Raw genomic sequence first — 137,763 nt, forward strand, 5'->3', positions numbered from 1 at the left:
GTCACATGCCTCCATGGTTCTCTGTGGTAATGCAGCACATTACCCGAGCCTCAGGCCATAAGGTTGGCGTTCGTAACACATAGCTGTAAATACTATACACTTTCAGTTAGACGAGAACGGAAAACTACACTTTGTAGTTTACTATTCCGAGAAACACTCGCTAGCTAAGTAGAACTACGACATTTACAAGAAGGAACTTATAGTTATAGTCAAAACTTTGAAATACTAGAAGATATACTTCTAAAATACAAAGTTTCCGATTATTATACGAACCGACTATACGAATCTCAGAACTTTTATAACTACTAAAGTCCTAGATAATCGACGAATAATACGATAAATAGAAGAACTCTCTCAGTTTGATTTGAAGATCAAATATGTCAAAAAGATTGACAACCCCAAAGTTGACGTACTGAGCAAGTAACTTAAGTACGAAAGAGACAAAGTCTACAAGAAAGTAGCGATCTTTCGAGAAAATGAAGATAGGAACCTCGTTCTTAATACGAAAGAGATCGCTACTTTTAACAGAACTAAAAGACTATAAGACGATGAGATCATCTAAGCCCAAGAGAAAAGTTTGGAACGTGTAGACTATACTAATAAGAAACTACGAGTTTTAGACATATTCGCAAAGGAATTCATCTTCAAGTACTATGTAGTACTAGTTCATAGATATCAAGGAATTAGCAGGACCTTTTAGCGAATCAGATAATACTATTATATTAACAAAATTAACACTTTAGTCAAATAAGTAGTAGGAGAGTATAATATTTACATTTATAACAAAAGTATACGATATATACTATACAGAAAGATAAGAATTACCCTTATTCTAGAACAACTATAGAAATCGATCTAATAGGACTTTATTGTTAAACTCTTATTTTCCAAAGATCTAATAATAGAAGTGATTTACGACTTAATCTTGGTTATTATTGAATAACTTACAAAGTATATGATCGTTATTCTATATCTAGAATCTAGTATAGCCGAAGAACTTATATTCGCTTTCTTGCGAGAAGTCGTAGCAAGATATAGGATACTAGAAGAAATTATATCCGATCGGGATAAATTCTTCATATTTAAGTTTTAGACTACTTTAACTACTTACTTAGAAGTTAAGAGAAAACTATCGACTACTTTCTATATATAAACAAATAGTAGAACAGAAAGAATAAATCAGACAATCGAAATATACTTACATTGTTATATTAACTATAAACAAGACAATTGAGTATCGTTACTCTTACTTGCTGTATTTATATACAATAGTACAATCACGGACACAACGAAAATATTGTTATTCTTTGCTAATTATAGTTATAATATCAGTGTCTATTACGAAACTTAGATATCAGACATCGATAACTAGTTAGTATAAGTCTAGATAAACGAAATCAAAGACTTATATAAAGAACTAAGTAGCGAGTTTCAGTTTATTGTAGAAAAAAGCGCTTTATACTACAATTCGAAGTATAGTCAAGAGCTAACGTTACAGGAAGAGGACAGAGTTTATTTACTCAGAAAAAATATCAAAACTAAACAACTAAGCGATAAACTAGACTATAAGAAATTAGGACTATTCAAAATTAAGAAGTTTAAAAGACGTCTGAATTATAAGTTTACTCTACTAAAGACAATGAATATCTTTCTAGTTTTCTATATTTCTCTTTTTGAACTAGTACTATTAAGTATACTACTAGTACTAATAACCGAAATAGAACTAGTCAACTTAAATACTAAGTACGAAGTCGAATAGATATTAGACTATAGACGAGTTAAAAGTATAATCAAATATTTAATTAAATAGTTAGATTATTTATATTCGGAAAATATATAAGAACTTAAGATTTATCTTAATTACTACTAGATATTTGAGAAATTCTACTACTAAAATCAAAAGTTACTTAGATCGGGTTATTAGGACCCAGTAAAAGACTAAAGTCGAAAGAAAGGTCGTTACTAAAACTACTAGTTGTAGTAGCTAGCTACTTCGATTCTACTTTACAACAAGCTTCTGTTTCCTTTTCCTCCTTTTCTCTTTCTTCTACTTTATCTAGCTCGTCTAAATTACGGAGCTTTTAGGCGACTATATCAGAAATCCGACGTTTAAGAAACTCTTGCTACTTCTTCAGACGTTCGGCACGAGCAAAGCTTTCTATCGCTACTACTAGAACTACTTCACGTTCAAAGTGAAACTTCTCCTAAGTATACTGAAAAGATTCGAAACTGTTGATTATAATACTTTTGATATCGTATTTCGAATTTCGACGAATATATTTACTATACTTCTTCGACTTTTCATTCAAGACTACGTAAGTCCGACTATATTTTTCACAACTTGAGTAGAGTATTATTTCGTCACTTTTAGAATTTATAAAATTAGTAAATAGTTTATAGTTCTTAAATTTATTGTAATTTGAAGTTATATTGAAAAAAGAAGAAAGTTATATTTAATGTCCGACATTTTCGATATAACTTTTAAGCTAAAAGACTACGCTAAACTATATAGGGGATAGTATTACGAACGCCAACTTTATAGCCTGAAGTTCGGGTAATGTGTTATATTATTACAGAGAATTATGAAAGTATATGACGAGGTCATATAACAGCAGAAAATCATATGACGAGATTACGTGAAGAGGATCTGGGAAGATCTAGATCTATTTAGACTTTAGATCTAAATAGATCTAGATCTAGCTAGATCTAGGAGCAAGAAAGTTCTATATAAATAATATAATTTCTTTACTAGATAAGAGTTTCGTACTCAACTTGATTCTTGAATATCAATTATAACATTTTACTTTGATTATATTTGATTCTCTCTATGATTTACTTACTTTGATATTATTTATAGATTATTAAAAAAGATCACTACATTATTTCGTTATATAAACGAAACAGAACACTTCTAATACAACTCCCTGCTGGAGGAACTATTAGAACTGTTACAACTAATTACGTAAATCTCAGAACTTTTATAACTACTAAAGTTCTAAATAATCGACGAATAATACGATAGATAGAAGAACTCTCTTAGTTTAATTTGAAGATTAAATATATCAAAGGAATTAATAACCCCAAAGCTGATATATTAAACAAATAGTTTAGATATAAAAGAAACAAAGTCTACAAAAAAGTAGTAATCTTTCAGGAAAATAAAAATAGGAACTTCGTTCCTAATACGAAGGAGATCGCTACTTTCAATAGAACTAAAAGACTATAAAATAATGAAATTATCTAAACTCAAAAGAAAAGTTTAGAACACGTAAACTATACTAATAAGAAACTGTAAGTTCTAGATATATTCGCAAAGGAATTCGTCCTCAAGTACTATATAGTACTAGCTTATAGACATCAAAGAATCAGTAAAACCTTTTAGTAAATCAGATAATATTATTATATTAACAAAATTAACACTTTAGTCAAATAAATAGTAAAGGAATACAATATATATATTCGCAACAAAAGTATACAATATATATTATATAGAAAAATAAGAACTACTTTTATTCTAGAATAATTATAGAAGTCGATTTAATAGGACTTTATTGTTAAACTCTCGCTTTCTAGAAATCTAATAATAAGAGTAATATATAATTTAATCTTAGTTATTATCGAATAATTTACAAAGTATATAATCGTTATTCTATATCTAGAATCTAGTATAACCGAGGAATTTATATTCGCTTTTTTACGAGAAGTTGTAATAAGATATAAAATACTAGAAGAAATTATATCCGATTAAAATAAACTTTTTATATCTAAGTTTTAGACTACTTTAACTACTTATTTAAAAGTTAAAAGAAAACTATCGACTACTTTCTATATATAAATAAATAGTAGAATAGAAAGAATAAATTAGATAATCGAAGTATATTTACACTATTATATCAACTATAAGTAAGATAACTGAGTATCGTTACTTTTACTTACTATATTTATATATAATAATACAATTACAAATATAACGAAAATATTGCTATTCTTTACTAATTACAGTTATAATATCAGTGTTTATTATAAAACTCAGATATTAGACATCGATAACTAATTAATATAAGTCTAAATAAACGAAATCAAAGATCTATATAAAGAACTAAATAACGAACTTCGGTTTATTATAGAAAAAAGTACTTTATACTATAATTCGAAATATAGTCAAGAGCTAATATTATAAAAGAAAGACAAAGTTTATTTATTCAGGAAAAATATTAAAACTAAATAATTAAACGATAAACTAGATTACAAGAAATTAGGACTATTTAAAATTAAGAAGTTCAAAAAACGTTTGAATTATAAATTTACTCTACTAAAGTCAATGAATATTTTTCCGGTTTTCTATATTTCTCTTTTTGAACTAGTACTACTAAGTATACTACTAATATTAGTAATTGAAATAGAACTAGTTAACTTAAACGCTAAATACGAAGTCGAACAAATATTAGACTATAGATAAGTTAGAAATATAGTTAAATATTTGATCAAATAGTTGGACTATTTATATTCGGAAAATATATAAGAACTTAGGACTTATCTCAACTACTACTAGATACTTGAGAAATTCTACTACTAAAATCAAAAGTTATTTAAATCGGGTTATCGGGACTTAGTAAAGGACCAAAGTCGAAAGAAAAGTCGCTGTTTAGGCTGTCGGTCGTAGTAGCTAGCTATTTCGACTCCGTTTTACGACAAACTTCTATTTCCTTTTCCTCCTTTTCTTTCTCTTCTACTTCTTCTAGCTCGTCGAATAAGCGAAAACTTAGTTCAATCATCTTTCGACACTGCTCGACTAATAAACGTTTCTGTTTACGAAAGTAGAGGATCTTAGCTATAGCTGCTTCTTGTTTCGCTATCGCCGCTTCCTCTTCCTCATCGAGCTTCTTAGCTAGATAGTCGACAGAAGTTTAGTCTGAGAGTGAAGGTATCTGCGCCCTCACGTCGCAACTACTCCGCCTTTAGCGAGCGTATTCAGAACATCTGTTGGATATCTCAGGGTCTGCAACGATACAAAGACGACGGGACTGTATATAAGTCGAACAAGGAGCTATTTTTTCAGCGAAAGGAGAATCTTCTATAGTTTCTGCTAAAGTAATTTGCTCTAATCTTTTCTTTGAGTATAGAAAGTTATATAAGAGTAGCATAATAAAGAAGGAAGAAGGCTATACCTGACGTTCGATATTTTCGATATGACTTTTAAGCTAAAGGACTACGCTAAACTATATAGGGGATAGTGTTACGAACGCTAACTTTATAGCCTGAGACTCGGGTAATGTGTAGTATTACTACAGAGAACTATAAAGGTATATGACGAGGTCACGTAACAGTAAGAATCACGAGACTAGTGTCACGTGATAGATAGTATAGATAGTATAGATAACGAGGATAGCTCTGACCTATCTACTTTATCTAAGAGCAGGAAGGTTCTATATAAGTAATATAATTTCCTTACTAAATAAGAGTTTCGTATTCAACTTGATTCTTGAATATCAATTATAACAGCTTACTTTGATTGACACTTGACTCTTTCCGTGATTCACTCACCCTGATATTACTTACAGATCATTAAAAGAGATCACTGTATTACTTCGCTACGTAAACGAAACAGAACACTTCTGTTAGGATTCCCCGTGGGAAGAATAACAGAACTGTTACACCAAGGGCTCTCAAAATACATTTCCCACTCCTATCAGGCATTCGCCCCCCCTGATCCCCGCTGCACCGCTGACTCTTCATCGTCCTGATCACCATCACATCACCCTGCATGCCCTGCGCATCATCCTGAGGAAGAACACCAAGCTCCGTCCTGCAGAGAAAGGACCCCCCGTTTTCCACTCGCCATCTTGCATGCAAAGAAGTCTTTGTGACCGAGATGGAGAGATAGCCGGTACCCATCCCACATCTGCTTGTACCTCATGCACGCTCCCCCGCCGTTCTGGACGGTGGTCTTGTTCAGACAGGGGCCTATTTCTACATTCCCCTCCCTCACCGTTCCTCACATTTTCTTCTTCCCTATTTCACACCGCCTATCTCGCTGCTCTCTGGTTTTACGAGTTCCTACGAGCACTTGCTTTTGCCAAGCGAGATTTTCTTGTTGGCCCAGCGCCCCAGCTACGCGGCCAGTGGTCAACCTTTGCGCCGGGCGAGCGAGATACCTCAACGTATTGATCATTGCAGTAACCCTAATCCTGCTTGACTCCTCTGGCTCTCTCCCATTAATTTCCTTGAGAAGGGTCTTAAATCTGGCTATCTCCCCTCACCAGAATCTCCCCGCCTCGTTCAATCTGGCAAGCCTTCGCAAGACTCAAAAAATGACAAACGATACTGCCATTGTCCGCCTGCTCTATTCCATTCTGAGCCAGAAATGTCTCAAGGACGTAAGTATCTACTTCCTCCAGTTTTTCCTTGCTCGTCTTCTTTCGTCTGTCCTTCCTCTCCGCTTTGGGTGTTCCCAATTCGTCTTCGTTTAGTTCGTCTCCTCCAAATACTCTCCTAAAGTTGCTTTAAAACTCCACCTATGCCCTCCAGTTCTGCCCGATATTCTACCCGTCAATCGTATTTCCCATCACATCTAACTAACTACCCGCCACCCACAGATTGACTGGAACAAAGTGGCCCAGCACCCGATCCTGAACCAAGAAGTCACCAATGGTCACGCCGCGCGAATGCGGTATTCCCGCTTCAAAAAGCAAATGGACGGAACCACTGGCGTGGTCCGCCGTCCTCGCAACACCAATTCCCCGCGAAAGAGCAAGGTCGAAAAGAACAAGGCCATTAGCAAGGAGAAAGGCCGGAAACTTTTCAAGAATGAAGATGACGACGGCGAGGATGATATGCGGAGGGTGAAAGTGGAGCACCCAGATATGGGTCCTAGCGGCGCTGAAGGGGAAGAAGAAGTTGGAATGGGACAGGTCAGAATTAAGACTGAGCTGCGAGACCGAGAGCGCGAACGCGAATCAAGTTATATGCCGAGCACGCCCTTCATGTCTCATTCGCAAATCTCGACTCCAGGTTCAAGCCATAGCTACACTAGGCCGGGCTTTGGCGAAATTCCCAGCATGCATGATAATATGACGCATAGCTTTGAGGTGCCTCCCTCGTCAATGGAGAGCATCTATCAGCCCATGATGAGCGGCCCTTATGGCATGACGCCTATGGAGATGAGCGAACACTTCGGTAATAGTTGGACAGCAAGCCCATCAACTCCGATTACTCCGAATACCATGCCATTCCAGGGTCAGGTGATCGGTGAGGGTCAGGATGAGGTGTTGGTCAAGACTGAACCAAGATGGGAGGAGGCATATCGACATTTGTGAATTGGTTTTCGGAGGTGTTTACAACAGGGAATGGCGGTCGGGTCTTCTGGAGAGTTAGGCGTCTGCGGAGATAAATTGCTACATAACGCATCTGGAGTTGGAATTTGGTTTTGGTAACCTGCACGAGTTATTCTTTTTGATCCAATACCAATTATCAGTACACGCCATTACTCTGCGATATGCATATGTTTTGTATCAGTTATATCACCCTATCAATGTACTCAATATCGAATTATCTGACTAGATATATATAAATACCTCTCCCCTCTTAATTATTCTTGGGGCCCTCAAACTGTTCAATCTATCCACAAATATACAGCCCCAACCGATCCTTTAAACCTCAACATCCTACGAAATTTGCTCAGGCCAAAGCGGCAGAGCAGTGACAAACGCCGGTTTTATACTTAGGGAGTTCAATAGCTAAGAGCCTCAAGCCCCGGAGTTGGCCACAATCGACGGAATGCTTAAAAGTTAATCTCTCTATTTTGAGCTCTCAACTTTTTCCGAGACAAGATGCTTTTGGATTTTGGATCTTTATTTTCACTTCCTAATAAGTGCCCGATCATTTTTACAATTTATCTCAACTCCCAGAAGCGTAAGCAAAGAGAAGGTAGGAAATATGTTGTATAGATGTACTTATTTCGGTACCTAAAGACAACGATATACTTTCGCCAGAACAGAGGTTTAAACATTTTACAGTTACTATCTTCTTCTCAGATGTTGGGGAAGGGAAGAAGGCTACAAAGCAGGATAGAATTTGGAATAATGGACGAACGTGGAGATCCTAGCCTCGAAAGTACCTGTGGATAGACAAATTCATATTTTTGAACTTGCATTCATACGGGCATAAAAGTTGTACTGATATATTCTACATTCAAAGTGGTGTAAGAGCGCCACATCGCAACCCATGGTGTTGTCAAAATCAGAAGAGCCCTGACCAACCCCGAAAGTTCCATTGCCACGTTCATTCTTTAGGGCATACAATTTGAATCTGCAACTGCTGCAACTGCTGCATCCATAAGTATGTTGTCATCCGTTGCTTGCGTGCTAACAGGGCATATCGTCCATGATACCATTAAATTATAGCAAGAGATGTATCCAAATAGGTACAAACAACACTTTCATTCCCCACGGGTAAAGAGCATTTTAACAGCTATTTAAAATAGAATTGAACGTTTTACCAGATCACAAAGCAACAGCCAGACCAGACCAGAATACTTCCCAAACCCGTCCCCCAAGTAACCACAATGTTTGCTATAATGCAAGTCATGTGGCGTTAATAGAACTGTTAGTGGCCGTTGCTTGTGGCAAGTAAGTAGGCGGAGAGATTATGCCCGATTGAGCAGTGGCTTTGTGTCCTGGCGTGTTATGCAACTCTTTGACAGCCCTCCCAGTGTCTCAATCTGTCACGCCCTCTGAAACATTTTAAGGGCTCGTATTGCTATCTTTCTTCGGTTTGTTAAAAGGCATTACAGCTGTCGAGTTATACATTGCTGCCAATATGTCCTGCCGCATTCGGAGGCCAGAGTGCACTTTGCAACATAGCGGGTATATGTACTACTTAGCAAGTAATTGTGAGTGAAGTGAATGCATTCGCCGAACCGGCGGTATGAGGATGAAGAGGGTAACACTAAGCACACGGGCATGCAAAGGTAGTTTTGTATCGCACAGCTTGCAGCTTCAAATGTGGGCAAGGTGTAAGAGAAATATAAGGGAGGTACAAGGATAGTTGATATAAGTCAGTTCTAAAGGCAAGGATCTGGGGACCTGCATCTGATCATTCGTAAGTATTATGTATACTTGAAAGCTTTCACAGGTATATCTTCCGCCCGTACTTGGAGCTTCAATCTCAAGGTCTTCGGGAATTCGGTAAATGTTGAAACATAGCTAGTTGGGTTTGTAGGTGTTTATTAGATAGTGGCTTCCTGTTAAGTAGAGTAGCATAGCCACTCAACCAAGAATTGTTAAATATGTAAAGATCGGCATCTCCAAAGTAAAGGACTAGCGGGTTAGTGTTAACCTTGGCAATGCTAGACTCTACACGAAAACAATTGGGTCTTACTAGGGGAGCTAATCATGGCTGGCATAGTGTGTTCGGTGCGCTTGACACAGATCGGTTGTTCGTATGTCGTTGCTTGCCCTCTTTGATTTTCTGAATCTCAAAACGATTATGGCTTCCCGCTGCCGAATTCATCTTATCAGGTTGATTATGCTAAATCTCAAATTTAGATACTGTAAAGTTGTAGGTGTTAGAGATGGCATACTCAGTAGGTTTTTTTGCCTGTGGCACCACTCATATTGAGAAACTGGTTAGGTAGAGTTTATAATACGTGCCGCCACTTGACAGATGCACGATGCAGATAATGCTTACAATGCTATTGTCGTTATGACGTTGTTATTGATGATAAGCCGAGAGGTCTCGAGAGTGAGGAAGCGAGCGACTTCGCCCCCCTTTCTGAACCTTGCACCTCCATCCGTAACACGTGACAAACGATACCATATATGTTTAGTACGTGATTATCGACAGGAACCTGGGATAGAATCCCCTGTGGTGAATTACACACTCTGCAAATAGCATACAGCCCACGGGAGTCTACAGGGACAGAAAAAGAGTAAAGCGTCCATTATATGTCACAGAGAAGTCATTTGTGTAACGACTTCTTTATCTTGCATTTGAGTGCGACGGTGACTGTTTGAAGCACTCGTCCTCGATGGACAGGCGGAATAAATTCCCCGCTAGCTTAGAAGCATAAAAGGACAAAAGCATTTCTAACCTTCTCCCAAGAAAGTATTCCTTGGCAGTATCAAAAACCGGACAATATTTCCCATCATACGATCGACCTCGGCACTTGCTGTCCGGTTGATGAGCAGTGGTAAATTGAAACGATGTTGAACACTTATAAGAGCACCCCAGCTTCTATCTCAATAGCCCTGAATGGGTTTCCCTTAATCTCCAAAGACTCCTAATTCCAAAATGATCATGCTATCCATGATGAAAACCTGGGCCACGGTTCTTAGCATGCAAGTGTCCCTTGTATTCGCCGGGATACGTAATCCACTTCTGTCACAACCTTCTGTTGTAGCCATAAGCAGTGCTCCAACACCAGTATGTCAGTACTAGCATCGACGACACGGCCACTTACCTTTGTAGCTCCAACCGAACCTTTGACTCGACAATCATCATCGATATACTCGTCACTAACGGTTCATCTTCTGCGGCCACATTCCAATTGTCCCAGGTCCTGGGCCATACTGCTCTTGAGATCGCAAACAGTGCTCGGAGCTCTAGTCCAGGCATGGATGCGACCCCTAAATTCATAAGCTTTAATGACCCACAGACAATCGCGCGGTATATGGCAATATGTATTTATTTTGATATTGGTCCCGATTTGGCGCTCAGGGCACAGAATCCCAAATCGCTGGAGACGGGCTTGTTTAATCGCACGGAAACATTGTATTTAGTAGTAGTAGACTTTCTAAGGACTGGCCGTCCAGCAGTTAGGTTGTCTGTACAGTACATCGAATGATCACAATGGGCTATACCTGACACATCGCAGGGTTGTTTTGGTGGAGGAGTTTCTTTTAATCCTTTCGATATCGTTTCAATATAATTCTAGTCACGTGACAATGCATTTTTGCTGCGCTTTGGATTGGAAATAAGGGAAAACAAGGCTTGGGATGAGCATTTCATTGCTGATATAGCTCGTTCCTCTGCAAATCTGCCGATGGTCAGAGTTATTTAAACCCTAGTAGCAGTTGGAACGTATAAGCATTCAATACGATATTCAGTTTTAGATGTAGCAGCCGGCGGTAAGTTGCGCAGTCAACGAGCAAAAAAGCTCTCCTTTGCATCCATTCCAGCGCCCAGAAGTTGTGCTCTAGAGCACATGATAGAGGAAGACTCGACAGTAGCAACAGAAGCACCGAAGTGCAACTGCGCCCAAGTTCACCCACAATAAAACGTGCCCAATACAATTTAAATGAAGAAGAAAAGGAAAGGGAATTCTCGCGGTCGAAATTTGCCTTTTGTAGCAGCCCGCTAAGCCCGGCCAATCACTGCGCAAGATTACTAAACTCACTTGTTAGCGCAACCCGCAGCCGAACATCCTCGACAGCTTCACGGTCAAGATCACGATATCAACACCCAATTGCCTGTCCCCGCCACCTGTACAGAGTCGTTCCTTTCTTTTGTGTCTAGAGGACAAGAGGATACGATGCTGAGGCAAACTCTGGCCCGCTCTGCTCTGCGGACAGGCAGGCAGAGCTACAATGCCTCGAGAACCTTTGCAACATCGGGCAGAAAACATGCGGAGGTCCAGCTTACCATCGGTAAGGCGCATTGAGCCCCGAGGGTTCGAAGATCATGAGATAACTAACTAACTGGGTTGTAGATGGCAAGCAAGTTTCAATTGAAGGTATGTCCGGACACTGGAAGGGTTGTTAGGAACGTATTGACCAAGGCCACAGCTGGCTCTGCTTTGATTCAAGCGTGCGAGAAGGCTGGAGTGACGATACCCAGGTAAGATATTGGATTTCATGGGCCAAGAAACCTCTGCTAACTGTTTACAGATACTGCTACCATGAGTGAGTCTAACCCCACCCGGCAGCGTACACTCGACTAATCCATACGAAGGAAACTTATGATTGCGGGAAATTGCCGAATGTGTTTAGTGGAGGTCGAGAGAGCACCAAAGCCTGTGGCATCATGTGCATGGCCAGTACAACCCGGAATGGTCGTCAAGACCAACTCGCCACTTACACACAAGGCTCGTGAAGGGGTTATGGAATTCCTCCTCTCTAACCATCCCCTCGATTGCCCTATCTGCGACCAAGCAGGAGAGTGCGATTTACAAGATCAGTCAATGAGATATGGAGCTGATAGAGGTCGATTCCACGAAGTTAGCGGCAAGAGAGCTGTCGAAGACAAGAACATTGGACCTCTCATCAAGACGTCGATGAACCGATGTATTCACTGCACGCGATGCATTCGTTTTGCCAACGATATTGCCGGAGCTCCGGAGTTGGGGTCAACAGGACGAGGGAATGACATGCAAATTGGCACGTATCTTGAGAAGAACCTTGACTCGGAGATGTCTGCCAACGTCATCGACTTATGCCCGGTCGGAGCACTTACATCAAAACCATACGCATTCAAGGCACGGCCGTGGGAGCTGAAACATACTGAGTCTATTGATGTTCTCGACGGGCTGGGATCGAATATTCGAGTTGATTCCAGAGGGTTGGAAGTTATGCGGGTCCTTCCCAGACTCAATGACGATGTCAATGAGGAATGGATCAATGACAAATCCCGCTTCGCAATCGACGGCTTGAAAACGCAACGACTTACCATCCCACTTATCCGAAACAAAGACAAATTCCTGCCGGCCACATGGGAGCAGGCCCTAACTGAGATTGCTGTTGCCTACAAAGATTTCGCTCCAAAGGGAAATGAGTTTAAGGCTATTGCTGGACAGCTCACCGAAGTAGAATCCCTGGTTGCCATGAAGGATCTTGCTAATAAACTTGGTTCGGACAACTTGGCCCTTGATCAACCTGGAGGCAGTGAGCCGGTTGCCCACGGAGTTGATGTTCGCTCTAATTACCTCTTCAACTCGAGGATTTGGGGCATAGAGGAGGCTGATGCTATTCTCATCGTGGGAAGCAATACTCGTTGGGAAGCTGCTGGTCTAAACGCCCGTATTCGCAAGCAATGGCTTCGATCAGACCTTGAGATTGGTGTTGTGGGCGAGACTTGGAAATCTATCTTCGAGTTCGAGCACCTTGGTACCGATGCTGCTGCTCTGAAGAAAGCGCTTGCTGGTCCGTTCGGCAAGAAGCTACAAGCTGCAAAACGACCAATGATCATCGTTGGGTCCGGTGTTACAGAACATCCAGACGCAAAGGCCATGTATGAAATGGTTGGTGCATTTGTTGAGAAGAATGCTGCCAATTTCATGACGGAGGAATGGAACGGTTATAACGTCCTTCAACGTTCTGCGTCAAGAGCAGGTGCTTACGAAGTTGGCTTCACACCTCCATCCACTACCGTTGGCCAGACGAAGCCCAAATTCATCTGGCTCCTAGGTGCTGATGAGTTTGATGCCGCAGAAATTCCTAAAGACGCGTTTGTAGTCTACCAGGGACACCATGGTGACCGTGGTGCTCAAATAGCCGATGTCGTTCTTCCTGGTGCAGCTTATACCGAGAAGTCAGGAACTTATGTCAACACCGAAGGCAGGGTTCAGATGACCCGCGCTGCCGTAAACCTGCCTGGCGCCTCAAGAACAGATTGGAAGATTATCCGAGCGATCAGCGAATTTCTCGGTGCACCACTACCGTATGATGACGTTGCAGCTCTCCGGGATCGAATGGTCGAGATTAGTCCGGCTTTGGCAAGCTACGACGTCGTGGAACCAGTCACACTTGAGAGGTTGAGCAAGGTACAGTTAGTAGACCAAAACAAGGGAAGCAAAGTGAGCGGCGAGCCGCTGAAGAAGGTTATCGAGAATTTCTATTTCACAGATGTGATTTCGAGAAGGTAAGCGGAAGCCCTTCCTCCTACGCCATGATTTTGCTAACTCAGTACTAGCTCGGTAACAATGGCTAGATGTTCGGCGGCAAAGGAGACGGGTAACCCAGACATCAACTTTATGGATCCAGCCATAGCTCCTGCCTATACAAACGATTCCCCATACGGCCAGGCGGCTTTAGGCGGGTCGTGATAATGTATTTTAAGTATTCCTGCATTTCTGCATCGGGTGTTGGCTGTAAATATTGGTAGTTGCAAAAGAGGAAATTTGAAATACAAACCAAAATCGAGCAAATATGTCACTTATGCAGAATCTTGCATGAAATGTATTGATTTTTGGAACAAATTTTAAATATTCTACAAGGTCAAAAGACCGTTGGATCGAGGTCCAACCCACCGCAACGCCAGCCATGCACTTCGTGCTCCACCCAAGGTCTTGTTTGCTTTAAAAGGGACTTCTGCTTTCCACAGCACGTTATTCATCCCATCTCATCTCACACACCGTTGATTTCCTAAACGCCCTTCTTATTGCCTCAAGTCATTTCATCCTGTTTCCCAAGAAACTCACACGGGCAAGGCAAACTTCTTCCCCTTCATAACCTTGGTATAGTAAATCCAGAAGAAATCCGAATACAACACGGTCTGTACAAGCCCTGCCGCAACAGCAATCCCATCCCAATGGCCCTCGGCGAAATATCTCCAGAGCCAATTCGGGATATATAAGGCGCGGTACAGTCCCAGCGCAGCCAGGTAATGTGTGGTGATGGTTTCTGCCTCGCCAGTTCGCTGTAGCAAGAAGAGCTGCGGGAGGATGGCAACGGATTCGAGCCAGATACTGAAAGCCCAGAGAATCTCGTACGGTGTGTATTTGTAGGGGTAGATTAGGGCCAGGACCATCGAGCCAGCGAGGAGGTACTGCACACGGAAGGTATCGATGTTGGGGTCGTGGGTGGGTTTGTAGGCTGTTGTCATGAGGTAGATGGTGTAACCTGAGGAGGCGATGAAGAGGAGCTTCATAATTGTGTTGTAGGCATAATCGGTGTTGGTGAGGGTCCAGAAGAGGTCTAGGTAGCGTGTCACATAGACTATAAGGTATAAGGCTTGAGATTTAAAGGAGATGCCGGAACATGACTAGAGAGGGGAATGGTGTTAGCTTGTTTGCATGGAAGGTAGCAAGCATCATTTGTGTGAGTTGGGTGTAGGACAAGCGGGGAAGTATACATTTGTCTGTGTCATTTTGTGCAATAATATCAAGATCGATATTAAATGGGAGAGATCTCCTACAGCGCACAAACACATTAGCTTAGCTTTTCAATGCTTTGTCTCTTAAGGAGAGACTTTGGGAAGCTTTACCTGCTAGCCGGAAAAGATTCATGTTTGCGACGGGTGGCAGCACGCCTAGGTGATTCCGGGGAGGTTGCAACTAGAGAAATAACAGGTCGCCGCTAAATTGAAGCAGCTTTCGGGTCGTCGATGAGTTTCAATGGCAATTTGTTAACTGGTCGCAATGGACAGGAGACATGTGTTGAGGACACGCAACGGGCTGCGGAACGACGCGATCATGAAAACAGCGCTTGCTGGGATTCTGCATTGCGGGACGAGGCGAACAGCCGCGATAGCCGCCGAGTTATACATGCCGGTGGCGAAGCTGGATTACGAAGCAACACTGCCTGGAAACTTCCATAGATTCACCACCATCCGTTTTGCCCTGTACACGTAGAAACCTTACTCTTCAGATAAATACAAAGACAAAGACAGTCGTTTTATCACCTCCAACTCTCGTTATCATTTCCCCGTGCATACAACACCAAACAGGAACAAAACATATGGCGACCTCTGACCATTACCAAGGCGCAGCCATGTCTACTGACAACCAAGATCTAGTCACAATATCCCTTACCCACCATGGCAAGCCTCATACCTTCTCCCACCCTAGAGATGCAACGATATCCGACCTGTCCGATTCCATCTCCTCTACGCTCTCCGTCCCGGCCTCCAACCAAAAACTATTAGTCTCCCAGCTCGGTCTGTTAAAACCGCCCTTCAAGGACCCGACACTCGCTCTATCCAACATCTCCGGAAAGAAGATAACCCTCATGGGCAGCACGGCCGACGAAGCAACCGCCATTGCGACAGCAGCAGAGCATGCCTCCCGGCGCGCAACCCGGCGAGGCCTCCCCAATCAGAGGGTCTCGGCCTACAAAACGCGTGACTGGAAGAAGGAGCAGGAGGAAAGCCAATACACATTCACAACCTTGCGACCACTCCCCTATCTACCAAATCCCCAGCGTTCCTTAGCATTTCTACAACGGCTGAAGGATGACGCGGGAATCAAAACCGCAATGCGGAAACATAAATTTACCGTCCCTCTGCTGACGGAGATGAACCCAATCGAACACACACAATCGAATCACGAAGGCACCTCACGGACGCTAGGATTAAACAGGAACCAGGGAGAGGTGATCGAGTTGCGACTTAGGACTGATGCGTATGATGGATACAGGGATTATAAGACAATCCGGAATACTCTCTGCCATGAGTTGGCGCATAATGTGCATGGGCCTCATGACCGCAATTTTTGGGATTTGTGTAAATTGATTGAGAAGGAGGTGGAGGCTGCGGATTGGAAAAGTGGTGGTAGGGCTGTCGGGCAGGAGGAGTTCTATGAGGGGGGTAAGGATGAGGACGAGGTTGATGACCATGGCGGATGGTCAGGGGGCGAGTTTGTGCTTGGTGCTAGTCGTGAGGGAGGGGCGGAGAGTACAGGGACGAAAGTGACGCAGGGGTTTAGTAGGAGGGAGATTCTAGCCAAGGCAGCGGAGGAGAGGATAAAGAGATTGAGGGAGCAGCAAGGGGGCGAGAATACAGGAAGTGGTTCGAGTTAAGATGACTTTTGGTTATGGTAAATATGGCGAGGTGTTCCGGTACTTTTACAGACCAAATGATCTAGGACGAGGAGTTAAATCGACCAACAATAACGGCAATGTTTCCAACAGATCCTTCGCAGAAAACGCATATACCATATGCAGGGCCTAGGCAAGCCAGCAGGTATATATGAATACCGAGTCATAGCTATTCATGGGAAGGACCAAGGAGGTATAAAGGTTGGCGCGGGGATTCTCGGATACAGCAAGCCAGCTAAGCTGACACTAATAGCACCCTCTATATAATATCAAGTGATACCTCGATTCTCATCCTTATGACTCGTCTCTCGCTCGCTTTGAACTCTGCAATTTTGGCCGTTGCTTAGCTTTTCTGCCTATGGTAAAAGTGCCACCAGATTCCTAAAAACCAACACATGTTTACAGATCTCGGTAGGTAAGGAACAAGTTGGGCGTATGCGTCCCCTCCAAATAAGCTCAGAGAGTATACCGCCTCAGATTCCCTTCCCAGCAGAGGCGGTTACTGCAAGACCTACATACGAAAGAAAGGGAGTTTTATCTTCTATCAATGTCTCGGGTTCGCTGAACCATTCATTCTTAGCTTAATATTTCTCGGGTTGTCCCCCAATTCATCAAGTAACAGGAAATCCGATGCCTCAGAAACATGTGTTTCATTTGGGACATAGCTCTACTTAAAGTATTTACGTCAACTTCAAAACCAATATATTATCTTTCAACAGGCTATCTATTGACTGCAGGCTGCGCATGCTGCACAGCACCAGACCACACTGCCGGTCCCGGGATAATATAGGTAGCATTTCCAAACTGCCATATATCAATCAGAATCCCCGGGTCCGTCTCCTTATACAACGTCTCCGCGCTCTGCCCCACCGGATTATCGCTCCCCGTCCCGGCCACATTCAGATTAATACACTGCGGATACGCCTGGGCACCCCCTAGATCCTCTGCCACATGCAGCGCAATGATTTCATGTCTCAGCACATAATTCCCGCTCTTCAGCGTCGGTGGGATCCACACCGTCCAGGAACTATTGTGATCTCTCAGCTCATCCGCAGCGTAGTACGCTGGAAACGGAGTCCTTTCAATAATTCCGGCGTCTTCGATTTTGAAGAATTTCAACGCGGTCTTGTCCGGGAGGGAGGAGCAAGAGCCGTTACAATTTGCGAGGTAACTCATGACGGGGCCGTGGTGTCCACCTACCCAGGGAGCGCTCCATTGCAGTGTTAGGCTTTCGCCGGATTTTACGGAAATGGAGTTTTGGCCTGGTGTCGCGCCTGCATGGCAGATGATGTCTGGAGTGGTGAAGTTGGAGGAGGGAACAAAGCCGTGCTCGAGGTTTAAGGGGGTGGACCAGCTGGCTATGTTGGGAACTGGGGATAAGGGCTCGTAGCCTGTGTAGCTAGAACAGTTTGTGTTAGTTCCTAACTACCCAATAATATATATCGCTTCGAAGCCATACTATGTACCGCCAGCTACAATGCCTGTTACTACCCCATGGCCGGCAGCTAGACTGATCGAACCAAGAGCAACAGCGAGCCTGAGGGTGGCTATTTGATAATTCATCTTTATATAGGACGGTGTACCGTTGTGATGGGCCAAGGGAGTCGTATAACAAAATTAACGTCCTTAGATCCGAATATATATTTCGGTCATAGTAGATGGTCCAGCATATCGAGAAATTTAAAGCTGTAGGAGGGAGGGATGTGAAAGACAACGTTCCTGTGTAACTTATAGCACCAAAGTTGGGGTATGAAAATCAAGATAATAAGCCTGAATTCTAGATATTCTTGCAAATTGGGCATGTAATTCGTACGTTACACGTTGTCTAAAATATTGTGATTAGTCTACTTGGTAGGTCATAGACAAGTAGATCGGTTAAGTTGTGCCTGATATCAAAATGGTACTAAACCACTTACCCGCACATTAATTAGCTGGGTAGATTCTGATTTACAAACTAATTACAAATTAGATCTTCATATATCTATACAATATCTGTATTTGGTGCGATCTGATGATCTTTGGTGGAATGCCGAGACCCATTAGGCAAGGGGTATTGTAGATCAATCCTGATTAGCCTATTAATTCCCCCGGATTCCGAGTATTTGAGGGCATTCTTTTCATTTACTTCAAACGACAACCGTTTAGCCAAGCCTTTTGTTTTACTATATAATGATGCTTGGAATTCAAGTACCGGCATGTCGGAGGGTGGACGAGGTGGTGAAGCAATCCTTGCCAGAGATCACCCAGGTGTTTAACCATCACGACATCCATTTTCTAGAACCGAGCTTTCAAGCAGTTTATTATTGTCCATCATAAACATCTATAATACAATGAACTGATCCTTAACTCAGACATATCTAAGATTTTGATGGCTAGTGTCCCTTTCTACCCGCTGTAAAATGACCCTTCGACGACGTCGACTTGGAGCACATCAAGAGAGTATCGTGAATCCGCACCAGGTCAACAGAGCCAAGACGAGGGCATTACCGTAGTGCTAATTCCATAATAGCGAGTTCATTAGCTTCATAACATTCATGTCAAGTATCCATCGATACAAATCCCAAATCGAACGCCCTGAGAGGAATATCCGTAATGGCGCCAAAACGCGCATTCATGCAGTCAACCCCTTTTTTTTAAACGCCCAAACTCAATATCCGAATGTACAGCTGCAGCACCCAGAAGCTGGCATTCGTATATACCAAAGCGATGCAAGTACCTATCAAGGCAGGTATTACTGTTGGTTCACAACGTTCCGAATACTCCACCTCCAGAGGTCGTCACCCCCTCGGTCTTTATTAGTTCCAACCCACTTCTCGCACTTTCTACGCCACCTCTCCTCCTCCTCCCTCTGGCGCCTTATGAACTCTGGACCGACGTCGAATTCCTCGCCGACAAGCCAGTCATCTTTCAATCCACTGGCGCCTTCGCTCTTCCGACCACCTACTTCGTCCAACTCTTTAGCTGGGGAATCTTGCAAGTCAGGAACATCCTTGAAGACATCTTCATCATCATCTAGGGCATCGAATCCGTCCATAGTGTCTACATCGCTCTTATCCTGCCCCTGGCCAGGCATCTTGAGCCAGCACATACGTATGGGATCGAATACCATGCCACCAACGACTTGGACATTTTGAGCTGAATTGACATTCTGAATAAGAGCTGGCCGAGGGGTGGTGTTTTCTTTCTCGCGATAGATGTTTGGTGGCTCCTTAAAGGCATGCGATGGTACCGAGGCCGTTGATGGCGACGAGGCAGGGGCATCGAAGGGGCTAAGTTCGTTCTCGTTCCCTTCCCAGCGGAAAGTGTGCGGGTTGTAATACATGCCTTTAAGCGCTATATACTTGTTAGTCAAAAAGCCGAAGCATAATTTAATTTACACTTACATTTTGGGTTATTCTGATTCCCCAGTGGCTTGATCAGGTGGGGTTTCTGTGGCAGTCCTTTGGGCTTTTTCGACCTTATGGAATGGGCGTTTGGCGTGCTCAGGCCTGTCGATGCGGATACTTTGGCTTTCCATTGGTTGGTGAGAGTAGAGAGAGGACCACCTTGAGCAGATGGAGCACGTTGTGCCAAGGCATGCTCTCTCGCCATTCGACTTGCAGCAGTATCACGTGCAAATCGAGGGCCTTCGTCTCTTGTCCTGGCAGGAGAGTAGGGTGTTAGGGGCGTCGGGGTATTTGTTCGCAATGGCACCACTTCCTGGTGGACCTTGTTCCTCAGGGAGGATAGCTTGGGAGGGCCGCGACCGATAGGTTCCTTGACGAACTTTTGCTCAGAGTCCCGAGAAGTCGGCAGGTCATCAAATCCGTCAAGCTCGCAACCGTCACCGAAATGCCTTCTGCGCACCGGCTTGGTTACTTGCCGTTTCGCAGCTGCATCGCGGGCCAGTGTCTCGGCACCGCGAGCGTTCCGTCGCGGGCTTGGGGACCTCATTGTCGACCTCGACATAGCTCGTGATGTTGGACGAAGCTCGAAGCTATTAGTTGACGATTCCGAGTCGTGGCGACGGAAATGACGAGAGGTCTTAATAGCCACATGGTGGGACTGAGAATTAGAACCACCTGCTGGCAGGAACGGCAGGGGGTTCTTGCGGGCATGAGACAGGCTTGATTCAGCTCCGGAGCGGTCTCGTTCGACTGGTGTCTTGGGTCGAGACGGTTGAGTTGATCTACTGCTGCTATCCGTACGAGACGGAGGACGTTCATAGCGAGATCCTATTGGTTTAGCTGGTGATTGGGGATATGGGCGCATCGTTGGCATGGATCGCTTAAGTTTTAGCAACTGAGCATGGGTCGTCGTCGGTTCATTGCGAAGACCTGGATTAGACTGCTTGGAGCCTAGGTCCCGTCGGCGAGGGGTTGATGGTGGTAGGGAGTGTATAGAGGATGGTGTTGTAGGTGTTGGAATACTAGTAACGGAGGAATGCGCTGAATGGCCTCCAAGTCTGGATTGAGATCTGCGGTTACGGTTCGTGATAGGTCCTCCACTCTCAGAGACGGGTTCCAGATTCGAAGCTGCCCGCTCATGGCCAAGCGGCCTCGGAAGGCGCGAACCAGCGGTAGTGGAAGGTTTATTAGTGAAAGTTAAGGAGACTGCCGTTTTTGGGCGAGTTGGGCTTGTTTGCCGAGTCGTCTTCATCTTAACATTGCGATTGAGGGTAAGTTTTCTTGAATCGAACACATCTCCATCGCCAATTTCAAGGCCGGACAGGAAATCTTCTTTGACCTCAGCACGCTTGATTGCCTGCTTTTGGGGAGACTGATGATCAGGTGAGCGATCCTGCTGCCTTCTCTTGAGAATGTCGTCAAAAGCAATGGGGCCGGTCGGAAGCACAAGGCCGTCGAGGCCTTCGTCTTCGCTCTCAACAGTTAATGAGCTTGCAACACTCGGACTCAAGGCGGACGCTGAAGAGCTTCGATTAGACCGTGCATCCCGTTTCGTTCCCCCAAATCTCGTTCCTAGGCTGCCTTCTCCCCATTCATCAAACTCATCCTGCATGCTGGCCGGTGTTTTGGGGATATCTTTACGAGCAGATAACCTCAACGGCTCGCCATTTGAAGGGAGCTGGAAATCCCGCTCGAAATCGTCGTCAGCATCTGCGCTCTTCTCGTCCTTCTGTGGCGTGGGCGGGGTAATAAGGGGCAACAGCTTCGGGACTTGACGGCTTTTGGCAACTTTGATTGTGTCCCCGCCATCTCCAAAGAAATCGTCATCGTCTTGATCTCGGAAGCGTTCCAGGAGGTTAGAGGAGGCGGGTTTGGGCCGTAACTCTGCCCGTGGGCTGATGTCAAATTTTGGCGGTGGCCGAAGGGCCTTTACGGGACTGCTTTGGACAGAGCCGGGACCACTGACTTGTCGTAACGCATCTGGGAAGTTTGATCCATCTGGTCGCTTGATCTGGAGGCCGCCATCTCGAGGTAGTTCAAGATCGCCGTCATCCCAGTCATCCTGTATGATCCTCTTGATCTTTCTCCCACCCAGCCTCTTGATGGTCCCTCCCAATAGTGCTGAGGACGGAACATTCTGCGGGATGGGTATTCCAGCTCGCTTTGCGGTTGCAATCGCGTCAATTGTTGAGCTCTCGTCGTCCCCCGGTAGATGCACCTGCTTCTCTTCGTCGCCTTGATTTGAGTCGAAGTCGGAGCGGATAGACAGGCGCGACGAGAGCGACTCCCTGTGATTTGATGTCGTAGTAGTTGCCAGCGACGCCAGCGACGCGCTCCGGAAGGTGAAATCGTCCCCGCCAATATCCAGGTCGTCGTCGTCCCAGCTCTCAATTGGTTCCTCCACAGCCGCCTTGCGCGGCTTTAACGTCAGCTGATCCATTATAAAGGCGTATTGGTATTGGTGAACAATAGAACGAGCGCCGTTCAAAGATTGTGTCGTGTTGAGCGAGCTCCAATGCCAGGTGTAGCACAGATCGATCTGCCGGTCAACGTCGCAGGTTCATCGTGCAAAGTCGCAGCAACGGTCAATAGCAGTGTAGCAATGCGATTTATTGTAGCGCAAGTAAATGTGTAGTAGTGCGGCGGTGCGGTGGTGCTATTGTGTGTGGTATGTGTTGTAGAGCGTGGAGTGTAGTATATTGTGGTGCGGAGTGGAGTGGTGGAGTATGCTGGTGTCGCAGGATGTCAAGATTCTTTCGTAGTTGTTATCGGAGTGGCTGGTAGCGGATCTTTCGCTACTCCAGGGCACTGACCGCCGCTGCTGGTGCTGGTGCTGGTGGCGGAGTGCCAGCACGTGACACAACGCGTCTGCCTCATCCCTCTTCTCGCGTTCCTTTCGCGTTCTCTCCCCTCTACATATCCAACTCCAGCTCCATTCCACCCCCAGAATCCCAGATAGTTGACGATAACGGCCTGAAATCCTGGAGATGTGCTACCCTTGTGCGGATCCACGGCATGGTTTGCAGGCCGGAGATCAAATCTAATCTTGAATCTGACGGCCTATCTGCCTCCGTCCTTCAATCTCGTGTTGTTTCATCCAACATTTGTTCTGGAATTATTCCTGTCAGCGAATAATACTTACCTCGCCCTCCCTTACCTATAGGTGGGTAACCATGGATCCGGATTGCGAAGCGTTGCTCCGGCTCCCCCGCCTCGACCACGCCGCTGATGAGGCCAGCTTTGTCCTGGTCCATGTCTCCTCCGCCGGGCGCCGCCAGCTTGATCTGAAGCTGATTGGGACAGAGCAGGAGACCGTCTTCTCAGTCGCATGTAAGGCAGCCCTAGATCGCCCCCGGTGGCCATATCCTGGGCCCTCAATTTCATGCGTTAATCCACTGGGCTAATCATCGCGCGTCATGTTAGTAAAACATACTCAAATCTCATCGCTGGTAGTAAAAAATTCCCCGTGCAATCAGGAAGAATGGGAGGCAATATTACTCTTCGTTCTACGTGGTTCATTGCCGGAAACTACCAACGAGGGGCCCGATGTTTGCAAAGGCGTTGAGGCCGTTGCCAAAGTGGAAAAGAATGCCACGTCGCTGACAATCACTATCCAGAAGCGCATCCAAGGAATTACCGTACGTTCTTTATTATATCAGGCCCCCTCTTATGATATCTCCCAAGTTAATCATCAATCAGCAACGGCTCGGCACTCTCTCCCTCCCTGCGACCGAGGACGAGGAGGTTTTTCTCTACGAGTGGTGCGGTTCCGCTATTGTAGCAAAAGACAGCGCAAGTGAAGAGCTACAAATAGCGCGCTCAAATCTCCGGGAGAAAGACGCGCAAGTAAAGAAGCTCGAGGAAAGCTTCAACGAACTAGTCAATCTCAAAAATAGCCATGAAAAGGCACTACTTGAGAAGTTCTCCCTGTTACTCAACGAGAAGAAACTTAAAATAAGGGATCAACAGCGTCTACTTTCAAGTTCGAATATAGATCTAGCCAAACATGAAACGGGGCCACGCATCAAAAATACTAGCGCACGAGCCGGGCCGTCAAGAGCTGGCAAACGCAAAATGGGCGAAGATACTCAGGCTCTAAAAGATGATGAGTCAGATGATGAACAAATGGATATTGACAATGAGGCTGCACAATCCCCTGCCAATGACTCCGAACAAGAAGAGGCGCATACACCAGATCCAGAATCTACTGCATCTGAAGCCGAGTCGGAGAGTGATGGTCCGCTGGTTTTACAGCGCCCAAGGAGAACTGCTGATACTTCCAAAGGCATTGCGAAGGGATCAACGGCGCATACCAAGGAGGCAGGCTCAAGTCATGCATCTCAAGATGTTTCGCCGCCGCCTCCAAAAAGAGACTTGCCGTTTCAGCAAAAGAAGGCAACTAAACCTGAACCTGTTGACGGGTCAGAAACCGAATCGGATGATGAGTTATGATACATTGTCTCATAGTAATGAAATGATATTTTTCTAAATCAGCCTTGAATGTGCGCTTCACTCGAATTTGCTCTGTTAACGTCATGACTTTCCTTATAACCCGTATTCTAAACATCCTTCCCTGCTCAGGCATATGTGATTCACAGTATAATATGATTTGATGTCCTGCGATTAAGATGTCTCTCTACATACTGCAGCGCATTCTATACTGACCTCGAGTGGGCGTCAAGAGTCCTTGGGGAACCAGCTAGCCACGGGGAATCGAGATCATTCAAATCATTTCTATGCCCCAGACACATTGTCATTTCCTTGAAAGTGCTAAGGGTGATGGCATCCAGCCATAAGTTTAGTTGCACTACCAGCAAATACTGTCAGACATGCTTTTTACGACCTCAACCTCAAGAGAGGTCCCATTTTAGCCGGTTGTAAAGTACGAAGAACGATTTACAAGATGCTCCTGTATGAAGTATAACATTCGTTGCGCGAAGCTGAGAACTGTGCAGCCAAGGAACTTCATTATCACTTACCAAGATAACAATAGCCCCTAAGAATACCGCAATGATCTAGCACAATGAGGCTCTACCCCAAAGGCACTCCTGAACGGAAGCACGAAGCCTCAGCGGGAACGCCCTCAATAAGCCTCAGAGATAGAGTTCCCTCGACTCGTCAACCCTTCAGCGTCAGGTATGAGTGCAAATCTTGACGCGAAAGCTATAAGCGGATTGGCGGAGACCAGGTGGGTATCAGGTCGCTAGGCGAATTCGGTAGGAAACAACCCCCAAAAAGAGTCAAAAATAAATACGACCTCAAAAAATAGTTAACTCCTAATTGAACCTTAAAATGGCAAAAGAGTTCAGCCCGGTGTCGAGTGCCTACATCTCTTGTCGCTTTTTCGTTTTTGTCGTTTTGTTGTTTTGTCGTTTTGTCGTTTTGTTGTTTTGTCGTTTTGTTGTTTTGTCGCTTTTGTTATTATTTTGTTGTCCTTTTTTGTTGATCCAATACACCCGTACAATTTGACCCGAACCACTTCCCAGTGGTCGCCCTTGTACGGCGATAATGGAAATTTCTGCTATTTGGTCTTATATACCTAGGTAGATATGGTTGGTCATCCAGGCCAATTAACAGCCATACTCCACCCCTATATTGCGAGTACCGTACCACTTACGGTTCATTAGCTCCAACCAAAAAAGATATATATTTAGGTAGTCTACGGCTCTCCTCTTGATCTCGAACAAATGCCCTGATCGGTTGTTAAGCTATCCATTCTACTCTACGCCAGACACCGTTAGAGTAACGAGGCGACCTTAAATTTGGAGGCATTCACTTAGCACCACCAGCTCCCCCGTCCCAAGGTAATTGAATGGCGTCAGTGTACCACTCCCAGCACTATGGCAAGCTCAACAAAGGTATCCCTACACTATGTGCCGTAAAAGGTGCTCCTATTATAAAATCGCATCTGTTGTTGAAGTATGCTGCCAGAGAAACTACTAACTCGACAATTTCCTAGTAGTATACATTCACAGTACGGCCCACGTTGGTCCTTTCAATATGAAAACAGCTTAGAATGTAATTCCAATTTACGCCCTCTCTCCAGCTCAGCTCGTTGGCCACCGGATAAATGGTACTCGAATATCGCCTTCCAAGTTTACATTGCTCTCTATAATCACTAATTCCAAGCTCGGAGTCAACAAGTGTTACCCGCAAACCTTATATTTCTTGTTTACCTAGGAAGATGCAACATATGGGAGATGGGGTAACCACACATGAATAACAAACCACCACATTAGCTTTAGAGTATGACCATAGGACTTAATACCTAGATTTCAGTACTCAGAACTTTAGAACTCTTCAACTACCAATCGGGCATCGTAGCTTCAAGTTGGAGAGCACGCGCTCGCAAAGACAAATAAGCCATTAAGAGACCTCCAGTAGACCAGTAGTGCTATCATTGATCAAAAGAATAAAGTAGCTATTCAATGCTATCCATAGCATAATCTTTCCCTCGCTCCGAAAACACCTGAACACCAACATAGCAGATACTTGAGATTGCTCGTTTCTCACCATAGTTCCATTCTCGTAGACGAAACCAACCAAACCTTAATTACTTGCTCCCCCTTCCTACCACATCCCCGTTTATATGTCCTCCCTGGAGGATCCCCTCAAGGTAGTGCAAATTTAATCCCAGACGCTTTCCTCTCATTCCTGCTAACCGAACCCCCGTCACCAGCATTTTTCAATATGCCTCTTGGAGGCACGGTAGCACCCGTAGGTCCAGTTAGAGGTGGCGCAGGTCTCCCCGTTCTCCTCTCCAGGGACTGCCGGTAGTGGTTAAGGATTCCTTGTGCGTGCCTATCGTAGCCCTCTAGCTCTTGCGTGCCTCTATCGACCAGCTCTCTCATGTTTCGGCTCAATTCATCTCGGACTGCTTTTGCAGTCCTCGGTTTGGGCGCGTTGTCCATACCGCCCATCTCTACATTCCCATCGCCTGCGGGAGGATGGATTGCTGGGTGTTGTTTGTTTGGATTAAAGGTGTCAGGCTTAGCCTCGTAGTCCTCACTCTTAGCATCCCTTTTCGCTAGGACCTTGAGCCGCCGGAACATATTGTCTATCTCCTTGTTCTGGCGCTCGTTCACTTCTTTGTCCTCCCCGTGCAGCGGTGATATTTCATCACCTTTGCACCGCTCCAATACTTCCAGTTCTTCCCTTGCTTTCGAAGCTAAATTATCTGCACGTTGCTGTATCAAGAACAGCATATTTTTTCTGACGACATCTTGCTGCGCTTGCAGGTTCTCGATAATCTTCTGGAGCTGCTGGGGTTGATCGAGAATTGGCGCTTGGCCTGGTGGTCCTTGAAAGGGGACAAAGATTGCTGGGGATAGAGAGAACGGTGGCTATTGCTTGATTAGTTTCCATTTTTCTCAAAAGATCGGTTATTTCCCGTCGCTCTGTTGGATATTTGCGAGAGGGTTGGAAAGAAAAGTTGAAAATGCAGCCTTGCACGGTACGTGGATATCACGTGTGAGAGGAAGTAGAATTCAAATATTTGGCAACGATAGCGATAGAGTTAAGAAGGCTGAAGGCAAGCTTACCTCGATGTCTTGCTTCCATTCTTGTGGCTGATCTTGCCTTTGCGCTTGCGGTTCCCTTGATGCCATTTGATTGATGTTTGCTGTGGCAAAAGCTCCTGAAAGGTCGATTGAGACTTCGTATAGTAAAGGTATTTGAAACAAAGGTCTAGAATTCTCTTCCTGCTAGGTTGTTTCAGATGATTATCTAAAGGCTCCCCATGGATTCTGTATACCTTGGTTGCGGCTGTGGTTGTGGATGCGGTTGGAGCTGCGATGTCGATGTGAATGTTGAGTCTGGACTGCAGGAGGTGGCGGGCAACCAACAAGCGAGAAATAGTGCCCAACCCCTTTCCAATGTTACAATGTTATTTTGCGGATCGTGCCGAACCCATATAGACAAACCTTCAAGATAATGACACCGACTTACTATAATAGTTATATGATGACTTGAATTATTCGAATCTGCAACCGTGGTGAGGGGTGTAAGCATCTAGTGGAGGATCTGACACTCATCCTATGAAGTACTCGATTGCTAAATAATGCAAAGAATAGGTAATCAACTCAACCAACCCTTAATATCTTCAAATAAGCTCCAGGCTTCTAGAGATTAATATCGATTTGGGGCTTAGAAGAGGCTTGTATCTCTCAAATCCTAATATAAACCTTACGCTCATAAGCTTACTCGCCTAAACTAAAAAGGCTACACCTCACCTTTTGTATCGTTGTATAAATAGCCGAATAAGGAATTCTGGGTAACAAGTAGTGACAGGGTGTTAGGAGCAATGGTCTAGTGGTACAACAACCATCGAATACTACCTCTAACAGCAAAGCTGGCTTAGCCCCCCTGGATGCACTGCCAGAGATAACCAAGGTCAAAGCCTCTGTTTCCCGACCTGAGTTTCTCGGTACCTAACCTTAACAGGTTGGGGTATTTCTTTTGCACTTTCCCCTTAATGTAAGGTTATTTTTATTCTATTTTTATTCTATTTATTATACTACATAGTTACAATAGTTACAATTCTTTTAGCTTGGAGAGGGTGTGACTTCGCGACCTTTAAAAGTCGCGTATGCGGCTATAATCAGAATACGTGGTATATCAAGGCTGAAAGAAGTAGGGTGGATTGGGTAAAATGCGACGTCACATTAATGTTGATTGAACTAAAATTGGCAAGCCTAATAAGGCAAATGCCCTATGTCTCTTTCTCCGCCGCACGAAGAACACCGACAGCAATCTTGAACAAGACAACCGCAAGCGTGACAATCTCCAGTCTCCGGCCCCTCAGCTCTCCATAGGTCGTCTGATTGAACAATGCACACTCATACCGAGGTACATTACTAGGATTGCCGTGCAAGGAGCGAGATCGGGCCTCGTTCCTGCGGTGATAGCGGCACCGTATATCGTACTTGGTATTCCGTTCCGAAACGCCGATCGTATCGTGGTCGAGATGGTTGATATCAGTCGGCGGCTCAACAAGAATCTCCCGAAGAGATACTTGTTCCGGGACAGCAAATGTCAACTGACTGGCATGTCGTGACTCAGATGTGAGTTCACCAAGTGCTGGGTTTTTGGTGGTGGTGTCCTTGAGTTATAGTGTAATGGTTCTTGCCGAACGGTCATCGAGGGGGAAGTATCTTTCTTGCATACTCCCTTCCGATCTTCAAAGCCTCTCGGACCAAATCTTCAACCCTCCTATCCTTCCGTTTCCTCATCCATAACAGAACTATCCCGAGGACAACAACATCCACAAAGAAGTGTCTCACAACTAGCCATAGAAGCCACGCAAACCATCTTCCCAGTGACCTTTGCCTTCTACCTTGGTATTCTCTCCCCGTGGTAATCTGCTCCCTCAGCGCAGCGATCTCAGCAGTCATCTTGACCAACGCCTGTTCAACAGTCTTCCTCCACTTCTTGGGCGTTTGGTCATTGTCCTCACCGTCGTTAAAGTCGTCGTTATCACCGTGTTCACCATTGTACCCTATCCTCCTTTCCGAATGTCTCTCCGCCTCATCATCTTCGCTCATTGGGCTAAGTACTCGCATCGCACCGTCGGTCCCTGACCGAGGCTGTTGGAACGATCGCGGCTGTGCGGAATATGCAGGTGGCTCGCGTCTGGGCGAGGAGTCAGGTGAAGATGCGCTGTTATTTTTTATTTGATCCCAGACAAATTCGAGTTCCGCCACCAATTCCCTTGCGTCACTAAAAGTCCTTCGTGTCAGCCTTATGCCTCATATATTCACCAGGCAAGGCAAAAGAGGAAAACTCACGCAGTAGTGCTGGCATATCGATGCATAGTTTCAATCAATGCCTCGATATATCTTCTTTTCGCCTCTGTCCGGCTTAAGCCTCGCTGCGAGTCCCATGCATCGTATTTATCTCTTTCCCGCTTTAACTCCTCTCCTCTAGGTCCCTCCTCGCTACTACCTACGCTCAAAGGCCTCTCCATCACCCCATCCACATCACCTTCCATCGCTTGTTTGTAGAGGCCATAGAGGCGTAATCGGTCAGAAGGCGGTGGACGCGAGGCTCCGGTTTTTGGTATCTTTTTGACAGTGTTAAGAGCATGTACGAATACGCGATCTATAGATTCCTCGATATGGTTAGCTGAGGTATTCACACAAAGCATTAACCATCCTTCTTGACGTTTGTGAGACTAGGGAGACTCACCAACCGAGTCCGCCATACTATGGTTTCTTCCGCCAATTCAGCTTGTGATGAAGCCAGACGGTGCGTGGCGCCAGAAAATTAAATCGACACCAAGAGAGTAACAAAAGCCCGATTATAAGAATATCATTTGTGCACGAGTAAATACACGATTTGAACTGCGGATGTTCGATGAGGTTGGGATTTGCGGCGGAAGAGATATCCCACTGCATCGACACTCGTGAGCCAGCGCGTGTTGTCCGATGCCTCGGTTTGGGGGAAGCGAAACAGGGGTGTGGGGCCGATGGCGTAGTGACAACGGTGCAAATTCGGAGTTAGTTGGGGATGTTGAAGCTTGAGCCGGATTAGATACCGAAAAACGAAATTGATTCATGCAAAGAATGCTCTATTTCTGTTTGGCTATATTATTATCTCAAGACTAGCTCAATTCCCAAAGGCCCATCTAGTGTTCTTACGCTCCATTCGAGCTGGTTAGGTTTAGCGGTTGTCTGGAGATTACACAGCAGCATTGCGGAGTACCCCACAACCGGCTCTATATTACCTTCCTGGGTAATACTAGGGTAGATAATCCTTCGTGAAGCTCGGCGGTCCACGTGAAAATGATGTTGGATTTCAAAGCGGTCAAAATCTTTGCAATTACGAGAACTGCTGCAACATATCTGTACAGGTACCTGGCTTTAAACTACGTAGAAATGCTTCCGGCTGCTTGTGCCACTTCTAATGCTTGTCTCTCCAACTCCACTTGTGCATCGAATAGCTTCTTCTTCTCCACATACGGTGCTAGCAGCTTCTTGTTTTTCATAGCCATCTCTGCAGCTTTCATGCCAGCCTCTTTCTTCGACCGAGCACTTCCGCGCCCAAGAGACAAGCCCTTCGCACCCCATCCTTCTAGAAAAATGCCAACAGTATAAATCGGAACATCTGTGTGCCGGTCCTTGGACGGGGGTGCAACCTCTCGATATTCTAATCTGATCCCTTTGCCCCCCAGTGCCTGCTGTAGCTGATCCTTGGAATTGTAAGAAGTCGATAGCACCAAAGCCTGCCTTGCACTCCCTACCAAATTCCACATGGGGTTTAGATGCATCTTTTCTCTCCTCTCTTCGGCAGCAATTTCCTTTTTCAGAGTCACACCCCAAAGATTCTTCAGCCAGTCCGCAGCTCTGCTAAAGCCATTCACAGGATCTGAAAGGATAACCGCAGCGACGTAAGCTTCAAATACATCGCCCATGATCTTTACCATAACATCTTTTCCCATCGAGTCAGGATTTATGTTAAGAGTTAAACGCTTATCGAAGCCGTAATGCCGAGAATATTTTTCAAGTTGGGCGTTTTTAATTAGGCGTTCGCGGAGTTCTGTTAATTTGCCTGGATTGAGATTTTGAAATGATTGAGAGATTAAAAGCGTGGTAAGCATTTCAATATATGCGTCACCAACCCATTCGAGATGTTCATAGTTCATAAACATAAACTTGGCCGTCGAAGCACTCGGATGGCAGAAGGTGGCTTCCTCGAGGGTGCTGTCCAAGATTGCGGGCAGCGGAGGGAAAGAGTTGCGTATTTCCGAAGCTTTCCAAGGTGTGATATGAGCTGACAAGGTCGATGCTATTCCGCGATCATGTGAGCGGGGACCTGATGGAGGATCAATGTTGGATATGCTCTGTATGGTGGTTTGAAGGTCCCGACATTTGTTCCGGACTTCATCTCCAATTAGGTTCAGAGTATCATCTGCATCATTCTCATCTAAAACCTCATCCAGAGCTCTCAGGAGGCTGGAAATCTTTTCAGAACGAGATGGTACAGCCTTAGCTGAAGAATGAGAAGCTGGTGGTATTGATTTGGAGCTTGCCACATCCACCATGTTAACTCGCTCATCCCCACGCTCATGGCTGACCTGGTAGCAAATGAGTACGTGATTGGATACATTGCATTGCAGGGAGACACTTACATTGCGTTTTTTTTGTTTCAGTTGTTGCAAGTCTTCCCTGCTACGTCTATCGTGAGAGCGCTTCCGCTTGTGAGTCTTCAAGGCGGGGTCCATATCTCTCTACGCTTTCCCGGGCGTGAGCAGCCCTCAGAAGCTTCTCGAGCTCGAGACTTGGACAACCGGAGCAAGTAGGAGGCTATCAGGTGAAAGAAGTAGTAGATAATAGCCAAATATTTACCTTCTCCAGGAACTATTCATAAATATTTTAAATCCACAGATTTGAAGTTGAAGAATATTTATTCTCATGGTGAAATAGAACAGCGATAAGGATCTTGTTCCATCGCGGTAAATAGACGATCGACGTGGAGCTCAAGGATGTTTCGCGACAAATTTCTTCGACCCCTGCGCGCGGCTCGGATCAATAGTGGCCCCGAAAAGCCGCTAAATTTTACATTCAACGTCGATGTACGGAGAGTCCTACGTATGAAGCTCTGAATGAAAGACTGGCAGCATCAAAAATGGCTGTGCCACGCTCAAGGATATTGGACCTGATGAAGGTACAGCTTCACATCGTTTAACCCAACCACTGCATGCAGTATGCTGATCATTTTAGGCCCAATGCCGGATCTTCTCGCATACCTTCAATCCCGAGGGACTTCGACTCGGGAACAAAGTTCTACGTCAACGATTAAAGGGCCCTGCCTTGGCCTCATATTATCCGCGGAAGATGGCAACGTTCAAGGACCTGCAGAAAGTTTACGGGCCTGAGTTTGAGACATACGATGAAGCGGAAGAGGACCGATTGGAAAAGATCAAGATGTACATCAAATATAGAGATGCGGCTTATGGTGCATTTGCTAACTTCTATTTAGTCTTAAGGCAAGAGGGAAGGGTGCGCCAAAAAAGAAGAGGACAGCGGCGGGTATGTATTGTGGTCCAGGGTTCAAGTCGAGTCATTTACTAACAACATTTGGCAGACTCGAAGAAGTTCAAGCACAAGAAGAACTAGTTATGACTGCATCGGTGGGAGGCATTACGATGGAGCGATTGCTATTTGTATCGAATATGCGATTTGTAAAATATTCGGCGTTCTGGGAAGGTCATGGATGCGAGTCCCAGTTAACATGTGTGTCGAATATGATAGTGTTGGGTCCAAGCACCTTAACAGTAGAATGCAGCGGATTCAAACGTCATTTTACGAGTTTATGTCTATGCTCTCCGCGCTGACTGTAATTCCAGGGCGCCATGATCATCATTAGGATAGCCGTCGCACTCGGGCATCGTCCTGCAGGTGGCGGAACTACAGCAATTACGCTAAACCCCAACTTCCCATTGGACTCAGTACGTAAGCTAGCTTTGATATAGGTTGCCGTTGGTCTATCCAGCAAGCTAGTAATCGTATTATTTCGTTTCATAAAGAACTTCTACGTGTTACGCCCGGATGTGGCATATCTTGACTTATAGGTGTGGGTTGCAGCCGCTAGGGAATGTGGGAAAGTCGCCCCCGAAAAAAGAGCCACACCAGCTCAATTGGAGATCTCTTTCAACCTTATAGTTGGCTTGAATAACTTTGCTTTTGCTATTGCTAGTTTCTAAACATTGTATTAGGCAGTTATGGTTGCAGCTAAGTGCGGCGCCTCGGATCTATTCAGTGGTGAAAATTTGAAGAAAGCGATAGTTTCGCCCTGTCGTCCCCCTGAATAGAGTAAAATACAACACGTTCGTCCAGAGGCTTCCATAATTGAAGGCCTCGCTTCCATTGTCTGTCCACACCCACACAAACCGTCTCTTGAATTCACTTCGCTGGTGGAATCGGTTAAACCATCTGCTTCCGAATGGTCAGCCGTCTCCTGCGCACCTTCTACGCGACCTTCTTTCCTAACCCTCCCCCCTTTCCCACATCAACCTTAATTGCATCAAAACAGCCTCTCAAATTTCAACACAACGCAGCGGCGCCCTGTGGAGGATCGTACAGTACTTTCAGGTGCTCCTTCTCCATTTAATCACCCGAGCTACGACTCTTATTTGTTTTGTTGATCTCTTCTTCCCTTTCTCATTCTCTCTCACCATCTACCTCGACCTCGACCACCTACTCATCTTGACATCTAACATCATCTCTTGGATTCAAGCACAGTATAGCTGACAAGAATCTGCTCGAAGCCTACGTACCAGGCACATCAAGATGTCTGCGTCGACTTCCGCGGGCTCTCCCACCTTTTGCCGTGGAGCAGCAACCGGCGGAGCCTCCACCCAGGAGAACTCTGGGGCCTCCGATGAGAAGCTGATGGATCGTCCTGTAAGTTTCTATCCTCACTTTGTCATATGGATATGCCCATCGTACCAAACAGCTGGGGCCACACGTACGCAAACCTCGCGTCCATCACTTTTTACGCTTGTTTCCACATATTGCCCCGGGCTACACTCCGCCTTTCCATCATTTTCTACCGCACTACCATCTGGGTATCGATGCCACGTAGTTGGTGCTTACTGATACTTCTGTTACAGGATCCCTCGATGTTCCTCAAGAAGTCTGCTACTGTGTTGTCCACAAGCAAGTTTGTAAACCAGGCTGCACCAAAGGCTAGTTACCATCTCTTGAAGTACTGGGATCCTTGGGGGCGACTTCTGACATGATAGCAGGCGGAGATGAATCGTGATTCTATCTCATCGATCGAATTGAACCCAATGGACAAACTCCTCGCGAAGCTATCTGAACAATCGGCCGTCATCAACAAGCAGCACGAGGCTCTCAAGGCTTCCGATGATGGCTCCGCCTTCTCACGCACTCTCGAGTTCGTATCAACTACCGGCCGCGCGGTGTCTACCACACCAATGCCAGAGACAATCAATGCAAGCACTGCTCCGGACAGCAGTCCAGTTAGCGTTGCTCGCGAGGTGCGTCCTGTTGCAAATACTGACGAAGTACTTCGCTTGAAGCTTGAACTCGAAGCCGCCAAAGGCAAGATTGCTCGCATGGATCAGGAGCTCGCCCTGAACAAAATCACAAAGCACACCATTGACCAAGCCATCGGCGGAGCATCCGAAGCTGACTTCACCCTAAACTCTGATATCCCCAATCAGCATTTGAACCACCTCCAACAGTCCATCAACACGAGCAATCGTCTTCAGGTTCCTAGAGATAACTCGTGGGCCGCCCAAGATGATACTCGTTCTGATACTAGCGATGCACTCTCTGCTGGTGGTTTCAACCGTGCTCGTGCTATCTGGGCCAACGGTTCCAAGCCAGGCTTCACTGGTGCCCAAAGCCCGGTTCCTGCCTTTCAAGCATCCGAACCACTTCAGTCCGATCACTGGATGAGTCGTGGTTTTCGTCAGCCCTTCGAGCCAACGATGGCATATCCTGCTCCGCCAATGAATGTATTTCGTGGTGATCGCCTGCACCCCGACTCCGAGCTTTTGATGACCGCTCCAGCAATTCGACGTAATCAAGTTGGTGGCCGCTTTGGACGTGGAGCGTTTCCTTACGCCAGTAGCAACAGCTCTTACGATGGCTACCCTCCTGCTTCTGCCCATTATGGCTCTGTTGGAGGTATGGCAGGTGGAGTTGCTCCTATGGCAGGCCCTATCGGTATGGGCGCAGGAATGAATATGGGAGGTAATATGTATGCTGGATATCAGCCTCAACCAATTGGCACTCCACTTTCCCCTCACGCCCCAGAGTTTACTTCAGGTACTGCTGCATGGAAGAACGATGCAAGTGATCCAACAGCTTTTGATTTGAACTATGCTAACGAGTATTCAGGCTGTTGCTACGGAGGGCCAGACCTATCTTCCAACCACCGAACCTCTTAACTATCGTCGTCTTCTTGACCGTACTGTCAATTGCAACTGGAAATACATCGTGGACAAGATTGTGTGCAACAACGACCAACAAGCTTCGATTTTCCTTCAGCAGAAGCTTAAAGTCGGAACTACTGAGCAAAAGTATGACATCGTGGAGGCAATTGTCGCCCAAGCCTACCCGCTTATGGTCAACCGCTTTGGAAACTTCCTGGTCCAGCGATGCTTCGAGCATGGAACTCCGGAACAAGTCATCAAGATTGCTGAGGCTATTCGTGGTAACACCTTGAGCCTCTCCATGGATGCCTTCGGCTGCCATGTTGTTCAGAAGGCTTTTGACTCGGTTCCTGAGGATTACAAGGCTATTATGGTCCACGAGCTGCTTCGTCGCATTCCGGAGACTGTGATTCACCGTTACGCATGCCATGTCTGGCAGAAGCTCTTTGAGCTCCGCTGGACTGAATCCCCTCCACAGATCATGAAATACGTCAATGAAGCTCTGCGTGGAATGTGGCATGAGGTTGCTCTTGGTGAGACCGGCAGTTTGGTTGTTCAGAATATCTTTGAGAATTGCCTCGAAGAAGATAAGGTACACATTAGTGGATTTCCCTCTGAAGCGACCCGTTTTAACTTTATAACAGCGTCCATGTATCGAAGAAGTTCTTGCCAGCATCGACATTGTTGCTCACGGCCAATTCGGAAATTGGTGCATTCAGCATATCTGTGAGCATGGTGCCCCAGCTGATCGCAGTCGAGCAATTGATCATGTCATTCGCTATGCGTCAGAGTACAGTATGGACCAGTTCGCATCGAAGGTTGTCGAAAAATGTCTCAAGATCGGTGGCGTTGACTTCCTCAGCCGTTATCTCGACCGTGTCTGCGAAGGCCGGCTCGACCGCCCACGCATTCCCTTGATTGATATTGCTAGCGACCAGTACGGAAACTACCTTATCCAGTACATCCTGACCCACTCCAACCTCCAGCATCGCGAGATTGTGGCTCAGCATATCCGCAAGCATATGGTCTCTCTTCGTGGCTCCAAGTTTGGCTCTCGAGTTGGTATGCTTTGCACCAATCCCGCCATTCAGACTCGTCCTGGCCCAGGAGCTGGTCCCACCATCGGCGCTGCCACTTCCCGCATGCCTCAGCAAGTCGCGCGTTATGGCGGTGCTTACCGCTAAACGCATACTTCGGCACCTGGATTCTTCCACCTCAATGGCTTGGCTCATGCCCGATCTTACCCTTGAAAAACAATATCGAGGATCGAACCTTAAGAATACAACATATTCGAACCGGCTCTGTCTCTTTGTCTGCTTTTGGTCTTTCATATCTATGGATGCCTTCAGTTGGGTCTGTTTACATCCTGCGAAAGTCGACTTAGGCCTTGTGTGTCCCCTGTGTTGGCCATAAACGTTTCCTTGAAAGGCCAAACTGTGATATCTCTTTGTTTTATCAACATTTTCTCGCGCAACCTATTTTACCGATACTGGTCATCCTATGCTGAGGAGTACTTCTCTTTAGTCATTTGGACACATGGTTAGGAGTGCTACAACAGGCCTTTCTGATACAGTCTTAGCTACCTTCATTGGCGGCTCTCCTGCTCACACCGGCTTGCTCCATGCCAATTTTGCGTGGATGTATAATTCCTCGGGTGCTTTTTTTCTGAACTCAACTGCGGATGTTCAGAGGAGGGTATCTGCCTTTATTATGCGATGGGCAAGCGTTCATGTGGCAGGAGAAAGGAGGTTTCTATGCTGTCTTATTCCCGTTCTACCCCAATTGTATTACAGAATGCCAAACACATGAGCTTTGTTACCAACCTTAGTCAGTCCTTACCAAATACAAATGGCTTCTAAAAGTTCGTGGGCACTTGTAACTGTATGTGATGAAATAATGTGAGGAAGCTAGAAAGTGGCCAACACGGTCATGAGATGATGACGCATCCTCAAAGAAAGTCGCGACTCCAAGTATAGCATTGGCTTGAGTAATGATGAGTCTTATTGCACCCATAATATACTGCAACACAAGGTTAACTATTGCTAAAGCTATGCTCTGCCCTTGCCATCATGAAATTTATGCATCGATAGTCTCCAATACCAGCGCCACGGGTAAAATTATTAAACGCTGTGCAATGAAATGTTGTCCATCCCTTCGTATTACCCCAACTCCACCCATGCCCCGAAATTTCACCCCCAACCGGATATCTCTGCTGTGTTCCATTTCATCATTTCATCATCCATTCATTCACTGACCACCCTCGGGCAACTCCTGCTCAATTGGGTTATCGCGTCTGGCATCACCAAACGTTCCCTCTCCAATGCCACCCGCAATGACTCCATCTGGTACATCCTTCTCCCACGGCTTTCTTCTGCGCGGGGCTTGGGGGTCGGTGATTTGCGACGTTAACAATGTGGGCGGGATGTCCTTGATGCCTGGGATGGGAGCACCGGTTGTAATAAGCTCGACGATTTGGGCGAAAGTAGGAGGGTAGGGGGCAGTCTTCTCGGAGCCTGACGTGTCTGTAGACATTGTGGCGGGTGGGAGGTCGGATTCGTGGTGTGGGTGTGGTTGGGGTTGCATGGTGCCGGCTAGTTGAGGGACTTCAGCTTTGGACGAAGATGCTACGTCCGGGTGGGGTTCTTGGGGAACGGTTGAGGGGGCCGTGGATGGGTTGCCGGATTTGTTGGCTAGATAAGACTTGTAGGCGTCAAAGTCAATTGGAATTGACTTTTTGCGAGAGAGGTAGAAGCACTGAGCCCGGATAGTGAGATCCTCGACTTGTGAGGGGGAAGGGGAAGGTCCGAGGATTGCTGACAGACCACCCTAGAAGACATTAAGTCAGTTCTGTCAAATAGTGATAATATGTTTTCAGGGAGCGCGTAAGAGCTTGAGGGGTTCATTACGACTACACTTGTTTCGTATCTTGAGGAAGGGGATGGAGTTTGAGTTTGTTTGGTGCTGTTCCAGGGCACATGGCTATCTCAATGCCGAGGCTGATATCAGATCAAGTTGCACTTTCACTTACCTGGAACTCTTTGTCTTTGCTCCAAGGATAATGCTCGAGCTGTCTGAAGATCTCGGTATCATCCGGGATTGAGGATGGTTCCGTAGCCATGGTACGGTTGGCGTTGCGTAGGAGTCAAACGCGACGTTATTGATGGAGAGATAGAGATAGAAATATAATAGAGGGGAGAGAGCAACTCGGTGCAGGTCCAATGTGCAAGTAAGGCTGAGCTTGGGCGGTGCGACAGAGGGCGGTGGGCGAGCTCGGCTCTGGTGCAAAGGGCAGTAAAAATGGCAAAGGCAGCATTTCTTAATCTCCTTATACGGACTAGTATTTACCTCTGTCTACTACTTAGCTCTGTCGCCGCCCTTACTCACCGCTAGCTGCACCGCCAGCTGCTTGTGGTTAGGCGAGCCAGGGTCAAACTCAACCTCTCCCAGCCTTTTTCCATCGATCTGCGAAAGCGAAATAATCACTTCACACAAACTCCCTTCCTCCATAAACATCCTCCCTCACCACCACCTTCACCTTCACATTCACCTCCCACTCCACCGCGTCACCACAGCCCCATTACGCGCGCAAATAGCGAAGCTTTCCTTTCAAATTCCTCTTCTTCAATCTCTTGAATTCGCTGTGATCTGCTCGCTGCGCCACATGCACCATGTCCGAATTCTTAGGGTGAGCTCTGAGGTTATGCGACTGCTTTCCAGAGCGGGATGCTAACACGTTGACGCGTCCAGAGCAAGAATATCGCTGGTATCAAGGAGTGATATTAGGTATGTATTGCGCTCGCTGAAAGCTCACCGCCGCCAAGCTGACACGAAGCTAGATACGTCGGTACCCTCCACGAGATTGACTCGGAGAAGTCCACCGTCGCGCTTGAGAATGTCACCTCCTTCGGCACAGAAGGCCGAAAGGGCAATCCTGATGAAGAGATTCCGGCCTCTGATAGCGTCTACGAGTACATTGTCTTCCGCGGTAGCGACGTCAAGGACTTGAGGATCGAGCAGCCCCCAGCCCCCACAGAGACCAAACCCCCGCAAGTCCCCAATGACCCTGCCATACTTGGTGTAAGTGCCGGTTTTTATTTTACTTGTTCCTTTTGTCAACCGTTGCCCTAGACAGGCACAAGGCTTTTTATGTGATGAAAAATTCCGGATGTTAACTCAGTATTACCTCCGAGAGCGCAAAACCGTGTGGAGATTTCCGTTGCCTTCCTTCTGATTACAAGCTATATCCTCTTCAATCTATTCATCTCAGATTTCTTGCGAAGCAGCTTACTGACCCTTCTGCCTACAGAGCGGATCTCGTCCTACCCCACAAGCCCAAGGTCCTGCCCGTCAGACCCAACAAGGCCCGCCTCAGGGTCCTCCTCAAGGCGCTCCTCAAGGCCCTCCCCAGCAGCAAGGTCCACCACCTCCAGGTGTTCCCCCCTTCCCTCAACACCAATATCCACCACCATTCTATCCTCCTCCACCTGCTGGCTGGGGGCGTGCTGGCCCTCCTGGTCCTGGTGGCTTCCCTGGTATGCCCCCTTATGGTGCGCCGCCCGGCTGGTATCCTCCCCCTGGACAGGGATTTCCTCAGCCTCCCGCTTTCCCTTATGGCTACCCACAAGGACCACCTGGACAGCAATTCCAGCAAGGCCAGCCCCCTAAGCCAGCTCCAATTGGTCCAGGCGCCAACAAACATCCCGCCCAAGGCCATGCGGCTCAAGCTGGTGATAAGCAAGTTGAGCCAAAGGCCTCGGTTAAACCAGCTGAAATGGCTGGCACCGCGGTCCAAAAACCTTCCACCCCTCTCGTTGCTGCGAAACCACTCCAAGGTGAGGTCCAGGCTGCTGTTTCGCAAGCAGCGACTGCGCAAAACGTGGCTACTGCGGCTGCCACAAAGTCAGCCCCAAGCGGACCCAAGAACAATAATCGCATCCAACCAGCCGTACCTCTCCAAAGCCCAGCTGCAGTCAAGCAGCCACTTGCGAATACTGGTAGTGCCTCTGCCGCAGCCGCCAACACGAGCTTGAAAGATGCAACTGAGGCTGCTACGGCAGCTGTTGCAGCAGCAATGGCAAAGCTTCCTCCGGCCGGACAGACGAATGGAAGCGCTGTTGATAACTTGACGAGAAAGGTTAATGAAATGAGAGTTGACCATGCTGTCCGCGCACCACGCAACCCCACCGGTGCTGGAGGCTTTAATACGGGCAGAGCACCTCGCGGTGCACGAGGCGGGGCACGGAACGCTGGGCAGAAAGTTGAAGTCCCGACTACGGATTTCGACTTTGAATCTTCCAATGCCAAATTCAACAAGCAGGATCTTGTGAAGGAAGCCATTGCCGGCTCGGAATTGACGGAGACTGAGGCCGTTGCTTCCCCTGAGGCAGAGGTCCCAACTGGCGGTTATAATAAATCTTCGTCATTCTTCGATAATATCTCATCTGAGAGCAAGGACCGTGCTGAGGCGGGTAATGCTAGACCAGGTGGGCGGGAATGGCGCGGTGAAGAGCAGAAGAAGAATGTTGAAACATTTGGCCAGGGAAGTGTCGATAATGGTTATCGGGGCGGTTTCCGGGGACGAGGCCGCGGACGTGGTTACCGAGGCCGTGGCTATAATGCAGGACAGCCCGGTCGTGGACGTGGAGGATACCGAGGTGGTCGCGGGGACGCACAAACCACCGTGCAATAATTATGACCTCGACTTCCCAGGAAGCCAAACGATGAGATCGAAATTTTCTTGCGCTGTACCAAAAGCTACTTGAGACGAATTTACTATTTCGGAACCGGGCCAAATCCGCATCATCTTGAGTTTTCCAGACTATGTTTAAGGATGGCTAGGGATTTCAAGGCTTCATTGTGTGTTACTGTTTATTTTTTTGTACTATCTGGGGTCGATCGTACAATAACGAGGAGTAAATCACGGATATGAAAACACGTTTGCAGTATGGGTTGGATGGCGCTTGCGAATCCAGTGGAGTCTGATATTGAATCACAATGAACCGGAGGTCATGGGTCTGCATTACTAGGAGAAGCGGCACCTTACGCTCTCTTGTCCCCTTTGCGTCGTGGGTGGAAGTGTAATTACTTGCTGGTTCCTGAAGGATGGGCTTGAAATGGAAATGAAATTAGGACTGCTGAGTTACCCTAGCTTGTACAGTGGAGTACTGGAGTGGATGGAATGATCCAATGGTGCGCTGTGTTTGTTACTCATAGGGAACCTTCCAGGAAGAAATGACAGGCGGCTATAGAAACGAACGAGAAGAAGTTTAGGCTACTTGGTAAATGGGCAGACTAGATACTGCAGTGCTCATTACCAGCATGGAAAATAAAAGCCTTCAAACCATTTTGCATTTGGCCTAACTCGAGGTCTATCTGAAGCTGCAATACGAGTGTGATCATTACTCCTATTCTTTCATATCCTTTGCCTAGTTCTGGATCCTACCCATTCATAAATTCCCAAGCTCTGATCAAGAACTACACGAACATTGCATAGCCCTACTTTCCCTCGGCACATCCCCACAGAACCTCTCCTCCTCCGCCTCATCCCACCCCCACCTCTCCTCAAAAGGCCTGAGCGCCATATCCATAACCCTATCCAAAATCTCCCTCTCGCCATCCTTCTCCACCCTCTTAATCAACTCATCCAAAACCCAACTTCGCGGGATGAATTTCGGATTAACACTCTTCATAGCCTCCTGCCTCGCGGTATCATTACCATCAGGTCCCCAGTCTTCATACACACGAGTACGCCAGCGGTCGAGCCATTCAGCGACGCGTTTACGCGCTGCCTCGTCCGTGTTCTGGAGACCAGTCACGCCTTCGCGGTGGAAGAAGACCCCAGCCTTTTCGAGGCGCTGCTCGGATGTTTCGAGATCGAGGACACTCAAGTGAGAAAGTCTGCGGAAGAAATGGTTGAAGTCTAGCTCTAAAGCTTCCATCGTGTCGAGCATCTCGCTGAATAGCGACTCGAAGTCTGATTCTTGGAATACTTTCAGACCCAGGCGGGAGATCATAAGTCGTTTGTACTCTTCAAGGAAGACGGCTTTGAATTCTTCTCCTACCCGCGTGATAAGTTCTTCGGCGCGGGAGACTAATTCATCGGCTGCTTCTTGTCGGACTCCCTTCTCCACGAATTCTTCAACGTCGACTCCGGGTCCTGCGCCTATTAATTCGCCTAGGGATTCGCCCAGCCGTACGAGATTCCACCATATGATTGTAGGCTGCTTCTGATAGCAATAACGTAGCATGGCATCGTCGTGGTTGGGTGTGTATTGTGGGTCGAAGTTATCGAGGAAGGCAAAGGGGCCGAAATCGATAGAGAGGCCGTAGATGGATGTGTTGTCTGTGTTTAGCACGCCGTTGGTGAAGGCATATGCCTGCCAAGCAGCGACTGTTTTTGCGTTGCGCCGGACGATTTCGCGGTAGAGACGAGTAAAGCGGTTTTCTTCAAAACCAGGTGGTCCTTGGATTGTATCTTTGTCTACGCCTGTGGGGAGTGGGCTTGGGGTTCTCCCATCATCGGCTGGGTTGCGCGCTGGGAGGGATTCCCAGCCGTCAAAGACATCCTCTGCTATATATGTGCATAGTTTCCGAATCAGATCCCGATCCCCGCGCGCGCGGAGGATGTCGAATGTGCCTATTCGAAGCCAGGACTCTGCGAATCGCGCAACTATAGCCCCGGGCTCGATCGTTTCTCTCCGGACCTTCTCGTGCGGTAGTAAAGTCAACGATAGTGCTCTCGTGGTAGGTATCCTCAGCGCATTAAGAGCCTCTGAAACGACGAATTCCCTTATACTCGATCTCAATACCGCCTTTCCATCTGCGAACCTCGAATAAGGCGTTAGACCAGCGCCTTTCAACTGTAGCTCGTATCTCTTCCGGGTGCTCGGGTTCGTCGTCTCGAAGAGTGATATGGCTCGCCCATCTCCTAATTGTCCCGCCCACGACCCAAACTGCCATCCCCCATAACATTGCGCCCAGGGATACCCACCTTCTCCCTTTTCAGCATCCCATCCTAACAGTCTATTGCCTGCAACAGTCTGCCTGAACTCCTCCGTCTTCTCCTCTCCCTCTTTTATACCCAGATCCCTCATCGACGTAGGGCTAACGCCTAGTAACTCAAGATCTTTCGCCCCCTCAGGCCTAACCCAGGTGAATAACGCGCCTTTGACTTGCCATGGCCGTATTTCATCTCGAGGCGTCTTATGTGAATCTGCGGGCGTCGGGAATTTAGGATCTGCCGGGAGCCTGGATGTAAAGGTCCATGATTTTGGGAGGTCGGCAAGCGTGCTTCCCGGATGGGACGAAGTATCACTTGGTGCTGATGCTGATGATGATGGCTGCTGGGCGTTGCTAGATGTAGCGACGTGGGAAACCATTTGAGCAACTCGGACGCGGGGTATCTGCGGTCTGAAAAGGAGTCTCGAAATCATGAAAATAAGAATGGAAAGTAGGAATACGCTTATGCCTTGTTGATTTTGGTTGAGTCGGGATACGCAAAACATACATTAATTTATTAGAGAAAGGATGTAACTGTGCTTGTAATTGTAACGCCACTACAGATTATTTTCTTGGATGTTGTGTCGTCGGAGTTTAGGATCGACTGGGGCCGAGGTGCTAAATCAAGTAATTCGCGAATGACAGATGTGGGGGACTTGTTTTGGGTACAGCGTGGGCAACGATCAGGCTCGATGAAAATTGACGTAAACGTAGATTAATAACGCTTAGTTCATGAATATAATATGTTTTGCTTAATTAAGGCTTAGAATTGCTATTGTTATTTTGACTATTTTTGACTATGTGTCTGCTGCTTCTGGAGAAATCATTGGCCCCACCTGCCCTATTTGGGGAAGAACAACAGCATATAATAAGAGATATAGACGATTTAGATGTTAATACAGGCAATTTCTTGCAAAGTCTTCGTAAGAAACACATTCGTCAGTCCTAGATGTGTGGTGATGACCAGTATTTTTGCTGAGTCACTACTTCGTACCTAGTGAAATTAGGTAGAAAACGCTATAACAAGACCGGAAGACGTTATCCCGGCACTACTTATAAACAAAGATGGGATGAGTAATTATGGGGTGGGGTAGCATTAACATATAAACACCAAAACCACCCCGACTTTATTAGATAAAGCTCTTTCCATGCGTCTACGACCACTATTTACATCGACTCAAGTGCAATTACCTCACTTACGGCAGTCTCGTCACTGGCATCATCCGATTACCACAACACAGAAATCTCGTAATTACCGGTTTAACAGAGGGCTTGCCACAAGAAATATGTCTCCAATCGCCGAACTCGGGAGTCTGAAGCTCAATAATGGAAATGAAATACCATTCGTAAGCTGAAGCTTCCTTCCACCGATCTATGTGATTGATAGTCCGACACTGACTTTCAAACAGCTTGGTTATGGCTTGGGAACAGCTCATTATAAGGCTGATTCCAACGCACCAGTAGACCAAAAACTGGTAAACACTGTTATCATGGCCATCAACCTTGGTTACCACCACCTTGACGGCGCAGAAGGTGCATAAATCTAAATCCTGCTGCCTTTTTCTCATCCTCATTCCTTTTAACTAATCCCATCTTATCACAGTCTACGGTAATGAAGTAGAGCTCGGCCTCGCAATCAAAGAATCGGGTCTCCCCCGGTCCAAGTTCTACGTCACCACCAAGATCTCCGGTGTAACACCAAAGAACACCGCCGAAGCATTCGAGCTCTCTCTCAAAAAATTGCAGCTCGATTACGTAGATCAATACCTCATCCACGCACCTTTTTTCGCCAAAACTCCTGAGGAACTACAAGCCAAATGGGCAGACTTGGAAGCTATTCACGCATCCGGAAAGGCGAAGTCTATAGGAGTATCTAATATGCTACAAGAGGATTTAGAAGCGATCCTTAAGACGGCAAAAATCAACCCTGCCATTAACCAGATTGAATACCATCCATATCTGCAACATGGAGATCTTGTCAGCTTTTGCAAGAAAAATGGGATTGCGCTTTCTGCATTTGGCCCATTGACAGCTGCGGTAAAAGCGAAGCCTGGTCCGCTGGACGGAACGTATGAGAAACTCGCCAAGAAATATGGTGTTAGTCCCGGAGAGATTGCGTTGAGATGGGTAATTGATCAAGGGATTGTGGCATTGACTACGAGCTCAAGTGCCGAGCGACTGAAGCAGTATCAGAAGGTTGCTGGGTTTAAGTTGACTGCTGAAGAAATCAAAGAAATTGCGGAGCTCGGGAAGGAGAAGCACTTCAGGGGGTTTTGGCAGGATAAGTTCAAGGCTGATGATAGGCGGTAATTAAGGAGGAATCGTATTCAGACACAGTCGTTTTACATCAAGTAATAACGTCCCCAAGTCGGGAACCCCTCTTACTATTCTGCGCTGGCTTAAGTCAGATATGAGCTTCCCTATTAGATCACATTCATCAATTATACGCTCATTCGCTCATCAATCAGACATACCTCTCAACGACACTCAGTATATCGCGCTCCATTTATGGAATAAACCTCACGCCGCAAACTAGTGTTTCCTTAATCTCAGAAGCCCCAAACCGCCATAAATCTGGAGCACTTCATGGTCTCCCCTTATTGTTCTGTTACTGCAGGCTTATAAAAGGTACACTATAACTTACGAAGGCGTGCAATACTTGAGACATAGACGAATGTAAGATGAGTCATAAAAGTTGGATTCTCTCTCTGTATTCCAAACATTTTGTGGGATTGTTTGGGAACGAATTTCTCCATTGAGAGCAGTTTGTGGCAGAATTCGATATATTGGTCACTTTTAACCGCCCTCGGCGATCTGTTTATGTTGAACTTTTAAGCAACATGCTGTAATCTTCAACAACCCTATTGTCCACAAAAAATAGTACAATTTCCTTTGTCGTTGTTAGGTTCTTAGACAACGGCATTATCCGAGTCTCTCGGCCCTTCTTTGTTTGCTATTCTCTCTTTGTCGTGGGACCATGATCAGCTTTATAAGTTCACCGATCTCCATAGCTCAATATAACCCTTACCTTGGCCCAAAGATAATTTTCCACATACAACGCCGGTCAGTTGACGAATATAATGAAAGCTATGGCCTATTTTGACAGACCCGCCGCCAAGATCATACCAGCGGACCGGAAGCACAAGGTGGAAAACGACTAAGCTACATTAACCTTACCCTAGGCTCCTAGAGGGCTCCAATTATACATACCTGCTCTTGTTAAATAAAATGTCTTATTACCAGAAGGAGACAAACCTCTTGTCAATTATGGGATTGCTGCCGGTTGTGAGATTACTGTCAGTTGTATAATTATTTTCAATTACGGGGTGATATGCGAGGACTCTTCCTCTAAGCTAAAGATCAGTCCGGCATTTATCCATGCGTCCGTTACAACAAGCAATGTTTTGAACCTAGCACAGTTCAGGGGTATCTATCTTCCGGTACGAACATCCCAAAGCGCGTACGCCTTGAATAAATTCGATAAACGACCCTACCCATGATAGCTGCGAAGGTTGCGATGGCAATTCTTTGCCGCCGATAAATCAAAAATCCGCTCTTCGAGCATTGTCGAGGTCGGTGTTAAGCTCTTGTCCTCCACGAGTTTGATAAGCCGCCGGCTAATTTGCCATGCCTTCGATTGAGGCATAGTAAACCTTCATATACCTTACAAAGGACGCCCCCGAGAGTTTTTAGGCCTCCTAGAATAATAATATTTAGTGACGGTTAACAGAAATCCATGAAGACGGAAAATTTGGGGTACGAGGTTGGGCACCAGAAGAATCAACTCTTAATCCGATACTTTGTGCATTTCGCCGTTGATAGGCCACCAGTAGGGCTGTGCCTCGTTAGATTCAGCGTCAAGCTATCGCGCCATCTTTTCTGTAAGGAGATCAATACATGGAACAATGCGCTTTTGTGTCAAGTAAAAGTCGTTGGGTGAAGCTAACTGTAGACTCGAGGAATTTTGACTTCTCAAAGGTCGCTATACGGGCCTGCGCCTTTGTCGGTCACTTGGAATGGATGCGCCAGCATAGCAAAAATCTAGTATTATAAGGATGTAGAACAAATAATGAAGGGAGTGGTGAGCCTGAAGGGTTCTGGCAAGATCAATAACGTCAGGGGGATGCTTGCTTTCAAGGTTGGGAACAAGAGACTCTACCTTGTATAGACCATATAATTCCAGTTGCGTGTCTGTCCCCGTTCTCATGGTCCCTATCCTCTATAGATAAAAATATGCCTTTTTGGTATTTGAGGAAGACAACAGGCGGCCACTTGGCTAAGTGGTTCAGGTCAAATTGTCTTCTGGAGGGATCGATAGGCCCAAAAAAACGACAAACACGACAACGGCAAAATTCGGCAAGAGATGTAGCCATTCGACACCGGGCCGAACTGTTTTTGCTTCCACAGTATAATAATATATAATAAAATTCTTGCCTCATTTTCCTACTACCCTATACCTTGGTAACGGATATTGAGATATTTTTTCAACTTCGCATGATTAGGGGCAGTTAGCGAGGAAGCCTGCGTACTTGAAGTGAAAACCTCAGCTTGCCCGTGTCCCTAATCCGTTTTGATTTTCCCATTCTCATTACTTCTATTTTACTCGCCGCTGTTACAACGCCCTTGATATTCAACGTAGATGGTAGCGGCACAACTAAAAGATGACCGAAATTGTATTGTATACGACCTCTTGGGGTTCGAGCTGAGATTTGGCTCCGCAAAGAGACAATTTGTCTGTTATTCCGCTGGACCTTCTCGATGCCATGTTGTATTTTAGATGTCACAGGAGGTGCTCGCTAAGGCTAGACGCACCCCACTAAACCAGTACCTCTTATCTTATACCGTTTGCAAAGGGTCAAAACAGGGGTATCGAGTATATCAGCTTGCAATAACAAAGCGCGATGCATGACGGGTACTGAATCGATATGGGATTAGCCGTCCAAGGAGAGAAGCGAGGGATAGTGGTAGGCGCGTACCCGATAAGGTGTATTGTGAGGTTATTCGTGATTAGCGAAAGGGATAGAGTACGATGTTACGCTTGGGCTCGGCTAACGAGCGATTCTTGATGATAAGTGATTAGTAAAAGAAGGAAAAAGAAACGGGGCGTTCAAAGAGAAAAAATAGCAAAAGAAATATCTTCACGGAGCGTTGGATACCGAGAAACATCAGTTATCCTACCCACTAAGCCTCTGTTATCTCTAGCGGAGCGTCCAGGGTCATTCTAGGTATGTTAGCGGTGGCTTTTAACCACTACACCAACGCTTCCCAGTCGCCTGGCTACAATATATATTGATACCCAGGTAGAGGCGGTGAATATTCGACCGAGGGTTAGCCGAAAGCTGGCTCCCTTTTCGAATAGAAGCCGCTGGGGCCAGCGCGATTAGGTGGACGATCAATAAAGGCCAGCACATCACTCTTACTACAATGCTTTGTGATACCATAAGAAAATAAAGAAGCTACTTGCCCAGGCAAGCAGGACTTGCAAGTTTAAGGTTGTGGAGTACTACCTAAAATGAGAGATGTTGTTCCTTTTGACAACGATAAAACAGCGACAAGGAAGCAGGGATGAGGAGGATTATTTTTGCACAATAACTCTGTTGTTTTGAATAAACTAAGGATGGAAAGCTAGAATAGCCACGCATGAAAACAACGAATTCTTCACCAGCATATATGACTACTCTCGTCTGTTTATGTTTTTATTTCACCTGCCCTTTTCTTCTACAATTCTGCAGAACCGTCAATCAACTATAAGCCACCAGTTGCCAGAAAGACTCTTTTACGGATCCCCAGTTTAAGATGGAGGGAGTTGTGTATGATGGACAGGTGCCCCAAGGAGGGGATGATACGACAGCCATTGATGCTCTTGCAACCGTGTGTGTTCAGGAGGCATATAGGCTTCGAGAGAGTGAGGATACTACTAAGTTGAATGTCCTCGCATCCATGTGTGCGGATGCCCCACGAGCGGAGCCTGCTGCGCAACCCCAAGAGGATGATGTGGTGATGACGGACCTCCCTGACGACACAACGGCCAAAGTTGAGTACTTCGGCAAGGAAGCCAAAGAGGATGCGGATGGATCCAGTTCGGACGGGTACAACTCTGATGACACTTTTGTGGTTCAGCGTCCCTCAGAAGAAGTTCAACTTGCCCAACAGCAAGTTCACTATGCCCAAAATAGGGTCGTCTATACCAACGCGGAAGTGGACGGTTTCCAACAATTAGTTAATGCTGGCCAAGCGATACTTGTCCGTGCCGAAAAGCGCCTTGAATTTGACCAAGGTTCACTCGAAATTGCCAAAGCGGGACATAAAGTTGCCCAAGAGCAGCTTGAAAATGCCCAAGAAAAAGCCGACATGGTCATAACCGGAGCCGACGACGACGAGGACGAGGACAACACGCCAGATGAGGTCAAGGACCCTTGCCCCAGGTGTAATAAGCTAGTCAAGGACCTGGAAGCCCATATGGCGCTCGTCCACGGCAACTCACGGAAACTGAGACTGGAGGCGATGAGCCGTGCCACACGTGCAGTATTATCAGGCACTGCAGTCGATTACCCCTGCCCTTGGTGCAAGAATGTCTACAAGAACTCAACCAGTCTAGGGAAACATATGGCTTCCAAACATAGTTCCGGACCCCAGCAGCACCCCAATCAGGAAGCTCAGGGTCGGGCCCGTGGACATCAGCAGGATCTGAGCCGTGGCTGATCGATCAACTTGAGCATCATTATTAAGGGTACATATATACCCCCCAAGCACGCGAACTAGCTGGAGAATCAGACTGGATTCGCATTCTCTAGAATAATTAAGCGCAGCTTGGGAACAGAACTTGTACAATAGCGGGACATAAATAAGCCTGCATTAATTATCAATTTTTAATTAGTCAAAACGAAAACGATAGTCTTTTCCATAACACTAAACTAATGAGCCTAGCTCAACAATGATATAGACTATTTCCGTGAGACATAAAAACGTAAGCTTCAAGATCGTTTCTCTACAAACAAAAGACGACGCAAGCTTAAAACGAGTGCGGTTGCAACATGATGAATGGTACGACTAGCATTGTACAGTAATACGCGGGAGTAACGAGTTGAAGTGGACTTGAGGGAAGGATGAAACCCCCAACACTCACGACACTTGAAGGCGCCAACGAAGAAGTTGGGCTGAAATTTAAACAATGTGTATTTTAAGGTATATACTACACTATATCGTATCATTTTCCTTGCCTGGAATTTGGCCCCCCCAAGGCTCTTTATCAGGTTCCCATGGTGTGGTATCTACACCCTCCTTTCCAAAATGCAAATGCCTTAAGATACGCCATCCTAATCCCATATAGATAGTTCCTTCCAACTGTTCGCTATTATGTACAAGTATCGACTAAAGAAAACTCCGAATGGATGCAACCCGTCGCTCCGTTGGTATATATGCAGGGTATCGTGGTGTGTGATGCTGTCCTGTGTATGATGCGGTATCGTCTCATGTCGTATGCGATTTCCCTTTCTCATTGCCTGAATCTTTTGCCTCTCCTTTGTTCTCCAGCACCTGGTCCAATTCTTTGAAAACGCAGATCCTAGCGTTGTATGTTCTCCCCGCTTCCCTTCAAACGTGAGACCTGAGTCCAATCACTCGGCGGTTTATCCCAAAGCTCGGAGAAGATTTCCCAATCCAGTTTTCGCCATTACATCCCCTTGGAGACTGCGGGGGATATGTGCCCGAGCGGCCTTCGGGGAGGCACTTTCTTCTTCCTTAATCCATTCTTTCAGCTGGGGGTCCCAGATGTGCCTAGGATTCGTCAGTTTATATTCCAAAGAGGTAGAAGAGAAGGGCTTACCCCAAATGCTTAGTCTTGGTCAACGCCTGTGGTGAGTATTCCTCCATAAGGATCCTATCGAAGGAATATGGCACCTGCGCGGCAACGCCCTCAAACATCGTCTCGCGCAGCGGATACAGGTCCCTCGTTCGATATTTGTGGTAATTTTTGCAACTCCATATTCCAGGGTGCAGACTGGGATTCGTCTCCGAAAGCCCAGTAATATCGATGAACAATCCATTCCGGACGTCAATCCACCGCGCATCGATAACATTATGGCCGTTACCTCGGACTCGTTCGACAGCATTCGGATTTACGTCAAGCAAATATTGTCGTACCTCTTCAGTCCCATCCTCGTTGAGCACCGTGTAGTTGTGGAAGGTCATATTCATATTTTGGCCCAGCCATGTAAGCGTCGATCCCGAAACCTGCGTGTCCAGATCCCAATCCCAAGGCATGACCTTCCCGTTCCACCACCAGCCTAGCAAGGTGCCGTGCGCGATCCATGTATTCACATTATTCTCCCGGAAGACAGTCAAGTACGAGCGGATGAGATAGAGGAGTGTGTCGCCTCGGACTTCGTAGGATACCGGCTCGCCGGTGTAATATCGAATATCGTAATGCCCCAGATCATCCGTTCCCCCTGGCTCATGGAAATATTTAGTATCAACTGGTGGTGGTGGCTCCTCCTGTTCGGGCGCAGCTGGGGCATCGCCCTCTGGGGCATCCTCGGGCGAAGCAGTGGGCGCTGCTAGTATCGCGGGAAGGAAGACCGCATTGAGGGCCACGAAAAGTGGTATGAGTCTCATGATGGTGTCCTAGGGGGTGTTGATGTTGCAATTCGGCCTCGAGTCCTCCTTTGTTCAACCATACATCCAGATTGGTGTGGATATCGCCTAGACAGTAAATATATATATACCTCATATATATATTATTCCCCAGCACAGATAAGTCGAGAGATCCAAGTCGAGGAGCGAGAATACTTGTACTACTAGGTACGAGTGTTTGATATGGATGTTGGAATACCAAGACGCCAAGCAGTAACACAAACGAATAGCTTGGACATGCGGCTATCACTGAGTAAGGGATAAAGGAGTGGCACTTGAGGGAGACAGCAAGTCCTGAGTACAAACAACAAGGTATAATTGCAAAAACGAAGCGCGGGAGGAGGAGATATGTGTAGCCTTATGGTGGAAGTGCAGTGGCGGGCACGCAAAGACTTTCAAGGCTTTCAACACATGTCCCCGGAAACCCGATGCCGATCGGATGCCCTTGAAAACGCTTCCATCCTTCCTTCCCTGGAGGAGGGACATTGCACCTTGGGCCCGAAAGGTTTGGGGGGGCTTGGTACTTGGGACTTGGGAACTTACTCGTGGAGAGCCGCCGCAGACGGGATTAGATTGTCAGGTTCAGTGGTGCACAGTGCGACAGAGGACGGAGGCGATCCTTGCTAAAGCCTAAGGGTGGCGCCAATTCCAAGCGCCAAGGGACCGGAATCCTAAGAGGGATAAGCCATGTACGAAATGCGTCGCATCCTCTGTTGAACTACTTGACTAAGATGAAGTTGACTTACGTGTAGTACGGAGGTACTTGTGGCGTACTTTTTCGCTATGTGCTACTCTGTCCGTAAGTAAAGATGAACAAAACAAGGCCAGTGTTTCCACATAAGCCCACTTCTTACTATCATTCATGCTGTTACAGAGTACAGTACAGCTGCTACAAGTACGTAGTAGAGTACGTACCTGTGAAACTTGCACGATGCCGTCTGAAGTTGTCGACTGGCAACCCTGTTCCATCCAAAACCCCTGATTATCATTGTGGATGGCATACTACGTACTGCACACGTCCCTATTCCGTACTACGTACTACGTTTGCGTCGCATGCCAACTTGCTGCTTTGAGCAAACCATCCCGTTGGCTTTGCTTGATTGTTCTCCTTGTCCCCGCATCACTACGTATTCAACGTCTTTAATCTCATGAACCGGTTGTCGGCACCAGAAGCTGTCGTGTGCTGTCCCGATTTATTGGGTTGCGCGTCGATCGCCACCATTCTTATCCGGGCTTAGGAAGTACCATTCCGTACTTCGCACGTACATTACTACGTACAGTGCACATGTGAAGAGCGATGTATTTTGGTGTATTTTGTACGTACTCTCTCGCAGTAAGTACAGGATATAAGCCTCATTGAGCGACTCAAAGCCCCATTAAGCCCTGTTTTATTCTCTTCCGCTTTATGTAAGAGGCAATAAAGCAAATAACAACAGCCCCCCTTTAGGCTTTTAGCATAAAAATGTTTTAATCTTATTGGGGAATCCGGCGACGTCACGCGAAGCCAAGATGTATGGCATACGCGTCCTCGAGGGAGCCCCTGCAGCGCTTTGCCTTCCTCTAATCTGACGCCTCTTGGCTATGCGGGACAACGTCGCAAAACTTATCCTTTTGGCTGCTGTCAGCTGTTCCCAGCTTGTTCTCAGCCTCTCTTCCCAAGTTCTCACGCGACTCGACAAGTTTGGAGCCTTGGGGATTATGCGAATCGCACCCTCGTACTTGGCACCGGATCTTGCCCCTTTTGAATCGTTTCATGTGTAAAGAGGCAGTCTTATTATCAATATACTACCTAATTGTACGACGTACCCCCGTATAATACCTTGGTGACAGCTGGCCCCGGTTCCTCAGCCCGGTGTACCTGCACAGTAATAATAAACTATTGTTATCTCAGCATCGGATTATCCTTGGCTGCGGAGAAACGCCCCGGTTACCGTCCACATTCTTTATCTACCGAGCCCTCCGTCATCGAGCTAGGACGCTATCTGATGTTTCCCCAAGACTCCTTAAGGATAACTTGCACGCAGCTTCTAATTAACGAAGCTTAATTCCAAGCAACCATGACATGACACCTGTGGCGTAGGACTCCAAAAGGATGTAAGGAGCGGCCGGAAGTCGCTTCGTCCGGGCTGTGTCATTTCCACCCAACAAGCCGCAAAGTGCTTTATCCACACGATGATGCATGAACACTGTTCAGGATACCATAAATATTTGCGGATATTTTCCCGAGTCAAAACCCTCTGATTCCCTTCGGTGCTTGCTCTTACAGCGCCGGCATACCGTGAGGTCCTATGGGTGCCTTTTATTTGCTTGCACAGAGTACAATATAGTTCCGGTTTATGGTTCCGAGTCGATGTTCGAACGGTGAGGATGAAAGGGGAATGATTGGATAATTGGTCACATGATATCGGAGGTAAACTACTCGTAGCACGTGATATAGCTCTTTTTCGATCAATAGGAGGAGCCTCGGTAACTTCTGGCGCTCAACTCGGCACAGCGCGTTTCCTACATGATTCCCCTTGAACCGTTTGAAATACCTCCCCTACATATTGCATGTAGTTGAAACCGGAATAAGGACCTCCTAATAGCTGCATCCGATATCTCTCACTTCTCCACTCTCTTATATTCTTTCAGGTCGCAAGGGGCCACCTGTGCCAAGCCCAGACAACCTGCGGTACTTTCTCGCGGTTTTTCCCATCTTATATTCAGGAAGTCATAAAAGGGAGCCGCTAGGAGAGCCGAGGACGACGATATGGCTTCTAAGTCACGTGAGGAGGCGATGATAGCCGTAGAATCAATATTCGAACGGTATGTGTTATAGGTCCTTTCTTATGTCCGTCTAGTAATTTGTACATTTATTCTCACCGTTATCAGTTCCTCTTAGTATCCGTGTTTTTGCGTCAGTTATAAATTATCCATTCCCCTATCTATCTCCTCTCTACTCATATTTAAGTCTCGTATATAATCTTTTATCATCTCTAATACCTGTTTCCTCCGTCTTTCTTTAGCCAAGTTCTTCAAAATCTAGACTCTCCTCTAACACCCTTCATTTCCCCCATGAATATTTTGAACACCTAACTAACACCCACCTTTAAGCTACCACCTCATTTCCAAAAGCCGGAACGGCAGCTACTATGACCAACACATCATGGCAGGCTTAAAGCTAGTTGACGCGAGCCCTGAAGGTACGGCCGATTTCGAGTTCCTAATCGATGAGCGCTATATGAATATCAACGACGTCATGCATGGTGGCGCGGCGGGTGTTATTTTCGATATGTGTACTACGACTGCTTTGGGGCCGCTTTCGAGGCCAGGTTTCTGGGAGTATGTCTTATAATTTTTCGGTTATGTTTGGCTTTGGGATTGGTTCGAGGATTACAATTCAGACGCATAGAGGTGACTAGTGAGTAAATATTGATTTTTCTTGTTTAGGTTCCTAGGCGGCGTAACTCGAACGTTAAATATCAGCTATCTGCGTGCAATTCCCCTCGGTTGGTCCCTTCTCTCTTCTCCCTTTCCTCCAAAGCCCCCACTCTTACCATCCTTCCCTTCCCACTTATCTCACTCTGTCTCAACCAAATTAGGAACAACCGTCCGCCTCCATAGCGTGGTAACCCAAGCTGGTCGTACCATGGCCATGATCCGCGGTACCATGAGCAGTTTAGACGGCAAGACGATATATTGCACGTGCGAGCACCACAAAGTGCATATTCCAACGCCCGCAGAGCACTTGAAGCATAGGGTTGCGTGGGACGAACTCTGGGAGAAGGACGGGAAAAGGGTGGAGGGAGAGAATGAGCGGAAAGATAAGAATGGGGAACAGAAGGCAAAATTATGATATCTGAGATGTGGGTATTCCAATAGTAAAGATAATAGAAATCATAAATCTAGAAGGTATAGATCACTCTTTGTTAAGGGCTGTATTAGGATCAAATACTGTGCTTAAGGGTCAAAGTCTTATGCTGTCTAGTACGAAGTATATAGTGCTATAACACCTCCTAGCCGGAGCCGCCAAAGAGGACAGGAGTAAACGCCCTCTATTTGGTCAATTTTCGTTGCACATCGCACTTCGAGCTGAGACATTCAAACCACCTGGTCCAGGAGAGTAGCCAAATTTTCGTTGCATATCGTAGTAAGGATTGAGACATTCAAATCACTGTTTAAGGGAGTAACCAAGTTGTCGTTGCATCTCACAGCAGAGATTGAGACATTCAAATAGCAGTTTAAGAGTGCAACCAAGATTCGTTGCATATCGCACATTGGCGACAGTCAATCGGTCATATCACGAGACTTGGTCCAGTAGCCATGTTTTGTTGCATATCGCACTTTGGCGACGGGGTTTAAGCCGGTCAAATCAATTTAAAGCTGAGCTCAGAATGATTCAGGATGATTTAGACATTCAAGTTGAGTAAGACCTTCAGATTGTCCCGATTTGTGCTAGTCACAAACAAGTACGCAAGTTTTGTTGCATGTCGCACTTGAAATTGGAATTGGGACATTCGAATTGTTTTCGAATTGTTTTCGAATTGTTTTAGAGACGTTCAACTTAGCTTGCCTAATTAGGACGGGTAAGGCATGTCGCACATCACGAGGGAGAGGGTTGAGACATTCCACTTGCGTGGTTTTGATAGCCGTTTCTTCCTAATAGCGAGGGAAATGTAGACAGTACCATACCTAAATACCTGTAGCATACTTAGGATAGCTCAGTCCTGAAATTTGAGTGCCCGGGTAAATCTGCTATATCCCGTTGCTCTCCACACCGTAATCTCTCAACCTCGCTATCACATTCGAATCAAGGGTATTCGCACAAGTATAATAGAGTATATAGAACATAGTTTATCCAATCTTGCTATGTATTGTCCTTCGTCGCCTAATCGTTACCACATAAGCTCCCAAAAAATAACTTGCATAAAATTCCACCCTCCGTTTGTCAATTTATCATGCTCTGCATTTCCCTCTTCCATCCCTCTCAACACCCTCCTCCGGGCAAGCTATCTCACCATAGCTCCCGGTACTAACACCCCAGTATCACCATCTACACAGCGACACCGTCAATAATACTAGTATGGAGGCTAGTATTCCTGCCAGAATAGAGACCAAAGCGGCGCTTGATCGCTTTCCAGGATTCGATGCCCACCAGATAGATGACAAGACATGACACCACAATACCCCATTCCCATGTGATCCCCATGTGCTTGAAGACCACCTTGTTGACAACGGGGATATAGATGACCGGGAACGTAATAACGAATCCGGCTACCACGGCCCAGAATAGGAACCGGTTGTACCAGATCGCCTGAAAGACGGCGAATTTGCCACGGTAGCGGGTCGGGTCAAGGTTGAACAATGACCGACTGAAGTGCTTGACCTCCCATGCCGTGACTAATATGAGGAACGAAAGCACTGCGAAGACCGTCGCGCGAGCACGGAACACCACATCGCACGTGTCGTTATATTCCTCGTTACAATCATCGCCAAGATCTCCGCCGTTGGCGCCATAGACAACGACGGCGAAGGAGGCCAGGCAGAGGGAGCCCATGAGGGAGCCATACACCATTTTATCTATGATGAGCTCCTTTGTAAATATACCAACACGTAGAGAGTGTGGAGGACGCAACATAACATCTGACGTCTTCTCCTCCATCCCCAAGCCAAGTGCCAGGAAAGAGCTCGTGATCATATTGACCCAGAGAATCTCCAACGGACTAAGGGGGAACACGCTATTCCCACCGTCATCCCTAAACGCAAGTGCAATCAGCAGTAGGATGACTTGCGCGATGTTACAAACCAGGAGATGTAGAAGGAATTTTTGGATGTTGTCGAATAGTCGGCGGCCCTCTTCGACAGCTTTCACTATCGAGGCGAAGTTGTCGTCCGTTAATACCATATCTGCGGCTTCTTTGGCAACGTCGGACCCATTTAGGCCCATGGCGATACCAACATCTGCCCGTTTCAGAGCTGGAGCATCATTGACACCGTCACCAGTCATGACGCAGAAGGCACTGCGGCGGTGGAGAGCGTCTACCATGCGGACCTTTGTAGCTGGACTACAACGAGTCAACACTATAGGTAGAGCGTCTAGAGAGTCGATTTCCGCGTCAGAGAGCTCGTCGAACTGGCCACCTTGCATGACCAGAGTACTTTTATTTGTGGTAGTAAAGTCGAGAGCGTGTAGAAGACCGATTTCTTCTGAGATTGCAGTGGCAGTGTCGATATGATCACCGGTAAGCATATGTATGCTTATACCTGCCTGTTTACAGGCTGCAATAGCACCGGCGGTCTCGAGACGTGGAGGGTCATATAATCCAACCAGGCCAAGAAATTCGAGGTTGCTTTCAGTCCATTCTCTGCTAGCCACCTCGGAGGCAGACGAAGAATGGATAGATTTAGTAGCAATGCAGAGGACTCGCAAGCCCTCCTTAGCAAGCTCGCTCATTCGCTTCTCGATTTCAGCTTTCTCATTGGGCGAGGAGTTAATCAAGGGAAGGACAGCTTCGACAGCACCTTTGAGAAAAATATCGATAGTATCGGTAGCCTGGTTTCGGTAGGCAACTGACATGCGCTTGATGGCGGAATTGAAAGGATGCTCGGCGAAAAAAGCCACTTCACTGTTTGCGAGGATGTCGGTTTTGCCGTGGCCAAAGCCCATTGCGAGAACTTGGAGTGCGATATCTGTTGGTTCGCCAACCGCAGTCCAGGTCGAGGTTGCTTTTTCGTTGGTGCTCTGTCCGAGAGTGTTGTAGACAGTCGACAGATTGCACAGGGCGGTAGCATCCAAGAGTTTTGACAGCATCGGATTCAGTTCATCGGATTTGTCGATAGCCTTCTCGTCTAGCATAGCATGGCCACTGGATGGATCGAAGCTGTCAGTGGTACCATGGATGCAAAGGGTGCCCATTTCTGGGACCCAAACTTTGCGAGCAATCATCTTGCCTTGGGTCAAAGTCCCAGTTTTATCAGAACAGATATGGGTGATGCCACCTATTGCCTCCAGGGCTTGCATTCTCCTAACGATCACATTACCCTTAGCCATAGCTTTGATGCCAATGGCCAATGTGATTGTCAGGACCGCAATGAGAGATTCCGGGATAACTGCAACAGCGACACAGATGCCGTAGATGACAACCTCTCCTGAGAGGTCCCATTTGTTGACAGAGAAGACAATGAGAGCGAGAAGAATGGCCAGGCCGAAGAGGAGGATGGCAAACTTGCTCAAAGTGACTTGAAGAGGTGTGCCGACAAGGCCAAGAATGTTCTTGATACCAACCCAGAGTTTTTTGAAGAAACGGGTAAAGGCACTGCCCTCCTTGCTCGACTTACGGTCTTGAAGCATTTCAGCGATGCAGCCAACCTCGGTCTGCATGCCCGTGGAGATGACTACTCCGGTACCACGACCCTTAGTCACTGTAGTGGCAGAGTAGGCACAGTTAGTACGGTCTCCCAGTGAAATATCCCGCTGCTTCAAGATGATCTTTGGCGTCTTGATCACAGGTAACGACTCTCCAGTGAGCAGAGCCTCGTTGATCTCTAGATTGACACCATCGAAGATTCGAACATCAGCTGGGACGACGTCGCCGACAGATATCTGAACGACATCTCCGACGACAAGCGTCTCGGCCTTGATAGAATCAACTTTGCCTTGGTTTCGGACAACCTTGCAAGTGGGAGCGGCCAGTCCTTGGAGAGACTTCATAGTCTTCTCGGCCTGAAAATCCTGGGCGAACCTGGAAGCACGTGGTTAGTCTCTAGGTGTGGGGGTGGGATGGGAGGTTCAAGGGTATACATAAGACGTACCCAAGGATGATATTCAGAAGAATGACTGCTGAGATGACAGCACCTTCAATAAAGTCTAGTGTGCCATATGATAATGCCATAGCAAGTAAGAGGACCTTAGTGTTATTTCAGCACCCCATCACCATTTTTGCAACGATGTTGCACGGCATGCGTGCTCATCCGTTCAAAGCAAGAGGAATCAGAGTGCATTGTGTTGCGAAAAACTCCTTACGGGTTTTCTTTGGGCTTACAATGGTTAAACTATTGGAGACCTGTCTTAAGAGGATTTTCCACGGCGATACTCCCCCAACACTCTCAAGCTTGTTAGGGCCATACCGTTCAAGTCGAGCTGCCGCCTCCTTTCCATCGAGTCCATGTCTTGGGCGATGATTAGTGAGCGTCCAAAGGGTATTCAACTCGTAGCATATCACTCACTGAAGGTCGACATTGTGTTTGCTGGCAATGTGGCTGACATCGGTGGCGTGGGCGGACCTCGCGTCGCCATCCCAGTACTTCTCTGGAGATCTGGTCTCCCAGTCGATGGTCTCCCCGTCGGTGAGGGTATTGCTGAAACTAGATCCTGAGGACTGTAAAGAGTTGCTGATAGTTCCTGCGGCAACTGTTGGTTCTTTTGGGCCTTCAGCCCGATCAGGGTGAAAGGTAGCAGGTGGTGAGGGAAGGTTGTGCCATTCCTCAAGTACGGATGTAGATTTGGTAATAACCATTCAATAAGAAGGTGTGCACTGTAGAAGGGGAAAGGACGTTGAACGGCGAGGTGTTCAACGGCAGGAATGAATAGTAATGGGAGGTATAAGATACGACTTCAAGATGAAGTTGAGTATTGAAAGAGAAAGAGAAAGGAAGGGAGAAAGAAAGAGGGGTTGAGGGGAAGGGAGGATAGCAACATATGGCACAATTCCGGTACGTACCGTGGTACATCGTGGGTACCAAGGTGCTAGGTACGACTGACGGTGCAGAAGATAAGAGTACATTGGACAGTACATTCCCCGAGTACCTGTTATTTTGTCTTATTGTACATGTAAGGACGCAGGGACGTAGTCAGCTGGCGTTAGTCGCCTTGTCGCCAATGAGACCTTCGTTTGCTTCAAGGCCAAGCAAGCCTGGAACACAGCTTACTGGTGAATTGCACAATATGTGGCACGTAGTACGCGTGTTACAGTTTAGGGTACGAGTGACACAGAGTACACAGACATGCCTAGAGGTACCAAGATAGGTACCATACCTTATCTATAATTCGCTGTAGTACTCCACTATGTACTTGCGGAGTTTCCATCAATAGGCCCTCTATGAGTATTAATATTATATACCAGAGTCCTCCAAGAGCTCTTGTGCAATTCCAGAGCTAAGAAAGAGGAGGAAGGAAGACGAAGGAGGTCCTATCATCAGTACGATCGATAATCCGTACCCCAAGCCGATGTTATCCATTCAATCATTTTCCGGGATCGGACTCTCAGAGCAAGGAACCAAGCGGCCAAGAGCACTGCCACATCATGACCGCTCGACCTTGGCTAGTCGCCGAGACTGCATTCTGCTAGTTTACCACGCCTGCGTGTTCAGAACTTGAGCTTCAATTCGCTACGAAGGTACTTGGCAGCAACACTTTGCTGTGCTGTAACCACAGTGGCACAAAGAGGGAAAATACCTGGCCACAGTCTCATTCGCTCTCCGGGTCCTCCTGGATTGGCGCCAAGCGCACGCTCGATTTACAAATATATTTAATTCCAAAAGTCTTAGAAGCCTTTGCCAATAATTACGAGCTGAAGAGTCCAAGACTGGCACGGCCTTCTTGAATCTTGAGAAATACCGCTCCAACCAAGCACGAGCATTGATTACATCATGGGCTTCACTGCAAATACATATGACGAAAAGCTGGACAAGTGGCTTTCGTAGCTTACACCCTGACACGTGGTGGTCCCTCCAAAGCCGCAATGAAATATAAATTAGGGTTTGTTAGGGGATCTGGGAAGTAGAAGACAGACATACAAAGTCTAACATGGAGAACCGATTCTTCCTCCCAAGACCTCGGTAGCATCAAAGACATGGTTTTGATCATTCTGACCATGCTAGGTAACTTCAAGCTTTGCTCTGCTCATCATCTTGGGCCAAGCATTGCAAGCTGTTGATCTTATAAATGTAACCGGGTCGGGCCGGGACTTTTGTCTCCCCACGCTTCTATCCAAACTCTGGTATCAAATAGGATCTCTTGGCCATGTTATACGATCATGGAAATGGCAGGATATACATACCGAGTTCAACGTTGGAGGAGACCATGACGTTTTCTTAAGGGATAGCCTACCTGATCTTCCAACCGATCTATCGCTTTCGAATCGGAAACACTAATGCAACTTTCTCTTGAGGGGTCGACGCCGGCCCTTCATTGGGTCCAAATCAAGGCTGGCTTCGAGATTCTTGAGAATAAATAAAGAGGCCCCCTTTCCTGTGGGGATGAAGTTCGGTGGTTTTGATGTGCTTGCGAGCTTCGTTTGAGTTATCCAATTCGGCATTCGTTTGACAAAGCTCTGTGAACGCTTGACACTGAAACAAACACACTACCCACCACAAAGAGTCCAGAAAAAGTTAATACAATAACCAAGAGGTTATAAGGCACTTACATTACCCTTGGAGACCTATTGGGTCCTCTTGAGGGCAATTGACAATATTAAATACAAAAATAGTCGACATGCGATACTCCAGAGGGATGGGTGTGTAACATGTAACTAGGTCTCATCGCCCCGAAGAACAAGACGATAATTTTTAGATAGCTTTTCATTGGGTACTTATCTCAACGCTCCAGTGCTTAAACACATGGTGTTTGCGCAGTATGGTGCCGGTCTTCAGCTTCAGACTGCACTGCTTCCCGTAACAATAGCTATGTGCTGGAACGCCACCAAGTGCAAGTACCCGGCCCATAAAGAATGCAGAAATCGCAAGACGACCAACGCTCTATGCATTCGTATGGATCCCAAAGCAGTATAGTTCCCTGCATATAACGCCCATCCGACCAAACCTTAATGCAAATGCCACAGCCCATTACTTCCTTAACGTAACCTCATGAAAGCCTCAAAGTCGAATGTACACGTCCACACATGGTAGCCTCCATTCTCTCCGGCCTAGAAGGCTTCGTAGCCATTCCACCCCGATCCCGGTCCATTCCGTCCTCATGGCAAGCTTCCGCTTCGCCTCCTCAAGCGCAGTGCCAGCTAACGCCATGGCAGTATTATTCAATGCTCCAACATATATCGCGGCTTCATCCAGAGTCTGATTCGACAACGCAGAGGAGTTGGCCATCTCATTCGAAAGGACCGAAGGTTGCCGGGGCTCAAACCAGTTACTGCTGAAGTCGAAAAAGCAGTGGTCTGACCAGTGGCACGAGGAAGCGAAGAGGATAAGGAGGAGGAAGGAGCAGTAAACGCATGGTCGGTTCAAGAAATAGGTGCAGACGAAGAAAAGGAAGATGAAGATGGGCGAGGCGTTGGTTGGGATAAAGAGGAGGGGTAGCCAGCTAAACGGATCATTAGCATTTCGTACGAATGCAAGACATCAATAAGATAGCTGGTTAGGAATAGGAACATGCCTCCTTAAACAAAACATCGTATCTGTTTACACCGCGATTCTAAAACCGGCAGATGCTGTATCAGGCGTGACGCCAGGGACAAATCGATTGAGGCGCTTCAGGAGTGCGGCAGCACACGGATAAAGGTTTGGTCGGCAGCTGTGGGTAGGCGAGATAGCCGTGGAGGAAACTTCTCATAAAGAAGAAAACTGCGAAGCGTCAAACCCAAAAAGATCTGGGAGTTGGTGTTTGTGATAAATAAACTCCAAAGGTGCTGAACGCGCTGGTGAATGTACTCGAGAAAGCTGCAGTGGCAACAGCCAATCAGACGACGCTCACCGCCCCAAGCTCCAGATACTTTTTAGCGGAGCTTCGTCGCCTCATGGTTTTCTAGTTTCCACCTCCACATCCATCTCCATCTCCATCTTCACCTCCATCCTACACCTACACCTACATCTACACCTGCACATACAATTGCAATATTACCTTCACTCTATCCTTCGTCTTTATCTTCTCTTCCCTCCTTCATAGTCAGGGCAGGGCACTCCTTCACCTTTCGCCGACACGGCGCTCCAGATAGCCTTGTAACCACGACTTCAGTTTTGATCGACCTTAATCTTCGTCGCCGCTCATTTGCGCCTTGCGTGCGCCCCCAGTCTCGCCATGTCGGGGTGTTCTAGTGGCTGCGGTGATGGCAATGGGTTGGACTCTCTATTCGCTCAGCTTCGCCAACAGCAGAACAAGCCGATCAATCTCGAACCTAGCTACAGTTATTACAACAACAACAGCAACGGCTTTGGCCAGCAGCCGACTCCACCTCAACAGCCGCATGGTTACCACCAACCTTCGGTCTCGTCTCCCATTCCTACTCCTCCAGCCCACCATCCGCAACCTGTTCATAGCTCTGCCATCATGAGTCCTGTCGAAACTCCTCAATCGCGCATTCCCGCTGCGGCAGGAGGTCCATCGAATGCCGATCGCACATCAAGCTTGCTCAACCTTCTCAAGTTCAGCCAGCCGTCTCTGGGATCCGCCACTCAACCAGTACCTATTGGCACACCATTGCCTCACTCCCGCGAGCCCTCTATCAACTTTGGTGGTCCTGATGTACAAGGCCAGGTCGGCTCTCCAGGCCATGGTCGTGGTGGGTCTGATCTATTGGCTGCCCTGATGGGTGCTCAATCCAAGCCAGCACAAGAGCCAGTACCCGAATTCGCCATCAATACACAACCGGCTCCATCCAGCTTTGGTGCTGCCCCCACCTCTCCTTCTGCCGATACCCAAGCGTATCTACTTCAACTCTTGAATCAGCCGAAGCCATCGCAAACCGACAATACTCAGTTGAAGCCAGCCAAAATTTTGACACCTCCGAGCCAGACTAACTCCCAAGATGGCGTTGCTGAACTTGCTCAGGCTTTGGAGGAGGCATCTCACCATATGAGCTCAAAAGGGGCCGCAGCACCGGACGCTATGCACGCCTTTAGAAAGGAACCGGCAAAGGAAACTGTTCCATACGCTTCACAGGGTCTTTTCACATATGTTAATCCTTTCGACCAATTAGCTGCATCATCACCACGCAATCGCACACCTAAGGCCTCAACACCTGCACAGGCTTCTTCGAATGCCCCTGCACCAGCTATACAGATCCTTAAACACCCGCGCCACGATGTTCCAGATAAGGGAAAAAAGAATGAGAGAAATACGATGTCCAACTCTGCCTACGTAAAGCGGAAGCACGAACCAGTGTCACAACAGTCCTCAGCTCCGCCCACCCCGCTTCCAGACGGCCGTACCCCAGTTGAAGCTCTAATGGGAATTGGCGCTTCTGGTGGTAAGACCACCGTCTCGGATGCCCTCAATGAAATTGGGGGTCAGGTTGAGAAGCAGGCTCAGGAAGCAATTGCTCGTGTGGAGAGACACGGAAGTCATACTTCAATCGAGCAGGACCTGCGAGATATGCTGGCAGCTAGGACTGAGGCAGAATTCAAAGAAACCGCTGAAGTTGCGGCCAGGGATATCAAGAGAGAACTTGAAAAGGATGAGAATAGTGGCGCTCTTGATTCACTGCCCGTTGCCGTCGCCGACACCGTTAAGGATATTATTGACGATGCTGCCCAGGGTCATATCGCTGATAGTTGGGAGAGCATCGATGCCGAAGACAGTCCAGCCAAGAGCGGAGAGGGAAATGATGTGAAAGTCTACAACTTCCCAATGAAGCCATGGATTGCCATCACTATCAAGGATACAGACGAGCCCCGTCCTAGCTTCCGAGAGGAAGCTGTGATGGATATTGCCCGTCTGAAAAAGGAATTCGATCAGATTGATCGGACTCTTGTCACTGCATCCGGCAACTTTATCGTCTATGGCATGTCCAAGAATGGAGGTGTCCGAATCATCAGACAAGATGATGGAAAAGATGCTAGGCTCTTTACAGAGACTCGCGACCGTATTTTCAGTGTTACCCTCGCGTCCTCTCCAGCTGATCTCAGGGAGGCGATCATTGGAACCGGTATTAGCGGCACTGTCTACTGGGCAGTTATCAAGGATGGTGAAGGGGATCATCTCGAGGACTCTATGCCGGAAATGCATGGTTTCGCCCTTCCTCCTATTCAAAGTCATGACACCGAATCACCTGGAGGTGTATTGAAGACCAGGGCCCGGAAGAGCTCGACTCATCCGGACTTTTTTGCTGTAGGCCGTGGAAAATTCATTCACGTCATATGGCCATCTGTAATCTTGAAGCAATCCTACCTGAAACATGGAAAGGATCGCCTCGTTGATACAGACAAATACCTCAAGCAACTCTCGCTGAAAATCAACACTGGTAAGGCAGGAAAGGATTTCACATTCAGTGAGGACGATACGACAATTGTGTCACTCGACAAATCAGGACGTGTCAAATTCTGGGACGTCCGTTCCTTGACAAATCCCGAAGTTATCAGAAATGGATCTCATTCGGAGCACATTGAAATCAAGGAGCCTCTCATTACCTATACGACCACCCCAGCAAGCGAGAAGTCCTGGCCAACATCAGTGCTGTTTGTTGACAAACTTCGCCCTTACCAAAAGGGAGGTCCATTGAGATATTTGATCGTCGGAATGAAACAAAATCACACTTTGCAGTTGTGGGATCTAGCACTGGGGAAGCCCGTGCAGGAAATTCATCTCCCTCACAGCAAGGAATCTGATGCTGTCTGCAGTGTTGTCTATCACGCTGCTACTGGTATGATAGTTGTGGGTCATCCAACTCGCAATTCGATTTACTTCCTCCACCTATCGGCGCCCAAGTATAACCTACCAAAGTCTATCACTCAGGCCGGATACATGGAGAAGATTGTTACCAACAACTCTTCGGTTCTCAAGCCAGATTCTACCGCAGTTATCAGCGGCATGCGAGAATATTCTTTTGCGGACAAAGGCACGCTCAGAAGTCTTGACATATTACAGACTTCGACTTTGACGCCAACTGAGGATGAAGCACCGACGATGTTTGAGCTGTATGCCATGCATTCAAAAGGCGTCACCTGCCTGCTCATCAAGCAGCAAGATCTTGGATGGACTCTGGATAACAAAGTGGTTGGCCCTGTTGAAGCTGAAAAGGCAGGAGTTATCTCAATTGATAATCTCAAAGAGATCTCGCCTGCTCCAGCACCCGAGATCAATGAGCCATCTACTGCATTACCGGCTACCCCATCACAGGTTGTACCCCGCCCAGCAGCAAAAGAAACCGCATCAAAGGAAACTTCCAAGAAATCAACACCCCAGGAAACACCCAATGCAGCTGCTAAGGTCGAGGAGAAGAAGGAGCTAGTAGCTACTGGAGGTGGCGAGAAAAAGAAAAGACGAAAAGCAACGGCGTCATCAGAGGCTGTTACTGCAGGAAGCTCATCCCAATCCAAGACTGTTGTCCTTGACCCGTCATCTCACTCCAGAAGTGGAAACGCGTCCAAGGCAAGTGCTACTGCCACCACTAGCTCGCGGGGTCCTTCTCAGGATATCAGTGACGGAGCTCTGAAGAGCATTGAAAATAGGCTTGCCAGCGAGGTGAAGAAGCATTTTGGCGAATCCCTCGACTCGCTCTATCAAGATATCAAGGACGACAGGCGCACCCAGGCGGCTGTTGCCGATGCAAAACAGGATGCCATGCTTCGATTGGTCTCCAGCACACTGTCAGACAACATTGAGGCCACACTTGGTCGAATCGTTGCCACTAGCATACAGAAGTCTGTTCTCCCCGCCATTTCTGATGTTGCACTTAAAGCCGTTAAAGATCAACTTGGCTCGAAAATAAATTTGCATCTTGCCCAGAATCTACCCAAGGAACTTCAAAAGGCCCTCCCCGACGCCGTTGGAAAGGCTCTGCAACAGCCTCAGCTCTTGAAGCTCATGTCTGAATCTCTTGCAAATAGTGTAGCGTTCCGTGTTGAGGAGCAATTCGCTAGTCTCATGCAGAGTGTTATTACACCCACTTTTACGAATTTGGCGATCCAAACATCGCAGAAAGTTGCAGGTGACATTCAACGTCAAGCTGCTGACCAAATCGACACCATTGAACGACAACGCCACGCTGATGGTATCAAAATTGAGCAGTTGACGCAGCTTGTGACAGGCTTGACTGAGACCGTTTCGTCGATGGCTGCTGCGCAATCCGAGTTTCAAAAGCGACTCTTGAGGCAGCAAAGTCAATCTGGTGAAAGCCAATATACTACTGCTCACCGGACTGAAGGATCCACCGTATCCATCATGAGCCCCCCTAATGTCCCCGCCGCACCGGTTCAACCGACCGCTGCGGAAGAGGAGTACGATTCGATGTTGGCATCTATTAAGAAATCCATGAGTGAACGCAATTATGAGAATGCGGCTGTCCAGTGGTTGCAGACTCGCCGGGAGCAGGAGTTCTTTGCCAACTACTTCTCCAAGTTACACCACGATATCATACGGGATTTCCTTTGGGGTCTGAGCCCGTTATTGCTGCTCTCATTAGGCGCCACCATTACTGTCGCTTTTGAGGATCTCAACTACCATGAGCGTGTTGACTGGATGGAAATGCTAATGTTTGCGTTCGAGTCTCGGGCCAACGCTGGCGAGTTGGTAAGTCAAGTAACTCTATCATGATCGTATGCTCATACTAATATACCAATAGGATGATCAAGTTCGCAGTCTTATTCCAAGAATTATTGCCGTGTACATCCAACGCCTCGAACATGCACATGCGCTTGTCAACGGACTTAGCAAATATGATACTAACGTGCCGAGACTTTATAAGATGATTACGTCCGCAAAACATATTCTAGAGTTGGGCAGCCAGCCTCGATAGTCCCACATCCAGGATAGGCAGTTGTCGACTCTTACAATGAAGCCGGTTTATCTGGGCGAACAGTCTTTCGCCTCGACGCACTTAATAGACTTGGCACGAACAAATTTAGGATGTCTTTTGTTTGACGGGGTTTGCTCGAATTCACCTGCACTCGTTACTCAATTGGACACCTGATACCCCCAATCCCGCGCTAGGTTTCGAGACACTCGGATGGTGGGTGTCGAAACAGTCAGTAATCCTTCAAGATTTTGACTTGTGTACAAACCTTTCAATTTCAATAATTTTATTTCATGGCATGGCGGGAAAAGCATTTAATTTGCTCTCATTGCTGGCGTTCTTGAACGGTCAATATGAGCGATGATAGTTGCTTTCCCAGGATTACGAGGTTACTGCTTAAGGGTGACGACCGGGGATGTGTGTATGAAGGACGGACGGATACAGCAGACACGGCCTCACTTAGTGCATATCGCACTTGGAAAACCCTTGGTGGGTTAATTAAAACCTTGATACTTAGTTTTAGATGAGAGCAACATAGCATGATATTTCGAATACCCCGATTTGGTGTTCAGTGACAGATAGCGGCGACCCCCCACTTCTAGTTCTCAAGTACATTCTAATATGGCCCCTTGATTAATCACTTCATACTGTTTTAGAGAAACCAATTCCAGAAATGGGAATCCGTAGGGCTTAGTCAGATACTTGCAATGACTGATCTGCTGCCAACTTTAGACAAATTGCCCAAGCCTCGAGTAATATCGACATTTCCTATGAGCTATGCTAATTCAGACATCCAACCTTCACACTTACCCCACCTAGCAATAACCTTTTGAAATCATAGTCGTCAACAAATTGGAAACAAACGTTAAAAAAACTCCTTTATTCGGAGTCATACGTCCGCTCTCACCTCGTTTAAAGTTTAACTCTACCTACACCATACATATATCACTACTCAGCCACCTAGATGCAGAACGTACTCAAGTCAAAAGACCTCCTGGAGCTCATTGAGCCCAATACCTCTGTCCTTGAGGAGGTGATTTGGTCCAATTACAGTGTTGAGCCTATGCCTGCTGATAACTCTCTTCCTTCACGATCCGCAGATAATATTGAGGTTACACCAAATAAGTGGTATGTGGTACTCTTCATACAAGCTCTTTTGAAAGCCTTACCAGGCATAATATTATTAGGTGAAATATTACTGCCAAATAAAATACCGCTGTTAGTTCAAGTTCTGCTGTCAATATAAGTCGACTTATCATTGTATAGGACAAGTACTGTAATCTCGAGGGTCTTGATTGAGGTATATAGAAAGCTGGCCAGCTTTGAACGTAGACGGTAGAGTAAGCTTTGCAGTATAAATATTTGGATGGCAGATTGGCTCCGTGGCTTCAACACCAAGTCGCACAGGACATCAGATCGAAAGATAGTTGTCTGCAGGTGGCGGGAAAAAAGTTTCATTTTTCAATAAGACTTCACAGCTACTAGATGAGCATGCTCTGGAATATATCTTTTCTCCGCCCTAGCAGGTTAGTAGACTGCCATATCCGAATAGGGATCAATTATCATTCTTTTTATGAACGTTTCGTTCAAAGACCTTTGATATATGCACTTAGATATATACATGAATATTATCCTAACATTTTGACCCATTCCTGAGTGCCTCATCAGCCATTAAGCGTCAAACGCTTCTTCTCAAGCTAATATTTATATGGGTAGACAGGTGGATTATATCCATCGGGAATCTCAAGTTGGCCGTGGTAGTAGTTCTTGGGTTGCTCCTTCTCCCAAGTCTTCTTGATTGCTGGGAGAGTGGTGCGCCCACTGCGGTTGGAGTGGACATCAGGAACTGGCTGCGGGGCCCACTTGCCCTTCTTCGAGTTGAAGATTCCTGGGTAGGAGTAGTTGAAGTAGCGGGTGTTGAAATCGGAGCCTGTCCATTTTCTGAGTCTGTCATCAGTGTGCTTCGCGACGTTGGCGAAAACGTTCGCACCGACGTCCCATCTTCCGAGGGTGAACAGGTCCCTGGAAGAAAATGTCAGCTAGGATGAAAAAGGATACTAGGAATGCAATTACTGACCAGTTTGCTTCCACGGTTGAAATTTCGGAGTAGTGGTTGTAATAGTTAGAGTCCGTGGTGCCAACGAGCTCCTTTGGAACGGCGTCGCCAACGAGGACGCTGAAGACGCGGTTCTGGGTGCTATACGTCTCGTTTTCATCGAAAGTGATCATCACCAAAGTGTTCTTCATGAAGTTCTTGTCCTTTAGAAGGGGTGCCAAGAAGGTCTTCAACCAGACACCAGCAACGGTGACTGAAGAGTCATGGCCATCTGAGGTCATATTAGGAGTAACAAACATCCATTGGGGAAGTTTATCCTTCTTGAGATCCTCGTAGAACATGGTGAGGTTCTTGACCTGGGCAGCTCTGTCTTTGTTGTTTACCACAGAGGTATACATAATCTCAGGGCTGGGAAACCGTTAGTTATGAGACAAGGGCAAATAATAGATCGTAGTACTTACTTGTGTTTCCGAACGTAGTCGTTGGCGCCATTCTTTTGATTCACCCAACCAGATCCTTCGAAGCCAGAATATGGCATATCTTCCTGGTACATGCCCCATGAGATGCCTTTGTCCTCAAGCAAATCAACGACTGATGAAACGTTCCCTGGGACGGAAACAAATGGATCACCATCGAGGCCGAGGTAGTCACTAAGAGAGGTGTTGGCAATAGTTATGTAAACAAAAGCGTCAAGACTTACCCGCCAACAGCAGCCATATAATTTGGCTCGCTGGGATGTGTGAGAGCGAAATTGTTGCTTAATGTGATTCCCTTCTTGGCAAAATATTGGAAATTAGCTGTTCTCTAAGTTAGCAACAATTACAAGTCAATTAAAAAAAGGGCATCACATCACATACGATCAGCAGCAGCCATGTCAAAGTCGGTATTTTCAAACCAGATTGAGACATATCTGTCGAATACCTTGCCCTTCACGTGGCTGGTTGGGCTGCGGGTGAGGGCTGTGGCCTGGGCCGCGTAGACGTCTTTGGCACTCGTTGCAGTTGGAGAAGCTGGAGCCGCAATAGCAGCCGAGGCAAGAGAGCCTGCTACAAGAGTTCTTGAGAATCGCATCTTGAATTGAATAGTTGAGACTGCGAGGAATGCCTTGGCTGGCGAGGCTGAGGTTTTAAACAGACTTCCGAGGATGCGTGGGATCGGCAGGGTACTTGTACTTGGGCTTGGTCCCCAGCTATCCCTAATATCTATTACTGGTGAAGGAGTCTAAGGGAATCAACTCGGCTAGGTGGAAGGCATGGCTGGGATGGTAAAGCTAATGGAATCGTACTTCGTCAATAGTATCCTCCTTCCGCATGGAGCAGCTACTCGCACAACTCTTGCAGCCAGCTCGGCCAGGCAAGCAACTAACCGCACGAGTAGTACGACAATATCACACTATGATTCAGTCCAACGCAGCTACTGTGAACAAAAGTGGGAGAACTCATGAGGGGATCCAGCATCACATCGCGGGGTCTGGTGAAAAAGATATGAACACCCGCTTTTGAACCTGGATCGGACCGGGAATTAGCACAAGACGGCGGATTCTGTTTATCCAGGCCTATAAGTGCAACACAGTAGCGAATTGTTCTTGGCCACAGGATGCAAGCACGAGGTCGTCATGTCCAGGGGGAGCTTGTTTGCCGGCCATCCCTTTTGACAGCGGCCATTCTAGGGGTTCGGGGGCTGGAAGCCTCCAAGGGCGCTCTTCTAGTAATATCCGGGTGCTCCGTATGGCACGATTCCGTTGTGATTTCTCGCAGGAGTTGGCAATTCCAAGGTGGCTTTGCTAATTTGACACAAAAAGTAAATAGCAAAGGAAGCGTGCAGATCCTCATAACCGTTGCCGCAACGTTGCGGTTGTTCCTTAGCAGCATCGTGCTGCAACCATTGGCCCAGAAAGTCTTGGTTCTGCAGACCCCCGAGCGCCCCGGACGATCGTGGCGCAATATAAGCCTGGCCAAGTCAGCAAGCTCATTATTAGCTATTCAGGAGCATCCCTTGGTATGCGTTGGGAATATCATCGCCATGATTGGCTGCGCCACTGCGAGGGATCAGAGGGATCAAGAGGGATCAAGAGGGGCACACGACGATCAGGCGGCCATAACGTAAATAACAGAGCGGAGAGTAGTCCGGAAGTCGAAGGTCGAAGACCCCGGAAATAATATGAACTGAGGGGAGAACAAATTCAGGGCTCAACACCATCAGATGAAGAGCTTATTCCCAGGGTCGAAACTCTTTTATTAACCTTGCGAATAAGCACTTGCTCTCTAGCTTCTAGAAGACGCCTCCCGCATTTCCCACTTCAACGTCTAGTGTAGTGTACGACGCGCCGTGATACCATATCTCCAGCCCGCAATTCATGCTGGCACGAGGGGAGAGGGGGGCAGGTACCGAGGTTCTGGCGTCCTGAATTCCAGCGCAAAAGATATGTCGGTCTAATCTCAATCTCACTTATGCGATGGTCTCCTGGTCATTTGTCCTGTCATACTCAATAGCGTGGTGTTTGCTACCCCGTTCACTCCATCGAACTCGCGATGCCTTGATGTCAAACGACACCTCAGTCGCGACCAATTTACGAGCCCAACGACTAGCTCCTGGATAGCTCAATTTGTCCAGACTTTTGTCCGCCATGGCTTCGTTTGAAGAAAATGGAAGTTCCCCGCGCACAAGCAGCGATTTCCAAGAGGTAGAAATGCAAGAAAGGGACGGGCTTGCCAAAGAACAGGAACAACGCCTGCTTCCAGACGAGGATATAGAGGCGACGGGGGATGTGGAATACAAGGTGGAATGGCATTTGCGCACGGGTTGGGCCGTATTTGGTTCCATTGTAACCGCTGCTCTTGTCTTTGTTGGGTTGGTTCTGTTCACCAGACATTTCATCGTGGACAACAACCTGAGCGATGAGGATGACATGGGGATGGCCGGTGCTACAGGCTTTCGACGACCGCCGACTGATTATATTCTCGATCCCGCATGGGACTTTGAAGCGCCCCGAAAGGTCAGAGAATATAAGTGGACGATCACAGACATTGTGGGAAACCCCGATGGCGTCTTCAGACCTATGCTCGCCATCAACGGTCAATTTCCTGGGCCCATGATTGAGTGCAACGAGGGAGACACTGTTTCCATTGAGGTAGATAATCGAAGCCTCAATGCAACTTCTCTACATTTCCATGGAATCTATCAAAATGGGACAAACTGGATGGATGGTGTACCTGGTGTCACGCAGTGTCCAATTGCGCCGAAAAGAAAGTTTCGATATTATTTTACTGTCACCGGACAGTCGGGCACGTATTATTATCATGGACATCAGGCAGCGCAAGCTTCGGATGGACTTTACGGGCCATTGGTAATTCATTCGAGGGATGAAAAGAAACTACAACAAATCCCATACGCCACGGACCGAGTTCTAATGCTTCAGGACTACTACCATGACCTCAGCAGCGGTCTCCTCGTGAGCGCCTTGGAGCCCGGCAGCGAGTCCTCCCCAATCCCGAATGGGGCGCTGGTCAACGGACTTAATCAACGCGATTGCTCTGAACTTCGACATAGAATGTGTGATAATTCAACTTGCACTCTTCCATCCTTTGACTTGGCCGCCAATGCAAATCATCGTCTACGAGTTATCAATGTTGGCGCTTTTGCTTGGTTCCAAGTGTCAGTCGATGAACATCAGTTTGCCATAACTGAAACCGACGGCACAGACATCATACCTTCCTATGATACGCGGTTGATGATTAGTCCAGCGCAAAGATACAGCTTGATATTACATACGAATCAAACTTCGGGGCCGTCGTTCTGGCTTCGGGCAAAGATGGTCAGCCATTGCTGGAAAGAGCCTGAACTTCCAGGTCCGGGGGCTGATGAGGTCAAGGCCATCATCCACTACGCTTCTCCTGGCCGAAAGAAAGCTGCCAAAAATATTATGGTTCAACCAGCTTCAAGAAACTGGAGTGAGGGAATGGAAGTCCAATGCAAAGATATGAACACAACTTCATACGTGCCTGCGAAGCACGAGCCAGCGCCAGCATACGCTGATCATAGCTACTATCTCCGTTCCAATCTTGAAATTGGGGATTGGCGCCTGGAGCGGGGTTTCTTTAATACCTCGACTTTCCGCCCGAACCTTCAACAACCAACATTGCACCGGTCAGTGGAGGGCCTAGGTAGCCAGAACCAAACCTTCGCAACTACGAGCAGTTTAAATGGTGTCAATGCAGTTGCATATGACCTAAAGAACGACTTTTTGATCCAACATACCGGTATCAAAACCGTAGATCTCATAATCCAGAATTTCGACGAAGGAAACCACCCCATGCATTTGCACGGCCACAAATTCTGGATTCTGGGTCAAGGCCACGGCATGTTCCCTGGATACGAATCTCTGGGATTGAAGCCTGAGGGCAAAGGCACTCTGGATGGGCATGAAAATAAATTGGATCGTAAGCTCCGGAGAGACGTTGCGACCGCGGAGGGTTTCGGTTGGCTGGCGTTGAGATTCGTGGCCGATAACCCCGGAGTTTGGGCCTTCCACTGCCATATGGCCTGGCATTCAGAAGCTGGGCTGAGCATGCAGTTCTTGAGCCGGGTTGATCAAGTGGCACAATGGCAGATACCAGAGGCCAACCGCGAATTGTGCTCAGCCAATATGGAAGAGTTGGAGAAAGGCGCAGTCCCCAAGGACAGTGACTGGTATGGATTTGGGATCGGGGGTTGAGACATGGTATTATTGGAGACATTAGAAGTTTCCTCCGCCAGTCTTCTGCCATATGACTACCCCAATGAGGGTCTGTCTATAAGAGTATACATAATCCCTCGGGGCCATCAGTGAGAATCCCCTCTCAAGGACGGAGTAGCCTCTAACGAGAGAGGTCCTTCCCAGAAAACAAGAAGAGGCAAGAACTCCCAAGCAAAGAAACGAGCCCTGCTCAGAATAACTGAGTATTGAGAAAATCTGGAGAAACCCAGATGATGACGGTTGGAAAATTGGGGGGTTGTACACTTGTACCTCATGCAAGCAACCTTCATTGTGTATAGAACGATTATAGTAATTCGGCGTAAACAACATATTCCAAAACATATGCCTCTCGACAACGATAGTGATTGATATTTTAAGGCTATATTTTCCCTGCGACAAAGTTCTTGTAGTTGGCTTCTCTACACGATGCCTCAAATAGATTCAACGGAATGCTCTAATTGCTGACACGAAGAGTGAGTCATCTCCAAGCCATCCACTACGATTGTTATCGCCGCGCGTAGGATTCCGTGATTTGTCAGCTGAATACTACACGTATATGGTAACTCCGCTCTAAGATGAAGATGCGCCGCGTTCGTGGCGTTTGACGCGTTGACAAAGCATAAGTAAGAACCTGATATTCTGACATTCTATGTTTGCAGGTTGCAGGTTGCAGGTTGGTGGCGATTATCTTGGTTTAGTAATTCAGTACGAATCCTCTCCAGAACCAGAATCTGAACTTGAAAGTAATCTTCACCTTATTTTGGTACCAAGTACTGAAGTGGGGTTGTTTGCATCGGGGATTGTTTCCAGACTGTCATCTGGCCAATCAAGTACCCGCGTTGGCTCTTAAGCCCTCCTTACTCATTGGTAAAGGTAAGGCTGCCACTTATCGTCATCAACACCATTGCAAGTCCAAGTGCCCGCGACACCCAACAACGGTTCGCATTCCAAGATCCTCCTGCAGAGATCGAGGCATTACCAATCCATCGATTTCTTTCCTCCCCTTCGGCCGCGCGGAGAGTCCGATTCGAGGAGTTTTTGAATTTCGACGAGGCCCAGACCGCGAGATACCTCCTCTTCAGTCAACAGTCCTAGGAAATCTGTAAGTTCCATGCATTTCCCCTGAAGTGGCAAAGTAGGAGGACGGCACCGAATGTATGAGAAACAATTAAGAATGCTGACTGAAATCCCGCTAGTCTGAATTCCCCTTTCCATTCCATCGCTATTTGGAATCAAATCGCCTCCCCTCGGGCACGAAATAACTAATCTTCTGGACTTTCGGAGAACCCGTCGCACATTTGTCCTGGATCCCTGGAGACTTCCCGATTCGTGCTTCTTGAGGACAGAATTGCGCCGCTGTGTATCGGGTTGACCCGCCTATCCTCATCCCAGGCGCATCGAAGAAGTTCCCATTTCGAATCAGGTATACGGTATAAGCGTAGCGTTGTGTGGCGATTCAAAGGCTGCATTGGCTGGCGGCGGTGTGTGGTTCTCGATATATCCTTGATTGCGCAGCTGGGCTGCCGTCCGCGCACTGGGAACGGGAGATCAACCTTGGCCCGCCGCGAGTGAGTGATACTGGCAGAAGGCATTGCCACGGCGTTTCCAAAGACGTTGTTGAGGCGGAGGATCTTAGAGCTCTTTCGTTCTGCCCTCTCTTAAGAGTCCATTGATAGACCTTACGAGGAGCGCCGGCATATATACGGTGGTCTAAGACGCGGGCCATTACCAACCTTCGCCGCGGAACGGACATACGGCTACGAGATACCTGTGTCTTCGACTCTATCTCCACCACTTAAGCTACGGCTTAGAGGATCCCTTGTCATTAGCGTAGCCGCAAGGAGCTTCTATCAGGGTTCGTCTGTACTCTAGCCATTGGCTACGTGGCTCACGGAGCAGTCCGGTTCCAGTCCGGGTAAGGCTGTCTCTCAACGGCAGGGTTAAATTTGTGTTTGTGCAGAGAGCCGTTTCCCCTATTATTGAATAGGGCTGCGACTCTAAATCCCGGCCATTATCTTTCTACACAGCTTTCTATTCAACATTTGAAAGAAGCAACTTTTTATAATGACGCCAACACCGCCCTCTACCACATCTTCGAATTCCGGAGGCTTCTCTCCAGATGCCAACTTCCGAGTTGTACGGAAGAGGAACAGGGTCCCGTTGTCATGCGGGCCGTGTAGACACAGGAAGTAAGCTTAAACCCCTTGATTTGCCGCAATGCGGTCACCGGATGTGTGCTCGGATATACTGACAGTTTGCAGGTTGAAGTGTAATCGGTCGAATCCATGCGAGAACTGCATTAGGAGAGGTGACGCATCCTCTTGCTCGTATGCTGCGCCTAGTAGGCGCAAGAAGAACCAAAGTCAAGGAGCAACCAGCCCTGATGATATGCAAAACCGTATTGACCGTTTAGAAGGCTTAGTCCTATCGTTGATGACCAATGGTGCCCAGTCTGCTGGCCCAACGGCGGCAGCTGCTGCTATTTCTCGTTCGCAAAGTGACAGTGCTGGCTCGTCTGCTTATCCCCTTGAGTTGGACCACGATGAGGATGACATGATTAAGGAAGAAGACGAAGGTGAAGGTAGCGAGGTCGAAGGTGTAACTAACTCTTTGGGTCATCTAAAGGTTGATGTAGATAAAGGCAAGTCGATGTACGTGGGAGATTCGCATTGGCATTCGGTGCTTGCAGATGTAGGTTGCTCCCCCTTCTTAAGTCAGTTTTATAGAATTCCAATACAGTATCAAAAATCCCCTGGTGGGAATCGCTGTCCTGCTGTACCTGCATGAAGATGTGACTTCAGCAGCGACGCCCCAGATATGGCCATTAGTTGATGGTCGATGCTATCATCTTACCAGAGTGCAGATGATCAGGTCTTTTTGTGCGGTTTCAATTGCCGATAATGTTGTACCTACATCACTATAGAATATCACTAATCATTTTCTTAGATTGCCGAAGTCAAGAACTACTTTGAATTGCATAAGAAAGATTTCCAAAGGAATTATGAGAAGATCCGACAATCGAAACCTAGCAGCGCCGTTGATGGCCCAGCATTTTTGTTCAATTCGCATGGCCCCGTCACAGACACAGAACTGCGAGAGGAAGTGCCTACGAAATCAGCCGTGGATAAGCTGGTGACTCGATACTTCAACTCGTATGATCCTGCCGTACACATCCTTCATTCTCCAACTTTTCACAAACAACTCCACAATCACTGGCAGGATCCGACGAAAACATCAATAGTCTGGCTAGGGCTCCTTTATTCTATCCTCTGCCTTGCCATGCAATCTTACAACAAGATTGGAGACGAGCCACTTGAATGGAAAGGTCAGTACTCTACAATTGTACTCCAAATAAACTTGTCGTGCTAACATGCCTCAAGGTCGTACTCTGGAATTAGCTGCAGAATATCGCTTGCGAACTGTGCAATGCCTTGTCAATTCGGAATATACAAAATCTTCTATATACACGGTTGAGACACTCATCCTTTATGTCCACGGAGAATATCAAAGCCGCTGGGATGCAGAAGTTGGTATTTGGGTCATAGTGGGGATGATTGTGAGGCTGTCAATGAGAATGGGTTACCACCGTGATCCAAGCAATTATCCGGGGATCACCCCTTATCAAGGCGAGATGAGGCGACGGGTATGGACATTTGTGCGACAGATAGACACAATGTTTTCATTCCAGCTGGCCTTGCCCAGTATGATTAGGAATAGCGATTGCGACAGCGCTCTACCCCGGAATATTTTCGAAGATGAATTTGGTCCAGATTCAAAGGTTCTGCCGCCTGCAAGACCCTTCTCCGAGCCTACCCCAATATCATATATGATAACGAAGGCTCATATCTCTTACGAGTTTGGCGCAATACTGGAGGAGATAAATGCTGTCAATGCTAAATCTGTCACCTATGATGAGATACTGAAGCGCGACAACCGATTACGGGATTTGAGAAACAATATGCCACCACATCTCCGCCTCCGTCCTTTGGAAGAATGTATGCATGACCCCGCCACGCTGCTGATGCAACGTTTCAATGTCGATATCTTCTGGCAAAAGACTATGTGCGTCCTTCATCGCAAATACATCGCTCGAGCTCGACAAAATCCTCGCTATTCCCACTCACGTCGCGCATGTGTTGATGCCTCGATGGAAATCCTTCGCCATCAAGCGAAACTCCATCGGGAATCTCAACCTGGTGGTCGCATGCGTGCCATGAAATGGTTCATTTCATCACTTACAAAACATGACTATCTGCTTGGAGCGATGATCGTGTGTCTTGACCTGCACTATGATCAAGTCTCGGAGTCTTTAGCCGAGCGCCCCCCAAATTATAACCCATGTTTTTGGACTTCTGCTCAGCGTACTGAGATGCTCAAGACTCTTGAGGCGTCCCAGATAATCTGGAAGGAATCTGCCGAGACGTCCATGGAAGCTTACAAGGCATCAAACATCCTGAGAGTAATGCTGGAAAAGCTGAATTCTCCTAAGACTCAGGCCCCGGAGGGCCCCACTACCGCTGAAGTTTTCGCGCAATTCGACGAGGACAGCTTGAAGCCTGAGCATTCAGCGGCGATGACGCTGGGAATGCTATCGGGCGGGTTGACACCCAATTCTGCTGCCTTATTTAGTTCTATGGCTCAGTCCCCTGGCGGCACAAGATTCGCTAATATGGATACAAATATGGCTGAGCCCTTGGTAAGCACGGGACTCACGCCGTCAAATTTCCAAACGGAGAATACAAATCCATTTGCTTCGATGAATAGCGTTGCATCACCTTTTTCAGTCTTTAATAACGCGGCAAGCGGCACGGGAATGATGGATGTGCCGGCGAATCTAGACTGGGTAGGTGTTTAATCTTCTAAATTAAGTGTATCATTTTGCTGATTTATATAACAGGATGCATGGGATTCATATATACAGAACGGGAACTCAGTCGACCCAGCATTCCAATTCTACCCTACCTCAATCGATCAGCAGCAGTTAAGTCCGGATGGGCAGCAACCCGATCCGTCCTCGACATTCGGCAATAGTGTCTTTATGGGGGCGAATACACCGGGTCGATGAGAGACTTATAGAACATGAATATATCAAAAAACAAATTAGCTTCATCTCTGTCTATAATGTACGAAGTATTGAGAAATGGTCTGGCAGTTTATCTGGCAAAATATGTTCATGGCAAAACGGAAGAGAATGGGTTTTTGGGAAACACACGGGATTCAAAAGGCGAAGGAGGCTAGAATCTCTGCTCTTGCGTGGAATTACCTAAAATCGCCTTTCTAAATAATTAAGAACGGTGTTTATCTGTTTACATACCAGGAGATAATATGTTGCTAATATGGATAATGTGACTTCTCTGATTTGACAGGGCTGTATTGCAGGTGAAGGGACCGGAGATGAGGGGAGAAAGCAGAAAGCCTGCCACCAGTATGACCCGTAGAACCTGTCTTGATGTTATAGCGATAAGAGTGATTTTGACTCTTGAGTGTTCTAAGTTCATATATTAATAGCATACGTCTATCTATGATATTCAACTCATAGAATCCAAAAGCCATACTAATCAAACGACTCCAACACTCTTTCTAACCAGATGGAACTAAAACAAGAAAATTCATTTCTCAGCCCACTACATTGATAATGCAACCCGTGACTTGCCTCCTCCTCTTTCGACTCACCGCCAGACGGCCGGGAGAACTTCGCTACTATTCGAGCAAGCATATATATATTTCAATAAGAAAAGTGCCAATAACGACAACCTAGCTCTTTAAGACACTCCCCACAAGTGTCACACGACACCTCATATCGGAGAGAAATATAACTAGGTCTAGCGACAACTACGAAACGGCAGAGATTAATTGGCTGTGGGCAATGAACTCTTTTGCCATTTTCACTGTTCCCGTATTTTATTTTATTTTTTATTCTTCGTGTTATATCTCGTTATATCTCGTTATATTATTTTTTAGCTTTTTTCTATACGAAACAGTCTACACAGGATTATATAATCCCTTCACCTCACTGTAGCGGTAGATAATATTCTACAAGGTCTGATACTTAACTCGGCGATTTCCGATATAAAAAGGAATTCAAGAAAGTGATAAATTAGGGCAGCTCTAAGATAATTCGACTCCGGTATTGTGACCCAAGAAATTTCAAGTCATCCTTCCGCCGCGCCGCCGCTTGTTCACGAAAGTGAACAAACAAGTTAGATAACGAGTTCAGTAACAGAATAGGAGCTGCGTGTAATAATGGTGATATTGGGGGTTTTTTAAAGAAAGATTAGGGGTTTCTGGAGGTATTTGGATTGATAACAATATTAGGATTGACAGCGACGTTACGAATTGGCAACTCTATATACATGAGTCCTCGTCCTTGACTGTGCGTATGTCCGCTGATGACCGACATGTGGGGATGGGGGAAATCCGGACCTGCATCTTTGGGGGTGGATAGTGAAATGGGTTTGCGGAGGTTCTGGTGCTTATCACCTGGGTATATGTTTGGCAGGTGGCGTATATATTAGATTTGTGATATACCAGTTGTCCCTTCAGGTTCATGACAGACAGTGGGCTGGGCTTTGGCTTAGGGGCAGCCAAACGAGCATAGCTTAAGAGCCTCTCAAGGGGGGGGAAATATCTTCAGACTTCAGCTCTGAGCTTTAAACTTCCCCTGCCTCTTTAAATCATTTTCTAGGCCAAGTTGTCCCATGTCGACGATCAGCTCCAGGAAACAGATTATTGAAACGCGCTAGGTCTGGGTTGGCAGACACGTAATGCATTAAATACGCGTGGTGGCTCGAAACTACAGTGACAGATTACTATCAGGTGCATTAAGGAAGACCTTCTTGCGGGTGAAACAGCCTATTGGTAAAGTTATTTTCTTGTTTGTCAAGAATCTTCGATATTACTTATGGGCAACGTAGACTAGGGGTTTGTACTACGGTAGGAATTGTGCATAAGTTGATTTGGTCCTTAGTAAATAGCCGTAGTTCTAGAGTTCGTTGATTTCTGAAAATATGCATAATTGTTGTGAAGAAGGGGGACGTGGCATTAACTCTTGCTGTAAAATGTCTAAAATTGCAGCTATATTCCTAACTGATCATAGACCCCTTGAAATATCCGCCCTTTAGGAAGTATTTATTATCATTGAGTGGGGATATTGTCTAGTCTTGAGCTTTTTGTATACCGCTTCTATCTAGTTGATGATGTAACATGGTAATCGCTGCTAACCATATTTTGTATCAAACGACCAAATCCCAGCAATATATCAAGCATCCTTATCTATCCGGTTGGACATCGTCGCCTCGTCAGGGAACCGTATCACACGTTCGCTCGCAGCATTTTGGGGTTCGATCCCCTCAAGCGGCGTAGTACTTTCCGGGTGGTTCGTGTTAGAGTCGTGAATGATGGCTCCGCCAATCCTATATAAATGGCTACTAGACCCGGGCATCGAGTTATTGATCGTTGATGGACCCGAGTGGTTGCTTCTTCGAGTCTGTCGCTCCCGGAGAACGCCATCAGTGTTCTGAGACTGGGGGCGAGTGTCGACTGAAAAACCGTGGTCAATGGAATTGGCTTGGGATGTGAAGGCTCGAGATAGGGTTCTTGGGAGGAAGAATCCGAACTTTCCTAGGGGGATTGAGAGGCCGTGTACAACCTTGGGGAATTGGTTAATAGCGGATTTAGAGCAGGAAGGGGAGAAGAATAACTTACAATGCTGCTTATAGCTAAGAACCAAATGACAACCATCATCGTCTCTCCTAGTTTCTTTGCATCTTCTCGCTCATGACCGTCCACCTTGAGGGTTTCAAGGAACTCGAGACTGATGTAAAGATAGAATATTGCGGATACACCGATGGGACCAAAGAACCCAACGAAGATAGCTTGACGGAACTCTTCAATCTGGGGTATCATTCTGTGGAACGCAAAGACCACGGGAAGACGTCTATGGCAAGTTAGCACACCCAACTCAAGAAAAGCAGGAGCTCTGCGTCTACCAACCTAAAAAGAAGGATCAGAACCCCGAGAAAGATGAGCCGGTATATAGGTATGACCGAATTGTGGAGGAACATATTCCAAGGGCAGATGGCGCCAAACCATATAAATATCGACAGATTAAGCAACATATCAATAGTAGGCTGCAGGGAATCATCCAACGTCTCAAGTCGAAACCAATCATCCCAGGTGAAAACGTTTCCAGCGATGAAGCAGGCTAGGACATCATCACTTCCGATCATGCCGCATGTCCCAACGATGAAGAGAGACAGAGCAATCGCAAAAACGAGGAAGCTTTCACGATCAACGAACTTCTTCTCTTCTGCCCAATGAAGGAGTTCTTTGGCGACCCATCCCACGGTTGCGCCATATATAACACTGAGGATAATGGTATAACCCCACGTCTCACCGAACCAGAGGCCAATTGCTGCCCTAGTTCCTCCATGCTCACCGTACCCGCCGTCGCCATTAAACTTAATCAGCCACAGGGCCAGATATAAAAATGGATATCCCAATCCATCATTTGCTCCGGATTCCGCAATGATGATCTTCTGTAGGTCCTTCGGTATGTTTTTATCGGCAAATTTTCCCTTGACAATACTGTTCGATAGGACAGGATCCGTGGGTGTAACGCAAGCCCCAACAGCCAGTGCGTGGAGAAATGGTAGATTTGGGACCATTGCCCATATTATAAGACTGCTAGCCACCCACATCAGTATCATGATAGGCCCCAGAAGTAGGGACAGGGCCTTTCGTTGTTTCCATAGGTATCGACTAGGTAGTTGTACGCCTGCTAGAACCAACTGCACTCCGAGGACGAGACGGCTGAAATACAAGGTGACGGCATTGAGGTTTGCCTGGGAACCGGTATACTCGAGGGGTTTTACGAAGTTGGTCGCGTGGGGGGAAAAGGTAACACCAGCGAGTAGGGAGATCACTGGAAGCAAAAAGTTAATACGATAGTACGATGGTTTGACTTGGGACCTATGTAGGACATACAAGCTTCAGAAAGATAGAACTTCTCCTTGAATAGATAAGATACCAGACCGAACACGGTGATGAAGCCGCCAAGCACCGAGCACTACACGCGAATCGTCAACGTAAGAAATTTGCGGAGCGGACCAAGAGAAACCAAGCCTCTGGGCAGGACAACGGCGTACAACAACATTGAAATTCGTGACTGCGAGGGTAGGCATCTTTCTTGGCTATCCCTCAGGTAACTCCTGTATCGTCTTCGCTGCTCCGTAGAGGGAGCACCGGGCGGACGTAAGGAGGAGGGCTTTCGGTCGATGTTATTGAATCATTTGCAAATGTGTGCCGATATGATATGACAGTAAAGCCCGCCACTTTACTTTGCTTGAGGAAGAAAGAAGGGTTCGAGACCTGGATGCGAAATGAATATCTAGTTCCTGTCAGGGGGCCAGGAGGATTGTAGCCGGCGTATTACGTTGGTTGAATCGTTCTCGTGAGAAAATGAAAGGTTCCCGAGAACGACGACGAAAAGAAGGCTTGACAGTGTTTGGCTTAACCTTATCGTCCTTATCCACGCCACCCCACTCTGTACCACTGAGCCGAGCCGAAGCGCTGATCCTGGTTGTGGATACAAGACTGTTCCAGAAGCTTTAATAAATCTAATATGAAGTATTTCATATACAGTAGAGTTCGAAATTGGCTTCAGTTCGGAACACTCAATGACTCTATGGCTAGCCTATTTCCGAACCCCCTGCAGTCGCTCAAGTCCCTATTCGAGATGTCACGTGGAATTTTGCCTGAGGATCAGCCGACATCAACGGAGCGGAGGTGGGCTTTATTCCTGCCTGAATCGAGGCTCAAACACCACCGGTACTCTATAGAGAGCGGCAAACCACACTCACAACTCTTGCCTCAAAGGGCCTCAATCATTGACCTGATTACCGGACACTGTCTATATAGGGCCTCTCCTTCAAGAAGGTCGGCAAACTCTCCTCTGACCTTTCTCGGTCCCGGCCTCTGAATCTCAAGATCCTCGCCTTATGGCTCAGCCGGGCTTTGCGGCGTACGCGCCTTTCCAACATGTTTCTTGTCCCTGTGAAGGGTCAAGATACCGCTATTCTCCTTTAGCTCCAACGGATATACGCCTTGTCATCCTGGAACCTGGAGAGTTGTCCGATGAAATCTTTTGTCGCATGCCAATATTCCCCTGCCATCGCGCCCCGGTATTCGAAGCCATATCGTACACATGGGGTGACGAGACAGAAAGGCAGGTTGTCAGATGCCTGGACAACCCTGGGACGCTCTGCGTTGCGAACAGTTGCGCGTCTGTTCTGCGAAGACTTCGATACGCTGATCGACAGAGGTATATATGGATCGACGCACTGTGCATCAACCAGCAAGATTTACAAGAGCGCAGTCTACAAGTTAAAGCCATGGCCCAAATCTACTCATCGGCGTTTCGAGTTGTCATATATCTAGGCGAAAGCGCCGATGACAGCGACCTAGCCATGGATTTCCTATCCTCCGGGCAATATTACAACATGAGTGACATGATCAAAAGCGCAATGGGGCGTCTTTTGCGCCGTCCCTGGTTTGAAAGAACATGGGTTATCCAAGAAGTTGCCATGGCAAAGTCGCCCAAAGTTCTCTGCGGTACCAAGTCTGCGCCGTGGTCCAGTCTCGTCGTGTGCGCGATAAAGCTCTCACTGCAGCCTCCCGTACTCTCTCCCATCGGTCGGCTTCGGAAGCATTCATGGATGTATATCGTCACAACCGATCAGTTCGTGAAAGCGCTCTGCGATTCAACAGCGTGTCATTGCCGCGATCCTCGAGACAAAGTCTTCGCATTTCTTGCCATGTACCCGTCGATGATGAATGCAAATGAAATAGCCAAATATCGAGAATCTGGATTTCCAATGAGCAGGGCACGCAAACTACCGCTAGAGGACGTTCCTACGGCCAAACAGATTTCTGTGCAAGATGAGTTGGGAATCGACATGAACCTTTGGTTGACCCCTCGAACGTCAACCAATTACAGCCACTCCGTCGAAACCGTTTTTACAGAGTTTGCAACTCTCTTGATAGAAAATCAAGGTCTCGACTTCCTGTCCGCCATGCAAGGTCGTTCAAAGCCAGATATCTTGCCAACTTGGGTTCCAGACTGGCGGGTCCCTTGCAAGCGGGCAATTTTGGCACATATCCCCTTAGTCCAGTTCAATGCTGGAGGGTCTGCTCAGTCATTCTCTACCTTTTCACCTGATCCAAAGTCTCCAGCGAAGCTTCTCATGGCCCGCGCTGTGAAAATTGGAAAGATTCGGTTCTTGGGAGAAACTTGTGACGTGGAAGTTCCAAACTGGGAACACGTCGTGTTCCGCCGCTGGAGAACTCTTGGCGAGCGCGCATGGAGAGAGATAATTCCAAGTAGATCACCTACCAGCTTTCTAACAGCTTTCTCCCAGGCGATCTTCACGGACTCGGACGACTACTTTTACCAACCACGGGAAGCCTTGTGCCAAAAACTTTCCAACCATGTGGCAGGGGCCTCGATAGAAGCCGGCGACTTCATTCAAGGTATCGATCCGTCGGCGCTTGACCGATTGCGAATAAGCTGCCACGGGCGGAGGTTCTTCGTCGACCAAAACGGAGTCCTGGGCTTAGCAGCAAGTGATAGTTTAGAAGAAGATTTGGTTTACGTCTTATTGGGAGCGAAAGTGCCTTATACCTTTCGGCCGCGTCGGTCTCAACCTTTGTCCGAAGTGAATCTGATTGGTGAATGTTTTACTCGTGGATATATGAAAGAGGAGGCGGTATCTCCAACTGCGGGCTTCCGTGTTGAGAGTCTCCGTATACTCTGAGGGTCCGGTGGTTTTCCATTTAACAGTTTCGAAATTAGTATGTATTGCCTCACAGAAGAAATCCAACACACCTATTATTCCAGCAGGTTGGTAGGAGACCATAGGATCACGAGTGACTGGAGTCACGTGATGGGCTCCAAGGGAGCCGAGTTGGCTCCCTACGGGCCGAAAGGGTGCCCTGGGGATCTAAGGGGATATAGGCTTTAAAGCAGTCATTTCGAGACTAGACCCAGCTAGAGAGGAGAGGTGGTGGGTTAGTGTTCTGGAAACGCCAGCGTGAATCAAAAGGTGCCTCGACGATTCTAGGTACAGATATTGCAAAATGCCATATTTTGATGTGAATCTCAGAAGGGAAATAGGGAATAACACAAATGAGCAGGTATCGGGTTGTTCGCCACGATAAGAGGCTATTCGTGCATTGTCGACTAGTGTTGCCGGATAGCTTTTGGGCAAAAGAGCTTCGATCTCTATTGCAGATATTTTAGAGTAAAACATTAAGTAAAACGTTTGTAAACTTACAGTACACACCACTCTCTCGAATTTTTTTGAGAATGGGTCTAATTAATGGAAGGGATTGTCTTAAGATACAGATTTTCGAAATCTGCGCGACATCAAGCCCTAGTAATCGCATTCTCAAATTTTATGCTCATTGAACCTAGTGCCCATATGGCTTTATGGGAAGAAACACTGGAAGATCCCAATATCACCATAGGGAAGAAGTTCAGTTCGGATCCCATATACTGGATTACGCCACCTGCCAGGAATAATTGAGGTCTAAACAGAGGATTTTCATACAAAGGAGCTGTTGGAGGGCATACGTAAACAGTCATGATGATCGCGAACATGTCCCGAGGTTCTAAGACTACGATAGCAGTATCAGGTGATACAGTACTGAAAGAACGGGTCACTGGGTCAGTCAAATTAATAGCACGCCCGAGAGTCAGCGCTTATCCGCCGACATCGGCTAATCCTTACGCAGAAGTCCATGTGACCTCAGAATAGCGATTTAAGCGAGTGTCTAAGTCTAAATTTATTGAGTGTTCGAAACTGAAGCCGATTTCGAACTTTACTGTACTATGTGATTTTTAGGAATATTCATAATTTATATTACTTTCTATAACCTTCTCTAAGTGGGATTATATTATTGCTTTTACTCTCTGTTTAAAATAGGGGGAATTAGGTATATACTCGTATACCTTATGGATTAAGAGCCGCTTCTAGTAGAGCTCTTGCTTGGGACAAAGGCTATTTAAAATTAGCACGCTTTAACAGTCCGGGCAAGAAAAATTCAGAGCTACTAGTTATTCCTTTCAAATACCCCTAGTATTTCACTAAAGCTAAATAGATTGCGGGGTCCCTATACCGCAACTACCGCAAATATAGCTCTCTATCGCCCATGGAGAGAATCCAGGCATTATTAACATCACCCAAGCCTAACCACAGAGAGAATTATAGCAACATATATATCCTCTTTCTCCAACCCATATAGCTTCTCCATAACGTCCCAAAATACCCAAAATACCCTCCCGTGACCCAATTAGCCAACCCATCCATGATAATCCTACACATCTTCAGCCTCTTCAACCTTCGGAAGCCTCGACCCAGCAACAGCAAGTATATCCGCCGCCACATTCCCAGGATCATTATCATGGCCCTTAATCCAAGTAAACTTCGTCTCGACACCTTTCTCCGTCCTCTCATCCAGGATCTTCCTAATCTCTACCACCAGATCCTTATTCATGACATCCGTGCCTTCAGAAGTTTTCCAATCGCGCTTTTCCCAGTTCTTGTACCACACTGTCGAGCAATTGATGGAGTAATTACTATCGGTGATGATTTCTAACGTGCGATCCCTGTCGACGATTTCGAGAGCTCGGAGAATAGCGGTTAGTTCTGCGCGTTGGTTGGTTTGCGGGCTTCCTCCAAGTCGTTCAGAGACATTCCTATGTTTCCACGTCAGTAGGGTTTTCAGAGGAGATATGGACTATCCTCGAGGGATGGGAGGGAGGTCTACCGTGAATCATCAACCCCAAAATAAACTCCAACACCAGCCTCAGCGCTCTTCTTCCCATTCCCTCTCGAACTCCCATCCGTCCAAACCTGCAGCATGCCATCTACACTTATCTTCGCCTTCTTCGTACTCGGTTCGCCATCCTTATCATCCTTCGAGACTTTCGAGCTCTTGCCCCCGGTCCTCACAAACTCCTCCGCTTCCTTTCTCGTTGTGAACTTCCTATATTTCGGTCCCTTTACATCTTTGATTTGTTCCTTCGCTTCATTCCAATCCTCGTAAACACCTGGTACATGACCTACAGCCACGCCGTAGAATTTATCTCCAGAAGGTTTTGTAGTAGACGCTACAACCCTCCCCGCCACGAAGTCCTCGGCGTCTTTTTTTGAGGTGAAGGATTTATCTGTGTTTCCAAAAATGGCATTTACTTAGTAAAAAAATAAAGTTTTCGGGGGAGGTACTACTCGTTATAGGAGTTCCTTACAGCTTGCGCCCTTAAACCCAGTGGTGTTCAACTGACAATCCCCCCAATTCGTATACACACCGGGGTTCTTCCCCGCCCTCACGCCGTAGAACTTCGGAGGATCTTTCTCAAGCTTCCGTTTCTTCGAGATGGTAGACATAGGAATAAGCTCTGGGTCTTCGTCTAAGTGATGGTGTTCCTGGAGAGGGGTTTGCAGATGATGGATGCGGCGAGGCTGCGGGGTCCCGGTCAAGGAAGAAAGAAAGTGTTTATGCAGCGGTGATTGAGTTCGCAGTGAAAGAATCTGTTGGAATTCCAATTAGTTTCAGCCTAGGAATTAGGTACAGCAGGAGTGGGACAAAGAAGACTACGCAAACGGCGTGGGCGGGGTGATTGCGCGTGCTGGAAGGAGCAGGACATACGAGGCTGGACTGGTTTCCCAGATGTTGGAGAGCAGTTTGCTGGTGGGATAGTCACAGCGACCTACGAGTCAGACTCCAAAGCCTGAGAGATCGGCCCATGGGACGCAGGCTGGGTATGAATGATCGTGGATGGGCAATGCGGAGAGGACGGTGGAGTTGCTTCTGCTTCTGGGGAGTCCGATGTGACAGGGCTGTGGCGGAGCGCAGGAGCTGGATCACAGCTTGGCGGGGAATCGTCAATTTGTGAAGTACCTAGCCTTGGAAATATCCAAAACACAAAACTCGCCGGATAAAATATATGGGCCCAGATATAAGTTCTATAATTGTATTACTCTTCGTGCTTTGTTCTTTATATTACGGACGAATAGCGATATACCCTAGTTATAAAGGATCCTGACTCTTGAGATACCTTATCAATCTCACAGATGAATATTATGACATATTTGCAAAGTAATGTACGTGTATGCTCTACTGAAGAGACTTGGGGCAAACTGCATCTATGTACAAGTCAATGGTCTGGAGCTTGCCAGCTTCGTTGAATTCCCGGCGAGAGCCAGTACCGGTATAGAACGACTCCCACCCTTTCTTGATGCGCCATTTCCATGCAGTTGTTGCCATAAAATCCCCCCCCGAAAATCAAATCCGCAAACTATTATACAGCCAAACGCCAATCTTAATGCCACTTATCGCTATGCAAGGATGGACCGAAACCATTTGCCAACGCCAGATGATCCATATTAATGTCAAAGTCAAAGTTAAAAAAAAAGGAAAAGTGCTCATAGTTATGCTACCTTAAAAGTCCAGATCGGGATCCTCCCGTCCGCTAAAGTGTGATGAACGCCGTTCCGCCGTCACTTAGTCGTGATCCAGGACATAAAGAAATCGAATAATGCCCAGTTGTCTCGTTCTAAATAGCCATGAACGTGTAGCAGAGAATCCCATCGAGAGTGCGAGCTATGGTTGAGCGGCGTGCGTTAAAAAAAATTGTATTAACAGGGAATTCGTGTTGAGTCGTATGAGAAAAGGGAATCCAGGCTTCGTTAGACAATGACTGTTATGTCGGGTTGTCAAAATCTAGAAGCCCCAGCTAAAAGGGTGCTATGGTGCAAATAGCGATAAAGGACAGACCATTTAGGTTGTGCTAAATCCGGAAGTGAAAAGCATTACCGGAATGCTATTGCTGCAGAGTGGAGGTTTGAAGTAGTAAAAACCCTTCAGATTGTGATGGATCCAAGGTCATGAAAGTCGCGAGACGATAAACGGCTTTGATCCATGGAGGGTGGAAGGTTAACCGATTAGTTTCCCTTCTCAGTTTCCCTCTGAGGCTTGTAGTCAACAAGCTCGTCAAACCAGAACTGTTTCTCGTTGTATCGGTATGCATGAAATTCGATACCATAAGGCTTTGGCTCGATCGAGAAAAGAAGTCCAAGCGGAACGTCCAAGTCGGCGATGTCGTCTCGGGTAAGGTCCATGAAGTAGGCCATGAGGACGCGACAGACAGAGCGATGTCCGATTATAAGGACATGGTCTTTGATCCGCTCCAGCTCGCGTACCATATCCCTCAACCTGTTGATGACCTGAAGGTATCCTTCTCCACCGACGCCTGGATAGATGTAATTAAGCTTATCCTTAGCACGTTTGGCATATTCCTCGGGGTAATTCTTCTTGATGTCTTCATATGTCATGCCCTCAAACTTGCCAGCGTGAATCTCATTAAGGATCTCCCAGTTCTTCACATCGTAATTCTCATCCTCGTCGAAATCGGCTGCAGTTTCACGGCTCCGCTTCAGCATGGAGGTCCAAACGCAAAAGTTCTTCGCATCAAGATCCCCAAGGAGCTCAGGATATGGTGGGGTGCGGTCGCCCGGCTTAGGCGGAAGTTCAGTTGACAACGAAGCACGCCGCATCTGATCCTCCTCCCATTCAGACCGCTTCAGGGTGATAAAATTGTAGAGAACTGTAGCATAATTTCGGCCTTCCATAGTAAGCTCTGAATCCCCGCCCAGCTTACCAAGGCAATTATCCTCAGACTTCCCGTGGCGCGTAATCCAAATCTGGCTGGGCGAAAGGTTGAAGGTAGCCAGGTAGGATGCAATACCACAAGATAGAAAGCCTTGGAGCTGATAATGGATGACTTTTTGTCCCACGTTGATCATCTTGATGTATTGCATATTATGATCTTCCTCGTATTGGCCAAGAGGCACGTACGCACTCTCATACGCCTCCACACGCTTCTTGAAATCTGCCAAGGAGCTTTCAGGGTCCTTGTCGCGGTAATCTGGACCGCGGAGCTTCAAGCGCATATTGGTCTCAAGCAGCTTCTTGTCCTCGCAAACACTTTCGATGAAGAGGATACCGAGCTTCGGCTCTCGTTCCTTGACACGGTCGAAGAGGAGTTGCCGGCGTTGAATCGTGCTGTTCGTAGCATCTAGGATACCAACCGAGCCGCCCTGGTTCAGGAGAAAATCGAGAAGCTCATCCAATGTCGACATTGCCACCTGATCTCTTAGCTGGGCAGCCACCGTGTTCTGCGGGTCAAAGAACTTGGCAGACTGGTCCATCTCCTCTGCGCTAGGGAGTCTCGTCTTCCTATTTGGTGGTTGACCTTGTTCTGGATCCAAGCCGTTGAGAAGAATGCGAGCAGCCTGAGTGGGAGCATCAACGGCAGGGGGGGAGGCCACTGGCGAATCCTGGATTGGTTGCTCGGGAAGGTTCTGCGAGGGGATTGCTGCTCCGCGTCTGCGATTGCCCACGTTGAAAATCCGGGTCTCATACTGTTGCCAGGAGAGGTAGCGCTGGATCTTCTTGGTAATGTACGATTTTCCCCGAGCCGGCAAGCCAACCATGATCACCACCAGCTTCGCGCCCACATCCCGCTGTGATATCTTTCCATCCGGGGAGACGCGGGATCTGGTCATGCCAGGAATATTCAGGGTCGTCGCAGGTGGTCGAACTCGAGGGGTGGTAATTCCGGAGTTTTGTCTAACTGGGAAACTATTTTCTCAATTAGTTGCTGCTTGCATTGGATTAAAGTGAAGTATGTAAGGGCAGTAGCATGCAGGAGCCGCTTGACAAATACAGGCGCAACCACAAATTACGGGGGCAACAATTCACCAGGCAGGAAGACAGGAGAGAAATACTTACAGACGGGGGCTAGCCGGAGTCGAAGTTGGAGCGCTTGGGAGAGGCGTATCGCTCAAGGTATGATTGATGCCATGGAGAAGGCTATTAGGAAGGCCAGGCACATGGTGGACCGCGGGAGGGTGTAGAGCGCGGCCGGGCACCGTCATGGGAGGAGCAAGACGAGAATCGCCATTCGTCTGGATGTCGTTCGATTGAGTGCCATTTGAGCTATTCGACACATGTGACTCAGGCAGCTGGAAATGGTCGGCGGTGATGTTCGTGATGGCATCCGGCGGCGCCGGCTGCTGGGCGTTGCTCGACGGCATAGCTGCCCACGAGCGATGATTCAGAAGGCCTTTGGCGATGTCGGAGAGCTGGGCCTGGCGTCGTGGTGGTGCTATTCGGGCGACGGGTTAGTTAGCTGAGAGTTCCCTCGCATGTGCAACACAGGTGATGTTGGGATAGCGATTGCGATTGCGATGACCAGAGGTGGAATGGAAGTGGGAGGTTGAGGCTGAAGTTGCAGTTGGAGGTTGGATTACTCACAGATGGACGGCTTGTCGGGCTCGCCAGTGACAACGATGGCGGGCATGGAGATGACGGGGAGAGTTGCTGCTGCTGCTGCTGCTGCACCGAAGCAGTGATGCAGGTGCAGGCGCAGTGTGGCGGAAGGTTTTGTGGTTTTTGTTGGTGACTGCTGGAGATCGGCAGCCGTGCGTCGGCGAGTTACTACCGACACACCGGGGAAAGTGAAGGACAATTCCGGATATATTGGATGTAAGGTAGTAAGTATCAAACCTCGTCACTCCACGCGACAGCGCGCAGCCGGGCGCGACGACAAAATGGAGAGAGTTCTTTGATAGAAGGGGGTTGTGTAAGGGTGGATGGATGGAGATGGAAAGATGTTGGTTGAGGATGTGGTTGGTTGTTGGTTGTTGGTTGAGGGTAAAGGTAAGAGGAGTTGTGAGGGAAGAAGTTTGGAGATGGAGACGATATCTGGACCACGAGGCTGAAGAGACGAGGTCGAAACAGTTAAAGGCGGTAGAGGCAGAGACAGAGGCAGGGCCGGGCCCTGGGCGACGTCAGGATTGCAGAATAATTCGTGCAGCTGCTGGGTCGGGCTGGGAGGCAAAACTATAGTATAGGGCTACGCTAGGAAAACCCAACTGAGATCGAATCAGTTCTTTATCGATAAGAGATTTTCCTGATAACGTCGATAAGAGATCAGAGACGAGGAGCTCCCTTACCGAATTGAAAAAGAACGTGGATTTCTGTTCCCGGTTGAAGAGTAAGGTATGTTTCTTCGCTTCTTGTCTTTAAGTCTTGATCGCCGGCCTCTCCGACTTTTTTTTTTAGTTCAGTTCGTCTCGACTCGACTCAGGTCTCCTGATTCGCAACTCCGAAAAGGAGAATGGCCGTCCTTCAAGATCCCATCGTGGCTGATACTTGGTATAAATGCCGGGTTATCGACACACACCTGACTCTCCTGTCAACTCTCGAGCGAGCCCTTCGGTCAGCGAGGTCCCGGTCCGGAGAGCAACCCCGAGAAGGATCTGATATGATGATGCTGGTGCTGGTGCTGGTGCTGGTGCTACTATTGTCGCCTGCGCTTCAAGTTGTAAGAGTTATTGCTTGAGTGCGAGATGGAGATTTTGCGATACTGAAGAGAAGGATTGATTGATCGAGGAGCAACAACAGCGCAGAGGCGTTCTCTTCGAGATGCTGACCCTTATGAACAATCCGAGCCAACTTTGTCCGCAGCAACACGCCGGAGTCTGCGGATAACTGTGTTTGCGGTCCACTGCTTTTACCAAGCCGGTAACAAAGACCATCTGATCCGCGGCGCTTTGTTGCAGGCTGCACGGCAGCTATATACAGCACAGCTGCTTATACCTTTGTCCAACGCAGCCTAAATGATGAATGTCCGAGTCGACTCCGCAGCGCAGCCACACGATAGCTTTGGGACCGCGGCGTGGCCAGCCAGCCTTCTATCATAGGCTGTTCAGGGGCGACCCCATGGCAGGTGTCGAGACTGCGTACTTGATGCTGCTCCAGGCCGGCCCGTTTGGCTGCCAAAAGCCATTCAAAACAGCTCAGATGCCCCATAATACATGGAACTATTCTCCTGGAAACTCCACCAACACACGGTAGAGGTGTCTGCAGCATGCTTATGTGACTTCTCGGTCGGCGCAACTTGAGGCAAAGTCGTTTTCACATTCCTGATCCTCCTCCATTCCGACCAACACAGCGATCTTGGCTTCAATATATATCGCGATCAATTCCCTGAATCGGCGTCTCAAGTGTTCGACATGTCGTATCCCCCGCGGCCTCTTGCAGACATCTGTGAGGCGGTAGCTATTCGTGTGCCCTCGTTTGGGTCTCTGCCATGATATTCTCGGTTTAAGGATGATGTCGTGCTCTGATGCGTGCTGCTCGATAAGATGCAACCCATTCCTGGCGCACCACCACCAACACCAACAAAACCCATCATCGCACAAAAGACCAGATAAAGAATCCTCGAGGGAAATAGTACTGCTTTACCAAATTAGCCCCATTCAATAATATCTAAAGTCATGCGTAACTCACCCACAAACCGTCCAAGTCTCCCTACCCTATTGCGGCAACATCAACAAGATATATCACAAGAATTTCAAAATAGGGAGCATCAAAACCTCTCTCCCTTCAAGGTTTCCAGAATAGAAATAAATAAAAAGCGGAAACACGTCAGATAAATAAACCAAAATTCTCCTTGCGCCGGGTCATTTTCTCGTTCTCGGCCAAACTCGGATCCTTAAGCCGCGGGACCCCGCTATTTTGTAACGTTCTTTAGCTGATTTTATTCCCGGTTGTCCGTTTTGGTGTCTATTTATATGACGATTTCATAAGGTAAAGCCGTTCGAGGGGTATCCACTGGAATTTGGGTTCTGGTTTTATTTACTTTTATTAGGTAGTTTTGATGGTAAGGTGTGTTTTTGTATCTAGTTCTTAGCTTTATATCACGAATTAGATGTTTGGGTTTTGCGTACAATTGGGGTCTAAAGATTCGAACAGTAACCTCGTATGGTGATAATATATTATGGAAAAAAACCACAAGACGATAAGATCTAACCACCACTCTCCCTGTACTCCGCAACCCAACTTCACAATAATAACATAATTATCACTTAGCTTACCCAAGTACAAATAACCCCCCACTAGCATATAAAGTCCGTCTCGGCTAACGCTCGACCGAGCCTCCCTCCACCGCCTCCGGATACGTAAGGTATATATAACAAATAAGCAGAAGCCGAATAACAACTGGAAACAGGCGACTAGGCAGGCGTGGTGTATTGGTTCAAAAAGGGACCACACCCAACAACCTAGAGTGATCCTGGATGTTCCGCTAGAGACAACAAAAGCTTGGAGGGTAGTATAGCTGAAGTTTCTCAGTATCCAGCGCTCCGTGAGGATATTTCATTTGCTTTTTTTATATTTTTAATTACTTTCTATTTCTTGTCGTTGCTGTTTCGGCGGGTTCGCAGTCTGTCTATAGAATATTATAGTGCATGTAACCCAAATATACTTTTCACGAGCACTTGTATAAAACGTCCATAGCAGCAAGAGCATTTATTAAGTGGAATATCGAACATAGGTTGTTCTCCCGGATACTTTTTTCTATAATACAAAGGCGAGGGAAATGAGTCCAAACAAACCGAAATTAGGATACCCGTCCGACCTTCTAAGATACGACGGTGCGCATTCCAACTCCAAAGCACGGTGCAGCTCCCCTGAGCAATGCTTGAAAACAGCGCGAGTATACAAACAAGACAATACCGCCGCGCTGTGCAAAATAACCGATGAAAAGCAGAAGTAAACCAACCCCAGAAAGGTAATTGTACAATGAGCTATTTTGTACAAAACAGTTTGGCGGCCATGCAATGAAAAGCGCCAAGCATGCAACATTAGGAATTTAAGGACGCAAGGGAAATCTCGATAACAACGATGAACAGAGGTTGCATCGGAAATTTTGTACAGGAAAAAGAAAATATTATTTAGAGCGAAATCCTCCGTCTATCATCTACTGGTACCTGCTGGCCTGGCGGACTGGAGCTATAGGTGGTGGCGCTGGATGTCGAGGGTCATACTCCTCATATAGAACGGACTCTGCCCGTGGAGCCGGTGCACGGCTCTCATATACTGGTTGCCGACTGTAGCCATCATCTTCATAAGTTGCATATATTGGCTCGGGCTCTCGACGAACAGGTCTACGAATAACGTATTCGCCCTGAGAATCCGCAACTCGAACAAGCTCATATGCTTCCGCGTAGGGAGGCTCCCGCGCCCGAGTCTCGTATGCTTCTGCGTATGGAGGCTCCCGTGCCCGAGGCTCATCGGCGTAAACACGGTAGTATTCTTGGCGGGGAGGCCTCTCGTAAGCAATCTCGTCTGCCACTGGCTGAGGCGTGCGTGTGCGATAGACAGGCTCCGGATGTAATGGATGAGCAGCCGGGCTCCGTTCGCGATATGGCCCTGGCTGCGAGCCCATTTTAACGTATACTGGTGATCTTGAACGTACGCGGTCGTTCTCCAGCCGGACACTCTCGTACCTAGCATATCTACTAGGTGTTCGATGGGTGCTAGTTTGTCGTTCGTCCCGATACACAACGTTATTCAGTTTGTAACGACGATCCACTAATTCAGGAGACCTTTCTCGTTGGACCGTATGCTCTGGAGCCGATCCTACATAGCGGTCTTCGTAGGCATAAGCTCGAGGCTGACCTTGCGATGGGCGTTCATGGACAATGTACCCATTCCCTGGAGCGTCTCCGACAACAGGTTCTGCGGGACGCACTCTACGAGAAGGTATAATGCTATCCTCGTAGTCGTCGCGCAGATGACGGGTTTCATCCTTGGGTTGATACACACGCTCGCTATCTCCACGATCGGGCTCCCGTTTGGCTCCAACGTCGTCTACCTCGCGGCGTTCTGTCTTAATGGCAGTGTCTCTAGGGGTATCCCCTGCAAGGAAATTATTCAAGAACCGCTCAGCGGCATCGCTTGCTTCATCAGCCGGCCCAGACTGGCGCTTTTCAGACTGTGCCACTGGGCCCGCTCGCAATTCTCCATCTTCCGAACCAGCCTCCGCAGGCTCTTCCTGTGGTTTCACATCCCGGGCTCGCTGAGCTTGCCGTGAAATTTGCTCGACCACTGCAAATATGCGGTTTTGTTGAGCCGATGCATCCTCCAAAGGCTGCACATGTCCGTCTCTAACTCGGTTGTCGCGCACCGGAATATCTCGTCTATTTGCTTCATATGATTCCAGATTCTGCATTCGATAATCTCGACCAGAGCGTAGAGGTTCCTGATTGTCAGAAGGCAAGGTAGACGGATCATGCCGTATCCGATATTGAACGTCGACCGGTTCCCGGTAACGGGCACGCCTATCCATGTACCTATCATCCGGTATGACAACGCGATCATAATCGCCAGATATCCTAGCTTGTGATGGCGGAGATACCGGTCTTTGATTGAGATATGGTCGGTCCGAGTGTACTTGATGAGGGAGGTCGGCTCGGCTCTCTTCACGCCGCGCAAACCTATACCGTGGTGGAGCGTCATCCGGATTTGCTTCTCGAGGATAGCCATTCTGATGTGCAGGTTTGAATAAAGGTCTTGGTTCAATTGGGATATCGCGAGGATTCCGAGGATCGTACTCCTCGTTGGCATAAGGAGACCCGCCAGCTTCCAAAGGCTTGTCACGGTTGCCAGCGGTGTAGTATTTGTCATGGTTGTCTTGCGAGGGAGCAAGCTCGGCGTACGATCCATTGTCCATAGCTCCATATTCATTCCTTGGGATATCCCGTAGCTCCTCAAAAACGGGCTTTGGAGGTGAGATGATCTCTGGAATTGCTTCCGTGATGAGCTTAAGTCTCCGGTCATCTTTTCGGGAACCAGTAACCAGCGATGTCAATTTTGATAGGTCAGGAAGCTCAACCATATCCGTTTTCCAATCAGGTGGACGGCCAACACTATTTTTGGGGATCCCTTCCTCATGGACTGTGTGAAAGTGGCTCACGAGCTGTGGGAAAGAGAAGTGCTTCTTCTGGGGCACCGACCTGGAACCCGCCATCCCTTGGGTGCATGCTTTGCACAGGAGTCCATTAATATTTCGCACTGGGCGCATTTCTTTATTGTTCGATAAGCCATCAATGATCATTGATAATGGAGGGTCATCTTGGTAAGTATCCCGAAACCTCTGCAAAATATGATAAATGACGGTATAAACCTTGACACTTCCGGGAATCTCCTTGATAGGGTTGATAGTATTCCAAACCTCACGGGCATTCTTTGCCACATCATTGAGCTGGGCCTTGTATTCCTCGGTCACTTGAGGTCCAGGCACAGCACCATTAGAAGGATAGGAAGCCGGCTGATTGTAAGCAGGGTCATAATGGTTCTGCGGCGGATTATACCCCTGTTGCTGTCCTGGGTTTTCTGCGGCGGATATTGGGTACAACTGCCCTTGGCTTGGAGATGTATACATCCCTTGGTTCGGTGGTGGGTACTGGCCGCCAAAGCCTTGGTGGGTATAGTCTTGGGGTCCTTCATGGAATCCAACATTAGGCGGTGGTGGGGCAACAGAATACTGCGGAGCCTGGTAACTGTGGGAAGTGTCCTGGTACGCTTGTGGGGGTGCGTACGGTCCATTCTGATGTCCCGAGTATGGCTCGCCAAATTGGGGATGGCCATAGTAAGGACCGGGGCTTTGCTGATAGCTCTGGGGGTTGGGAACCTGCATATGGGCTTGGATCGGGCCTTGTGGAGGACCTTGCATAGGAGCCGGTATGGGAGCTGCCATAGGGGCCGAAACTGGGGCAGGGTGATACCCACCATATCCAAAATTTTGCTGCAATGGTGGAGGGTTGCTTGGATAAGGCGCACTGGCGCCTGGCGCAACGGAATAGTAAGGAGGATGTGCCACAGAAGCGGGATCTGGGTTGAAAGGGGGATACTCTGGCCATTCAGATTTCCAATGTACGACGACACTCCCCACACTAAGCGCATTGGTATGCTTGGCCGCGTAATGCTGGATAACTCCCTCAAAGCCGTAGTACTTTGGATTGGTCTCGCAAGCATTACAAAGAAAGAGTTCCTTACGGTGTTGCTCAGTGTGCGGCTTAATCTTAGTGTCGAAGACCCATTTCATGTTCTCCAGGATTAACTTCCGAAGGCAGGGTCCGTTAGGAGGGTCCATTGCAGGCTCTTGACCAGTCGCGCGTATGGCTGCTTCATCTTTGGCTACCTCCGCATAGAATCTCTTTCGTACGTAGATCAAAACATCCGCGGCGAACTTGGGACAATTTTCGTAATTCACCTTGTCGCCGCCACTCCAGCCGTCCCGGATGATCTCGTCAGCATACCCACCAATTCTGGCCCGTAATGGAGCCTGGATATCATCCCATTCCTTGTCAACAGAATCTAGGGTTTCTACTACTCTGACTTGGGAGTCCTGCTGGCGGCGCTCATCGAACCGGTCTTGAGCCGCTCGGGTCTGAGCGAGCCGCTCATTCTCTCGTTGCTCAGCCTCTCCACGCTGAGAAAGCAGTCGCGGCTTCAATACTTCCCATGCACCATCATTCAGTGGTTGGATTATCTGTATCGCAGCCTGAAATGAGGGAATATGTGCTAGAACACCAGGGGTTAGCGGTGGATCAAGGAGCATGCAGCGTCGCTCTATCTCCAAGCGGCGTGCCGCTTTCAATTGGGCAACCTCCTCTTTCGTTCTCTCATGTCTGGGCTGTTGATGGGCCCGGGGAGGGGGATATGAGCCAAATCTGTTTTGTGACGGCGAGTCAAAGCGTGCTGGTGTATTTGTTGCTAGAGCCTCTAGTGGTTAGCAGTGGCGTTAAGGAAGAGAAAAGGAGGGGAAGGGTCATCTAGCACTCACGAAAACTGGTGTTTATGGGCTGAGAAGGTGGCGGTCCTTGAAATGGGTACTGCCTTGTTTGTTGACCAGAATTGACACCTTGAGATGGAAACATCGGGATTGTGTCTGCCGTTGCTACATGCTCCGCTTTCACTGCCAGCTCCTTCTTCACAGCATGAACCGCAGGAGACGGCAACCTGCCATTCTCAGTATATGGGGTCTCTGGGTTTCCAACGTTAGACATAGTTGCAACGCCGCCAAGAGATTCGTATCGTTCCCAGCGGGCGGCATCAGTTCTTCTCTCCCTTCCGCGATTCTCTAGCCCTTTGAGCCATTCTTCCGCAGGCGCGGCTCCCAAGGCTTTGGCCTCATCAAAATCCTTTTTGATCTCATCAATATGTGAATTGAGAAAGCGCTTGGTGATCTGAACTGTAGACGGCTGCTGTCCATTCTGAAGAACGGCTGGAGGAATAACATGGAGCTCATTGGTAAGGAAGACGAATGGAAGCGCGGGCATCAGCAGAGATGGAATGGAGGATGATAGCAGTAGATCAATCTCCTACAATATGATCAGTTGGGGGTCTTAAGCTATGATCTCCAAAACAAGACAAAAACTACCTACCTTGGTTGATTTCGCTTCCAGGCAAGAGCCACAAGTACGGATACCAAATGGCCAGACGCACACAACTCCATTCTGGCCAGGGCCAGGATGCCATGGATCCATGGGCGCCGGGGAGATTGCTTGCCGCTTGTGGCAGAATTGGCAGAAAGTATCACAAGCCATTCTCCACATATCTAGTTCAGACTTTCCTATAACGGGCCCAGGCATACCATGTCGGAACCGAAGTCTAGACGCCCGCCATATAGCATCCGGCTGTAATATCTGCAAAGCAGATTTTGAAAGGGGAACAATGGAACTGGTTCCTGAAGGGTCAATATAGGCATGGAAAGTTTTGTTGACTTGCAACAAGCGACCCAAAACTCTTGGATGGCAGAAAGTGAAAATATGATGCCATAGCTCGGCTGGCAAAAGAGACTTGTCCTGGCACAGACGTCCTTCTGGAGTCCTATAGGGCTCAAGTTCCAAATCTGGCTTCACGCGTTTCCGAACCTCGTGGAGGAATTCATGCTCCAGCTGGCCATTTGGAGTATCCTGTGCGGAACCCGAATGTTTCCGCTTTCTCGACGCGTCCGTTGGGGGGGTAACAGTGGCCGAAGTCGATCGCGCCAAATTAGTGGCAGAGGGGATGGTATGACTGGCAGATGCATTGGTCCCCTCATCGTCTCCATCGTCCTCGTCGTCTGAGTCGGCAGACATGGAAACATCAGAGGCCGAGTCGTCATTATCGATAAGGGTAGTGGTTTCTCTCTCGGAGGAGGGCTGCTTGCTGATGGTGCCACGGGGGTCCCGTACCGGGGACGCGTCAATAGGAGTAGGGTCTGCTGGTGTTGACTCGGTGTCGCCTGAAGAGGCGCCGCTGCTCGTTGCTTCCATCGTGGTTATTAGAAAGGAGTTTGTATTTGTGCCACGTCTAGAATCGCAGAAGCTGCCAGAGAAGATGCACCACACCGGGACAAAAGAAAACCACACGAAGGAAAAGAAACAGTAATTGGTTGTTGTATGGTGATCGGTGACCAGACCAAAATACAACGAACCAAGGGAGAGAGGCAGACTCTCGGAGGGGCAAAAATGCCTCAAAATCTCAAGTATAGGGCTGGTGAAGAAAAGGACACTGCGTCATGAGCACCAAGCTCCGCGATACAAAGCTGCACAGTCGCAGAGGTAACGAAAGTGAAGCAGCAGCGACAAGAAGCCGCTGCAAGAGCGAGAGGAAAAGATGCGCGAGAGAGAGAAAGGGTCGAGGGGGCGAGGAGGCTTTTGGGGGGGTGGGTGTAGTATATGTACTCTCCTGGAGGGACGTGAGATGTTGGTGGATGATGTATGCGTAAGGGAGCAGAAATCGTGGTTGAGGGTTAAAGATTGAGTGAAGGTTGAAGGCGGATTGGCGCAGGGCGTCCGCTCGCCTTGCAGGATCGGTTGGCTGAGAGCGCGCGAAGGGAACGCCGAAGGGATGTACCTAAGTACCCCATTGGGTTGAGGACTGAGGCACCAATGGAATTATAAGGCACCAAGGCACCAATTTAGATATGAGGCAACAAGGCATCAACAAAGTAATCAGGCAATAAGGCAACATACCGTCACGTGCCATATATATCGTACTCGTACCCGCTCACGCTATCCCTTGTCTAGCTACCCTCGCCAGCCATCAACGCTAAGCCCCTTCAGGCCGCCACAGCCCCCAGCGCCCCAGCCCCAAGCCGCTGGGCATCCTCGCATCAAACAGGATGACGAAGATTCTCGCATGGCCGTGATACCGACCCTCTCAACATCTCATTTCCGGCTCTCCAGAGGTCTCGCTGTCATTTCTAATATACACGCTCCTTCACACTTGCGCTTTATTTCGAGATGGCCTCCCTAAATACCTCCACCAATGGCCCCTCCATCAAGTCCTCATACAACGGCGTGGTCAATTCCCCACCGCCCTCTGGGCCCGCCGCCAGCTCCCCGACCTACGGGCAATGGGCGCTCTTCTCCGTTTCCGCCCCGCTCGTGAATGCCTTCCAGCAGGACAGCGGCGGCAAGGAGAGTGTGCTGAAGGTGCAAAGTACTGGAGGTAAGCCGATCTTGCCAGGTTGTGGCAACCCGAAATTGGAGCTCTGCTAACTGCTTGCCCGAAACGAATAGAGGGGGAGCTTGTTGACTTGATCGAAGACTTCTCCGAAGGCCGCGTTCAATTTGCATTTGTCAAAGTCAAGGACTCAAACACCACTCTCCCAAAATATGTCTTGATTGGATGGGTGAGTAGTAGCTGCTGCAAAGGCAGTCCTGTCGCGATGGGAAGCTAACACGATCAGTGTGGGGAGGGTGTGCCTGAAAGGACAAAAGGCTACTTCACCAGTCATCTTGCCGCCGTTTCAAAGATACTTCATGTACGTTGCTGGCCCTATACATATGGACAAGGACGCCCTTTGCTGATTGGTAATATAGGGATATCATGTCCAAATAACGGCACGTTCCGACCGCGATCTCACACCAGAGGGTATTGTCCAAAAGGTAGCCGATGCTTCAGGAGCCAAATACTCCGCTCCCAATAATCCGCCCTCGGCCTCTTCTGGCCCACCTCCTCCTATAGCCTCCAAGCCAGCTTTTAATCCAACACGATCGAGCGTTGCGACTTCCGGCTTCAATCCTTTGGCGAGTTCTCGATCAAGTCCTGGCCAAAATGACACAAATGTGGATGAAGATGGCTGGGGTGCGGATGCACCTCAAGTGACGCGATCACAACTCGAGAAGGTGGCACCAGCATATAAGCCTACTAAGGTCAACATGGCCGAATTGACAAAGCAGAAACCTGAGCCTGTGGGATTTAACGGGCAGCGAAGAGAGGAGAGCACAGAATCAAGCGACGTGGTAAAAGGTGGTTACCAACCAATTGGGAAGGTCGATATAGCTGCTATCCGTGCCCAATCCAAGAAAACAGAAGATAATCGGCCAACAATCGTCAAAGGGGCCTACGAACCCGTTGGAAAGGTCGACATTGCTGCCATTAGAGCACGAGCCCAAAAGCCAGGAGACGATGGAAGTAGTAGACTTTCCCCCGCCGTAACAGGAGTTTCTGCTACAAGCCATTCAAGCGACGAGTCGAAGCCTCTTGCTGATCGAACTGCCGTCTTCTCCCAATCAGAGCGACTCACGTCATTGCCAAAGCCAAAGGTTGCCAATAAGTTTGGATCCGGCACATCAAACTTTACCGGCACAAAACCACCCACTCCTGGTGTTTATGGGCTACGGTCTCCTCCAGCAACGGCAACACCGCCGCCAGTTGGAGCTGCAAGTAGAACTTTTGCAGATGAGGGCGGTAAGACCCCGGCTCAGATCTGGGCTGAAAAGAAAGCACGCGAGACGGGTACCGGTGGAGCTGGGTCTGCCGCAACTGTCCCGTCAGCTATAACAAGCCAGACGAGTGGAGGCGGAGAATGGAAGAGTGGCTATAGTGGCAAGTCTTGGGCCCCAGTGGCTACAACTACCACTGGGACAAGCAGCATTGGCCAACAACGAACAGGCGAACAAGACGAACAAGAAGAACGAGAGGCTCCTGCATCCCCAGCTGGCGGTATTGGCGCACTGAGAGACCGCTTTAAGGGTGGAGTGCCAATGGGTGCTCCCACCATTCCAAGATCCACGACTGGGGATCAATCACCCCCTCCACCACCCATTAATACCTCAAACCGACCAACTGGTGGTGTGGCCATGCCCGGCCTTCCTTCACGACCAGAGCCAGAGGAGGAGGAGGAAGAAGTTCGCAGCATGCCTCCACCTCCAGCACGAGCTCCACGCAGCCCAACACCGCCTACCCCAGAACGGGAAACCTCCCCTGTCAGAATTGCCATGCCAGTTCCCCGAATCAAGGAACCCGAATTCGAAAGGCACGAGCAGCGTACCCCATCCCCACCTCTACCCACCGAATCAATTAGCCGCCGAGTTCCGGACGAAGAAGATCTTACTGAGGAACCCGCTGGACATGATCCCGCACGAGGTGCGGGCGCCGCGGTCGCCGAAGCGTCTTTCGGCTCTCACGCCGGAACTGACCAAGGCGCTCCGGCCGGTGGCAAGAGGGCCCTAATTCAGTACGACTACGAGAAAGCCGAAGACAACGAATTAGAACTTATCGAGGGAGACTACGTGACTAATATCGAGATGGTCGACGAGGATTGGTGGATGGGGACCAACTCGAAGGGCGAGAGTGGGCTATTCCCAAGCAACTATGTCGAGCTAGTTGAGGAAGAAGAAAAGAGGGCCCCCGCGCCAGCACCAGTGCCTGCGGCACCAGCTGCTGCTCCGTCGTCCGCGCCATCCGGACCTACCGCCACAGCAGTTTATGACTACGAGGCTGCAGAAGATAACGAATTGAGTTTTGACGAAGGAGCCAAGATCACTGGACTAGTAAGCTACTTCCCTACATCTAATCCCAGCTTTTGCTAATACCATCTAGGAATTCCCTGATGAAGACTGGTGGTTTGGTCATCACGGTGGGAAATCCGGACTGTTCCCATCGAACTATGTACAACTTGACGAATAAATTACATTGGCCCCCGTATAGATTGTTTTAGGTAGTCAAGCCGGCAGGCACAAATAAAAGCACCATGTCCAAACCCCAGAGAGGCGCTCTCAGAAATTGCTTATATACGTGTGTTACAAGAGTCCCCTCCTCGACATAATATAATGTACAGTATAGCCTTGTGTTGAACTTAGAACATTTACTTGCTACATGCACGAAGCTTCTCTAGGCTTGTATCTAATGTCTCACTTCAGGCCTCCCTAAACGAATAAGAAAAATGCAAAAAGAAAGTGATTATTTTGATTCGGATCTACCGAGATCATGTAGTCCTTGAAATATTAAGAAAACTCAATAGTGTTCTCCCAAAGCCCACCGACGAGCCGCCTCGCTTTGTCTTCAAATATTGAAACGGAAATCAACACCTACTCCAACCAAGTCAATACCAACATGCCGGCCTCACAAGCCACCCAGCCTACTTAAGAAATATCTTCGGGGTGCGGAGTACCTGCACAAATCCGAATCTATACGTATACCGGTATTGGATAGCATTTCGAAGTTCGAGGCAGCTCTTGGTAGACCGCTGGGAAGTGACAACTCCTCTATAAGTGACAACTCTTCTACAAGTGACAACTCCTCTATAATTGAAATCTCCATATCACATAAAGATGTTATCTTGCATGATGACTTCCTTGGTACCATTTCGTAACAGATTGGGGTTCTGAAGAAGGTCGTTGTATGAAATTTGACCTGCGTGGAGTAGATATGCAATCATTTGGAAGGACCTGTACGGCCCTTCGACAAACACTTGCTTCCAGGAGTAAGGCAGTCAAGGTAAAATCCGCTATCCCCCCAATCTATAATGCCAGTCACCACATAATTGTTCCAATTGTCAACATCTACTATGATATTCGCCTCTCACTTATCGTTAACATACATTAAGAATCAGATACCATAGGAGATATCGCCCACCGCAAGCCCGAGTCTTCAGAAAAAATGGTTCTTGCATATTGAATACATGCTAAAGTTTTTTGTTACATGACGCGAAAGCTGATAATGTTCTCATTGATATGGCGAAAGAGACGTGGATAATTGATTTTGGAGGGAGCTATAGGTACCTTTGGCTGGATGGGCAAGAATAAGATGTATACCCTCGAGGGAGGTTTGTAGAGCTTTTGGAGGCATTTGGAGATATAATAGAATGTGGATAACGGGACCTTGGGGAGTTTAGAGGGTAAGCTAGTGAGTAAGTGAAGCGAGCTGCCGTATATTAAGGGGTTGAAGAAGATAAGCGAGGCTGAAAGAGTAGAACATCAGGCACCTCCCGTTAGGTAGGTAATCGGTCACTAGACTACCCTTATTAACCTATATTCTAGAGTCTTATGTGTTAAATGAACACCAGGTCACGTTTTAATATTTTCTTCTTTCTAAGCCTTGACATATAATTCCGTTCAGTAGCAAAACTTAAAGGCTTTAGGGGTAATAGTTGGGTTTTGCGGTTCACAATTCAGCATAGTCTTGAGGCTTGAAGTGGTAGCTTGTTTCTACGGTCTATGCCAAGCTTAAGGATACTACTATCGATCTATTCTAAACTGTAATGGATACACATTTTCGTTCTCTTAAGCGAGACAACGAATTTGACAATGAGCCATCTCCCCCATTTTTATACCTTCTCTTCTTCCAACGATATTCATCAGCCTCTCCCATTTTGGAATGCCACCTTTTATTTTCCGGCTAAAGAGGTGGTTCGAAGTGCTCGAATAGTTCCTGTCTATTGAGTCCATGCTCCTCCGATGTTGTAGGGGCGCCCAATACCAACCTGTCGTTGAAGCCAGTATGCAATACTCGTACCGGGCTAAATTCGCATTGGGCGCCGACAAGTTTGCAATGGAAACACTGATCATCTCCAGGTTCTACAGAGGGCTCGCAACTAATCTGGGTCCTTTTGCACTCACGACACGCATGCGTTGATTCCATGTTCGGTATGTTGGTCATAGGTACCGCCGTTCCTTGTATTTCTTCAAGACTCATATTGTCCCGAAAGCATGCGTCTAGATGGGCCGTTATAACGTGATTCGCGAAAGACTCCTTCTCCGTGAATAGAGTGCAGTTGCGGCACCCCCGCCAGCCGCAGGTATATGGCAGAGGGTTGCTGGGCATCCAATCTCTGGAATCAATCCACCTTCGGACTCTTAGTTGTCGCACGGACAGCACCGGGATCTTGTCTGCAGGTCTAACCAAATTCTCTGTTGGTGACTCTATTGATTCCATGGGGAATGTGCATTGCAGGTCAGCTATGACACAGTTCGTACAAGCCCTAGTCCCACCAATTTGCGCATGTATCTCACCGTCGCAGTACCAATTGGTCTCAGCGCACCGTGTACAACATTTTCTGGTCTCTTCGACAATACTGTACATATGGCCATAGTCGGCAGCAGGTGCTGTTGGTGGATCAGCTTTAGCACGCGATGGACCACGTCCTCGTCCGCTTACTCTTATACGTTTTCGTACTGGTGCCTGTCTTCGTCCGCGTCCTCGCCCTCGTCCTCGCCCTCGTTGTGTCTGGTTCCTTGGGGGAAGGTTCATATCAGGGGGAGAAGTATGAGCTTCACCACGGTCGCAGTTGGAGTCCCTGTCTACATTAGGAGTCGAGTTTTGTGAAGTCGTGGGAAGTGGAGATGGCCTGTAGTGCGAAGCCAGCGGACTGCTACTGTCAGACCAACCTCGTTTTCGTTTCCGTAATTTGATGGGCACCTTAAAAGGTTCAGGTGACGCGAGAGTGCCAATCGTATCCTTAGTCATATCCCTGAAGACTGAGTATGTTTGTACAACTGCCTTTGGAGGCTGTGGGGCTGGGCTTGGAGATACAACAAGAAATGGGCCAGGGCGAGGAGCAGATCCAATGCCCGAGTCCGAATTAGGCGGGCTGTTAGTCTTAGGAAAAGCCTGCCCTTGTTCCTGTTGTACCTCATTAAAGTCAGGTTGGCGCGCTGCGGTGGCAGACGAAATAGCCGGATTGAAACTTGCTCCATCTACTATAGGATATTGCGGGGGCAGACTTGGATTTGCAACTGTAGCGATAGTAGGCCATCCGGAGGCTCTAGTTGGTGTAGGGGCGAGAATAAGTGTAGCGTTCGACACGAAACTAGCATCTCCAAAGCGAGCGGTTCCAGTTGGCATAGGAGCAGAATTCGACATAAAACCAGCAGACCCAGAACTCTGGTCTCCAGTTGGCCTAGGAGCAGGACGGGGCATGGAAGAGGCAGATTCAAAGCTAGGGGGTTGCATAGGAGCAGCACCCAACATAAAACTAGGATCTCCAAAGCTAGTGGTTCCAGTTGGCATAGGAGCAGGACAAGACAAGGAAGAAGCAGATCCAAAACTCTGGTCTCCAGTTGACCCAGCAGCAGGGTTGGGAACAAAACGGCTTTCCTCCATATACTGGCTGCCACTCATTCGACTAGGGGCTTGTTGAGTCCATCTCGGATATGTCGGTGGGGGAGCCATAGCAGATTCAAAGCTGGAGGTTCCAGGAGCAGTCGCCCCGGGTTCGGGCATAAACCGAGATTCTTCAGTAAACGGAATACTGCTCTGCCATGGATCATGATAGAGCGGGGTATATGCGAATGGGAAGGTAGCTGGTGGAATCGGTGGAGCCGGTGGGTTGAGGGGATGAGATTGGCTTAAAGATTAGAATTTCCTCTGTATAGACAAGAGAGCGCTCCTTCATACCTTCCAAAACCTCTTACCGGTGGCCATAATGGGGGTCCCATAACAGCTTGTTGCTGTAAAGGAGGAGCAGGTCCCATTAAAGCCTGTTGCTGAACAGGAGGAGGAGGTCCCGTAAATGCTCGTTCCTGCAATGGAGGAACTGGTCCCATAAAAGATCGTTGCTGTAATGGATGAACAGGTGCTTGCGCAGGAGGAGCTGGCCTGGCAACTGGCTGAGGCGTTGGTCTGCGTGTCTCAAAATTAGAACCTGCCAGAACCAGAGCAAGATATGGCTTCGTCTTACGTTTCCATATCTCCCCTTAACCGGAAAACCGGTGGCCTCTCCCTGAAAGCATCTGCGGCCAGTGTAGATGGTGGTGATAGAAAATCTTGTGCTTGCGCGATTGGAGTGTTAAGAATCCAATTCTCCTTTTCTGCCTCACGATCGTCGACTTCTTCATCGCTTTCTACATTACGTCCTCGAATTTGTTCTGCGCTGCGTTCTCGAATTTGTTGTTCATTGCGTTCTTGAGTTTGTTCTTGGTTGCGCCCTTCATTTTGTCTCTCGTTTGCATCATCCCAAATCGTAATACGGCCCCATCTTCGTCTGTCCATTGGGATGGAGCGAAAAGCGGTAAGGATATTCTCGGAACTGGCAGATGGCTATTGAGAAACAAGAGTCTTGTAACCATTAATAATGTAGAGAAGCAATTGGATTGAATCATCACACCGTAACTTTTAGTTAGAAACGAGATGTTTATGGACCCCAATGCTGTAATGAAGGAAGGAGCGATACGAATGCATTCCAAAAACGCAATACATAGTAAAGAGCAAAAAGAGCAAAGAACCATTGAATTATAGACTGACCATAACCCGCCTTGCCCCATTGAAAGTATCCCAAGCAAATAACCACTAGTTGATCAGCTATGCAGTAAGGTCATATAAAAGTTCGAGCATCATCCCATATTTCCCTTCCCATCTTCGCCCTCACCGACCCTTGACAGCCGATATTCCACACAATATCCATCTCTTTCATCCCGTTCATCCGTTCTTTTTCTTCCGAGGCCGCGCGTTCGAGAGCAGTAAAAGCACAGAAAATCAATTCGTCAACGATTTTTAGAAGCAGCATTCTGATGCATGGTTAGATCAATAACTATAGCCGACTGAATAGAGACGTACCAAGGCATTCAAAGCAACATTCGCAGGATTCCTCGCAGAGGAAGCAACAGCACATGAAGCCAAGACAGGTAGCAAGACAACCCTTGCCCACTCCGCTACCTTTGCTTTCTTGTGGTGGCGCTTGCTGGTGCTGTTGCTGCGGTTGGCCATATGCCATCTAGAATGACAATCAGTCATTCATTCGAACTAAAAATGGGATTGCATACTTGGTTTGGGGGATAGCCTCCCTGTGGCGGATAGCCTTGCTGTGGGTAGCCTTGTTGAGGAGGATACTGTCCCTGGGGAGGGTACTGTCCTTGGGGAGGGTACTGCGGGCCTCCTTGTTGGTAATATCCTTGTGATGACATCGTGATGGTAAAGAATGGGCTCTGGGTGACTATAATGGTTAGACTGTACGCTTCGAGTGAATTGCGTTCCGTAGGGTGGTGCACACGAGTGCACAAATGCAACAATCGTACGTACAGAGTTATATATAGGAGGAAAACGGTAGTTTGCTCTTGCACCTAGCAAGTGAGAGGAATTGGGTGCAGAAGGCGTGTGTTGATGAAGGATGAAAGTAGGGCGTGGATGGGCTACGAGCAGAATTTCGGATAGATGCGACGCTAAATACCAGCGCAGCTGGGTGGATCCGGCTGACGTATAGAGGATAGTACAGCACAGCAATGCACTGCAGCATAGACAAAGTAGATAGTACAGCGCTAAGGCCGTATTTGGGCTACGTAGGTAGGTACCTAGTACTTAGACCTTGCGTAGGATTATTTGGGGTGGTTGGCCAAGGGCTTGAACTCCTGCAGCAAGCGCTCCTCAGCCAACGGGCACGCAGATGTACGGTCAAGTGCGCACAGTTACACCGTAGTGCACAGTTCAGTTCGGCATCCCCGCTACCCGCTGCCCGTTACCCGCAAAACTAGCTGGCGATTGAATACGTAGACAGGTGCTTGGCACTTGTAGACGCGCCCAGCCGGCAAGCCATTCCATTGTTCTCTTCTTATTGTTAGCTGTATGGAGCATGACCATATACTTACCACATGGGTTTGCGTTTGCGTTTGCGTTCTGCGTTTGCGCACTGCAACGACTCACCCAGCCCTAGCTCAGTTTCACCCATTGTCAAACTCTGAGGCGAAACGCTGAAGTAACCTCAGGCTAGCGCTTGCTCTCAAGCTTACTCGTACCCGCCAATGGCATTGTAGGCATCCGCTAGATATTGGAGTAGAGTAGGTTTTGCCAGGTTTATTTTTATACTATGCCATTATTAGTGTTGTGTTGTGTACAACACCAGAGAACCTGTCTACTTCATAGAAGTTCAGCTGTGATGTATCTCTGAGCTAACCGTACCCGGTTAGATAAAATACCAGGATAATAGTCACATGACATAGGCGCACGCGCACAGTTACCCACGTGACTCTCGCTAATGACGCGATCGATGAGGGGTGAAGCATTTCCAATCGGAGATGCTGAAGATTATTTATCACTCATTCCATTCAACGCAACGCAACCACAAAATACGGCCTACACGGCTTCACGTCCACACCGATTTTCGTCTTCACCTCAACCTCAAAACGAAGCATCTCACTTGCTCGCGATTCCTCTAACCATATCAGAAGCCAGCTCCTTCCGACGCCCTCAACTTCCTTGTCGTGCAAGGCAGTCCTGCCCCACCTCATATCAGATAAGAGGATAAGTGACCGAAAACCAGCAAGGCGCTGAAATCAACGATTTTCTACTTTGGAAGGGGCCCGGACATAGAGATACGCCTCGAACCCGTGCAGACGCCCAACTTCTGCCGTCATGTCGACCTTGATCGAGATCAAGTCGGAGGACGACTGGAGCAACCACACTTCAGCTATCCCACCAACTGCTCTTCAAATCATCTCATTCCACGCACCTTGGGCAGCGCCCTGTGCGCAGATGCGAACAGTCTTAGAGACACTTGCGTCCTCATATCCTATCACCGAGCCACTATCAACCTCATGGGTCTCGATGAACGCGGAAGAGCTCATGGATATTAGCGACAATTTTGATGTTACTGCAGTTCCATATCTTGTCCTCACTCGAAATAACGAAATACTGGAAACTGTTAGTGGAAGCGATGCTACCAAAGTACGTGAGGCAATCGAGAAGTATGCGAAGGCTTCCGCCGGAATTCCCAATGGCAATAGGAGTAGTGCCGCAGCCACAACTGGTGGAAATGTGGCGACGAACTCCAGCACCAATACTCCAGCAGTAGCAGATCCAGCGACGGCACCACAACACTCAACCGGCGACGTGAAGGAAGACAAGGAGGAGTTGCATAAGAGATTAACAACCTTAGTCAAGGCTGCGCCTGTGATGCTGTTCATGAAGGGTACTCCCAGTGCTCCGCAATGTGGATTTTCAAAGTATTGTGCTTCGATTTCTTCTTTCCCTATAGTGCATTTGTATGTCAACAAAGCTGACATGGAAATTTCCTAGGCAACTTGTTGCTTTGCTTCGAGAGAACTCGGTGAAATATGGCTTTTTCAATATTCTAGCAGATGACGATGTCCGACAAGGCCTTAAGGAATTTTCAGACTGGCCCACATTCCCTCAGCTATACGTCGATGGCGAGCTTGTTGGTGGGCTGGATATCGTAAGTCTTGCAATCCTGGTAGCCGTTGTAGAAAGGTAGCTAACACAAATATATCATAGGTGAAGGAGGAGCTATCAAACGAACCAGATTTCCTCAAAGCATATAGTGTGTCCAAGAGCACCGCTGTTTAAGTAGCATATAAATTCCCTTACGCCCTGTCTGGCCTATGTCCTTAGGCCTTGAAGAATTTTACACCGGAATAACTCAAGCCGTTCAGACCGAAAATGATGACTTACATACTTTCGGAGGTTCCCGAATCATCCCATCAGCATTATGACACAATATGCAGTTCCGCCCCCATTTATACTGCGCATGGCAGGTAGTAGTATCATGGTTCAGACACAGACAATATAACGCTAGTACAAGTTCAAGTGTGCTTCTGATATAATATATTCGTGTTTCTTTAGATAAGTATGCTTGGAGCACCAAGCTCATTCGGTTCTCGTTTTTTATGCTTAGGCTAGTGGCAGTTTGTTAACGACTCACCTTCATCACGAGTGTTTTAATCATAAATAGGTATATATTGGTAAAGGGATTTAATTCATATTATCTCCGAAGGGAAACATAGTTTTCGACCTAGATTCTCAACCGCGCCTTATCCAGAAGACTCTTTGGTACCCACCAGTAACACACGTTCCGAATGGCGAGCCACATACGCATCCTTTTAAGTGTGCTTACGGCCCTGGTGGACGTGCTAGATTCCTTGCCCCATTGTTGCACGCTGCGTCTCACAACTTCCTCCTGTAAAAGTATTCCTTTTTCATGCCAACCGCTGATGTAATAGTCCCAAGCAAGAGCCTCCATGCATTCCAATGCCAACACAGAGGTCTCGCCCTTATGATTCCGATATTCCCGGGTCGCTTCTTCAATAGAGGCGATTCCTTTGGCCCGTCGTCTTGCGAATCGAACAGTCCTATATGGTTTCCAAACAACCAAATCTTCCATCCTTGCGATTGCTTTGACAGTGCCGAGGTCGTTAGGTCCATAGATTTCCTTCGCCAAGTTGATGTGTAGTTCATATACCATTCGGGCCTTCTTAGGTTGCTTTAACGCAATATATACTTCTGCCAACATACCACTTGGTGATATTTCGATAGAACCAATGCCATCGCCGAATTTTTTTTTGCGAAGATTCCATGCCTTTTCTAAGTCTTTTTGTGCCTCCTTCGGTCTGGACATTACGCCTTTAATCATACCTATCATTTCTAAACTCTCTATCATGGTGATATTATCTTCGCCCAACACGTCAGAAAACTCAGCCATAGCTCCCTCACACATTTCGATTGCTTCTTGGTGCTTCTCAATGTAGGTGTACGTTAGGGCGCACAATGTCGTATTCTGTAATATGGAGTCTGGGGATTCGAAATACTTTCTAAGTATCTGCAACACCTTCTCTCGAATCTTTACAGATTCGACATACCGGCCGAGGCGTTCTAGATCTTCCGCCAGGCCCCGCATGATACAGAAATGATACATATTCCCCGGAGGAAAGTGCCTTTCTATGCCCTGGAATGTTTTCTGGGTGAAATCCAGCGTCCCCGGACGTTTGTTCTCTCTATATGCCTGTCCAAATACTACAGCTGCATGCAGACGATGCAACAAGTCGATCCCATCAACAAAGAGCCGGTCGTCGCCTTCAGATAAACAAGCGTCGATGTGAGGCAACAAAATCTTCCGTGCTCGACGTTGCACGACCCCCCCGTCAAAGTTGCTGGACATGGACATTGTTCTGACAACTGTCTTCCATGTTTGATCTCGTTCATTGACTGACATTCGGTCTCGGGTCCACTGGTGCACAAGTGGGTGCATGGAAATGATACCGTAATCGTCAATAGTGACCAACGAAAATGAAGCCAGAAGTCGCAAGGCTTGACCCATAAGCAGCTGGTCCCAACCTGATGGCATCATCTCGACTAACGGGGTCGTCTGATATTCCATATTTTCCATCACAACTTTTATATTGTTGCATGCTTGTTCGAATATGCTTTCACAGATGCCCGTGAAATGCATAAAAGCAAAGTGTCGCAGAAGTTCTAGAGCAAGATGTGAATGCTTCTCTCCTATCTTTTCGATCATTCGAAGGGATATTTCCCAAGTTGTGTAAACTGAACGATTATCGTCGATACTTGAGTCCGGCCGTCCAGATTCCAGCAGCTCCTTCTTCTGTTTCGAATACAGCTCACAGAATCCATTAAGACTGACCGTTCGTTGCCGGATCACTGCACCAGCTTGGATGATCGCAATTGCTAAATAGCCCAAGGTTTCCACTACCTTTTCTGCCGTGACTGTCCTCGCGCTCTTCATCTCTTGGTTGTCTTCCATCTTTTCTAGTGCGGATGTTTTGAGAAGTAACGCAACCGCATCCTCGGGTTCCATTTGGTCCACATGATATGAGCCAACCGTGGCATGTTTCTCAAAGTCGGGATTTCGCGTGGTGATTAGCATGGTTCCTTTGGTTCCACGGGGAAAGAATTTCGAGATGTCTATCTCTGGGTCGTCCGCATTGTCGATTATGAGGAGCCAATGCTCCTTTTGGGACAGGAATTCCTTGACACTTTCCATGTGGGGTGAGATCTTGCAGGCACGGGCAATAGAGAAGAAGCTCTCATCAACAGTCAATGTGCTGCTTGCATCGATCCAGAAGACGCCCCAGAATCTATCCCTATAGTCCTGCGCGAACTTCAAACAAATTTGCGTCTTTCCTGAACCACCCAAGCCATATAGCACGAATCTCGATTGCTCTCGCTCGCCCCCATATATCTCAGGAAGTAAGCTATCATTTAGACGCCGACGGATATCATTGCGTCCCGTGAAGTGCGAGTTCACCATATGTGGCAAGGTATAATACTCATTTTTTACTTGGGCAGTCGTACGATCTTGGCGAATCCTCTGGATTCTCCGCATAGCGGTTTGGTAGGTGTCGTTTTTGGAGGATGAGAACCAACAAATTGCTCTGTGGTTGGCGGGGACGGGGATCGGGGTTTCCCAGTGGCATATTTTCGATGGTGAGCTTAAGATTGCCGATTCTTTCGTGACGACCTATATTTTGGTTCTAAGTTAGTTCTCCGTCATACTCTTCTATGATTTTATTTCTGAAAGGGTCGGCTGCTTATGAACTTACTGGCTTTCTGAACCCCGTCATTGCTTTTGTCTCATAGAAACTCACTACGTCGTAAGGACGCTCATCCATCAGCTGCTTATACTTCTCCATCAGTTCATTGAGCTGGAGACTATCCTGGCTAAGAGTTAGAAGGAGTTGCGAGGCGGGCTTGAGGGCCAATGCGGTGGGTATGCGTGCGAGTCTTGCCCCATGGGAGGCGAGAGCGCTGCCACGGTGAGGAGTTCCAAAGAAAAGGGTGCCGATTGTGGATTTGCAAAGTGGGATATAGTCGGGAGAGTTGGATGAGATGATGAGTGCCTGTTTAATGACAATACCTCCTAGAGAATGGCCGATGAAGATTATGGGGCGGTTTATTTCCTTGACTCTTTCCCTCCTCTCCCTCAAACACCTAAGCAAGTCCCTCGCATGATCCTCTACTCCTGCTACGGAATTTTCGAATGCGGGCGTTGCATCATATCCAAATGTCATTATCCTAGCTCGCGGTATGTCGTGGGGGAGGAGGTCTCGTAGCCATAGCTTCTGGGATTTGGGATCGGTCCAAGTGGCCATGGGATTGCCGCCCAGGCCATGGATTGCGATTATGCTGTTTATAAAATATAAGTATGATAGTTTTATTTATTGGAGACAAGGAAAGTAAGATAAGGGCTGTCTAGGTTTTTAGGCCGGCTTTCCCCCGTATCCTTGAGTTACTTGCTCGAGATAGGATATCGGCAGGCCTCCTATTCTCCAACCATTCCGAAAGGGTATTCAAAAAGGGGGACCGACTCTAGACTAAGACTTGCATTCAAGTCAATATCCTGCTCCTTCTCCTCCGTGGGATAAAGAAGTGTAATGCCCATTCCTGCCCCTCACTTGTTCCTGTGTACGTTCACAGACAAGCACAGAAGCAAGCACAATCAAGCCAAAAACGAATAATTCATGTCCAATGGGTAAAATATGCATTCAAGAAATACATCTGATGATAATGAAAACGGCGACGATTGAAATATAGAAATGCTTGAGCAAAATAAAAAACAGTCAGGACAGGAAGAAAAGCAAGCAGACAACCCATCTTCCTTAAAACCTAACTGCCCCTGTAACAGCAAAGACAACAGCCATCATATCCCCTGGAGGTTACATGAAAGCAACCGCAAGAGTCATCGGTCCAGCCCTTATGTGCCACATCTGAGGCCCAGTGGTAGGCCACGATTTGACCCCGAGGCAATGGTTCACGTTGGCGCAGCAGCACGGCTGTGTAGCAGAGTATGCAGTACGGAGTCTTCACTGCTTTACACGCCTACGCGAGTGGTTACGGTCCCTGGGATAGTACTGGTTGGGTCTGGGAGTGGTACAAGCAAACCCGCCAAGGGGCATGTCGCGGGGCCGGCGCTTAACTTTCCTCCATCCTGTTTGCTGTTTGGCGTAATCCCGTGGCTCTTGCGCAATTTACCGCTGAGCTGGCTGTGCTATTGAGACATACTCCAGGGCGATTTTTTTTGTCTAGTGGGTCGCTGGCTTATTCGGCTTGCATGATACGAAGACTTGTGAAATACAAGTATGTGTTGTCAAAAAGCTGAAACTTCATGTTTGGCGCGAAACGAACTGGGTCGCAACCAAAGAATTGATCAACACATGTATGTACCCAAAAACATAAAGTTTGGGTATCCACTCCAAGTAGTGTGTTGCTATATTTAAATGTTGTTGTTGTGATAATATAGGCTATTTAATTCTACAGAATTTCTCACCTACGCGCGTAGCATGTTAAGTGAGTGGCGCCAAAACACATGTTAAACACATGTATACAAATTACACCACAACCACAGCCAAGAATATTATAAACTAAATGTCTATTACGCAGAGATGGGGGAGATACGGGGAGACATATAGTCACGTATTATACCCAGAGATAGATCACGTAGGACATCTACGGGGAGAAAACAGCTACGCGCATTCAGCATGTGGGTGTAAATCAAACAGATGGATAATTCGAGATTGAGAACCTGATAATCGAAGTGCATATTCCAGTACATATATATCCCTTCCCACCCTGACTGTGATAAATTCAAGACTCGGCTGGCGGGACAGTTCGTGTACCGTTGTTGCTGGCCTAGACAGAGCGATCGGAGAGCCGAGCCGATTCGGTGCATATCCCATGGCCACCACCGGACCGGATAAAGTAATAGGTCGTTCTGCGGCAAACAAAAGGCCCGGGGTAGGGCCTCCGCAAAATCCCGAGCCGGCATGAATGATTCGATCTTGGTAATAGATGGTGGAATCGGTGATGCATTGCATGATGGTGTTTTCAGATGTAATTTTGCGGAGAGATGGGGAAAATGCTTAGAGGCGGGGAAGTTTATAATGAATGAGTGTCACCTGCCATTCAAGCTCCCAATAAGAAACTTCCGATTGGAATATTAGAGACATATCCGAAGAATTCGGACGAGGTTGGCCTCCATGCTCGGGGTATCCGGACAGGACAGCTAGCCAGCTCCCGAAAAGCTTCGTGTGACGGGATCGCAGGACACCGTGGCAACTTGCCTATTGAGGGAAGATTCGTAAGATGTAGAAGAAGGTGGAGTCACCTGGGTAGGAGGGGTATACAGCATGACGATATGTAGCTTGACGTCTACCCAGCCAAGAGACTTATAGCAAAATAGGCCAGAGAGTGAAACATAGAACGTGCACTTGTGAATATAGAGTAATGAGGAAGGAGAAGGCTAAGCTCAACTAGAGATACATACCACGTAGGCCTCCAGCGCTCTGCGTCAGAGGGCCTAAGAGCCTTCTGTCGTCGTAATTCAAGTGCAACGAAAACCACTCAACAAGAGCGCAAAGGAAAGCGTTCTGCTTTAACACCTGATATCAAGTATATTCTCGGACACGGCTCTGGAAAGCGAGAGAACTTGAAGGTCGGCAACTCCAGGGCGGGGAGAGCGCCACGATAGGTCTCGTGCAGGCTCTACTAGGTAGGTACGTAGTAGGCGCCTAGATTGAATTTGCATGGTTGCTGCTTCTCCAGCCCAAGATCCCCAACGGTTGTGGCAGAGCCAATGGTGAGCCTCGGTCTCCCTCCAACTTGTTGGAGAGCCACGCAGTGGGAGAGATATCCCGAGATTTGCCCTGATTGCCCTGATTGCCCTGATTACGGAGTACATACAGTATCACAGATACCACTCCCAGCCACTCGGAGCCGGTGGTGTAACCCCGATCAGAGGGCAGGTCAACAGATTTTGCATGGGCAACTGGGCACGGCAAAGAGCACGGAGTCCTCCGTTCGGGCTAAGGGACGATGTAGTTAGTTGGCGACACAAAGTACTGCGCAGTACGTACTCGTGTCAAGATGCAACGCGCATAGCACAACACCCGTGATCTCTGGGACTCGAGGATAAACCGTACCTCCACTAGGCCAAAGCAATAATAGTGTCTCGTTGTCTAGTTTATTGCAAATCGCAAGCTGCTTGTTTGATCGCAACTAGCACCAAATTGTACGCGAGCGTTGCGTGGCCGGGCACGTCCACAAACGGCTTAGTGCGGTGGATTTAGACGACTGGTCTTGCCTGGTACTTTTACTCCACTGATACGGGGCTCTCCACGAAGTACGCAGCATCGTATCCCCATGAGACTGTCGCTACAGGCTCATATTGCCTCTCTACGGCTCTAGGCATACGTCCATCGGATACAGAACGAAGCGTGCGGCCAGATCTCCATCCGCATACGAATCCGTCCCGCCGAGTGAGGCGTTGACGAGAGCTCGAGAATTGCTCCGCCGAATCGCAATCGCCTCCTTCCCCAATATCCCTCAACCCCAAAATCAATCCAATGAATCTCGGACCGGGAACAGCATAACAACACGCTGAATTATTGGGGCCAGGTCTATTGGGACTTCGACTACCTCACAATTGGTGTGAGGTGGAGCTGAGCTGAGAGTTGCGCGTGCCTCTGGGGTTCTGGGGTTCTAATACGCTGCGGGACGGTCATTATCCGACTTTGAGCGACTACAGCACCTTCGTTGTGCCCCAAACCATCGAGCTATAGAAAGGGGCGATGCAGTCATCTGCAGAGGCTGTATATTCTGCCAGCTCCCCGCCGTTCATTTTCGATTCGGACATGTCAGGGCAGTTGGAATCGGATCCCGACTTCGAATTCTTCGACTCTTCCAATGTACCCCTTGAAGCTGCGAATAGCCCTGGCATATTCTTCGCTGAAGATTTGACGACGGATAGTTCGCAATTTTTGGATGCCTGCTCACCAGCGCCTTCTGTGTATAAAACCCCCAATCAAGGCCAGGCAACGTTAATCGACACGACGCTGCAACATACTTTCTCTGCCCCCTCAACCGCCTCTCCTGCTGGCTCTTCCCCGGACTCTGGATCAGACTCCTCTGAATACAAGCGCAAATCGAGTTCTGAATCATCCCGGTCGGCGTTGACACTAGGCGACGCGGTAATGGCAGATGATGAATCCATGGGGATTTGGAAGGCGGAGGAAGCCCGGGTCGGGAAAGACGGGCGGGGGTTTGGCGCATTCGATGGAACAATTAATCCTGCGTCGATGAATACCAATTTTGAGTTCAACGACAAGACAATGGAGAATGATTTCGACTTCGAGAGTGCGGCAAGTAGCCCGAGTCCATTTGGAACCGGCCCGATTGATATGGAGTCGTTGGAGATGCCTACTATCAAGTATGAGCCCCACAGCAAGCGTTCGCCCATGCCGAAGGCCAAGCTAAATAGGAATCACAACAAGGCAAATTCGGTAGGTTTGGATATAAAATACTATTCATCGCTTGACGCTAACTTCTCGCAGCAACATTCTGTAACCCAGTCCATGAAAGGTCTCACTACAGCTGGGTCCAGGGAAGTCTCTCCACTGTCTGCCATGATCACCAGCCAAGGGTCTTCTCCCTCCGCATTTTTCAACAATTCCCCGTCTCCGTCCGCGGGTATCGAGTTTGTGAACGGGACAATGCTTGGTGGTCACCCCTCCAATCCAGCATGGCCCACGCGTTTCGAAAACTTCCCGAACCACGGATTGCCTCACTCACAGCAAGAAGCAAATCACCATAATATGCCGAGGATGGCTCCGTCCCAAGGTGTTCCACCGATGGGACCTCCATATAGGCCAATACTTACCATTCATCCGACGCCTCTAAAATCTAGAGTGGAGACCCAAATACCGATTAAAATGACCCTTTTTCCAGTACCCGCAGGTATCACTAAACTCCACCTCCCAACCCATACTATTTCGAAACCAAAGCTTCTAGCTAAACCACCCCCTGAAAGGTCTCCTGAGACTTTGGAATTATATACCACTTTGGTCTGTACTAGCGCCATGCAGAACCCAGAGTATCGGCGGCGTGCATTTGAGCGAGCTGCTGCACCCCTTCGTCAAGAAGAAGAGCCACAAGATATTAAACCAGAGGACGAGAAGGAGGAAGATAAGCCAGTAAACGGAGGCAACGTTGAGATCTGCCCCGGGTGTATAACGCGTGAGCGAAAACGAGCCGCCCGGAAGAAGGTTAAAAAGGTGGAGGAGGAGGAGTTGTGGCATAAGCACGAGGCCAAACGCGTCATTGTCTTCAATACCCATGAGATTAAGGATTGGCAGGCACCTACAGCCCAGCCGCTTTCGGACACAACTGGCGATCGAGCAGAACCGTTTGTCCCTGAGGGGGCTATGCAAGTAGATGCCCCTATGCGGATTGCTTGCTATTGCAGACACCAGAACGAAAAGCTCGGGTTCCAGGTTATATTCACGATCAAGGATTACCAAGACAACTTGATCGCTCAGGAGATAACATCGTCTATTATGATCACTGACGACCACAAGACCCACAATATGGCACCCTTAACGGCACAGACGTCGAATTCATCGGACGGCCAGATGTTTTCAGGGGCCGGATCGTTCCCTATCGACAACCAATTCGATCCTAGCACTGGTCCTGTTGGGGATGCGGGGCCTTTCAACCTCTCCCAATCCAATTCAGATTTGCAAGCTCTGCGTGGTAACATCAACCTACAATTCCCCGCTTCGATCAACTTGAATCCACCATCGCATCCCTCGCAGGCCACCTCTACTACCATAACACCTCGCAACCTCTCCCGCCAATCATCCCCATCTGCCTCATCAGGGCCTATATCAAAAAAGAGGAAGGCCAGCAGCTCTGGCAATCTCCCACCAGGATTGGCTATGACAAAGTTAGAGACAGGGCCTGTAAGCCCGGGACAGGCAGGGTCATCATCTATGAATGCCGCGACTTCTACGCTTCCGTCACCATTTACACCTAACATTGCCTCATTTTCTCCGCCCGACCAGTCTTTTGGCCAACCCCCAGCAAATATGCCTTACATCGCCCATCCGTTCACCACTGGACCCCCAACCCCAAACAGCAATGATCATGTCTTCTTTTCCAATAATAACCGATCTCAGTCTATGGAAAATGTGGCCATGGCGCAACCGATGTATTCTGCGCCTGTTTCTGCCCATCCCAGTCGAGCTCCAAGTCCAAACGGTATGAGAAATGGCGTACCGGCCTATCAGCATCAGCAACAACAGGCTCAGATTGCTCAAGCTGTCGCTAATGGGTTGTATGGCATGCCTCTAAGCCTTAACCCACACCGTCCCCCAACTATCCATAAACTGATTCCCAATGAGGGCCCGAAGAGCGGCGGGATCGAGGTAACATGTTTAGGGAGCGGATTTTGCCAGGGGCTCGAAGTCATGTTCGGAGATTCCAAAGCTACGACGACTACTTACTGGGGCGAAACTTCGCTTGTATGTCTCTTGCCGCCTTCGGCATTTGCCGGGACTGTACCGGTGACATTCAAGCATCAGCATCAACAGCAGATGCAACCATATCCTGCGCCACTGGTCCCGAAGCAGCAAGCTTCATTCAAGTATGTGGATGACGATGAGCAACAAATCATCAGAACCGCGTTGGCGGTGCTCGGCCACAAGATGACCGGCAAGATGGAAGATGTTCGCGACCTTGCTCGGCGTATCGTTGGGGACGGGTCGTCTTCATGGGGAGCACCTGCACATCCATCATCTGGAGGATCTGGAAGCCAGCAGGGCTCCGGGTTCAATGCTGCCTCGTTTGGCGTTGATGTGGAAGCAACACTTTTGAGATGCCTGGACCTCATCGATCTTGACGACAGTCCAAACATGCCGCGGCTAAATCTCAGAAGAGCGTCTGGGCAGACTATGCTCCACCTCGGCTGCTCACTTGGGCTTACTCGTTTTGTTGCTGGGTTACTGGCTCGAGGTGCCAACCCGGAGCCGCGAGATAAAGGTGGCTTCACACCAATGCATTTTGCCGCCCTTCACAATCATCCCCAGATTGTAAGGCGACTAATGCTTAGTGGAGCCGATCCCAAGGCACGAAGTTTGCAAGGTTACACCTCTGCTGACATGGCAACTTCAGCGGAAGTTATCCGTATGACTCGGCGTGTAGAACATCACTCGAGGACACGCAGTGGTACTTCGCTAAGAAGCAGAACCAACAGTGCTACATCCTTGAGGTCTCTCTGGGAGCCAAGCTCAGTACCAGCGTCTGTCGATCACGATTCTAGTGATGACAGTGATGCTGGCGAGAACGAATATGAAGATGAGGATGCCGATGCCGCAAATGATGGCGGATTCTACATGAGGCTGAGGCGCCCGAGCACCCAGAAAGCCAAGGCAGAGGAGAAAGATCCTGTTTTGGAGCTTCCGGCTATTGGACCTGCCGCAGGTCTTGCGTCACCAACTGCTGCGATGGCGGCTTTCCGAGACCAATTTACTGCTCATATCCAACATCTACACCAGACGATGCATCTCAATCTCCCCAACCTGCCCCAGATGCCCAACCTTCCCGACTACCAAGCCTACTTAAACCCGTTACATCCTGCTCCTATGGTCCGCCGTATCAGCAACCTAGTAGGGAACAACCGGCAAGAAGGCTCCAAAGAGCAGGATTACAAATGGTGGGATCTATTCTCCGGCATGGTGCCAGCTGCACCTCCAGCCTATGAAGATATCTTCCCGCAAGATGGTGAGGCTACTAAGAGAGAATCTGCAACACGAGCAGCTGCAGATGCAGTCGCCGACAACAAGTGTGCGGAGATATTTGACCAAACTGAGAGTCAAGCTGAGAGCTCCACATCAGCCGCGAAGAAGTCGGTGGTGTTGGATACAGTGAGGATCGGCAATCAGCATACCATTACAAGAGAACAGCAGGACTTGCTACGGCTGGCGCATGCTGAGAAGGTTAAGAGACTTAGCCGGGATCGGAATCTTTTCTTCATTTGGGTATGTCATCCACTCCTATCACAAATGATATTTAGTACTAACAATGCATCCCAGATTCCCCTCCTCGTCGTCATCATCCTCGCCATGCTTTTCAACCGCGCGCCCCAAATATGGACGCGTGCTGCGACTTTTTACCAATCCGTACGGACTTGGAATACAAACCAAGACCGTATCGTCGAAGTTCAATAACCTATATATTATACATTTCTACCAGCACTACGTTTTGATTCGGAAGAAGCCGTCTTATGACTTTTTGTCAAGAGGGATTGGAACGGGATCCAGAAGCCTTTTTTTGATGTTGTGTTGTTTTATTTACTTGGGATAGGATTGGGGCGGGATAGCCAGTACAAATACGTACTACATAAGGAAGGAAAGAATATATATCGCTCGCTACCATTGTATGAAAGCTGCTGAGCGATCACAGAAAATGCTGCCTATACGTAAATATCTAGGTAGCTAGTTTTAATGGGACCATGACCTGTCATTCTATAAAATTTTGCGTTTGCGGACTCCTTGTGAAATGATAGATCCGCGTGATATGTAGACAGCTTGTGAGGCTTTGTGATTTGGGGAATGGATGGATGGGATGATAGCTTTGGTGGGTGGGGAAGCACTTTTATCATATACTTCGAGCTTAGGTACTCATCACCAACCCCCTATTATCACCGTAATCACATCACACTTCACAAGCACGCATTTTCCATAAAAAGAAATTTCAATTAACTCCTACATACAAGCCATACCACGCCACTAAACTCTCCCCTCCTCTCCCAAACAAAATCAAAATCAAAATCAATCTGCTCGCTCGTTCTGCTAGTTTCAATTAACGTAACCCCTTCTCTCAATGCACAAATATGCCTCGTCCTGTCTCGGGATGAAAAATGCCAATCTAGGTAGGTGTGTGTGTATGATGCTGTGATGCTAATGCCGGAGATGCTGGTTGGGTACGCTTGGAATGAAATGAAATGGAATTACTGATTTCGGGGCGTGGGTTTATCGTGAGCGTTTCGGTTCATTAGTCGTTTGGGGTGGGGTTTTTTTCGAATGTGTGGATATGTATGTGTTGGTGGTGGTCGAGGGGGAAAGGCTGGTGGTGATGTGAAGAAAACGAAGAAGGAAATTCGTGGATGGCGTTACTCGTAACATGATGCGTATCTGTCTATCCGTCGAGGGATGGATGAATGGGTAGAGGCTTATAAATCTTCGAAAGACACAAGCTGGGAAGTCGAATCGGAGGGCATTATCAAAAGACATCAGCCGGCCACTCAAACGACGCCTTCGCCATCTCACTCTCACTCTCAACCCCAGGCTTCTCCTTCCTCAACTTCCTCTTACCCTCACCCACCACACTCGAGCCCTGCGTACTAACAACCTCTCCACTAGCCAACCTCACAGCCTTAGGTAATTTCGGCATAGGCGGTACATCATTCCCCATAGCGGGATTAGCAATATACGCCACGTTCTTAGCGGGGGAGGCGAGCTGTTCGCTGTTCTTGCGGGCTTTGGAGGAGGTAGATGATTTGGCGTAGTCGAGGCCTGTGAAGGTTGAGGATGGGGGAGGGGATGTAGATTGTCGAGAGGTGCGGGCGGTAGGTTTGACTAGGCGTGAGGAAGATGATGCTCTGGCTGTTGGGATGGAGCTTGTGGTGTTTGTGATGCTGCTTCTTCTTGCAGCGACGGTTGAAATGGATGGCTTAGCTCTGGGCATAGGAGGAGCGGCTTCTTGAGTAACCTTCTGAAGTTTTCTTGGTCGAGCAGTGGCACTCTTCTTCTTGAGCGCTGGCTTCTTGATCTCAGATTCACCGTCCGAATCCGCATCCGTGGGTTTATATCTCCCGCCATCATCAGCCAAGCCTTCAAACACGCTCTTTCTCTTCTTTGGCGTAAGATTCCTCGTCTTCTTCGCAGTTGCTACTGGCTTTGGTGTGATTTCATGCTCCTCTTCCAAGGATGATAAATCGCTAGACTCAGGTTCTTCGACTTTGACAACAAGCTCCTCAGATGGCGCGGCTAGCACGATGGCGTCTTCGGGGATCTCATCATCCTCCACGCTCTGCATCACTTCCTCCTTGGGCGGGCAAGGTAAAGGCTTCACATTCCAATCCGCCATGCCTGTTATGGGCAATTGGCTGGGCTCTCTGTGCTCGGAATCAGCTCTCTTCCCCGGCATAACTCCCACATCCTTCTTCGGTTGATCAACAGTCACCGCTCTCCCAATATCATAAAACGCCTCACCCTCACTGGCATCCGCCTCCGAGCTAACATATCCACTCAAAAGCCTCTCAGACGGAAGAGTTGACAACGCTCCCGGCACAAACCGCGGTCTTCCAATTCTAGCAGGCGGCATCGGTTGCGAAGGTACAGGTTCAGCCAGCGACTCCGTAAGCTGTCTCCTCGCAGCCTCCAGCTTGCCCTCGAGATCACTAACACGCTTTACCAATTTCTGCTGCTTCTGAAGATCCTTCCTGGACGGGATGCGTCTCGCCTGGCGGAACTCAGTCTCATGCAAGTTCGTAACGCTATCATTGGTAAACGCCTTCTTGATATTAGAGAATGAAGCACGCTTGAGACTAAACGACTGCTTGCTCGGCGAAGAGTTAGTCGATCGTGGTGCGGAGCCGCAGAAAGATGCAGCAGGGCTCTCGCCGCGGTGCTGGGTGCTGGGGAAGCTGGGGGGCTCGAGGAAAACGGTGCCTTTTCGCTTCTCCTCGCGAGATATATCCACGGCTGGATAGGCACTCTGGTCGTAGAAATCAACTCCAGAATCATGCTTCGCAGGCGAGTTTTTCTGACTCTCCATCTCCCGCTGCTGCTCCTGTCCCGGCTCCTGGAGTTGCGGGCGATTAGCACGGGGAGTCGCAGCCTTGAAATGCCCGGCCTGTTTAAGCTCCTGATAAATCCTCTCAGCCGCCTCCTGCCTCTCCCGCAGGATACGCTGCTGTGCAATCTCCTCCTCATCGACAACGACGGCTGGCTGAGGCTTCGACCAGATCTTCCAATTGCTAGGATTGAAAGACGAGGCGATGGATTTTCCAAACCGGAAGATTCCAGAGTGGCGAGAGATTTCGGAGCGGTCGGCCGTGGATTCTACCAGGGAGGCGTTTGCGTGATGTGTGTATTTCCGCGTCTTGCTCCAACGGTTTTCGTTCTGTCGGTGCTCGTCAAGTCCATCTATGAATTGCTGTTCGGTACCTATATACGGCATGGGTGGTTTCATGCTCGCGCGGTCGTTCATGCTGCCCTCGACGAACTTGGACGGGCGGGCTTGGGAACTCGATCGGCGGCGGAAATTGGGGGAGTTGGGTGTATTCCTGCTTCGACTTCGCAGCGGCTGACGTGCTTGAGCAGTGCTGGCCGGACTGGTGTTCGACAATGGCCAGTCACTTGGTCGGCGGCGCTTCTCCGAATGAACCTCCTCATCCTCATATGTATCGCCCCCGTAGTTCTCGCCATGGTCTTCTGAATCGACAGGTAGCCTCGAAGCCCGGTTGCTGAACAGCCGCTTGGTACCAGCAGCTTTGGGGGTAGAGTCGACGGTTCTGCGCTGCTGCTGTGGTTCGACAGATCGGTCTCGAGTCCGGGACGTATCTCGCGATCGATTCCTCGAGGTATCTCGAGGATGCTAGCATTCCACATAAGTCAGCCCAGCCCCTAAGTCCATCGATCTACAACAAACATTCCAAAGCTAAATCAATCCCGGGGATGGAATGTAAAAACTATAAACTTACCGCGGTTCTGGTAGCCATTCTTCTCAAAAGCTTATAATCGACCAAGCATTCGCATCATCAATCTTTGTTGTTGTTGTTGTTATTGTTTGTAGCAGTTGTTAAAGTTCAGCTTGTCAACGCGTACCTTTCCTTGGTACCTCGTTCGCTGGCAGTAAACAAACTACCCCCTAGCCAACCAGCAAAGCGACCACTCAAATCCCACCTCTCAGAGTGAATCCCTTGCCAAAATCTCACCTCCTTCAAATTAAATTTCAAAATAATTTCCCCCTTTACCGTACAGCTGCAGTGCCAGTGCAGTGTAGGAGTGCATGCAGCAATTGTCTAACGTTTTAGTTTGTGGATTCGATTTGGTGTCTGAGACACACGGACCGTTTAATGTTTTGTTTATGTCCGTCCGATCGTCCCAACCAACCGACCGACGTGTTTATGCTGCAGGATCGCGGCTAGATCCCGCCGGCGCTAACCGTGTCGGGTGCTAGAGGGGAAAAGGAGGAATCTGGGGTCCACACATACACGAACTGTAAAGGGCGCGCTATTTTTAGGCGGAGTGTGGAGAGAGGGAGGAGAGGATGTGGATGATGATGATGGGGTTTTTATGTATCGAGAGTAGGATAGGATGGAGAAATGCTTGATTTATAGGTAGGAAGTACCTAAAAAGACTGTGACCTAATTAGGTACCTACCCAAGTAAGTTTAACTGTTCTACAACAGGAAAATCTAGTCCTCGAACCAGCCGATCTTTTTGTCTTACAAAGTCACACATAAAACGTCACCAAGTAGCATCAAAAACCGGAAATTAATCAGCAGCGTTTTCATATTCTTCCATTTCCGTATCAGGGTTTCCTACTCAAAAATGCAGACCAAGGCTAAGCACGCAGGCCATTACCAGGGTATCCGGCCAATTCATTCATTCGACTAGTAATCTCCCTCTTCCTCCTCCTCCTCCTCCTCCCTAAATTACAGATAGCCTCCGTCCTCCCTTCCCCTTCCACGTCAAGTAGTAAGATCGATTCGCAACTGTCCCGGGAGAAAACTCATGGAAAAAAAACTGAATAACATATAAGATGTTGTAGTTTGATGTTGCACTTTAAATATTGAAGCAGCGCTTTCCACCAAGAATCTAAACATAGGAAAAATGAAGTTTGACGTGTGTGTGCGCGTCGGGCGTAAATATGCGGATGGCCCTCGAGCAGCCTCTGGAGCATGGTTTTCGTGGTCGAGAAATGCAAGGAAATGATGAGCTGATTGTGATGATGCGTCGAGCCGAAGGAAAACAAATTAAAGAAAAGCGATAACCCTTTCATAAAGGCCTGCGATATACCTAGTGCCAGCAGATAATGCCACACCAGTCATCCCTTAAACTCCAATAGTATAACACACCCATTTTCTCAGATGCCAACGCCGGGGCGTTCAAATCCAGTGGAAACAAAGAACTCCTATCGTATCAGCGTCGCGTCCACTACGTCGCAGGAAGGTCCCGCGTCCGAGCAGAGCCATCGGCTCGCTTGTATGACATCTTCATCTCCTCGATTGCCAGTTCATCCTCGTCTTTAAACGCGCCGGAGTTATGATGCGCGCTACTTGGGCGCATCCCATTATAGAGCGGTTGTTGTGAGTTGGATGCAAACACGGCATCAAACGGACGCTTTGTATGGCGAGTGAGCTCAGCAGATGGAGCTGGCCCAGTATATTGATTGTAGGGCAATGGACGCTCTTCAGGCCGATCAAATCCAAGGCTTGGCAGAGGAGGAGCAATAGTCCGAACGGATGACAGGGGACCGGTAGGAGAGTTCAGCGTGTCGAGTTTTGGTCCGATCTGCATCCTGATGGGAGGCAGGCTGACCCGTGGGCTCGGCAAGGGCGGGCTTTGAGGACGAGAATATCCATGAGACGTGGGTCGATTATAACTCGGCTCAGCTGGTGGATATGCGCTGGCCTGGAGAGCATTGGGAAGAGCATAAGTAGCCCCCGATGCCCTCCTATACGTTTCAGGCTCGAAGGTCGGTCGCTGGTCACGTGGGGGATTGGAGGGATACGCCGGCTGGGAGTATTGTCCATCATAGGAATAATTAGTAGACGGTGGTGGAGGTGGTCCAGACCGGTACTGGGAGGGAGGAGCTGGTGGATAGCCAGGAGGAGCTGGTTGATATGACTGTGGCGCCGGCGCAGCAGGAGGTGGAGGTGGTTGCGCGAATTGGGGTTGGGGAGCCTGGTATTGTGATCCCTGATTTTCACCAAAGCCCAAGAAACTCTTGTTTAGAGGCGCGTTTGGTGTTGTTGGTGAAGGCGTGTTGCTGTGCGGGTGGTATGGTTGCTGTTGATACTCCCCGGACACGCGGCGTTGGAGATACCTCTCATCATTAGCACCAGTGATGATCGAGCGTTCCCCATACGGCTCATGAGCTGGCTCCGCAGGGCGGCCGATCCGAGCATAACCCTCCTCGTTCATATTCTCGTCGTACTCGGACGTGGCCTTGTCTCGTCTCCTCATGCGGACATCGCGGCGGATGCGCACTCGGCAACCTTGCTCGGCCACGGTTCTGCTGAGCGGTGTGCTTTCAGCCAGTCCGGGGAATTTCTTTGCGCTGAACACGGTGAACGGGGCCGACTTGACCTCGAGCCGCCAGTCAAACGATGAGTTGGGCGAGCCCGGGACTCCAGCCAACTTTGGCTTGCTTGGGTCGGTCGATGGCTCGGCGTCGGCATCCTTGCCGTCCTTGGTCTCCTCGTACAGGTTGAAGCTCAGATAGTACTTGCCCTCATGGCGGACGGAGAGATCCGGGAAGATGAAGTATCCAGCTTCGGTTGGGCGGTCAAGATAGGCCATTCCTGAGACGGGCATTCCGGTGAGGACGGGAATCTGTGGTGGAGATGGTTGAACGCGACCATGAGCCATGGGACGGGCGGTCTCCAAGGTCGCGAACAGAAAGAAATTGGCATTGTAAGAGAAGGTGATGTCCTCCTCTTTGGCGCCTTCCCCTTCGAAGATACGCAATTCGACCACGGGCGGGGGATCAACTGGTCGTCGATCGGCAGACGCTTTCGAGGAGTTAGCAACTTGGGGGGATCTCTCAGATGATGGGATGAATTCTGGTCTCTTACACTTGGCGCCTGAACCGCATGCCCTAGCACGCTCCGGCTGCTGGATGACGGTCAAACAATAGGTGAGCATCCTCCCTTCCTTCGTGACCCGAGTGATGGTCGCATCGCTATGGCGGTGCGATGCTGCGGCCGCCATTTTTTTGGTATGTCGCGGGTGCGGGATGCAGCTACAACGGCGAAAAAGAACCACGTCCTTTTTCCTTTTTAATACTCGACCTGAGGATGCGGTACCGAGTCGGTGCCTGTCGAGGGATGATCAGCGGTGTTCCAAGACCAGACTTTCGCGACGCGGAAGGGCAGGCAAGTTGAGGGAGACCCGGCAGCCGGTATATTGGGATCTGCTGGTGTCTCAGGGCTGCGGGAGAATGGTCAATGCTCACCTCTATTCAGAGATCGGTATCTTGGGAAAAAGAGCTGTTTCTCCCGTCGACGATGGGCCACGCAGCTATAATATCTCGACGTGGATTTCCCCCCAGAGCGGTGTTGTCGTGGTTGTTGTGGTCGTGGTAGAGCCCGGTGCTGGCGATGGGGAACGGGGCGGCTATATGGAGAGCGAGCCTCGAGGACCGTCTATCGGGTTCGCTTCGCCAGGCACAGACACGGTCGAGCAACGCGGGACGGAAATAGCAGAGATTAACGACAGCGAAGCGGTGCCTTTCCAGTTTCCAAATCTCCAGATCTCCAGCGGTCAGGTCAGCTTGTCGAGTTCGGCCTGGGCGTCGAGTCGTTGGGGATTTCGACGACAGAACAGGTTGTCGGGTCTCTTGGGAGAGTTGAAGGGGTTGAAGAGAGAACGAGCGAGAGACGGAGGAAGCGAGAGAATGGAGAGAGCAGAGCGAGAGAGGGGGGGCGGCGGCGAGGATCTGAGGGGGGAGGGATCAGGGGAGAGATACAGTAGTGAGGTTAGGAGGAGACTAGTGACTATGGACTACGGACTAAGGCCCTCCAAGGGCAGGGAACAACGGGTGATGGGGAGGGAGGGAACGAGAGGAAAGGGAAGGGAAGAGGGAGGAGGGAGGAGGCTGGAGCAGTGGTTGGGCGAGTGCTGTACGGTACGGAGCAGTAGTGTGCTGCTGGAGGGAGCCCGCAGTTTGGGGTTTTTCCTTGGGAGGGAACTTTAGGTTTACGGTTTACGGCTTACTCGCTGTGTTGGGATAGGCTGTGATCGATCATAGGCTACCAGTGGCTGCCCACAGGCCCCCTATCACAGGCCCTTTGCACAGGCTACTCCCTCAGCACCAGCAACCAGCAACCAGCAATCCAGCAACCAGCAATCCAGCAACTAAAAACCCACCCGCTGCTCCAGGCCCCGGGCCCCCGGAGAGGGCGCGGCGTGGCGTGGCGTCGGTGCTTCCTTGGCCGCGACGCTGCGAGTGGACAGCGCGGGACTGGGTATCGGTCGTCGTTCCCCATCGTAAACCCTTCTTGGGAACCTGCAGGCTGCGGTGTGTTTTGGTTTTGGGTGCAGCCAGCGCCGCACCAGGAATGGGGATGGGGGCATTTGGGAGTGGGATATCAGAGGATTCGAGGGGGAGTGGGATTGGCATTGGGATTTTCCCAGTTTTTGCTGCAGCCGATCATGTGACGGTGGAGGAGGCAGTGAGTGACAAGTGGCCGTGACACAAGTATTTGGTACTCGAGAAACAGTGCTCACCTGTGTACTTCGTACCAAGGTAGGATATGCTACACAACTGTCTCTCGCTGCGGAGAGTAAATACATGGGACAGGCCACCTATGAAACATGGACGGCAAGAAGATCGCACTAATACAATACAGTACTCCATACTCCGTGCTACGTGCTAGCCCTAACTACTGTACTTGCTTGCTGCTGATAACACTCCTAAACAGTAAGTGAACCCTAAGCCATCATTTAATGTCCACTAATAAGTACTACTATTCTTATTCCTACGGAGTATTACTACTGCATTCGCCTTTCACGTTTCTCCCTTTCCAGCCCGGTGGCTGCGCGGTGCACCGGGCGCTCCATGCGCTCCAGAGGGGCGGGCCCTTAGTGGGAAAAAAGTCCCGCCTTTCGTTTAGCCCGCTCCATGGCCGGGCAGGGGCCATGGGGCAGGGACAGGGGGCAGTGTTCGTTTAGTGCGTAGCTACGAGGGTACAGTGCTAGAGTGCAAGAGTGCTGGAGTGCTGTGCCACGGGACATGTCCAGCAGCCCAGGACTGGATAAGACTCCATGATTCAGAATCCTGCGCTGCCTTGAACGGAACTGACTCAACTGTGGGCTTGGGCTGGGCGGCTAAAGCGCATTATTGTAGGCAGACTTGCGGAGCATGCAGAGTACAGCACGGTGTGGTTCCCATACATATGGAGGATAGTACTTCGTACAGTTCGGAGGATGTAGGTACATAATAATAATAATAACAATAAGGTGGTATATACGAAGTAGTTGGGTTTCCCCTTACTTGGATAATCTGAGTGCCGGTATTGCGTTGCTGCTACTCTGTGCTGCTACTTGCTGGTGCTACTGTTAAAAATATATAATATGTGTTGTGCAGTGCATACAGTATGGCTACTATGGCTACTACCCAAGGTACCTTACTCGTACCTTACCTACCTGACCATCGGTACTACCACGCTGCTGCTACTATACATACAGTACAGTACAGTACCATCCTATCCTACCTTACCTATCCTATCACACAGTCCGTACTGTACTTCGCGTAGTTTCTGTGAAATAATATAATGCTAATCTTGAATCCTACGAGCCATCTCCCTGCTATCGCGATCACACAATCTCGGTGGGGGGCGATGTTCGGGTATCGGGAATCGGGAATAGGCCCGAACCGCCCACCCCTCCCCCAGCAAAAAATCGGGACCCACGAGGTTTGTCCTATGCGAACTGTATGTGTACTGTATGTACAGTATATGCACATGTACGTACTTAAACTATGCGATCCAGCGCGTGGGACGAGCTTACGAGGTTCAGCACACATACATAAGTACTACGTACATAACCCAGAGTCTATAAGACTTTGATACGACCTCTCATTATTTCCTTTTGAGGCAGTGTTGCTGCGCTGTGCTGTGCAAGGTTGGTGGTGGTGGTGGTGGTGCTCGCCATGACCTATCGTGGAGATGCGATGCTATCCCAGTGCCGGTTTTCTTTTGTTTTTTGAAACGGTTTGCTAATGAAAGGTACAGTACGAAGTATACGTCCGTAGCATTATTATTAGTAATGTTGCAGGTACCTATTTGCCTACGAGCTGCGAGTCTGTTAACAAACCAATTCCCCACTGCCGTAATTTCAAGCCCGCGAGGTTGGAGGCTGGAGCTTGCGGCTCCTTCATGATCCTGTCTGCGTCATCTTCATCCATTTCCCTGTTTCGTTCCCCTTAATATCCACACGCTGGTGGTAAGCAGCGTTCTCTTGTTCCTTGATTCGTTTCATTCCCGCTGTCATCAAGTCTGAGGCTGCATTATTTCCCCCGATCCCAAGCAGCTCCCTAGTACCGAGCAACATGCCAACCTCTCTACCCGTATCTGCAAGACTCAGATGACATCTCGGAAACAAAAATTGATCATGCCAACGAGTGCTAGCTACGTGTTTTGTTGGAAAGTAACACGGTATATTCCGCAAGCAGCAAGAGCAACATCTTCTCCTCCAGTCGACAAACAAAGCGATGGATCTCCATCTCTGCAGAATGAAGTTGGAGATGCGGAATGATTGGTGATGGGACCACGGAATTATATTTGGAATTCGAAGGAGGAGGCTTGATCTGATGCAACGATACGAAGGGGAGTTGGGAAAGTTGAAATCGTGGGGAGATGGGGTTTTGTGGACGCCACGAGAACGCCCGTCGTTATTTTCACCGCTATTTATACGAAGTATAATTGGGTTTTGAGCGGCGATGGTGTATCATGCCTGAAGGGTGGGAGATCAAATGAGATACTCGGCTTGTCTTGGCCGGTGTGAGGGGAAGAGTGTGAGAGATGGAGGCTTGGTAGGATTATTATATGGCGTAGAGCGTAAAGAGGTTGCTTTTGATAGGTATCCCACTAAGTGTATAGAGTACATATTCCAGAATGGAGAACTAAAACCAAAGACCCACAGCCGCTACCAGAGATATATCAAACTTCCCCATATTCCATACCCCACCATCTATCATTCCAGCCATCCAGCCAAAGATTAATCGCCAAGTTCATTCAAATTCGGCACTACGGTGTGTTCCCTAAGCTGCCCCTCGCATCGCATCGCGCATCTCCTGCGCGACAGCTGCAGACCATCTACATGTAAAATCCTTGCGCACACGATCTGCTACGTACCGAGTACTCCTTTTGCACAATATATGCGTCTATACAGCGGGGCGTCTGTAAAAAGCATGGTTCCCACGCACATCAACAATGGGGGGATTTGGGCCCACGGGATGGGAGATGGAATATCATGCGGGTGCTGTGGGCGGTCTATGGCCTTTGGTCTCTTGTGGTACACACACATGCATATATGCCTACAGACGGTACCTACCTACGTCCCCCAAGTATATACCTACATACGATACCGAGGTTGTACAGGATACTCGGCCGAATAATGGGAGGCGTGCCCATTTAGATTGATTGACGGCCTGGGTGGTATGTAGGTAGATGCTGTGCAACAGGAAGGGCAATAAGGCCGTATTCTGATAATGGTTGGCCCCTTTCTATTTCTGTACAGCACCACCGACACCTATCCTATTTACATGTCACAACTAATCTTTACGTATCATTTAGGTAGCAGCAATTGCTCTCGTTGCCAACTCATCATACAAACGCCCTGATCCGGCGATACATATTTCACCGCCGTGAATACGAAGGCATCAAGTATGGGGATTCGCCAGAATCCGAACTTCGGGTCGAGTCTCACTCCCAGCAAACCATAAGCTGAAACATTATTGCATTCCAACAAAGGCGCCGCGTCGCTGGATGGTGGAACAGGCCGTGAGAGGTGCGGCTGCATTGTCCGTTTTCTCACGAACCTAAAATATATTGGATCATTGGGTGGGACTTCTGGCAACATTCCTTCCAAGCTTCCAATGCCTGCCGGCGGATCATAACGCAACGAATGATATAGCCCGGGGGAGGGAC

At 48.1% G+C, this 137,763-nt stretch overlaps 37 protein-coding genes across 37 annotated transcripts; 18 read left to right on the forward strand and 19 right to left on the reverse strand.

The window, feature by feature from the left end:
* Positions 1-6,311: 6,311 nt before the first annotated feature.
* BP5553_02545 (uncharacterized protein) lies at positions 6,312-7,316 on the forward strand (the record flags this gene model as incomplete). Its single annotated transcript, XM_032011168.1, has 2 exons — positions 6,312-6,377; positions 6,597-7,316. 2 exons carry the CDS (start codon positions 6,312-6,314, stop codon positions 7,314-7,316), a joined length of 786 nt encoding a protein of 261 aa, XP_031870861.1.
* A 4,214-nt stretch (positions 7,317-11,530) lies between these two features.
* BP5553_02546 (NADH dehydrogenase (Ubiquinone) 78K chain) lies at positions 11,531-14,038 on the forward strand (the record flags this gene model as incomplete). The annotated part of the gene is made up of 6 exons (XM_032011169.1): positions 11,531-11,645; positions 11,708-11,731; positions 11,784-11,835; positions 11,886-11,900; positions 11,950-13,854; positions 13,906-14,038. The coding sequence occupies 6 exons, from the start codon at positions 11,531-11,533 to the stop codon at positions 14,036-14,038; spliced, it is 2,244 nt and encodes a 747-aa protein (XP_031870862.1).
* A 371-nt stretch (positions 14,039-14,409) lies between these two features.
* BP5553_02547 (ER lumen protein-retaining receptor) lies at positions 14,410-15,220 on the reverse strand (the record flags this gene model as incomplete). Its single annotated transcript, XM_032011170.1, has 2 exons — positions 14,410-14,930; positions 15,199-15,220. The coding sequence occupies 2 exons, from the start codon at positions 15,218-15,220 to the stop codon at positions 14,410-14,412; spliced, it is 543 nt and encodes a 180-aa protein (XP_031870863.1).
* A 451-nt stretch (positions 15,221-15,671) lies between these two features.
* BP5553_02548 (WLM-domain-containing protein) lies at positions 15,672-16,730 on the forward strand (the record flags this gene model as incomplete). Its single annotated transcript, XM_032011171.1, has 1 exon — positions 15,672-16,730. One exon carries the CDS (start codon positions 15,672-15,674, stop codon positions 16,728-16,730), a length of 1,059 nt encoding a protein of 352 aa, XP_031870864.1.
* A 738-nt stretch (positions 16,731-17,468) lies between these two features.
* BP5553_02549 (uncharacterized protein) lies at positions 17,469-18,311 on the reverse strand (the record flags this gene model as incomplete). The annotated part of the gene is made up of 2 exons (XM_032011172.1): positions 17,469-18,147; positions 18,208-18,311. 2 exons carry the CDS (start codon positions 18,309-18,311, stop codon positions 17,469-17,471), a joined length of 783 nt encoding a protein of 260 aa, XP_031870865.1.
* A 1,168-nt stretch (positions 18,312-19,479) lies between these two features.
* On the reverse strand, positions 19,480-22,574 carry BP5553_02550 (uncharacterized protein; the record flags this gene model as incomplete). Its single annotated transcript, XM_032011173.1, has 2 exons — positions 19,480-20,081; positions 20,132-22,574. 2 exons carry the CDS (start codon positions 22,572-22,574, stop codon positions 19,480-19,482), a joined length of 3,045 nt encoding a protein of 1,014 aa, XP_031870866.1.
* A 733-nt stretch (positions 22,575-23,307) lies between these two features.
* BP5553_02551 (Uncharacterized protein) lies at positions 23,308-24,586 on the forward strand (the record flags this gene model as incomplete). The annotated part of the gene is made up of 3 exons (XM_032011174.1): positions 23,308-23,464; positions 23,558-23,772; positions 23,834-24,586. 3 exons carry the CDS (start codon positions 23,308-23,310, stop codon positions 24,584-24,586), a joined length of 1,125 nt encoding a protein of 374 aa, XP_031870867.1.
* A 2,159-nt stretch (positions 24,587-26,745) lies between these two features.
* On the reverse strand, positions 26,746-28,144 carry BP5553_02552 (uncharacterized protein; the record flags this gene model as incomplete). The annotated part of the gene is made up of 4 exons (XM_032011175.1): positions 26,746-27,477; positions 27,676-27,837; positions 27,888-28,001; positions 28,082-28,144. 4 exons carry the CDS (start codon positions 28,142-28,144, stop codon positions 26,746-26,748), a joined length of 1,071 nt encoding a protein of 356 aa, XP_031870868.1.
* Positions 28,145-28,844: 700 nt separating this feature from the next.
* BP5553_02553 (uncharacterized protein) lies at positions 28,845-30,335 on the reverse strand (the record flags this gene model as incomplete). The annotated part of the gene is made up of 4 exons (XM_032011176.1): positions 28,845-29,234; positions 29,329-29,851; positions 29,920-30,232; positions 30,320-30,335. The coding sequence occupies 4 exons, from the start codon at positions 30,333-30,335 to the stop codon at positions 28,845-28,847; spliced, it is 1,242 nt and encodes a 413-aa protein (XP_031870869.1).
* Positions 30,336-30,998: 663 nt separating this feature from the next.
* BP5553_02554 (uncharacterized protein) lies at positions 30,999-32,354 on the reverse strand (the record flags this gene model as incomplete). The annotated part of the gene is made up of 2 exons (XM_032011177.1): positions 30,999-32,207; positions 32,262-32,354. The coding sequence occupies 2 exons, from the start codon at positions 32,352-32,354 to the stop codon at positions 30,999-31,001; spliced, it is 1,302 nt and encodes a 433-aa protein (XP_031870870.1).
* A 404-nt stretch (positions 32,355-32,758) lies between these two features.
* On the forward strand, positions 32,759-33,249 carry BP5553_02555 (Uncharacterized protein; the record flags this gene model as incomplete). Its single annotated transcript, XM_032011178.1, has 4 exons — positions 32,759-32,797; positions 32,854-33,059; positions 33,113-33,162; positions 33,218-33,249. 4 exons carry the CDS (start codon positions 32,759-32,761, stop codon positions 33,247-33,249), a joined length of 327 nt encoding a protein of 108 aa, XP_031870871.1.
* Positions 33,250-34,422: 1,173 nt separating this feature from the next.
* On the forward strand, positions 34,423-37,222 carry BP5553_02556 (putative Meiotic coiled-coil protein 2; the record flags this gene model as incomplete). Its single annotated transcript, XM_032011179.1, has 6 exons — positions 34,423-34,536; positions 34,746-34,799; positions 34,881-35,863; positions 35,922-35,931; positions 36,004-36,630; positions 36,683-37,222. The coding sequence occupies 6 exons, from the start codon at positions 34,423-34,425 to the stop codon at positions 37,220-37,222; spliced, it is 2,328 nt and encodes a 775-aa protein (XP_031870872.1).
* A 1,063-nt stretch (positions 37,223-38,285) lies between these two features.
* Positions 38,286-39,156, reverse strand: BP5553_02557 (uncharacterized protein; the record flags this gene model as incomplete). The annotated part of the gene is made up of 2 exons (XM_032011180.1): positions 38,286-38,864; positions 39,067-39,156. 2 exons carry the CDS (start codon positions 39,154-39,156, stop codon positions 38,286-38,288), a joined length of 669 nt encoding a protein of 222 aa, XP_031870873.1.
* A 550-nt stretch (positions 39,157-39,706) lies between these two features.
* Positions 39,707-41,727, forward strand: BP5553_02558 (Sm-like ribonucleoprotein; the record flags this gene model as incomplete). The annotated part of the gene is made up of 4 exons (XM_032011181.1): positions 39,707-39,723; positions 39,786-39,821; positions 39,875-40,115; positions 40,345-41,727. 4 exons carry the CDS (start codon positions 39,707-39,709, stop codon positions 41,725-41,727), a joined length of 1,677 nt encoding a protein of 558 aa, XP_031870874.1.
* Positions 41,728-42,505: 778 nt separating this feature from the next.
* Positions 42,506-44,416, reverse strand: BP5553_02559 (UPF0061-domain-containing protein; the record flags this gene model as incomplete). Its single annotated transcript, XM_032011182.1, has 1 exon — positions 42,506-44,416. The coding sequence occupies one exon, from the start codon at positions 44,414-44,416 to the stop codon at positions 42,506-42,508; it is 1,911 nt and encodes a 636-aa protein (XP_031870875.1).
* Positions 44,417-45,322: 906 nt separating this feature from the next.
* BP5553_02560 (putative NAD indole-3-acetaldehyde reductase) lies at positions 45,323-46,346 on the forward strand (the record flags this gene model as incomplete). Its single annotated transcript, XM_032011183.1, has 3 exons — positions 45,323-45,382; positions 45,446-45,569; positions 45,640-46,346. 3 exons carry the CDS (start codon positions 45,323-45,325, stop codon positions 46,344-46,346), a joined length of 891 nt encoding a protein of 296 aa, XP_031870876.1.
* A 3,486-nt stretch (positions 46,347-49,832) lies between these two features.
* On the forward strand, positions 49,833-50,738 carry BP5553_02561 (uncharacterized protein; the record flags this gene model as incomplete). Its single annotated transcript, XM_032011184.1, has 1 exon — positions 49,833-50,738. One exon carries the CDS (start codon positions 49,833-49,835, stop codon positions 50,736-50,738), a length of 906 nt encoding a protein of 301 aa, XP_031870877.1.
* Positions 50,739-51,664: 926 nt separating this feature from the next.
* Positions 51,665-52,649, reverse strand: BP5553_02562 (uncharacterized protein; the record flags this gene model as incomplete). The annotated part of the gene is made up of 2 exons (XM_032011185.1): positions 51,665-51,812; positions 51,862-52,649. The coding sequence occupies 2 exons, from the start codon at positions 52,647-52,649 to the stop codon at positions 51,665-51,667; spliced, it is 936 nt and encodes a 311-aa protein (XP_031870878.1).
* Positions 52,650-55,812: 3,163 nt separating this feature from the next.
* On the forward strand, positions 55,813-56,502 carry BP5553_02563 (Uncharacterized protein; the record flags this gene model as incomplete). The annotated part of the gene is made up of 2 exons (XM_032011186.1): positions 55,813-55,988; positions 56,097-56,502. The coding sequence occupies 2 exons, from the start codon at positions 55,813-55,815 to the stop codon at positions 56,500-56,502; spliced, it is 582 nt and encodes a 193-aa protein (XP_031870879.1).
* Positions 56,503-57,699: 1,197 nt separating this feature from the next.
* Positions 57,700-61,162, reverse strand: BP5553_02564 (Uncharacterized protein; the record flags this gene model as incomplete). The annotated part of the gene is made up of 4 exons (XM_032011187.1): positions 57,700-60,388; positions 60,459-60,553; positions 60,689-60,815; positions 60,873-61,162. The coding sequence occupies 4 exons, from the start codon at positions 61,160-61,162 to the stop codon at positions 57,700-57,702; spliced, it is 3,201 nt and encodes a 1,066-aa protein (XP_031870880.1).
* A 3,512-nt stretch (positions 61,163-64,674) lies between these two features.
* Positions 64,675-69,328, forward strand: BP5553_02565 (WD40 repeat-like protein; the record flags this gene model as incomplete). Its single annotated transcript, XM_032011188.1, has 2 exons — positions 64,675-69,102; positions 69,155-69,328. The coding sequence occupies 2 exons, from the start codon at positions 64,675-64,677 to the stop codon at positions 69,326-69,328; spliced, it is 4,602 nt and encodes a 1,533-aa protein (XP_031870881.1).
* Positions 69,329-71,022: 1,694 nt separating this feature from the next.
* On the reverse strand, positions 71,023-72,452 carry BP5553_02566 (Acid phosphatase; the record flags this gene model as incomplete). The annotated part of the gene is made up of 5 exons (XM_032011189.1): positions 71,023-71,347; positions 71,403-71,789; positions 71,843-72,031; positions 72,082-72,178; positions 72,239-72,452. The coding sequence occupies 5 exons, from the start codon at positions 72,450-72,452 to the stop codon at positions 71,023-71,025; spliced, it is 1,212 nt and encodes a 403-aa protein (XP_031870882.1).
* Positions 72,453-74,007: 1,555 nt separating this feature from the next.
* On the forward strand, positions 74,008-76,095 carry BP5553_02567 (Uncharacterized protein; the record flags this gene model as incomplete). The annotated part of the gene is made up of 1 exon (XM_032011190.1): positions 74,008-76,095. One exon carries the CDS (start codon positions 74,008-74,010, stop codon positions 76,093-76,095), a length of 2,088 nt encoding a protein of 695 aa, XP_031870883.1.
* Positions 76,096-78,180: 2,085 nt separating this feature from the next.
* On the forward strand, positions 78,181-81,181 carry BP5553_02568 (Zn2 DNA-binding protein; the record flags this gene model as incomplete). Its single annotated transcript, XM_032011191.1, has 5 exons — positions 78,181-78,305; positions 78,378-78,807; positions 79,063-79,441; positions 79,497-80,959; positions 81,014-81,181. The coding sequence occupies 5 exons, from the start codon at positions 78,181-78,183 to the stop codon at positions 81,179-81,181; spliced, it is 2,565 nt and encodes an 854-aa protein (XP_031870884.1).
* A 2,193-nt stretch (positions 81,182-83,374) lies between these two features.
* Positions 83,375-85,298, reverse strand: BP5553_02569 (putative Na(+) antiporter 1; the record flags this gene model as incomplete). The annotated part of the gene is made up of 5 exons (XM_032011192.1): positions 83,375-83,764; positions 83,821-84,052; positions 84,109-85,039; positions 85,102-85,183; positions 85,263-85,298. 5 exons carry the CDS (start codon positions 85,296-85,298, stop codon positions 83,375-83,377), a joined length of 1,671 nt encoding a protein of 556 aa, XP_031870885.1.
* Positions 85,299-86,114: 816 nt separating this feature from the next.
* On the forward strand, positions 86,115-87,929 carry BP5553_02570 (uncharacterized protein; the record flags this gene model as incomplete). Its single annotated transcript, XM_032011193.1, has 1 exon — positions 86,115-87,929. The coding sequence occupies one exon, from the start codon at positions 86,115-86,117 to the stop codon at positions 87,927-87,929; it is 1,815 nt and encodes a 604-aa protein (XP_031870886.1).
* A 1,561-nt stretch (positions 87,930-89,490) lies between these two features.
* Positions 89,491-90,563, reverse strand: BP5553_02571 (putative Ribonuclease H; the record flags this gene model as incomplete). The annotated part of the gene is made up of 3 exons (XM_032011194.1): positions 89,491-89,872; positions 89,944-90,343; positions 90,425-90,563. The coding sequence occupies 3 exons, from the start codon at positions 90,561-90,563 to the stop codon at positions 89,491-89,493; spliced, it is 921 nt and encodes a 306-aa protein (XP_031870887.1).
* Positions 90,564-92,120: 1,557 nt separating this feature from the next.
* On the reverse strand, positions 92,121-94,540 carry BP5553_02572 (Phosphoglycerate mutase-like protein; the record flags this gene model as incomplete). Its single annotated transcript, XM_032011195.1, has 3 exons — positions 92,121-93,819; positions 93,970-94,345; positions 94,495-94,540. 3 exons carry the CDS (start codon positions 94,538-94,540, stop codon positions 92,121-92,123), a joined length of 2,121 nt encoding a protein of 706 aa, XP_031870888.1.
* Positions 94,541-98,005: 3,465 nt separating this feature from the next.
* Positions 98,006-103,349, reverse strand: BP5553_02573 (uncharacterized protein; the record flags this gene model as incomplete). Its single annotated transcript, XM_032011196.1, has 3 exons — positions 98,006-101,814; positions 101,876-102,413; positions 102,477-103,349. The coding sequence occupies 3 exons, from the start codon at positions 103,347-103,349 to the stop codon at positions 98,006-98,008; spliced, it is 5,220 nt and encodes a 1,739-aa protein (XP_031870889.1).
* A 972-nt stretch (positions 103,350-104,321) lies between these two features.
* Positions 104,322-106,995, forward strand: BP5553_02574 (Actin depolymerizing protein; the record flags this gene model as incomplete). The annotated part of the gene is made up of 5 exons (XM_032011197.1): positions 104,322-104,529; positions 104,601-104,713; positions 104,771-104,845; positions 104,904-106,859; positions 106,909-106,995. 5 exons carry the CDS (start codon positions 104,322-104,324, stop codon positions 106,993-106,995), a joined length of 2,439 nt encoding a protein of 812 aa, XP_031870890.1.
* A 1,710-nt stretch (positions 106,996-108,705) lies between these two features.
* Positions 108,706-112,208, reverse strand: BP5553_02575 (uncharacterized protein; the record flags this gene model as incomplete). Its single annotated transcript, XM_032011198.1, has 7 exons — positions 108,706-110,653; positions 110,704-110,928; positions 110,987-111,345; positions 111,550-111,594; positions 111,674-111,812; positions 111,915-112,018; positions 112,068-112,208. 7 exons carry the CDS (start codon positions 112,206-112,208, stop codon positions 108,706-108,708), a joined length of 2,961 nt encoding a protein of 986 aa, XP_031870891.1.
* Positions 112,209-113,649: 1,441 nt separating this feature from the next.
* BP5553_02576 (Thioredoxin-like protein) lies at positions 113,650-114,600 on the forward strand (the record flags this gene model as incomplete). Its single annotated transcript, XM_032011199.1, has 3 exons — positions 113,650-114,239; positions 114,313-114,469; positions 114,529-114,600. The coding sequence occupies 3 exons, from the start codon at positions 113,650-113,652 to the stop codon at positions 114,598-114,600; spliced, it is 819 nt and encodes a 272-aa protein (XP_031870892.1).
* Positions 114,601-115,045: 445 nt separating this feature from the next.
* Positions 115,046-118,429, reverse strand: BP5553_02577 (uncharacterized protein; the record flags this gene model as incomplete). Its single annotated transcript, XM_032011200.1, has 3 exons — positions 115,046-117,508; positions 117,591-118,173; positions 118,356-118,429. The coding sequence occupies 3 exons, from the start codon at positions 118,427-118,429 to the stop codon at positions 115,046-115,048; spliced, it is 3,120 nt and encodes a 1,039-aa protein (XP_031870893.1).
* A 3,247-nt stretch (positions 118,430-121,676) lies between these two features.
* Positions 121,677-126,047, forward strand: BP5553_02578 (Uncharacterized protein; the record flags this gene model as incomplete). Its single annotated transcript, XM_032011201.1, has 3 exons — positions 121,677-122,324; positions 122,376-125,858; positions 125,913-126,047. The coding sequence occupies 3 exons, from the start codon at positions 121,677-121,679 to the stop codon at positions 126,045-126,047; spliced, it is 4,266 nt and encodes a 1,421-aa protein (XP_031870894.1).
* Positions 126,048-127,101: 1,054 nt separating this feature from the next.
* On the reverse strand, positions 127,102-129,604 carry BP5553_02579 (uncharacterized protein; the record flags this gene model as incomplete). Its single annotated transcript, XM_032011202.1, has 2 exons — positions 127,102-129,480; positions 129,587-129,604. The coding sequence occupies 2 exons, from the start codon at positions 129,602-129,604 to the stop codon at positions 127,102-127,104; spliced, it is 2,397 nt and encodes a 798-aa protein (XP_031870895.1).
* Positions 129,605-131,044: 1,440 nt separating this feature from the next.
* Positions 131,045-132,823, reverse strand: BP5553_02580 (uncharacterized protein; the record flags this gene model as incomplete). The annotated part of the gene is made up of 1 exon (XM_032011203.1): positions 131,045-132,823. The coding sequence occupies one exon, from the start codon at positions 132,821-132,823 to the stop codon at positions 131,045-131,047; it is 1,779 nt and encodes a 592-aa protein (XP_031870896.1).
* A 229-nt stretch (positions 132,824-133,052) lies between these two features.
* Positions 133,053-133,808, forward strand: BP5553_02581 (uncharacterized protein; the record flags this gene model as incomplete). Its single annotated transcript, XM_032011204.1, has 1 exon — positions 133,053-133,808. The coding sequence occupies one exon, from the start codon at positions 133,053-133,055 to the stop codon at positions 133,806-133,808; it is 756 nt and encodes a 251-aa protein (XP_031870897.1).
* Positions 133,809-137,763: the final 3,955 nt, after the last annotated feature.

The sequence above is a fragment of the Venustampulla echinocandica genome (genome assembly GCF_003357145.1).
Source record: "Venustampulla echinocandica strain BP 5553 chromosome Unknown scaffold_1, whole genome shotgun sequence".
In the NCBI taxonomy this organism is placed as follows: domain Eukaryota; kingdom Fungi; phylum Ascomycota; class Leotiomycetes; order Helotiales; family Pleuroascaceae; genus Venustampulla; species Venustampulla echinocandica.